We start from the raw sequence: 123,397 nt of genomic DNA, 5'->3' as shown, positions 1-123,397 counted from the left end.
ACAGTACTGTATCACATCACTCACAGCCCTACTGACACCCCCTGCCATCTCTCTGGTGTTGCTACAGTACTGTATCACATCACTCACAGTCCTACTGACACCCCTGCCATCTCTCTGGTGTTGCTACAGTACTGTATCACATCACTCACAGCCCTACTGACACCCCCTGCCATCTCTCTGGTGTTGCTACAGTACTGTATCACATCACTCACAGTCCTACTGACACCCCCTGCCATCTCTCTGGTGTTGCTACAGTACTGTATCACATCACTCACAGCCCTACTGACACCCCCTGCCATCTCTCTGGTGTTGCTACAGTACTGTATCACATCACTCACAGTCCTACTGACACCCCTGCCATCGGTGCTACAGTACTGTATCACATCACTCACAGCCCTACTGACACCCCCTGCCATCTCTCTGTGTGCTACAGTACTGTATCACATCACTCACAGCCTACTGACACCCCCTGCCATCTCTCTGGTGTTGCTACAGTACTGTATCACATCACTCACAGTCCTACTGACACCCCTGTCATCTCTCTGGTGTTGCTACAGTACTGTATCACATCACTCACAGTCCTACTGACACCCCCTGTCATCTCTCTGGTGTTGCTACAGTACTGTATCACATCACTCACAGCCCTACTGACACCCCCCTGTCATCTCTGACAGTACTGTATCACATCACTCACAGCCCTACTGACACCCCCTGCCATCTCTCTGGTGTTGCTACAGTACTGTATCACATCACTCACAGCCCTACTGACACCCCCTGCCATCTCTCTGGTGTTGCTACAGTACTGTATCACATCACTCTGGGGAGCGAGAGGAGCTGAGAGTCCTGTGCTGCTCTGACAACCCATGACAACCACTGGCAACAACCGCCCGACAACTCACCTTGGGTAAAACCTCTCGACTGCTCCAGTCTAGCCACTTTGAAAAGGAGAGCTTGACTTCTTACTGTGCAAACGTGTTTCATCTTTTTTTTAGTTATTTGAATAAATGATTGATAATGTCTCTCCACTGCAAAGATGACCAAAACGGGGATGCCGTGGCCAAGCTGCATGGGTGCAAATCGTGAACAATAGTGATGTCAGACATGACATGCTGTAACTGGCCAATCACTGCAGCTCAAGGATCAGTTGTCCTACAGGTGATGTGGTGTAGTCAGGAAAAAGCTGCCAAACGACCACCTACCAACAGCCCTCTGTCTGCCTCCAACCTGTGTCTGTGTGCAACCTGCCAGCGTCTGTGTGTGTACCTGTGTGTGTGTACCTGTGTGTGTATACCTGTGTGTGTGTGTGTGTGTGTGTGCCTGTGTGTGTGTGTACGTGTGTGTGTGTTTTCGGGTGGGGACCTGTTTAGAAAGCATACCCAGTGGTGACTCAGTACAATTAATAACCTCTCAATGTACTCAGTTCAATTAATAACCTCCACAACCAATATGAAAACAGAATTCTAATGGCTGACTTGGCAAAGTAACCATGTCTCAATTGTCTCGAGGCTTAAACATCCTTATTTAACCTGTCGCCTCCCCTTCATCTACACTGATTTTAAAGTGGATTTAACAAGTGACATCAACAAGGTATCATGGCTTTCACCTGGATTCACCTGGTCAGTCTGTGGGTCTTTCTCAATTTGCATACTACTGTGCTCCACACCCACATGCTCCAAGTGTATTCTCCTGAGTATGTTCTTGTGAGGACGAGAGTGTGGAGAATGCATTAAAACATTTGAGAAGCACTCGCACTCCCCCTAATGTATTACCTCACGCTGCATCTCCCCATTCACTGAACCTTCTCCCAGCCAGGACAATGGCAATAATAGAGACCAAACAAGATATACACAAAGCAAACTATTTACTTCATAATCATCAGCTAGCTGTGAATCATACTAATCTAGCTAGCCAGGTCTGACAGGTTCTTCTTCATTACTGTCTATCTGAGGTCTGACAGGTTCTTCTTCATTACTGTCTATCTGAGGTCTGACAGGTTCATAATCCTGGCGTTGCAAGCTAAATGCTCTACTAACTGAGCTGTACATTAAGAAGACATCCATCAGAGGATCCACAGTTAGCCACAGGGAAGAGACCTACTCCTACTCTACCAACTGAGACGTACAGGAGGAACCACAGGGAGCCACAGGGAAGAGACCTACTCCTACTCTACCAACTGAGCTGTACAGGAGGAACCACAGGGAGCCACAGGGAAGAGACCTACTCCTACTCTACCAACTGAGCTGTACAGGAGGAACCACAGGGAGCCACAGACGATAGACCAACCAGTACTGGCCGGAATAAGTAAAGTACTTCTCAACAATGTTTTATAACCCAGTTAGTGGTAATGAAAAGCAGGTTTTGACACGCTGTGTGGCTATCCAAAGTTATATTATCGATATCAAAGTCAACAGATATCCGTAAATCCATTATCGCATAGCCCGTAACCATAGCCTTTTCAGTTATCATTATGTAATCACAAACAAAATGAAAAATGCCAGCCCTCATTTGATACAAGCTGCAATGGAAGCTTTTTCTTTATCTCCTAGCAACATGTCTTGCCACACACTGAATGTTTCAGCTTGGCCGTCCTCAGTGTGTGGGGCAACTGTATAGTTACCATTTTATTTCATTTGATTTAACCTCCTATTTAGGCAGGGGAGGTCCCTAATGAGAAGGGCCTTAGCCTAGATACCTCAGCTTGGTATGAAGCTATTCCAATTTCAAAGCAATTTCTTCAGCTGCTTTAGGGAACATGCGATATGTAAATGAGGAGTGATGTGTTGCTATAGTATACAGAGCGTTGTTGGTGGCAACAGATGGCCAATTCATCAACGGCGAGGTACATTTTCATGGGAATTTAAAAACAATGACCTACACCAGTGACGCTAACATTGAATAAACGTATCATGATTTTTTGACGGCCAGAGAACTAACAGTAAGAGCTAGACACTCATTTAGGTCGGGGTTCAATCCGATCCCGCTTGGCGACAACGCAGCTCCCCCCCCCCGGGTGATCACATTCATCGTAAACACTGCAGATGTCGGCTCAGTTGGAAATGGTCTTTAAATGTCACAGGTTTGGATTGAATCCCGGGCCTAAATGACTGTATAGCTTTTACTGTTAGTTCTCTGGCCGTCCAAATATTCAATGTAAGGTCATTGTGTTTTAATTTCCAAAATCGACCTAAATGGTTGCGTAATTGGTTATTGAATTGCTCTTTCACTCTTTTTAAGTGGGTGCGTTTGTTTTCCATCGCCCGGTGCCCCGGGTGGGCGGACTTTGTACATGTTAGAAGCATTATGTGCACTGATATAGACAGCAATACTGTAGCTTACTTGGTACGTTGTTTGCTTGACAAACAACTAAGGGAAATGATAGAAGATACATTGTCATAGTTCTAAATGTTCCCCCAAAAAAAATATGATGTGGTTTAATTAAGAAATTGAAATAGATCGTAATAAAACAATATGAAAGCAGAGGAATAATAAGATATTCAGCCATGACTCGTGTGATTTAATGGTTGTCTGAGAGAGATTACATTGAGGGAGAAGTCAAATGCAAGGGTGCAAAACAACATCACTGAGGCCTTTTCACATGTTAAAGGGAAACTTCACCATGTTTCAACTTCATATTCATCATCTCCAGCACCACCCCAACATCAACATATGGGAAAATGGAGCCTTTCTATGTTTAGTAGTAAAGAATATAGAGGAAGATAAGCATTTTCAATGACATCATCGGTGTGCATCGTGTGATTTTGACCAATTGTGAGTAGCCATAGCCTACTAATTGGTTGATGATGTCATTGGAAACACCACCCACAGGCCGAATTCGGCCTGCGGGCCACCAGTTGGGGAACCACAGTCTACAGCCTCCTCACAGTCTACAGCCTCCTCACAGTCTACAGTCTTCCCACAGTCTACAGCCTCCTCACAGTCTACAGTCTTCCCACAGTCTACAACCTCCCCACAGTCTACAGCCTCCTCACAGTCTACAGCCTCCCCACAGTCTACAATCTTCCCACAGTCTACAGCCTCCCCACAGTCTACAACCTCCTCACAGTCTACAGCCTCCTCACAGTCTACAGTCTTCCCACAGTCTACAGCCTCCTCACAGTCTACAGCCTCCTCACAGTCTACAATCTTCCCACAGTCTACAGCCTCCCCACAGTCTACAATATTCCCACAGTCTACAATCTTCCCACAGTCTACAGCCTCCTCACAGTCTACAACCTCCTCAGAGTCTACAATCTTCCCACAGTCTACAGCCTCCCCACAGTCTACAATATTCCCACAGTCTACAATCTTCCCACAGTCTACAGCCTCCTCACAGTCTACAATCTTCCCACAGTCTACAGCCTCCTCACAGTCTACAATCTTCCCACAGTCTACAGCCTCCTCACAGTCTACAGTCTTCCCACAGTCTACAGCCTCCTCACAGTCTACAGTCTTCCCACAGTCTACAGCCTCCTCACAGTCTACAGTCTTCCCACAGTCTACAGCCTCCCCACAGTCTACAATCTTCCCCACAGTCTACAGCCTCCTCACAGTCTACAATCTTCCCACAGTCTACAGCCTCCTCACAGTCTACAATCTTCCCACAGTCTACAGCCTCCTCACAGTCTACAATCTTCCCACAGTCTACAGCCTCCTCACAGTCTACAGCCTCCCCACAGTCTACAGCCTCCTCACAGTCTACAGTCTTCCCACAGTCTACAGCCTCCCCACAGTCTACAGCCTCCTCACAGTCTACAATCTTCCCACAGTCTACAGCCTCCTCACAGTCTACAATCTTCCCACAGTCTACAGCCTCCTCACAGTCTACAGTCTTCCCACAGTCTACAGCCTCCTCACAGTCTACAATCTTCCCACAGTCTACAGCCTCCTCACAGTCTACAGCCTCCCCACAGTCTACAATCTTCCCACAGTCTACAGCCTCCTCACAGTCTACAGCCTCCTCACAGTCTACAATCTTCCCACAGTCTACAGCCTCCTCACAGTCTACAATCTTCCCACAGTCTACAATCTTCCCACAGTCTACAGCCTCCTCACAGTCTACAATCTTCCCACAGTCTACAGCCTCCTCACAGTCTACAGCCTCCTCACAGTCTACAGCCTCCTCACAGTCTACAATCTTCCCACAGTCTACAATCTTCCCACAGTCTACAGCCTCCTCACAGTCTACAATCTTCCCACAGTCTACAGCCTCCTCACAGTCTACAATCTTCCCACAGTCTACAGCCTCCTCACAGTCTACAATCTTCCCACAGTCTACAGCCTCCTCACAGTCTACAGCCTTCCCACAGTCTACAGCCTCCTCACAGTCTACAATCTTCCCACAGTCTACAGCCTCCTCACAGTCTACAATCTTCCCACAGTCTACAACCTCCTCACAGTCTACAACCTCCCCACAGTCTACAGCCTCCTCACAGTCTACAATCTTCCCACAGTCTACAGCCTCCTCAGTCTACAATCTTCCCACAGTCTACAGCCTCCTCACAGTCTACAATCTTCCCACAGTCTACAGCCTCCTCACAGTCTACAACCTCCCCACAGTCTACAGCCTCCTCACAGTCTACAATCTTCCCACAGTCTACAGCCTCCTCACAGTCTACAATCTTCCCACAGTCTACAGCCTCCTCACAGTCTACAATCTTCCCACAGTCTACAGCCTCCTCACAGTCTACAGTCTTCCCACAGTCTACAGCCTCCTCACAGTCTACAATCTTCCCACAGTCTACAGCCTCCTCACAGTCTACAATCTTCCCACAGTCTACAGCCTCCTCACAGTCTACAGTCTTCCCACAGTCTACAGCCTCCTCACAGTCTACAATCTTCCCACAGTCTACAATCTTCCCACAGTCTACAGCATGGTTCCCCAACTGGCGGCCCGTGGGCCGGTGTTTTTATTTTCCCCACCAAGTTTGATCGTATACAAATGTAAGCAAGGTTTGAAATAGTAATGTTTTTGTCAAATATTTTATCTGTTTGGGATTCTTGCGGTCAAATTGAAGTCTACAATGATTTGTAATTATGTTCTGGCCCCCCGACCATCCGCTCAAGAAAAAATCGGCCCGCGGCTGAATCTAGTTGATGATCCCTGATCTAAAGCCTCTTGTTTTGCTTGTTATTTTGCCATTAATACGTGTCATATATCAGTTTGCAAACAATGTAAAAAATATTAATAATTATTGAGTTAATAAAGCTGCATACAAACATGGTCTCTTTTTTGCTTTCTTGAGTAAGGCAGCTCCAAAATGCAGGTGTTTCAGCCTAGCTCAGTGCGTTCTGTGGTGGGGCAGCCAGCGGAAAATACGGAGCGTAGGGAGTTGGTAATGTTCTCTAGTTTCGCCGTGATTGGCTCAGTGTTCTGTCACTCATGGGGACACTACGTCACCGCCAAGTCTAAGGATAGAGCTCGAAAATTCAAGCCCCTTGGGTGCTGCCATAATGTTACATTAGAAGTGCCCATCCAAGAAGGCTCAAGGTCATTTGCCACAGATAAAAGGACGTCAAATCACGTTACATCTACAGTATTGGACTGATCATGTCAACATCATGCTTTCAAAATCTTAGCTAGCAGACATCATGAATCAAGTCGACAATCTACTGGCAAATCCTTTTTAATCCTTGTCATATGAAGAGAAATAATGAAGAGAAATTATAGATAAAACGTATCGGTGCACATCGGCCATTGGACATAAACATTACAGGACAAGTTGGAAATCGCAAATTCAACAATGAGTGGTTTGGAAGGAATCAGTGGATAATTGCAAGCATTGGAAATCAATCACTAGCCTGCTATTCAGTGGAGTGGCTGTGTGGTCCCAAATCTGGGATTAAGGGTATCTTTTCCAAGTTTAAAATGATAAACATTCAACATTGGACATGCTGTCAATGAAGCATGATTTGTGCCGCGCTCAAAACAACTGTTAACACGGAACTGCGAAATCTGACTTCTGTGGCATTCTCTGGATTTATGGTGCTTTCAAGACAACTGGGAACTTGGGGAAAAAACTAGCTCAGACTGGGAAAATAAGCTTAACGGTCATCCAACTCGGAATTGTAAATCCGGAACTCAGGCCTCTTTCTAGAGCTATGACCTGAAGATCACTAACGTCATCATGATTCGACCTTGTTTTTTCAAAGTTCCCAGTTGTCTTGAAAGCACCATAAATCTAGAGCATGCCAGACTTTGATGACAAAGTTTGATGACAAAATTTGCCCACGAAGGACCGTCGCGCCACCTTCCTGGTCAAGTGAGCACAGCAACAACAAGCTGAGTCCAAAAATGTATTGTATGCTGCTGCATAAATGATGTTGCCAGGCTAAATCAAAAGCTGTTTGTAGTCCATGTGCCTCACCCATATTTTCCCCTCTTAATTTCGCCTACTGTTCTGACTTGGTGGTGCACATGTAGCCTATAACCTGTTTTAGAGAAATGTAATCATCGAATATTGTAAGAGCTTTCATTGTCTGCTTATATGCCCCCTTTATTTATCCTACGGTTCTGACTTGGTGTACAGGGAGAACACTGTAAGAACGGCCCATGTTCTGAATTCTGTCGCTGTATATTTCAAAAGTGCTGAACAAATAGTTATATTGACTACGTCTGTCCTAGCTCGCTCATTAATGTCTTAATTGAAATTACGGATTGCCTCTTATCCGCTTGTCGTCCCCTTATGCCATAGTTTGGACATCTCAATTGTCAGTAGAAACCACATTTGTTTAACCAAGTCAGCCATATCAGCTATGTATTTTTTTAAAGGCAGTGAATGAGGCTGAATGAACTGTTTCGCTGCCAGACAAGGCTCCGCTGATAGCCAGGTGTAGCAGTGGCAAGATGTTGGGACTGCTTCTGCTGTTGGGACAGCTTTATGTAGGCCCTAACAGTTTGTGGGCACCGTTTGTCACGTTATAGTGCAGTTAATGTATTGTTTAGTGTTGTGTAGTAGCTTTGCTGGCATGCATCCCACATTATTATTTATTTGCCCCACCAAGATTTACATGCTAAAATCGCCACTGCTCCCCACAGTCTTCAGCCTCTCACTTAGGGTCCAATGTTTCCCATGTTGCTAGGAGACTCAGCTCTCAACACAATATAGAAAATCATCCCTAATAAACAATGGGTAACTTGCACCCAATGCATAAATCCATATATATTTTGAGTCCAATTATAATGTTCATGCAGGCTGTACTTAAAGTACTATATGTACAGAACATTTGATTGAAAGACAGGACCCTTGTCAAAATCCCCTTAACAGTTCTGAAATAGGCCTTTATAATAGAATCCGCAATTTAAGTTTGTTGTCGAAATGCACACCTCTGAAGAGCACTGTATAACAAAAACAAACGACTATGTAACTAACTCTAATAAATGCAAGGATAGAGAAGTTGATTGACTCCTCCTCTGTAGGAGTTCAGCAGATGGAACACACTGATCAAAACCAGGAATTACCTTTTCGTGAGACCTCTATCTTGTATAGGCTACATGATGAAAAGCAGAAATAAATGCATCCGTTTCCATAAAGCTGTGTGTGCGTGCGTGCGTGCGTGCGTGTGTTCGTTCTGTCTTTTGACGACTGGAATGACAGCTAATTGGGGGGTTCCACCACTTGACGGACAGAGGTTATTAGCCTACAGCAATAACAGCAGACTAACAACATGCAGTATAGGCCAGAAGGAGTCACTCAGACACTCTCCTCTTGACTCTGAACACGGGAGAAATGCACAGTGGAAATGTTTTTTTTTTTTTGGAGGAGCGCACAGTGCGCGCACTGCTTGGAATAGCCTAATCAGCCACGCGTGAATAAAACACAATTGTCGGGCGGGGAAATACATCTGTAGTGGCTGTCCTACTGGACTGTGATAATTTAAATCAACTCCTATAAAATGATAACGGCAACAGAAATGGGGTCCACGAAAATAACGCCCGAGGTTCTGCAAGAGATGCTACAATATTACAACTTAACGCGACAAGAGTTCATCGAGTCTTACAACATACAGCCGCTTGTCTACGTCCCTGAGCTGCCGTTGGGCGCGAAGACAACTTTCGTGATTATGTACGCTACCATTTTCGCCCTGGCTCTGGTTGGGAACAGCTTGGTTGTCTACATAGTGGTGCTTAAAAGAGCAATGCAGACCGCTACTAATATTTTCATCTGTTCTCTGGCGGTGAGCGACCTTCTTATCACATTCTTCTGCATCCCGTTCACCTTGTTGCAGAACATCTCCTCGGAATGGCTCGGAGGTGAGTTCCTGTGTTCCACGATTCCATCAAAACACCTGTCTGCTCTGCACTGCATGCCTACTGGTTGAATCCACATTTGTTTCCACGTCATTTCGACGAAATAACGTTGAACCAACGTGGAATAGACGTTGAATTGACGTCTGTGCAGTGGGTGCCTGCTGACATTGATAGTTTGAATAAACTTTAGAAGCCTATATATAATCGTTTTTTTTCTTCTTAAAATAATATGGATACACATTCAACCTGGTAGTAGTTTAAAGAACATTCTATTCTATTCTGAGCCTTGACACTCGTTGGTTAATGAATGGGTTGTGTTTGCAGAGCACCTTTTATAATTTCAAGAGAATCTCAGTTTATTGCCTTCTGGTGCCTTCTACAGTTGAATGAATTGATGGGCGTCACTCAAAATGTTTTTTTTAGTCATTTAGCAGACGCTCTTATCCAGACGCAATTAGGGTTAAGTGCCTTGTTCAAGGGCACATCGACAGATTTTTCACCTAGTCGGCTCGGGGATTAGAACCAGCGACCTTTCGGTTCCTGGTACAACGCTCTTAACCACTAAGCTACCTGCCGCCCATGTTGACATTAAAAACCAACCAACGGAGGAAGTAATAGACTACAGAGCATTACCTTATAGACTATTTTATTTCCATAGTTGTAGTCTAAGTAAACCGTTTTTAAACCATGTTCTGCGTTGCCGGACAGCCCTTAGCATTAGGGTTTATAGGTGGCTTGAGAGTTATTTCCCCTTTTTGAATATTAAACACAATATTTAGAGCAAGCAATATCACATTCGTTTTGTGATATAGCTTATACCGTGAATTGTCACAAAATAGCCTATTTTCGTTTGAATTGGTGATCTGATTGGTCAAAAGACCAATTAGTGAAAAAAGATCCCGAATTTGGGCTGTGTAAACGCAGCCAATGAGAGAAAGACTTTTGGAGAAGCTTCTGCTTGATCTCTGCAGAGTGTGTTTTTGAGTGACACTTCTAACCCCTTTCTCCTGCTAGGTGTTCTCGTCTGCAAGACGATTCCTTTTGTCCAGACCACGGCCATCGTCACAGGGATTCTCACAATGACCTGCATCGCCGTAGAGCGCTACCAGGGCATTGTCTACCCCTTGAAAATGAGGAGGCAATACACGCCGAAAAGAGCATACAAGATGCTAGGTATGCTTTCAAAAATAAACACTCTTTTTTTATGCTTTTGTGTTGTTGATGATCACAAGTTTACTGGAGAACGGAGACCAAGTAGAGACTTTCGGACAAGGTGGATAATTGTATAATATAAGGCAGTTTATTCAGAGGTAAAGATATCTGTAAATAGCGTGCACGGACCCGTTCGTCAATCTCGTAGGGAGATATCTGAGAGAGAGCCCCTAAACATTGTGTGCTGACATTTTATACAATAAAATGAAGTAGGTTGATTCTAGTAGTTCTGATCTTCTGATTGGTCCTGATGAGTTGGGCGAGGTCACCTCCAGGCTAGTGTCACTGTTGCATTGGCTCTGAGTCGGGTTCTCTGTCTTCAGATGTTCAGCCTAAGAGAAGGGGATTTTTGTGTGTGTGTGTGCGTGTGTGTGTTTAACAATGATGATGTGTGTGTGTGTGTGTGTGTGTGTGTGTGTGTGTGTGTGTGTGTGTGTGTGTGTGTGTGTGTGTGTGTGTGTGTGTGTATGTGTGTGTATGTGTGTGTGTGTGTGTGTGTGTGTATGTGTGTGTGTGTGTGGGGGTGTGTGTGTGTGTGTCCTCAGAGCAAGAACTCGTGAGTTGGAAGAACTGAGAGACCTATGGCGTGGGTGTTGTCCTTAGCCACCTGCTGATAAGGCTGACAAGATAGAAGTCTTTTGTGCATTGTATTGAATACAAAGGCCCAACACAAGATGGGTCATGCACAAGATTTTAGTCAGACCAAGCTATAACATTATATATTTACTACGACAAATCCCTCTCTTCACGTCTCCCCAGAGACGTGACCAAGTAACAGTAAAGAAGGAAAACTTAAGACGTGACACAAGCTAACAGTGTAATTGGCAAAATAGGGAAAACTTTATCAGAAGATAAAGTTTTGATTCCCCCTCTTCACGTCTCACAAGAGACGTGACATAAAGCTTAAATGCTGCAATTTGGCAAAATAGGAAACTTTATCAGAAGATAAAGTTTTAATTCCCCCCTCTTCACGTCTCACAAGAGACGTGACACAAGCTTAATAGTGCAATTGGCAAAATAGGGAAAACTTTATCAGAAGATAAAGTTTTACATTCCCCCTCTTCACGTCTCACAAGAGACGTGACACAAGCTTAATAGTGCAATTGGCAAAATAGGGAAAACTTTATCAGAAGATAAAGTTTTACATTCCCCCTCTTCACGTCTCACAAGAGACGTGACAAAAAGCTTAAATGCTATTCATCATCCAGATATCCTTGGTCAGCATCGTCAATAGCAAGCAAAGGAAACATCTGACCGTTATCTGCAGGATGCGGATCAATAGCGGTGGTTATAATCCTGGTTGTCAGCGTCCGTATGCATGGAATGCAACAGCATCCACAAAGCACTAGAATTGCAGCAAAAACAGAGATGGATACAAGTATAGAAGAAACAAGCGTTTTATATTTACCAAACGCATCCATCCAAGAGTCCCACATTGAAGTATCCACCCCTGAGTGGCTCTTCATTTTGCCATTAAGAGTTCGTAACCCTTCCAGGGCGACAGTCAAGCTGCCATCTGTGGCTGTGTTGTTGGGAATAAAGGTACAACATTGTTCACCAAACATAGCACATACTCCTCCTTTTTCAGCCAGGAGCATGTCGACAGCAATACGATTTTGGAAAGCCATGAGAGAGGTCGCAGCCAACTGGCCATGTACCGCCTCAAAACCTTGTTGTGTCCAATTGCCTAATTTTTTGAACATTAAAATGGACATAATTGATTCTGTCAACATTTTTATTAATCGTGCACCACCAGCAAAATGAAGATTCAAAACCTGCGGCTACTTGGTCAATCAATTTATACTCATCTGGTACCCCCCTAGGGACCCCAATTGCATCAATGTAGGTTGGGTCCCCATGAGTAGGGCCCACAGCGCGCCTGGTCCTGGTAGGAATTAAGTCAGACACATGGGTCACCAGCTCCTGAACACCTGTTGGATACACAGAAATTGGTAGCAAAAGAGAGACTAGTGCACAGGTGCCTGTGGCATTTCCAGGCAGTCCATCAAACAGACGAACGCCTCCACACCACCACCAGACATCAGCCCTGGAAACAGGTTTAAACTCAGCATTAGGCGTATAGATAAACCGACACCATCCAACAGGTACCATACCCAACAATGGTAGACCTTTCGTGAGATTAACACAGGTAAAGTTAGCTCTAGCCACCTGATAGGAAAAAATTGGTTTCTTAGTTACTTTAGTAACCAAGGGATGAATTACGTCCCATAGTGTACAATTGGCGGAAGGGTTGTCATGTTTCATGACAGACAGGAAGCATTCTGGCGTGATGGCGGCAGGGATAATGCGAAGCAATGGCCGTGCCCCCATACAAACCACACAACTCTGATGAGTCACCCTTGCCGCTTCCTCAGTCAACAAGAGCCAGTTGTTAGAAAGGCCGGAGACACCTGTAGCGGTCAAGATTGCATCATCCAAAGTAGGTGGAGTGGTAACCATGGTAATTGGTCCCCATCTACCTCTACCTGTGGGTTTCACAATGTTTTTTCTATCGTCCTTAATTGTAGAAGTGGAAGGGTCGGGTGTTGATACAAAACAAACAATCAAGTTCCATTTAAAATAGTAAATATAAAATGGAGCCCTATTTCGACTATATGGACCGGTGTCCATATATGGAGCCAATATGAAATATTGGCAGCCCTCCCTCTGGCCTGGTGGGATAATTAACTTCAGGCCATTTTGTTCTTTGGCCAATGTAAGTCCCTTTCGCCATAATAAGACGTTCCGTCCTGTTGAATAACTTGACCAATCAGGACCTGTCTCGGCGACTAGGTTTTTCCAGGACCATTTATCCAAACCCCCCAATGTCATGTAAAAATGATATTGGACTTGCCATAACTTCCTGTTTTCATTCTGCCCAGTACTTTCCAACATTCCCCAAGGGACGGTGACAGTGGTGGTAGTATTTATAGGGATACATAGGGTGGTACTTCTAATTTGGTTGGTAGTACAGTTTTGGTCGCTATTTAAAACATGTCGTTTTCGTAAGGTATGGGTGTTTGTTCTGACGGTGGCGTGAGATGTGATATTATTAGGACTAGTGATATTAGTATGTGGATGTGCTGGTTGCTGTATTAGCCATGTGAAAGTTCCCATGGAAACTCCAGTGACTATAATGAAAATAACAAACAAGGGACCAGAGATTCCCAGTCTCTCCCAGGGAGGTCTATGTCTCCTCCCAGGGCGAAGCCCTCCAGTCTCTGTTAATGAGAGTCTCCTCCACATTCTCACAGACTAGGAGCCTCTGTATTTGGTGCCGAATTTAGGGCGCTCAAGTCAGCCCTGACCTCAGTCAAAGTTCTGGAAGGAGTTGGTGCTGGTGTGCAATGTGTAAGGTGGTGCCAAGGTGCGCCCAATTTACCTTTGACCTGGACTGAGTGTGAAGTAACCTCCTTCACTTCGTACGGTCCAGTCCACCTGGGTTCTTGCCACTTTCTCTTGTGGACCTTAACCCTCACCCAGTCACCAACTTTTACCTTCAGCGGCGCCGGATCTCCCGTCAGCTCCCCCTCTTGGACCTTGTGAATCTGTTTGGAGAGAGCTGCAGAGAGTTCCGTTAGTTTTCTCACATATTCAGACATTACAATTTGTTGTACATCAGGGGCGGGCATATGACCTCCCTCCCTTGGTGGACCAGGCATGACTCTACCAGTCATAATCTCATGTGGAGAGAGATGGGTGCCTGCTCCTTGAGAGGCTCTCATGGCCATCAACGCCAGGGGCAGAGCTTCAACCCCACGTCAACTTTGAACCTGCACATACCTTGGCTATCTTAGCCTTCAAAGTTTGATTGGCACGTTCCACGAGGCCCTGAGATTGCGGCCGGTACACAGACCCAAACTTGTGCACAATGCCGAACCTCTCCTCCACCTGTCTCAGGTGTTGGTTACTGAAATGGGACCCGTTGTCGGATCGGATTTGTCTTGGAACCCCATACCTTGGTATGAGTTCAGTCTGCAGCCACTTAATGACCGACCTGGCATCCTCACGTGCTGTTGGTATTGCCTCAACCCATTTGGAGAATCGATCTACCATTACCAATAAGTACCTTTTTCCCATTAGTTACATTATCAGCCCCCATGTCAGTGTAATCTATGCTAATGTCCTGAAAACATGCATTAGGTACTGGGTATGAACCCATGGGTGTTTGGAAAGGTTTCTTTGGGTTGTGGCTGCCACAAATGCTGCACTCATCACAAAACAAGTCTGTCATGTCCTTAATGTGTGGGTGCCACCAAATATGGGGAAACCTTCTGTAAAGTTTTGAGTTTCCCTTCATGGGTGGGCCCATGAGCCTCACGTATCAGCTCGGGACAGAGATTAGCTGGGGCCACCAACCTGCCGTCATGGCATCTCCAAAGTTCATCAGGTCCTTTGGTGGCTCCATTCTGTCCCCATACCGAGTGCTCATACGGGCCCGCTGTGAATTGTAGTTCCTTTATGTGTTGGTCTGTGAGTTCTGTTCTAGCTGGTTGAGTCTGCAGCACCATCTGTCTTGGAGTGTAGCCCCCAGCTTTCTTGGCTGCTTTGTCAGCTGCGTCATTTCCCTCGCTGACTTTGTTCTTGAGTTGCTGATGTCCTTTGCACTTCATGATGGCCACCTGCTCAGGTAGTGAGACTGCTTTTATCAGTCTCTCCATTTGTGCCTTGTGTTTGATCGGAAGGTTTCCTGTTGTGGTGAAGTTACGTCTGACCCATTGTGGTCCATCTGTATGGACTGCTCCATGAGCATATGCTGAGTCAGTGTAGATGTTCACAGTCTTTCCTTCAGCCTTTTCCAGGGCTTGAGTCAAACCAATGATCTCGGCTAGTTGGGCTGAGGCAGGTTGTGGGATGATGTCTGATTCCAGGGTCACGTGTGACCCGTCTGGAAGCTGCTGTACCACTGCATATGCTGCTATGTTCCCTTCTTCTCCTCTATAGCAGCATCCATCGGTGTACAACCATAGATCAGGATTGGTAAGGGGTTCGTTTCCCAAGTCTGGTCGCAGTTTCAGGTCGCAGTTTCAGTTCCTGTGCCGCCCTCTCTTCACAGGAGTGTGCCAACCCTTCTTCTGCATTGAGTGCGTCTGCCATGTTTTTGTCGGTGTTGACAAAAGTAATGTGTGATTGGGTGCATTTATTCTGGATTTTGTTCTTTCTTTCAGCGCTGAACGTGAATTCCTTGCTCATCAGATATGCTGCAACCCCATGGTGCGTATGGATTTCCAATTTGTGGCACATTACCAGGTGGGCGGTTTTTCAATAGCTTTTGCCACTGCAGCCACGTACCTGGAACATGTTGTCTGACCTGCTTCAATATGGTCCAACTTAGAGGAATGATACATCAGTACTCTTCTCTCCCCCTCTTGTTTCTGAAAAAGGATGGAAGAAGTGAACCCCTCCTTTTCAGAAACATCAAGATGAAATTTGTTTTTGTAGTCGGGTGCTGTCAGAGCTGCTGCCACCGAGAGATCGGTTTTTAGGAGAGCAAATGCTGTTGATGCTTCAGGTGTCCAGGTAAGTGAGGAGTGTAAGTTTCTTGGTCCTGCTTCTCTCACTATTTCTCTCAGTGGTTCAGTCCTGGATGTGTAGTCAGGGATGTGGGTACGGCTGTACCCTGTCAACCCCAGGAAGGACAACATGCCTGACACTGTGATGGGACGTGGATGATGGAGTATGGAATCTCGGTGGGATTTCGAGACCAGCACCTTCTCCTGAGATTTCTCTGCCAAGGAAAAGAACAGTTCTGCGACAGGACTGGACTTTGCTCATTTTGACCTTGTAGCCTTTGACAGCCAAGAAGTCAAGTAGGGTTTTTGTCATTTGTAGACAGAGATCAGATGTGGGAGCCCCCAGCAAAAGGTCATCTACATATTGGATGAGTATCACTCCTTCAGGGATTTTCAATTCGGCCAGGTGTGTCTTTAGGATATGATTGAAGATTCCGGGAGAACACCTGTAACCCTGTGGAAGAACCGAATACGTATACTGTTAATGTTCATATGTGAAGGCAAAGAGAGGCTGTGAAGCCTCATCCAGTGGAATGCTGAAGAAGGGATTAGCCAGATCCACAACGGTGAAGTATTGGTGTTTTGGTGAGAGATTACTCAGTGTAATGTGAGGGTCAGGGACAGGTAGGTCAATGGGTGCAGTGATGTCGTTCACTGCTCGGAAGTCTTGTACCATCCGGTATGTTTCGCCTCCTGTTTTCAAGACTGGTAAGATTGGTGTGTTCCATGGAGACACAGTGTGATATATGACACGAGCTCCCAACAACCCATCTATGGTTGGTTTGATCCCCATGGTCTGTTCAGGTTTCAGACGGTACTGTGTTCGGTAGATAGGAATTTGATCAGGGTTGAGTAAGGTGATGGTGACTGGTGCCACCTGTAGTTGTCCAACATCAAATGGGGTGTGTGTCCATATGCCTTCATCAATGGTGGAAAGCAGTGCTTGTGATGAGGGGTGGTCTGTGTAAGGTTTACCATGGTGTCTTGGGAGAGTCAAACGTTCAGGAAGGCAATGTTCCTCTGTGTCAACTGTCATAAACCTCCACATGTTCTCAGTGGTGGCTTTGGTTATTCCTGGAGTTTGGGTGGGTTCCCACTGGAGTTTGGATGCTCTTCTGATCATAGGCCCAAGGCTCCTTGCCTCAAAACCGTGTCCAACTGCCAGTGTAACATGGGAGCAGATTCTTCGCCCAGTAGGTACCAGGATTTCAAATGGGAAGGTAGGATAACCGGAGCAGCCACTCCTTCTTGTCCACACACTATGGTACAACATCTGATTGTTGGTGTCAGGTGCATCATGTTTTCATCCCAGTCATCGGTATATGGGTTGACATCATTGTCAGTCACATTAAGTGTACAGTGGATTTCAGCTTGAGGAGTCTTGTATGGGTGAAATGTGTAAATGAGTTGTCTCAGCTGGTTGAACTTGAATTGAACCTCAGGGGTTCCTTGGCCGGGATTCGATGCACTTCAACCAGTATATTTCTTGGGTCAGGGAGAGCACTGGGGTTGGGATGATGGGTAGCATCAGCACCCTAACTGGATGAACTGGTGTGGAGGTAATGGGATCAATGGAAACCTCCACACCCTTTTCGGTAAGGTAGATTGAACATTTCAGTTTGCACAATAGGTCCCTTCCTAATAGGTTGATTGGACAGTTGGGACAATATAGGAATTGATGCTTCAAATTGGAAGGGCCCCATTGGAAGAGCAATGGTATGGTCTTGTTTTGTGCTTCGGGTGTTCCTGATACCCCCACCACCTGTATTGATTCCGAAGAGAGTGGTTGACGAGATCTTATGGCAGAGTACGTACATCCTGTATCTACCAAAAATTGGTGGGTAACTCCCTCCACTTCACACATGACAGTTGGTTCGGTGTGGAGTGGAAAATGCTGACCCCCATTCCCGTTCTGTGGTGGTGGGCAGCTTCAGGGCCAGGGAGGATATTCGTCTGACATGCCCTGGAAGGTAGGAGCTGGCTGCTGGTTAGGCTGTTGGTTTGGGTCTTGTTGTGGGTGGTTATATGCTGGTAGGGCAGCATGTGGCTGGGGCACCCCCGCTAAAGTAACCTGCCTGTGTCCATTTGAGTTTCACTCCCTCCCACACTTTCTTTACTGTCTTATACTGTTCTTTCCCTCCCGCTCTATCCTGTATTTTTTGATCTAGATATTCATTAAATTTGAGTTTTGGGACGGTAGTGGTTGCCATGGTTATACAGTTTTTAGACTATCTTGGTGCACTTAGCCCGTCACTAGCCGAATCCAGCAATGTATTCTTGGCGCTGACTGAGACTTATCTCTGATGTCCCACCCTCGTACACAAAAAATGTTCAATACTTTATTATTAGGAATTATTTTGCAAAAGGTATTATTGTTTTTCAATTATTCGAATTATTATATATTTTCCCAAAAGGTATCAGAATCGCCCTTTTGGAACAATATATTAACAAACTCAAGCGCTCCCAAAATAATTATCAATTTAATTTGAGGAATTATTAGCAAAAGTTATTATTGTTTTTCAGGTATTCGAGTTATTATATATTTTCCCAAAAGGTATCAGAATCGCCCTTTTGGAAGAATATATTGGCAAACTCGAGCGCTCCTAAAATAATTATCAATTTAATTTTTTAGGAATTATTTGCAAAAGTTATTATTGTTTTTCAGGTATTCGAGTTATTATATATTTTCCCAAAAGGTATCAGAATCGCCCTTTTGGAAGAATATATTAGCAAACTCGAGCGCTCCTAAAATAATTATCAATTTAATTTTAGGAATTATTTGCAAAAGTTATTATTGTTTTTCAGGTATTCGAGTTATTATATACTTTCCCAAAAGGTATCAGAATCACCCTTTTGGAAGAATATATTAGCAAACTCGAGCGCTCCTAAAATAATTATCAATTTATTTTTAGGAATTTAGGAAATACCAACACCACAAGAGGGAAAAAAGTACAAGTCAGCTTTTAGCGCAGCGGCTGCATAACAGGCAAAATAGGACTCGGTGGTCCTCTTAAAAGTTATCAACTAGTTAGTCTCATGAAACGGCCAATCTTACACAACATTCAGGTTAACATTTCAACATTTACATTTTGCATTTACATATCAACATCAACACACGAATTCAGTTTGAGTTCCTCACAGTACATCTAGTTGAGTGCCAAGTCAACCAATGCCCGACTATCTGAACTTGTATTTTTATTTTATTTTATTGATTCTCCTCAAGGAGACTCCCAGTCGTTTAAACCATTCAACTGGCGTCTAGTCGGGAGAACCTTTTCTGGACTTGGATTCTCACGGAATTAACTCAACCCGACTATCTGAATCTTTTTATCAAGTCACCAGATCCTTCTCTTGTGGATCAAATAAAAGGGTCCATCTCTTGTAGAACCAAACCTCTGTAAATAGGCTCCTCACTAGAAAGCCACAATTCAACAGAAAATAAAAGTCGGTCCTTCTCTTGTGAACCACTGTAACTAGACTTCTTCTCTTAGAGTCACATTTCAACAGTAAAAACCTAAGATTTCAGATATCAACAGTAAAAATAAAAGGGTCCTTCTCTCGTGAACCACAACCTCTGTAACTAGACTCCTCACCTAGAGTCACATTTCAACAGTAAAAACCTAAAGAATTCAGATATCTTTACATATATGCCTTTTGAGTCATAATAGATATGTTATAAATTTAACGGTAATCCATACTCACGCTCAGTACTACTGATCTTAATTTGGTTTATCCTACAATACAATATGCAGATTTTGTTTTAACAGGTTCTGCTTACCTTTGTATTGACGTCCGTTTAGATCAGTTTCCTGAGGCGAGCTGGATTCCCGGCTGCTCCTGCGAACAGGTCACCCGTACTTTCTGATCCGTCTCTTACTTGTCTCCTGTCTCTATCAACTTTTATGGACCCGAATTCAGAGTTAGAAAACCATCCTCTGCTACCAATTTTGTTGATGATCACAAGTTTACTGGAGAACGGAGACCAAGTAGAGACTTTCGGACAAGGTGGATAATTGTATAATATAAGGCAGTTTATTCAGAGGTAAAGATATCTGTAAATAGCGTGCACGGACCCGTTCGTCAATCTCGTAGGGAGATATCTGAGAGAGAGCCCCTAAACATTGTGTGCTGACATTTTATACAATAAAATGAAGTAGGTTGATTCTAGTAGTTCTGATCTTCTGATTGGTCCTGATGAGTTGGGCGAGGTCACCTCCAGGCTAGTGTCACTGTTGCATTGGCTCTGAGTCGGGTTCTCTGTCTTCAGATGTTCAGCCTAAGAGAAGGGGATTTTTGTGTGTGTGTGTGCGTGTGTGTGTTTAACAATGATGATGTGTGTGTGTGTGTGTGTGTGTGTGTATGTGTGTGTGTGTGTGTGTGTGTGTATGTGTGTGTGTGTGTGTGTGTGTGTGTATGTGTGTGTATGTGTGTGTGTGTGTGTGTGTGTATGTGTGTGTGTGTGTGGGGGGGGTGTGTGTGTGTGTGTCCTCAGAGCAAGAACTCGTGAGTTGGAAGAACTGAGAGACCTATGGCGTGGGTGTTGTCCTTAGCCACCTGCTGATAAGGCTGACAAGATAGAAGTCTTTTGTGCATTGTATTGAATACAAAGGCCCAACACAAGATGGGTCATGCACAAGATTTTAGTCAGACCAAGCTATAACATTATATATTTACTACGACAGTGTTAATGGTGTACGGCAGAGAAGGGAGAGTGGGGAAGAGGAGAAATGAGAGAGGAGAGAGGAGAAGAAGAGAAAGGAGATGACTAAAGGTCACTAGGTACAGACATTGTGAGAAGACAGTAGCCAATGAGAGTTCTTCAGTTATGGTTAAATTTTGGAGTATGCTGTGTAGATAAGTGATGAAAACAAATCCTTATTTAAATGCATTAAGCTCTGAGGCACTGACCCCCCCCAAAAAAAGGGGGGGGGAAGGGGGTGTAGACTTGCTATAGGCACTGTATATCAACTTTCAGAAATGTTGGTAAATTAGCTTTTTTTTGTTTTAAAAAAAACTTCTGAAATAGATTGTGTTTATTCACTACCTAATCATGGCATGGGGTTGTTAAATGACAGACATGTATTAGTTATCTATCACTAGAGCTGTGTTCAAATACCCACACTAACATACTGTATACTACATACTTAATGAGTATATACTACATACTATTAGTTCAGTTTAGTATACTGTAAACGAACTGCATCCTTTCAGTTGAGCGTACTAGAACAGTCATATTTTATACACATGAAGGTACCCATAAGCAATCATTTCTGATGAAAAAAAAAAACACAAATGTGAAAAATTGGTGGATATAGCGTTTTGGAAATAAACTCTTCATATGCGTACAGTACATGATTTATTACTTGTGGTATCGTAAAGAAGTCATTTGTATTGATCATGTCTTCTTTGTGTAGGACTTGTATGGAGTGCATCAGTGGTTGTGGGATCCCCAATGCTGTTTGTACAGCAACTAGAGGTATGTCAAGCCCCTCCCATCACAGCTACTGTAGCTTCAAATCAAATCCAAAAAGCTTACAGTAAACATCACGGCACCTAAGAAGCTGACCTGACCTAACCAAACCTGACCAGACCAAACCTGACCAAACCTGACCAAACCTGACCAGACCAGACCAGACCAGACCAGACCAGACCAGACCTGACCTGACCTGACCTGACCTGACCTGACCTAACCTAACCTAACCTAACCTAACCTAACCTAACCAAATCGATCACTTTCAGAATCACTCCAGAAAACCAAAAGCTTTGATTGAATGATGAATTGATGTGTTTCCCCCCTCCGTTCCCAGGTGAAGTATGACTTCCTATACGACCACCACCACGTGTGTTGTCAGGAACGTTGGCTTTCCCTGACCCACAGGCAGGTGTACACCACCTTTATCATGGTAGCTCTGTTCCTGATGCCCATGGCAGCCATGTTGTTTCTCTACACACGGATAGGGATAGAGCTGTGGATCAGGAAGAGGGTGGGGGACTCCTCTGTCCTGAGCACCATGAACCACAGAGAGGTCAACAAAATATCCAGGTAATGTATGTACTGTGTATAGACACAGACGTCTTTCATTGTTTTTTATTGTGATAGATATAGGGAAGAATGAGAGAGGGGAGAGATGAGCCAGGAGAGGACTGGCCACCCCTCAGAGCCTGGTTCCTCTCTAGAATGAGAGAGGGGAGAGAACAGCCAGGAGAGGACTGGTCACCCCTCAGAACCTGGTTCCTCTCTAGAATGAGAGAGGGGAGAGAACAGCCAGGAGAGGACTGGTCACCCCTCAGAGCCTGGTTCCTCTCTAGAATGAGAGAGGGGAGAGATGAGCCAGGAGAGGACTGGTCACCCCTCAGAGCCTGGTTCCTCTCTAGAATGAGAGAGGGGATAGATGAGCCAGGAGAGGACTGGTCACCCCTCAGAGCCTGGTTCCTCTCTAGAATGAGAGAGGGGAGAGATGAGCCAGGAGAGGACTGGCCACCCCTCAGAGCCTGGTCCTCTTCTAGAATGAGAGAGGGGAGAGATGAGCCAGAAGAGGACTGGCCACCCCTCAGAGCCTGGTTCCTCTCTAGGTTTCTTCCTACATTCTTACCTTCTAAGGTGTTTTTCCTAGCCACTGTGCTTCTGCCTGTGCATTGCTTGCTCTTTGGGGTTTTGGGCTGGTTATCTGTAAAGCTTGTTGAGAACTGCTGATGTAAAAAGGGCTTTATAAAATCAATTTTATTGATTGGTTGAGAAGAACAGGATATAAAGAGTTGAAAGTGGAGGGCACCTGGGGATCGAACCGCAGTCTCAGGAACACAGAGCTGTTTGAAAATACCTGTTTATTGTGTTGAAATGCATTGTGCATGATGACACCTGCATGTCTCTCAGTATGGGAGAAATAAAAAGAGAGGGTATCAGCGTGAGGAAGTTAGAACATGCTTTATTGATTTTCACAGGAAGAAGAAGCGAGCTGTAAAAATGATGATAACCATTGTTCTGCTGTTCACAGTCTGTTGGGCTCCATTTCATACCGTTCACATGCTGTTTGAGTACAGTAAGTATATGCTCTATTACACTACAATAATGATAGTGGGGCTAGGACTAACAGGCTGAAATAGGCTATAGCACATATAGCATAAACTATCCCCATCACATATGTTAACCTTTATATTCATGGTTAACTGTAACTCGTAGAGGCAGGTGTAAATCTTTCGGTTCAGCATGTTTTTTTTCTTCTCCCTCTCACTAACCACGTTTCTATCAAACCATTTCATGCGGATGAATTACCTGACCCATGAAAAAAAGTCACGAACGGCATGAAAAAAGTCACGAACGGTCTGACGGAAACATGAAACGTCGGTACAATTTTAGGCTGACAGACAATTTGTTCATTCGACATGGTCCAATCTTTTTGTGTCTGTAAAATGAATTATGCAAGAAATGGCGGTGGAAATGCCTTTATGCGCGAATATTGATATAATAACCATCATATCGAAGTAAACTTGGAGTCATACGATGACATGTTGTGTGGTCCTCCCACTACGACTCAGGAAAGCATGCAGTTTATTAGGCTACAGATGAAAATATGTTATGATGAACTTCACAGGGTGGTGAAAGTCCAAGTTGATGAGCTTGATGTTCCTTTCCAATAAATATCGGAGGGTCCTATTCTGGTGACATGATGATTGATGCTTGGCTGCCATTTGACAAATACAAATAATATCGCTCTTATCCACAATAATCTCATAATGTACAGTGCCTTGCAAAAGTATTCATCCCCCCTTGGTGTTTTTCCTATTTTGTTGCAATACAACCTGTCATTTAAATTCATTTTTATTTGGAGTTCATGTAATGGACATACACAAAATAGTCCAAATTGGTGAAGTGAAATGAAAAAATAACTTGTTTCAAAAAATTATAAGAAATAAATAACAGAAAAGTGGTGCGTGCATATGTATTCACCCCCTTTGCTATGAAGCCCCTAAATAAGATCTGGTGCAACCAATTACCTTCAGAAGTCACATAATTAGTTAAATAAAGTCCACCTGTCTGCAATCTAAGTGTCACATGATCTGTCACATGATCTCAGTATATATACACCACTAAGCAAGGGGCACCACCAAGCAAGCGGCACCATGAAGACTAAGGAGCTCTTCAAACAGGTCAGGGACAAAGTTGTGGTGAAGTACAGATCAGGGTTGGGTTATAAAAAAATATCAGAAACTATGAACATCCCACGGAGCACCATTAAAAAATGGAAAGAATATGGCACCACAACAAACCTGCCAAGAGAGGGCCGCCCACCAAAACTCACAGACCAGGCAAGGAGGGCATTAATTAGGCAACAAAGAGACCAAAGATAACCCTGAAGGAGCTGCAAAGCTCCACAGCGGAGATTGGAGTATCTGTCCATAGGACCACTTTAAGCCGTACACTCCACAGAGCTGGACTTTACGGAAGAGTGGCCAGAAAAAAGCCATTGCTTAAAGAAAGAAATTAACAAACACGTTTGGTGTTCTCCAAAAGCCATGTGGGAGACAAACATATGGAAGAAGGTACTCTGGTCAGATGAGACTAAAATTGAGTTTTTTGGGGGGGACAAGTTATGCACGCTCAAGCTCTGTTTTTTTGTCTTCTTGTTTGTTTCACCCCAAAAAATATTTTGCATCTTCAAAGTGGTAGGCATGTTGTGTAAATCAAATGATACAAACCCCCCAAAAATCAATTTTAATTCCAGGTTGTAAGGCAACAAAATCGGAAAAATGCCAAGGGGGGTGAATACTTTCGCAAGCCACTGTAGGTAGCCTACCCACACTGTATCTATGAGCTGTTGGCTACATCGCATGTGCCAAGACCAGAATGGGCACATTTGCTATATAACGAAAATGCGATGGAAACCCATTTAACTTGTATTTTTCCATTCGGTACAGTGAGGGAAAAAAGTATTTGATCCCCTGCTGATTTTGTACGTTTGCCCACTGACAAAGAAATGATCAGTCTATAATTTTAATGGTAGGTTTATTTGAACAGTGAAAGACAGAATAACAACAAAAAAATCCAGAAAAACACATGTCAAAAATGTTATAAATTGATTTTGTTAATTTGAAATAATAATAATACAAAACATCTGTTTGATGGAAACATCTCTGGTGGGAAAATGCGATATTGTTTTATGGAGATTTTAGAATATTCAAATGAAAATCTGTCGCAAATTGGATGGAAACCAAGCTACTAATATTCTCCAAATACAGCTAAATAATTCCTAAAAGACCTTCCTTTTGTTCACATCTAGACGACCTAGAGAAGAACTCTGACGAGGTGACGGTGAACATGATCGTCGCCGTCGTCCAGGCCATCGGCTTCTCCAACTCCTTTAACAACCCCATCATCTATGCCTTCATGAACGAGAACTTCAAGAAGAGCTGCGTGGCCACCCTGTCCCGCTGCCTCAGGAAGCCCTCCAACCACCGGGGCGGCGCTGTGGAGGAGCCCAACAACCCCACGGTACGCTTTATTAGACCACTGAAGAGGGAGGCCTTCTCAGAGACTGGTGGCGGGGCCAATGGAGGCTTGGAGCAGGGTGTGATGGAGAACGGTCCGTCCGTCTCCTCTCATGGAGACACCTCCTCAGCCTTAACAGGGGAGAAGATGACGGTGAACTCTGAGCTACCGGCGAGCAGCATCGATCTGTTGAAATAGTCTCGTTACAGACTTTTAAAGACACTCCAGTCTCATTTTCACCTCATTTATCCAGTAGTGTACCTTAGGGGACAAATTAGTACAGGCACAAAAGCGTACCTTTGGAAAAGGTACAAATTAGCCTATTTAGGGTACCACCACATTGACAAAGCAGTCTGTTCCTTTCAGTGGCAAAAATGTACCTCTAAAACATTTTTTTCGGTGTTGTTTTAACACTGTAGGGTGCAAGGCATATTTCCCAGGGTGCCTTTCAAATGAATTTTAGAGTTACCATTACAACCCATGACTGTGTTTGCTAGTGACAGAGACATGGTTGTTGCGTTCAATGGCTTTCAGTCCTGTAGCCTTCATCAAGTGAGTGCCTAAGTTAATATTTTATAATTGAAATGAAACTCTTTATGATAATACATAACATATATCATAAGGCCATACTTCAACGGCGTAGTTTCACCCCAACACGGTGGTCTGAAACTAGCCTGAGTTCCAGTCTCTTTAGCTCATCCAATCCCTGTACTCCCATGTCATTGCCTGGTACTCAGACTAGTCTGAAACTGCTGGTTTGCGGGCCACATTGGGCAAGGCACGTTATGCTGGCTTGCAAAGTGATATGGAATTCCTATTGGAATCCAGCCAGAGTTAGGATATACAAAAATGTGAACTTTTAATCACCCGCAACCGGCATTTAGAATGACTGCTAAGGTATTGATAAATGAGACTCCCTTAACTATCTAAACTGGAACAGCCATCTCAGTAACGGGTGCAATAAATCCAACTACTAACAGATTGGATTAGTAAAAAAAAAGAAGTTATTTATCTTTGTACATGCAAAAACACATATTGAAACAAACAATTCTAAAAATGTTAATCTTTTTGTACACCAGGGAACAACACTGTACTGTTTTTTCTGAGTGTACACATACATATGCCAACTTCTGGAGAACTATTCCCCAGCAATTACCCTACAATCGTCAGACTAAAACTGCCCCGGTAAAACCAGCCACAACCCTGCCCAGCATGGGTGACAGTGCCTTCTCACGTGGCTCTGCAACACCCCCACCTGTACGTGTCAAGGAGGCAGCTTTAATCTCCTCACTTAGAACACAACTAAACACCTATTCAAGCTTTTCATGTTTTATGGTTTTTACTCTGCTTAAAGTCCATCTTCAACATTAGCAGGTAATGTGTTGACGTATTGTGATTGTTTTTGTTTTTTTGCGTTCTAATTTATGTGCATTGAGAAATGTGCTCTGCAAATGAAATCTGTATTATTATTGACAGGAAGAGAACCGCTCAGCAAGCGGGCAGCTGTTGTTTAGGAGATGGTAGACCACAGCGCAGGTGGTAAACCTACTGCTCAACTGAACATACAGTGGTGAGAGCTAGGCCATTAACACACATGACTTATAAAAAAGCACATTTTGTACTTTCACAAACTACTGTCTGTAAATGACGGTAAGCACTGCAGGCACCTCAGAGAACTACAGATTGTGAAGACGTGATAATACAGGTTTTGAATATGAACTAGTACAGGGTCACCTCAGAATGATCCAAATGCAAGCTCTGAAATATGATTTTTTTTCAGTATTACCTGATTCAGCATTCTGAGAAAGCCAGGCACATTCAATTCACTACAGATAATTACACAAACAGACAAAACAATAGACTCGATAGAGGTCTTGGAGGTGGAATACTCAGTAGCATGCAAATCACTACTGTCTGGAGATGGTGGAGATATCTAAATTATAAGAGGCTAATGAATGAATATCGTTTTATTTAACTGAAAGAGCTAAACGTTATTAACCTGGTCCCAGATCTATTTGCGCTTTAGCCACAACTCCAGTGCTAATTTTAAAGCCAGACATGACTATGAGTGACAAGGAGTTGACATGACAGCACAAACAGACCGGCACTCAGGCTAAAACTTTAAATCAGTGAACATTTGTAAAAACATGTTTCTATAGGATTTTGTTAAAGAGTCAAATACGTTTAGTACAAGCTTCTGTATATGTGCCATCAACAGTATATTTCAGTATTGTACCATAAGTTAAACGTTGAACTTGAGTTTGCTTGGTCTCTGGGGTTTTAGGCTGGGTTTCTGTATAAGCACTTTGTGACAACTGCTGATGTAAAAAAGGGCTTTATAAAATAATGTGATTGATTGATGGGCCCCTATCGTGTGTCTGTTTGTATGTGTCAGATTATGTTGATGTTGCAAATTTGGATAAAAAAACGAAGAACATGGTTTGTTTTTCTTTATTCTTGTTCGTCGTCATTATTTAATTTAATGGATCCAAATCAACCACAAAGCAGTAACATCCAGCTTTACGGTTCACATCATAACGGTGAAAAAACAGTGAAGAACAGTGACTGCATCCCCAATGTCACCCTGTAGTGCACTGCTTTCATCCCCAATGTCACCCTGTAGTGCACTGTTTGCATCCCCAATGTCACCCTGTAGTGCACTGCTTTCATCCCCAATGTCACCCTGTAGTGCACTGCTTTCATCCCCAATGTCACCCTGTAGTGCACTGCTTGCATCCCTAATGTCACCCTGTAGTGCACTGCTTTCATCCCCAATGTCACCCTGTAGTGCACTGCTTTCATCCCCAATGTCACCCTGTAGTGCACTGCTTTTGCCCAGAGCCTTATGGGCTATTGACATCATTAGTCCTACTAATTACTAGCTAATTACTAGCTTAGGCTTAAACGCCTACCTGCTGTTGAAGCCATTAGGCTCTCAGTGTGAGGGTACTCCCATCCCAGTTGTTTAACCTCCCGAGTGGCGCAGTGGTCAAAGGCCACTAGAGATCCTGGTTCGAATCCAGGCTCTGTCGTAGCCTGCCGCGACCGGGAGACCCATGGGGCGGCGCACAATTGGCCCAGGGTAGGGGAGGGAATGGCCGGCAGGGATGTAGCTCAGTTGGTAGAGCATGGCATTTGCAACGCCAGGGTTGTGGGTTCGATTCCCACGTGGGGGCCAGTATGAAAAATAATGTATGCACTCACTAACTGTAAGTTGCTCTGGATAAGAGCGTCTACTAAAATGTTTGAAATGCTCTTATCTACAAGAGAGGCACTGTCAGTTCTCCATTTCCATATTGTTTTGGTGGAACTCCAAGCCTCAAGTCACTGTGACATTTCTGCACTCTTACAAGTCATATCATATCTGAAACCGATTTCTTCATATATTCTCTGTTAAAGAGGTTGAACAGTATCTTAAGCACTTCCAAATTATTTTTAATAGGATGTGAAGTCCCCTGTTTTGGGTTCTGCATGGTTCTGGTACCAGTTCTGACCAACAGTTTCACTTAAATAAATTGATATGTGGACACCGTAGATTGAAAAGGTAGCCCTGATTCTCAGGGACACAGGAGCATGTCTCTTCTGCCTGGTGAAGCAGGATGTGAAATCTGACACCACTTGATGCTGGGATGTCCCTCCTACCTTTAGAAAATATGCAAATTTTCTCTTAACACTAAATATACAAATATGTATTTTACAGTTATAAGGACGGTGAAATATTATAGTTAGTCGTTTTATAAATTGATTATACTCTTTTTAGAAAAAATATAACTCATTTCAAGCCTGATTCATACAGTTTTGTTGAATCAGAAATACATAATATTTCCATATTTCTACTGTGTCCTTGAGCTTGTGTCCTCTAAAGTGACTACACCTCTGCTACTTCTAATGATTTCTACCTGGAAGGTGAGATTAACCTTACTTGGAGTGTGCAGCATTACTAGTTATTGTTTATGGCCCTCTCATGATAAATCATAACTTTTTGGGGATTACGTAGATTACATTTCGTTACATTTAAGAGGTTTGAATTAACGCATATAAACCATGAAGACTCATCCATCAATATAGTAGAGGGATGTTCTAAACCATGAAGACATCCATCAATATAGTAGAGGGATGTTCTAAACCCTGAAGACATCCATCAATATAGTAGAGGGATGTTCTAAACCATGAAGACATCCATCAATATAGTAGAGGGATGTTCTAAACCCTGAAGACATCCATCAATATAGTAGAGGGATGTTCTAAACCATGAAGACACCCATCAATATAGTAGAGGGATGTTCTAAACCCTGAAGACATCCATCAATATAGTAGAGGGATGTTCTAAACCCTGAAGACATCCATCCATACATTAGAGGGATGTTCTAAACCCTGAAGATATCCATCCATACATTAGAGGGATGTTCTAAACCCTGAAGACATCCATCAATATAGTAGAGGGATGTTCTAAACCCTGAAGACATCCATCCATACATTAGAGGGATGTTCTAAACCCTGAAGACATCCATCCATACATTAGAGGGATGTTTTAAACCCTGAAGACATCCATCCATACATTAGAGGGATGTTCTAAACCATGAAGACATCCATCCATATAGTAAAGGGATGTTCTAAACCCTGAAGACATCCATCCATACATTAGAGGGATGTTTTAAACATTGAGGAAAAACCCCAAGCCAGCAGTAAACACAAAAAGCCAATTTGATTGAGGTTTCAGAGAACAGTCACCATACAATAACCTCACCGTAAGAAACAGCAGGAGTGACGCCCGGGCATCCAAGGCCATCATATGGTATACACAGGGTTCAATCTAACCCGGCTCCAGATCGCTCTGGGCTTTAGCCAACTCCTCTCAAGGTTGTTCATTCATTGTCACAGCAAACATGTATGGCATGACAAAGCTGTATGGCAATGACAGTCAGAAGAGTTGGCTCAAGCACATACTTTACAGACCTGGGAACAGGCTCCTTTCAGCCAGTGAACATCATCAAACCATTTATAATCAAATCAGATACTTTACAGACCTGGGAACAGGCTCCTTTCAGCCAGTGAACATCATCAAACCATTTATAATCAAATCAGATACTTTACAGACCTGGGAACAGGCTCCTTTCAGCCAGTGAACATCATCAAAACATTTATAATCAAATCAGATACTTTACAGACCTGGGGACAGGCTCCTTTCAGCCAGTGAACAACATTACACCATTTATAATCAAAAATCAGTGACTTCAATGCTTCACTCTTTCCAGCCACAGGCAGACTTTATTGTACATTCAGAAAGGTAAAGCATGGAAAACATTACAGCATACTAAACCAACGAGGAACATAATACAGTAAGTCCATGAGGCCACGACTAAACACATAAACCAACAACAGGTGAACGTCAGTCTTCCAGACGTTTTGACAGCACTTCTCTCTGTAGTCCTGTGAATTAGAATAAGTGGTATAAAATAACACAATAAACAGAAAGCCAAAGGAAGAGGTTATCAAGCTTCCAAGGAGAGAAAACAAAAACTTCACTTTAAAGGCACTCCTTGTGTACGTACCCCCATGCTGTCTTTTCTCCATCACACCACACTCCCAACACACACACACACACACACACCTCCTCACCACTTCAACTGTCAATCATCAATAGCAAAAGCAGCATATCCAATGAGGTGAGAGTGCCTTGATCAGATCAGTACAGTGAGGGTTGTGGGTTTGATTCCCACATGGGCCACATATCACGTACATGTGCCACTATGTAACCGTAGGTGCCTTTGGACCAAAGCATCTGCTAAAGGAACATGTTCTATTACATTACTAGATGTTTGGGGTGTGGAACAGAGAGTCCTGGGTTCTACTAGGACAGAGTCCCGGGTTCCGCTATGTAACCAAGGGGATGTGGAAGTCGCTGCTGTCGAAGAGCAGGGGTCTCCTGGGTGGCGTGGGGTCCTTGTCAGCCTTGTGTAAGAGCTTGAACAGTCCTGTGCCGATGTTCATGGGGATTCCCATGATGATGCATTCAGATACACCTGGAACCAGAGGAGACAGAGAGAGAGATTGAGCTCAATCAGCCGTGTCAGGAAGTTCTTTCTCAACGGCTAGAAACCCACCCTCTCCTCATCTCCTTCCCATTCATCTGAAAACACTTGACAGGTGGCTAGTTAGTTATTTCAGATCAGTGTAATGAATGAGAGAAGTCGAGGAACAGACAGATTTTTTTTTAGACGAGAAAAAGCCTGTGTATTCTTTGTTATCAAGTAGCTGTATTTCTGTTATTCTGCTATAAACAGATGAAGCCTCAAACTCACCACAGACTGAGTCCTTCTGTCCAAAGTACGCAGCATCAAAGAGATGGTCGGCAGTTTTCTCAAAGGATGCCAGCATCAAGACGCTCTCCTTCATCTTAGCCAGGCCAAACCTGGTGATGCCTAGGATCTCACCCTATGGAGGGCAAATACATTATCCTATTACATAACCCTATTACATTATCTTATTACATTATCCTATCACATTATCATATTGCATAACCCTATTACATTATCTTATTACATTATCCTATTGCATAACCCTATTACTTAAAACCCATTACATATTGTATTACACATATTGTATCCTATCATAAACAGAGATTTTGTTTTATTACTTGTTAAACAAAATCTCTTTCTCTGAGGAATTGTATTAGTATACAAAATATACTGAACAAAAATATAAATGCAACATGTAAAGTGTTGGTCCCATGTTTCATGAGCTGAAATAAAAGATCCCAGAAACGTTCCATACACACAAAAAGCTTATTTCTCTCAAATCAAATTGTGCACAAATTTGTTTACATTCCTGTTAGTGAGCATTTCTCCTTTGCCAAGATAATCCATCCACCTGACAGGTGTGGCATATCAAGCTGATTAAACAGCATGATTATTACACAGGTGCACCTTGTGCTGGGGACAATAAAAGGGCACTCTAAAATGTTCAGTTTTGTCACACAACACAATAGCACAGATGTCTCAAGTTTTGAGGGAGTGTGCAATTGGCATGCTGACAGCAGGAATGTCCACCAGACCTGTTGCCATAGAATGTAATGTTCATTTCTTTACCAACATCGTTTTAGAGAATTTGGCAGTACGTCCAACCGGCCTCACAACCGCAGACCACATGTAACCACGCCAGCCCAGGACCTCCACATCCGGCTTCTTCACCTGCGGGATCGTCGTCCTCACCATGGTCTTGACCTGACTGCAGTTCGGCGTCGTAACCGACTTCAGTGGGAAAATGCTCATCTTCGATGGCCACTGGCACGCTGGAGAAGTGTGCTCTTCACGGATGAATCCCGGTTTCAACTGTACCAGGCAGATGTCAGACAGCGTGTATGGCGTCGTGTAGGTGAGCGGTTTGCTGATGTCAGCGTTGTGAACAGAGTGCCCCATGGTGGCGGTGGGGTTATGGTATGGGCAGGCATAAGCTACAGACAATGAACACAAATGCATTTTATCAATGGCAATTTGAATGCACAGAGATACCGTGATGAGATCCTGAGGTCCATTGTCGTGCCATTAATCCGCCGCCATCACCTCATGTTTCAGCATGATAATGCAGAGCCCCATGTCTCAAGGGTCTGTACACAATTCCTGGAAGTTGAAAATGTCCCAGTTCTTCCATGGCCTGCATACTCACCAGACATGTCACCCATTGAGCATGTTTGGGATGCTCTGGATCAATGTGTACGACAGCGTGTTCCAGTTCCCATCAATATCCAGCAACTTCGCACAGCCATTGAAGGAGAGTGGGACAACATTCCACAGGCTACAATCAACAGCCTGATCAACTCTATGTGAAGGAGATGTGTCTTGCTGCATGAGGCAAATGGTGGTCACACCAGATACTGACTGGTTGTCTGACCCACGCCCCTACTTTTTTTTTTAAGGTATCTGTATTCCCAGACATGTGAAATCCATAGATCAGGGTCTAATGAATTTATTTAAATTGACTGATTTACTTACAAAATATTTTAAATGGTTGCATATTGCGTTCACATTTGTGTTCAGTGTAATATAATTTCCCCATTTTCTTAGCATACAATATAGCTTAGTATTTGTATTGTTTATTTTATACAGTATTTTCTGCTAATCTTTATCAAGGTTGCAATCATTTTGGACTGGACTGTATATCCAATGCATATTCTATTATCATATTATATGATTTGACATGTTTCAGTGGAAAACGTATGTAAAATATGACATTAGCTGAGAGTAGGCATGCATAGGGTTGCAAAATTCTGGGAACTTTCAATAAATTCCCAGGTTTTCCAGAAATCCTGGTTGCATGATTCCGGATTTCCTCCCTATTCCGGCAAGCCTCTAACCGGGATTTTGGGAAAACCAGGACATTTATTGAAAGTTCCAGGAATTTTGCAACCCTAGGCATGCATCTAAACTGTAAACAGAGGACTTCATCTGTCATCACAATACAATGTAAAACTCACTCAATATTATTAATCTTTGAATAAAAACATTCTCCATCTTGTCCAACACCAACCTTATAGGACATGAGGTCTGCGAGGAGCATGACGTGTCTCCTGTCGATGCTCATGCCGTGGTTCACCATGGTGTACTGTATCTCATTGATGATAGTGGACCTAGCCGCCTCGATGCCAAGCGTCTTCTCAACCTGGGAAACACAGAGAGAGACAATTCATCCACCCGCCAGTTGCTTCTTTTTAGATATGTTTTTTTTAAAAAGGAGAATGGAATTCCAAACTCCTATTTGTATGAATGATGAAATGACAGAATGGGAGCAGCAGGCAGACAGTTGAGGTAACAGAAATGCACAGGGCTCATGCTGGGATCGAACCGGGATCCCCGCCGCCGGGAAAGTAGATGGTTCTGGAGGAGAGAACAATCAGTCGGCTCTCAGCACAGAGGCATTGTGGGAAATTCAATCCATTCATTTCATTAACAAAGCCCCTCTTTTACAACAACAGTTGTCATAGGGTGTATTGGTTCAGGCCAATCAATGGGACGATATATTGAAAATCAACCAATCAATGGGACGATAATTTGATGCCGTTTGTTTTTGCAGGAGGGGCTTCTACAGACCAGTTACCTCATAGGTGTTGTTAGAGGTGGTCCTGTTGCCGTTGACACCGTGGGTTGCCATGACGCTGCGCAGGTTGTCTCCCTCCACCAGCAGCTTGTACTTGTTCTTGCCGGTCTGCTCGTCGATGTGAATGACAGCTCTGGAGACCTCAGGGATACCCTGTACAACCACCTGGTAACACCACAGATACATGGAGAGGAGAGAGGAGAGGGGGACAGAGGAGGAGAGGAGAGAGGGGACAGAGAGAGGGGTATAGGGGAGAGGAGGAGAGGAGAGAGGGGACAGAGAGAGGGGTATAGGGGAGAGGAGGAGAGGGGACAGAGAGAGGGGGTATAGGGGAGAGGAGGAGAGGAGAGAGGGGACAGAGAGAGGGGTATAGGGGAGAGGAGGAGAGGGGACAGAGAGAGGGGTATAGGGGAGAGGAGGAGAGGAGAGAGGGGACAGAGAGAGGGGGAGAGGAGAGAGGAGGAGAGGAGAGAGGGGACAGAGGAGGAGAGGAGAGAGGGGACAGAGAGAGGGGTATAGGGGAGAGGAGGAGAGGAGAGAGGGGACAGAGAGAGGGGTATAGGGGAGAGGAGGAGAGGGGACAGAGAGAGGGGTATAGGGGAGAGGAGGAGAGGAGAGGGGACAGAGAGAGGGGTATAGGGGAGAGGAGGGGACAGAGAGAGGGGGTATAGGGGAGAGAGGGAGGAGAGGAGAGAGGGGACAGAGAGAGGGGTATAGGGGAGAGGAGAGAGGGGACAGAGAGGGGTATAGGGGAGAGGAGGAGAGGAGAGAGGGGACAGAGAGAGGGGTATAGGGGAGAGGAGGAGAGGAGAGAGGGGAGAGGAGAGAGGGGTATAGGGGAGAGGAGGAGAGGAGAGAGGGGACAGAGAGAGGGGTATAGGGGAGAGGAGAGAGGAGAGAGGGGACAGAGAGAGGGGTATAGGGGAGAGGAGGAGAGGAGAGAGGGGAGAGGGGACAGAGAGAGGGGTATAGGGGAGAGGAGGAGAGGAGAGAGGGGAGAGGAGAGAGGGGACAGAGAGAGGGGTATAGGGGAGAGGATGAGGAGAGAGAGGACAGACTATAATGAACTGTACAGAGGCTTGGCAGCATTACCCCCCTGGTGAATTCTATGCATTTCAAAGCATAATGCCCCTGTTGATATCATGAAAGAAACAACCCACTAAAATAATCCATTTTGAGACCCGGCTGAGGACTGACACAAGATTAAAGTTTTTTTCCACCAAGAATATAAATGTTTTAGCGCAGCAGTGGGGACTGAGGACGCATTCCAAAATGGCACCCCATTCCCTATGGTTCAATCATTTTTGACCAGAGCCCCAGTCAAAAGTAGTGCGCTGAATAGGGTGCCATTTGGGACGCAACATGATTCTTACCTTGGGCAGGTTATCCTTCAGAGACTGGAGGACGTAGTACATGGAGCTCTTGTTGTTTTCCCTGGGCGAGACACAGACCACTGCCTCCCCATGCACAGCTATGTCTCCAGGCTTCACTTTCAGCTTAGACATGCAGATAGAGTAGCGCACCGTCTCTGCATTCACCTGGAGAGACAGAGATGCAGAGAGAGACAGAGATGCAGAGAGAGAGAGAGAGAGAGAGAGAGAGAGAGAGAGAGAGAGAGAGAGAGAGAGAGAGAGAGAGAGAGAGAGAGAGAGAGAGAGAGAGAGAGAGAGAGAGAGAGAGAGAGAGAGAGAGAGAGAGAGAGAGAGAGAGAGAGAGAGAGAGAGAGAGAGAAATAAAGAGAGAGAGAGAGAGAGAGAGACATGCACACACAGTTGAACAGTCAAACATCAAAGGCAGTCTGTCTGTCTGACTACCTGTCTAAACTGACAAAGGCCGACTGTCTGTCTGACTACCTGTCTAAACTGACAAAGGCCGACTGTCTGTCTGACTACCTGTCTAAACTGACAAAGGCCGACTGTCTGTCTGTCTGACTACCTGTCTAAACTGACAAAGGAAGACTGTCTGTCTGACTACCTGTCTAAACTGACAAAGGAAGACTCTGTTAGTCTGCCCATCTCTTAGTCCAAAAACATGGCTTAATCTCTTTTCAAACACCTGTTTAAACCAAACAGACTTCAATATTAAACCTGGTCTTTCAAAGACAGAACACAACACTGCTGATGAAAAAAGGGCTTCATGAAATACATCTGATTGATTGATAACACATTGAAACCCAGAGCTATGTGTTGGAAATAAATACTATAACTTTCTGTTTTTGATCTTACAGTAGCTTTATCGAGGTCTCAATTCTTATAACAATAAAGTATAAATCACATTAAAATATTCAAATTCTCAAGAGCAACTTTTCTCTCGATAAAGACAGGCCAAAAACGACATGGCGACAGACAGTGGTGGCTGAAACTGAGCTGGAAGAGAAGGTTTGCAACGCCAGGGTTGTGGGTTCGTTTCCCACGGGGGGCCAGTATGAAAATGTATGCACTCACTAACTGTAAGTAGCTCTGGATAAGAGCGTCTGCTAAATGACTAAAATGTAAAATGTTCTCATGGGACAGTGCACAAGATGTGATTAAATACAGAGTGATCTCAAGACGAAGATGACTAAGTAAGAAACCTTTTGTCCACCTGGGACGAAGAAGACTAAGAAACCTTTTCCTCTAAAATGTCCCCTGATAAAGATCAAAGGCAGATGTCCTGAAACCAAAACAGTTAATTTCCTTTCAGCCCTCCCAGTAGTTCATACTCATACAAATAGAACTGATAGAATAGTCACATAGAATTAGAATGAATATAGTCAATAGAATGAATAGAACTATTATATAGAAATACAATGAATATAGTCAATAGAATGAACAGAATAGTCACGTAGAATTAGAATGAATATACACTACATGATCAAAAGTATGTGGACACCTGCTCGGCGAACATCTCATTCCAAAATCATGGGCATTAATATGGAGTTGGTCCCCCCTTTTGCTGCTAAAACAGCCTCCACTCTTCTGGGAAGGCTTTCCACTAGATGTTGGAACATTGCTGCGGGGACTTGCTTCCATTCAGTCACAAGAGTATTAGTGAGGTCGGGCACTGATGTTGGGCGTGATGTTGGGCGATTAGGCCTGGCTCGCGGTCGGTGTTCCAATTCATCCCAAAGGTGTTCAATGGGGTTGAGATCAGGGCTCTGTGCAGGCCAGTCAAGTTCTTACACACCGATCTCGACAAACCATTTCTGTATGGACCTCGCTTTGTGCACTTTGGCACTGTCATGCTGAAACAGGAAAGGGCCATCCCCAAACTGTTGCCACAAAGTTGGAAGCACAGAATCGTCTAGAATGTCATTGTATGCTGTAGCATTAAGGTTTCCCTTCACTGAAACTAAGTGGCCAAGCCTGAACCATGAAAAACAGCCCCAGACCATTATTCCTCCTCCACCAAACTTTACAGTTGGCACTATGCATTCGGGCAGGTAGCGTTCTCCTTGCATTCGCCAAACCCAGATTTGTCCGTCGGACTGCCAGATGGTGAAGCATGTTTCCACTGCTCCAGAGCTTTACACCACTCCAGCCGACGCTTGGCATTGCGCATGGTGATCTTAGGCTTGTGTGCGGCTGCTCGGCCATGGAAACCCATCTCATGACGCTCCCGACTAACAGTTCTTGTGCTGACGTTGCTTCCAGAGGCAGATTGGAACTTGGTAGCGGCTGAGCCGTTGTAGCTTCTACACGTTTCCACTTCACAATAACAGCACTTACAGTTGATCGGGGGGCAGCTCTAGCAGGGCAGACATTTGATAAACTGACTTGTTGGAAAGGTGGCATCCTATGACGGTGCCACGCTGAAAGTCACCGACCTCTTTAGTTAGGCCGTTCTACTGCCAATGTTTGTCTATGGAGATTGCATGGCTGTGTGCTTGATTTTATACACATGTCAGCAACAGGTGTGGCTGAAATAGCCGAATCCACTCATTTGAAGGGGTGTCCACATACTTTTGTATATATAGTGTAGTCAATAGAATGAATAGAATAGTCATTTAGAATTATAATGAACAGAATAGTCATTTAGAAATATAATTAATATAGTTAATAGAATGAACAGAATAGTCATATAGAAATATAATTAGATTAATATAATTAATAGAATAGTCATTTAGAAATATAATGAACAGAATAGTCATTTAGAAATATAATTAATAGAATAGTCATATAGAAATATAATGAATAGCATAATCAATAGAATGAACAGAATAGTGGCTGTATTTCTATGTTGGTACCTCTAGTCGTAGCAGTCTGATTCTCTCCAGTGACAGCTTGACCAGAATGAAACAGTCGTCTGGCAGAAACACCTCTTCAATGTACTCCGAAATCTGTCAGGGAGAGAGGCTGATATGTACTCAATCATTTACAAGTCAAAACGGCAAACATTGATTTGCTGTTGTAAATGGCAGAACGGTGTTATTTTATCTTCAAGTACACAGTATGTATACAGTAAACAGTGTGTTTACAATAATCATAGAGGGACGTCCTCCACTTCTACACTGAAGTGACAGTTGAAACACTGATCGATGTCAGCTAAGTTAGACTTGTTTAACCTTGGTTTCTCTGGCAGAATGTGAGAGCCTGTCAGCGTTCTATGGAACCACGGATGGAACTGCAGTGATCCATATGCATTCTTATTTCTTTCACATCGTGTACCCTTGAACTGTAGTGCCTGATCATGACGACAGAATCACATGTATTCAAAACAGCACAACGCACAGCCACCTGCAGAGTGGGAATCATTCCACTGTGTGACTCATTATGTTCTGGAGAAAAGGGTGACATTACAGTGGTGACATGTTGTCCCTGTATAGTAGCTATATACATGTTGAATAGCTAGCTACCTGTAGAGTAGCTATATACATGTTGAATAGCTAGCTACCTGTAGAGTAGCTATATACATGTTGAATAGCTAGCTACCTGTAGAGTAGCTATATACATGTTGAATAGCTAGCTACCTGTAGAGTAGCTATATACATGTTGAATAGCTAGCTACCTGTAGAGTAGCTATATAAATGTTGAATAGCTAGCTACCTGTATAGTAGCTATATACATGTTGAATAGCTAGCTACCTGTAGAGTAGCTATATACATGTTGAATAGCTAGCTACCTGTAGAGTAGCTATATACATGTTGAATAGCTAGCTACCTGTATAGTAGCTATATACATGTTGAATAGCTAGCTACCTGTAGAGTAGCTATATACATGTTGAATAGTTAGCTACCTGTAGAGTAGCTATATACATGTTGAATAGCTATCTACCTGTATAGTAGCTATATACATGTTGAATAGCTAGCTACCTGTATAGTAGCTATATACATGTTGAATAGCTAGCTACCTGTATAGTAGCTATATACATGTTGAATAGCTAGTTACCTGTAGAGTAGCTATATACATGTTGAATAGCTAGCTACCTGTAGAGTAGCTATATACATGTTGAATAGCTAGCTACCTGTAGAGTAGCTATATACATGTTGAATAGCTAGCTACCTGTAGAGTAGCTATATACAGTGGGGGAAAAAAAGTATTTAGTCAGCCACCAATTGTGCAAGTTCTCCCACTTAAAAAGATGAGAGAGGCCTGTAATTTTCATCATAGGTACACGTCAAATATGACAGACAAAATGAGAATTTCTTTTCTCCAGAAAATCACATTGTAGGATTTTTTATGAATTTATTTGCAAATTATGGTGGAAAATAAGTATTTGGTCAATAACAAAAGTTTCTCAATACTTTGTTATATACCCTTTGTTGGCAATGACACAGGTCAAACGTTTTCTGTAAGTCTTCACAAGGTTTTCACACACTGTTGCTGGTATTTTGGCCCATTCCTCCATGCAGATCTCCTCTAGAGCAGTGATGTTTTGGGGCTGTCGCTGGGCAACACAGACTTTCAACTCCCTCCAAAGATTTTCTATGGGGTTGAGATCTGGAGACTGGCTAGGCCACTCCAGGACCTTGAAATGCTTCTTACGAAGCCACTCCTTCGTTGCCCGGGAGTGGCTCCGTTGCCCGGGTGGTGTGTTTGGGATCATTGTCATGCTGAAAGACCCAGCCACGTTTCATCTTCAATGCCCTTGCTGATGGAAGGAGGTTTTCACTCAAAATCTCACGATACATGGCCCCATTCATTCTTTCCTTTACACGGATCAGTCATCCTGGTCCCTTTGCAGAAAAACAGCCCCAAAGCATGATGTTTCCACCCCCATGCTTCACAGTAGGTATGGTGTTCTTTGGATGCAACTCAGCACTCTTTGTCCTCCAAACACGACGAGTTGAGTTTTTACCAAAAAGTCCTATTTTGGTTTCATCTGACCATATGACATTCTCCCTATCCTCTTTTGGATCATCCAAATGCACTCTAGCAAACTTCAGACGGGCCTGGACATGTACTGGCTTAAGCAGGGTGACACGTCTGGCACTGCAGGATTTGAGTCCCTGGCGGCGTAGTGTGTTACTGATGGTAGGCTTTGTTACTTTGGTCCCAGCTCTCTGCAGGTCATTCACTAGGTCCCCCCATGTGGTTCTGGGATTTTTGCTCACCGTTCTTGTGATCATTTTGACCCCACGGGGTGAGATCTTGTGTGGAGCCCCAGATCGAGGGAGATTATCAGTGGTCTTGTATGTCTTCCATTTCCTAATAATTGCTCCCACAGTTGATTTCTTCAAACCAAGCTGCTTACCTATTGCAGATTCAGTCTTCCCAGCCTGGTGCAGGTCTACAATTTTGTTTCTGGTGTCCTTTGACAGCTCTTTGGTCTTGGCCATAGTGGAGTTTGGAGTGTGACTGTTTGAGGTTGTGGACAGGTGTCTTTTATACTGATAACAAGTTCAAACAGGTGCCATTAATACAGGTAACGAGTGGAGGACAGAGGAGCCTCTTAAAGAAGAAGTTACAGGTCTGTGAGAGCCAGAAATCTTGCTTGTTTGTAGGTGACCAAATACTTATTTTCCACCATAATTTGCAAATAAATTCATTAAAAATCCTACAATGTGATTTTCTGGAATTTTTTTCCTCAATTTGTCTGTCATAGTTGACGTGTACCTATGATGAAAATTACAGGCCTCTCTCATCTTTTTAAGTGGGAGAACTTGCACAATTGGTGGCTGACTAAATACTTTTTTCTCCACTGTACATGTTGAATAGCTAGCTACCTCTCCCAGAAGGGTCTTTTCAATCCTTCCTTTCACCAGTCGGCCAAAGTCTGCATCATCGTCCACATCCAAGTGAGCGCTGATTATAGGTGTGCTGAAGGGAAGACAAAATAAGCATTTTAGGTTTGTGCCATTCTGAAAAGAGTGGCATTTAAAATGGGTGCTGCTCAACGCTTGGCATTGTGTGAGGCAATTGGTTTGAGATTTAGCCTCTCTCCCTCCGTTTCCCTCTCTCTCTCCCTCCGTTTCCCTCTCTCTCTCCCTCCGTTTCCCTCTCTCTCTCTCCCTCCGTTTCCCTCTCTCTCTCTCCCTCCGTTTCCTTCTCTCTCTCTCCCTCCGTTTCCCTCTCTCTCTCCCTCCGTTTCCCTCTCTCTCTCCCTCCGTTTCCCTCTCTCTCTCCCTCCGTTTCCCTCTCTCTCTCCCTCCTCTCCTAAGGTGTATTCTCATTCCTTCTCCAGGATTCTCTCCGAGCCGTGTGATTGGGACACGGAGCAGAATAACCCCCGGCGGACAGGGGGACCATTATGGTTGGGCACTGTGATTGGAAGATCATTTTTGTCTGTCTAGTCATGTGGAAGCAGACACCAATCAGAGCTAATGGAACACGGCGGTCCGCTCCGAAGGACCCCGGCTGCGTCCAAACAGCACCCTATTCCCTATATGGGGCTCTGGTCAAAAGTAGTGCACTATGTAAGGAATAGGATGCCATTCTGGACTTATTCCCGTTCAGGGAGACGAGGGAGGATTTGGCCGAAAACTATTTATATTTCTGTTTTTATAATAATAATAATAATAATAATGCCATTTAGCAGACGCTTTTATCCAAAGCGACTTACAGTCATGCGTGCATACATTTTTGTGTATGGGTGGTCCCGGGGATCGAACCCACTACCTTGGCGTTACAAGCGCCGTGCTCTACCAGCTGAGCTACAGAGGACCAGTTTCACCCTGAAGCATTACGCTTCAGGGTGAAACTGATTGAATCTGAACTTCTCCTAGTAACTTGTAACAATGATCAATCTACTATAACAGTCTGGAGAGAAAAGATAGAGGGTAACTTGTAATAATGAGCCTTCATGATCAATCTACTATAACAGTCTGGAGAGAAAAAGATAGAGGATTAAGAGAGACCTCTCCAAGTCCAGCTCTGACTCACATCTGATGTTGACTGACCATCCTAAACCAGGTCCATTCAAATCTGGACCTGGAAGCCAGTTCCACTGCTGATTTTCATTCTTCCTAGACTTGGGACACCAGGTGGGTACAATGAATCATCGTGTAGAACAGCAAACCAGCAGTACTCCGGACCTCCAGGCTCAGATCTGAATCCCCCTGTCCTAAGCCATTTTAAAAGGAGCTTTAATAAGGGCTTCGACTCCCACCCACCTGATGTTCTTGGATGCGTTGATGATCTCCTTGATGCGTGGGACCCCCAGGGTGATGTTCATGGAAGCCACCCCAGCAAAGTGGAAGGTTTTCAGGGTCATCTGGGTACCAGGCTCCCCAATGCTTTGGGCACAGAGGGCTCCTACTGCCGAGCCCGGCTCCATCTGAGCTCTAGGATGAATGGGCAAAGTGTTACCTACCGGGGGTTCAAACCTGGGTCGACCCGCTGAGCTAAAAGCCTAAGCATTAGCATGGGGAGCTAACAAACGTTTTCAGACGGATAGGATTGAGACATAGGATCAATGGGCATAGTGTGTCCTACCGGGGTTTGAACCCAGGTCTCCAAGATTCTCCTAGGCATTTGCTTGGGGATCGAACACAAGTCTTCCAAGTCTCAAGCAAGGTTACTTATCACTCAATTAAAACACAACCACCTGTGAGCAGTGATCACCACAGACACAACCACCTGTGAGCAGTGATCACCACAGACACAACCACCTGTGAGCAGTGATCACCACAGACACAGTACCTCATGTACTTGTCCCTGCAGGTCTCCAGAAACTTCTCTAGCTGGCTGGGAGTGATGCGGTCCAACTGATACAGAACTTTGGGCTGAAACACAGACAGACAGACAGACAGAGAGAGAGAGACAGAGAGAGAGACAGAGACAGAGACAGAGACAGAGACAGAGACAGAGACAGAGAGAGAGAGAGAGAGAGAGAGACAGAGAGAGAGACAGAGAGAGAGAGAGAGAGAGAGACAGACAGAGACAGAGAGAGACAGAGACAGAGAGAGACAGAGACAGAGAGAGACAGAGACAGAGAGAGAGAGACAGAGAGAGACAGAGAGAGACAGAGAGACAGAGACAGAGAGAGACAGAGACAGAGAGAGAGACAGAGACAGAGAGAGACAGAGACAGAGAGAGACAGAGACAGAGAGAGAGAGAGAGACAGAGAGAGACAGAGAGAGACAGAGAGAGACAGAGAGAGACAGAGAGAGACAGAGAGAGACAGAGAGAGACAGAGAGAGACAGAGAGAGACAGAGAGAGACAGAGAGAGACAGAGAGAGACAGAGAGAGACAGAGAGAGACAGAGAGAGACAGAGAGAGACAGAGAGAGACAGAGAGAGACAGAGAGAGACAGAGAGAGACAGAGAGAGACAGAGAGAGCAGAGAGAGACAGAGAGACAGAGAGACAGAGAGACAGAGAGACAGAGAGACAGAGAGACAGAGAGACAGAGAGACAGAGAGACAGAGAGAGAGAGAGAGAGAGAGAGAGAGAGAGAGAGCAAGAGAATTTACACTGAGATAGACAGGCCTGATGGAAACGGTAAATGTTTCGGTAAACTTTCCTTATGTCGATAAAACAAAATATGCTAGACAACGTGATATGTTTTTCTGTCTGTAAAATTAATTATGCGAGACATTTTGGTGGAGATGATTTTATGCGCAAAAATTGATATAATAACCATCATATAGCAGTAAATTTGGAGTCACGCGATGACATGGTGTGCGGTCTCCCACTACGACTCAGGAAACCATGCAGTTTATTAGGCTACAGATGAAAATATGTTATGATGAACTTCACAGGGTGGTGAATTTTTTTATTTAACCTTTATTTAACCAGGTAAGCCACTTGAGAACAAGTTCTCATTTACAACTGCGACCTGGCCAAGATAAAGCAAAGCAGTGCAATAAAAACAACACAGAGTTACATATGGGGTAAAAAAAACAAAGTCAAAAAATACAACAGAAAATATATATACAGTGTGTGCAAATGTAGCAAGTTATGGAGGTAAGGCAATAAATAGGCTATAGTGCAGAATAATTACAATAGTATTAACACTGGAATGCTAGATGTGCAAGAGATTATGTGCAAATAGAGATACTGGGGTGCAAAAGAGCAAATTAAATAACAATATAGGGATGAGGTAGTTGGGTGGGCTAATTTCAGATGGGCTGTGTACAGGTGCAGTGATCGGTAAGGTGCTCTGACAACTGATGCTTAAAGTTAGTGAGGGAGACAAGAGTCTCCAGCTTCAGAGATTTTTGCAATTCGTTCCAGTCATTGGCAGCAGAGAACTGGAAGGAATGGCGGCCAAAGGAGGTGTTGGCTTTGGGAATGACCAGTGAGATATACATGCTGGAGCGCAGACTACGGGTGGGTGCTGCTATGGTGACCAATGAGCTAAGATAAGGCGGGGATTTGCCTAGCAGTGATTTATAGATGGCCTGGAGCCAGTGGGTTTGACGACGAACATGTAGTGAGGACCAGCCAACAAGAGCGTACAGGTCACAGTGGTGGGTAGTGTATGGGGCTTTGGAGACAAAACGGATGGCACTGTGATAGACTACATCCAATTTGCTGAGTAGAGTGTTGGAGGCTATTTTGTAAATGACATTGCCGAAGTCAAGGATCGGTAGGATAGTCAGTTTTACGAGGGCATGTTTGGCAGCATGAGTGAAGGAGGCTTTGTTGCGAAATAGGAAGCCGATTCTAGATTTAACTTTAGATTGGAGATTCTTAATGTGAGTCTGGAAGGAGAGTTTACAGTCTAACCAGACACCTAGGTATTTGTAGTTGTCCACATACTCTAGGTCAGACCCGTCGAGAGTAGTGATTCTAGTCGGGTGGGCGGGTGCCAGCAGCGTTCGATTGAAGAGCATGCATTTAGTTTTACTAGTGTTTAAGAGCAGTTGGAGGCTACTGAAGGAGTGTTGTATGGCATTGAAGCTCGTTTGGAGGTTTGTTAACACAGTGTCCAATGAAGGGCCAGATGTATACAAAATGGTGTCGTCTGCGTAGAGGTGGATCTGAGAGTCTTTTATACTGATAACAAGTTCAAACAGGTGCCATTCATACAGGTAACAAGTGGAGGACAGAGGAGCCTCTTAAAGAAGAAGTTACAGGTCTGTGAGAGCCAGAAATCTTGCTTGTTTGTAGGTGACCAAATACTTATTTTCCACCATAATTTGCAAATAAATTCATTAAAAATCCTACAATGTGATTTTCTGGATTTTTTTTTCTCATTTTGTCTGTCATAGTTGACGTGTACCTATGATGCAAATTACAGGCCTCTCTCATCTTTTTAAGTGGGAGAACTTGCACAATTGGTGGCTGACTAAATACTTTTTTCCCCCCACTGTATATAAACCATAAGGTGGCTACTTTGATGATTCAAAAATGTAGATTACAATTTGTTAAACAAAACGATTCCATTATTTATTTTTTGTCTCCAATTGTTTATTTGTTCTATGCTTTAATTTCAGAGTACATTAAGACATTAAAACTGTGTGAATTTCAATAAAAACTGGGAAAATTGAGGTTTTCTAAAACTTTTGACCGGTAGTGTATTTGAAAAATCTTTCCAGCGCTCTCCCTTTCGATTAACCACTCAGCGTTAAAGGGAAAAATTTAATGCTCTGATCCAGTGGAAACTTCATAAAATAGGCCTACCTGATTACTTTTTATCCCTTGCGCAAATATGATTTACAGGATTTTTTTTTTTTTTATCAGGATATTTGCAGGCTGCAATGTTTTCATTTGTTGGCTTTATGTAGGCTATTTTTACATAGTTGGCAATGGCAATATAAATTACGTTTTAGGTTTGTATCATTTTCATTTAGATTTGGATAGAATTTTGATTAACCACATGGCAATGACTTTGAGGTACGAAGACGTTATTAAAAATGAAATAAAACTGTTCCACGAAAATGTGCATATCAAAACCATAACTGGCACGCAGATCGGAAGAAATTGTAAGAAATTGGCATTCCACATGAGAAAGGTTTCCGACTCCTCATGTAGCCTACAACCGGCAACTTCAGGATAGTAAAGCCAGAATCTGTGAAAGCCAGGCGGAGCGGGAGGAGGATGGTTGGGTCAGGTTAAGGTTTTTTCCTTCTGGTTATCTTGATCTCTGGCTCCCTCTTGAGGCATTTGTGTCTTATTTCATCAAACTGCGCTTAAAGCATTGGATAAGCTCAATGCATATATATAGTTGATTTTATTAAAACACATAGGGTGTGTCTATATATGGAAAAATACATGTTTAAAAATGTTAACTAATCGATTGGTCGAAAGAAGAGGACTTTCGGTCGAAACAAGATTTTTGTTTTTGTTTGGGAAAGCCCTAATTTACACTGAGGTAGTCTAAAGGTCAGATACAGAGAGCGAGAGAGAGGATTTACACTGAGATAGTCTAATGAACAGATACAGAGAGAGAGGATTTACACAGTCAAGTAAGGCAATGGCGTTTTATTGTCCAAATTGTCCCGAAAAAGCTCTGATGGGGAAAACGTTTTTTTTGATTGAATCATTTTATGTAGTAAAAGTGCAGTGATCGGTTAAAATCGCGAGCCGTCATTTTGTAGTGTGGTGATTAGACAGTTTTATGTGGTGATATTGCACTGATCTTACTGTTTTATGCAATAACAGTGCAGTGATTGGTCAAATTTGCAAGTGCACGCATAATATAAAGATAATTGCTAAATCCTGGAAGGACTGCTTGAAAAAGAGATGTCATTGTCAATGTGACTTGGTTAAATATAAAAGGATAAAAAAGGCCTACCTCTGTGGTGCCATTATCGTTGATGCCGTATTTGTCCCTGGTCTTCTTGATTTTCTCAGATGTAGCCTTGATGAACTTTTTGATCTCCTTTGGTTGGGAGAGAAGGAAAGCGAGAGAGATGGAGAGGGAGGGAGAGAGAGAGAGAGAGCCATGTCAATAACGGCCATTATAAGATGTTCACTCCTGTTATGAGATTAAATTATTTCAATGACTTAACGTAACACTTTAGAAAACACCTTAAAATTTTTTCGAAAACCCAGTGCAAAATAAAAAAATAAAAAAAGAGTACTGTTCATTCTCAGCAGGAAAAGCTGGTAGAAATGATGGTTGTAAACTGGTTGCAATGATTGTTGTAATGGTTGAAAAGTGGTTCTAAAGTGATGGTTGTAATGATTGTAAAGTGGTTCTAAAGGGATGGTTGTAATGGTTGTAAATTGATGGCTCCCTCTCTTTCTCCCTCTCTTTCCCCCTCTCCTCCTCCTCCTCTCTTTCCCCATCTCCTCCTCCTCTCTTTCCCCCTCTCCTCCTCCTCTCTTTCCTCTTCTCTTTCTCCCTCTCCTCCTCCTCTTTCTCCCTCTTTTTCCTCCTCTCTTTCCCCTTTTCTCCTCCTCTCTTTCCCCCTCTCTTTCTCCCTCTCTTTCTCCCTCTCTTTCTCCCTCTCCTCTTTCTCCCTCTTCTCCTCCTCTCTTTCCCCCTCTCCTCCTCCTCTCTTTCCCCCCTCCTCCCTTTCCCCATCTCCTCCTCCTCTCTTTCCCCCTCTCCTCCTCCTCTCTTTCCCCATCTCCTCCTCCTCTTTCTCCCTCTTTTTCCTCCTCTCTTTCCCCTTTTCTCCTCCTCTTTCCCCCTCTCTTTCTCCCTCTCCTCCTCCTCTCTTTCTCCCTCGCCTGCTCCTCTCTTTCCCCCTCTCCTCCTCCTCTCTTTCCTCCTCTCTTTCCCCCTCTCCTCCTCCTCTCTTTCCCCCTCTCTTTCCCCCTCTCTATGTCAGGTTGTGAAAGACAGACAGTAACATCACAGAACAGGAAACACTCATTCCATTTCACAGTGGATGCCTTCTACAATCCATTTATCAAACCTGCCAAAAACATTCTGTTGACGATGCAACTCTTACATGATTAGTAAAATACATTAAATCAACTGTGGATGCATTCTACAATAAATGTATTTAAAATATGTACAGCATTTCTGTGATCAAATCAAACCCCTACTACAATTCAACACTTGCATGATTAGTACTTTAATCCAAACATGAGTACACACATTGAACAGCCAAAACTTTAGATTTGACCAACTGACTGAATGCAGTGTTCAAAATGGTGCTGTTGTCACGTGGTTAGTCTCACACCATTACCTAGACATGATGCACGTTAGAAACTGTACCTCCATATACTTCTCTGAGCCAGTGTCTGTCAATGCCTTGACAAGGGGGACAAAGTAGACAGAGACCACAGAGCAAACTGCATCAATCTCATCACACGTTCATGAATCAACTCTGTGCGCGCGTTCACATTACTCATCATTAAAATATGGTAATGACTAGAAACAAACAAAAAAAATCTATAAACTAATGAATGAAAAGGTGATAATGCTGCTATCTTGAAATCAGTTAATTAACTTATAACGAGAGTTCTGGATGGGCCAATTAATTTCAAACCAGAAGTCGTCATAGCAGTCCTTGACTGTTTACATACAAGTCTATATACACAAAAGGGGAACATTCCAACAATAATGAGGTGACAATATTTCTCAGGCTTCTGTCGTCACCAACCAGTGTCAGAGCTCTCAGACCATGAGCGTGTATGATGGAACATTGTTAACCTCTACCGGATCGGTGTCCCGTATACGGGACGGTTGAGCTAACTTGCGCTAATGTGATTAGCATGACTGTTGTAAGTAACAGCAACTTTCAGGCATAGACTGTCTTGGCAGAAAGCTTAAATTCTTGTTAATCTAACTACACTGTCCAATTTACAGTAGCTATTACAGTGAAAGAATACCATGCTATTGTTTGAGGAGAGTGCACAACAACAAAAAAACCTATCACGGCAACTGGTTTGATACATTCACCTCTGAATGTACTTACATTCAGTAATCTTGCTCTGATTTGTCATCCTAAGGGTCCCAAAGATGAAATGTAGCATGGTTTTGTTTGATAAAATCCATTTTTATATTCAAATGTAGGAACTTGGTTCTACAGTTTGAACCCCTGCTGTCTCTGGCTCCACTCCCACCCCGCCCGGCCATCTAGATGTGTGAAAGTTAGTGTATAAGCTAATGATCCATCATGTATAACATTCCTGGGAGTGTGTAAACTTACAAAAAATGATATGGTAATACAAAATGTATGTTCTCTATAGTTATGTACTTGAAAATGTATCAATTGACCAATTCGGCACATTTGGGCAGACTTTATACAAAATAGTCCAGTATTGCAATGCTTCACTGGATAAATCTGAAACTTTGCACAAACACTGCGGCCATCTAGTGGCCACAATCTAATTTGTGCCTAAACTGCAATATTATATTGTGGCCTTTCGTTGCATTTCAAAGATGATGAAAAAAAAATGAAAAAAAAAAAGCATGTTTTTTGGTTTGTATTATCTTTTACCAGATCTAATGTATTATATTCTCCTACATTAATTTCACAATTCCACAAACTTCAAAGTGTTTCCTTTCAAATGGTATCTAGAATATGCATATCCTTGCTTCAGGTCCTGAGCTACAGGCAGTTAGATTTGGGTATGTCATTATAGGCGAAAATTGAAAAAAAAAGGCTCCGATCCTTAAGAGGTTAAAGTGGGAGGTAACCCGTCTGCCTAGGGAGACTAATCACCAACAGACGTAATATGCTTTGAAATAACCCTCTGGACTACAGGGCATGTACTGATGAAGAAACAGCAACACTATATGAAAACTTTCAGAACAACAGACATTATAAATGCCAATACATGTTTAGAGATGCTTTTAATGTTTAGAGAAGCATTTTTAATGTTAAAAGATGCATTTCTAGTCGCAGTACTCATGGTACAGGTCATTAAAGGAGGAATCCCGCTAGAGAACATGGCTGGGCGTCCCCTTTAGCATATGCATCAGATGCATATCAACCAGCAAGGTGCGCCAACATGCTTAATAAATAAAACGCTGGATAAATAGTGCATAAACTATTGTAAAGGATTAATTGCATGAAGAAATATTCGTCAAAATATATCAGAAATAAAAGATTACAAAGATTAGAGTCAACCTGTTTTTGATTTGTCATTATAGGGTATTGTGTGTAGATTGGTGAGGAAACTATTTAAGAATACGGCTGTAACGTAACACAATGTGGAAAAAGTAAAGGGGTCTGAATACTTTTCGAATGCACTGTATGCCTGCCCATATCATAACCCCAACACCACCATGGGGCACTCTGTTCACAACGTTGCCATCAGCAAACCACTCACCCACACGACGCCATACAAGTGGTTTGCGGTTGTGAGGCCGGTTGGATGTACTGCCAAATTCTCTAAAACGACGTTGGAGGCTCACTCAAAACTTGATACATCTTCTGCATTGTGTTGTGTGACAAAACTGCACAGTTTAGAGTGGCCTTTTATTGTCCCCAGCACAAGGTGCACCTGTGTAATGATCACGCTGTTTAATCAGCTTCTTGATATGCCACACCTGTCAGATGGATGGATCCTCTTGGCAAATGAGAAATACTCACTAACAGGGATGTAAAAAAATGTGTGCACAAAATTTGAGAGAAATAAGCTTTTTGTGCGTATGGAACATTTCTGGGATCTTTTATTTTAGCTCATGAAACATGGGACCAACGCTTTACATGTTGCGTTTATATTTTTTGTTCAGTGTATATAGAAATCACCATTACCTGCATGTGACTGAAGGAGGATTTGATAAAGCAATGCTCCTTTCCCGCCATCTGTCAATTACAAGATCCGCCCATCTCTTCATGTACAATTTAACAACTGATATTGTCACTCATCAGATTGCCAATTTAATCTTGTCTATAGGCTAACTCTTATTATGTGTGAAATTAGTTTCGGTATAGTTTAGGTGCAGGCTGACTGGCAGTGTTTGTTTCCGGTATCAACTTGGATAGAGTCGAGGACATGTTTGGCATTATTTTAAAGGCCTACTGCAACACATAGCATGTTTTCGTTTCCCTTACAATACATTTGTTTAGTAAAAGAGTTACAGTAAATAAAACAGTCCTGTAACAGCTTCTTTTTACAAAGTAAAACGTAAAAGAAAAATGGTACCAACCGGCAAGCCGTGCGGTCAAATTATTAACATGAGCGCCAACGCTGATAAACAGGCATAACACAAACTCATCATTACACTACTGTCTTTCTAAATTAAATCATCCTCTTCACCCTCATTACTCAGTTAGGCCTAATTTAAATTAGATTGTGAAGTAACTTGCACAATTATCGCTCATTCAATCCATTTGTCATAAAATACAAACATTTAGGAAAAGTCAGGGAAAGAGCAGGACATAGCTTTTTTTTTTGGGGGGGGCAGATTTTTAAAATTTACAAAATCAAACGTCAGTGGCCGTTGTCCTATGGCGGTTCTAGTGTTAAAGGAGGAATCCTAGAGCACAGATGACAGCTCTGCTCAGGCAGCTAGCGTGTGTGATCGTTATTATGGAAGGTTCAGGTAAGCTAAGGCAGTCAAGTCTGGCAAATAGAGCTCAGAAGGTAAAATGGTAATATTGTCTTCAATTGCTTGCCTTGATGAATGATGGAGAGTCTCGGACCAGTGAGAGAGGTCAAACTACATCTATTATATTTGGTAGTGAGAGGTCAAACTAGATCTATAATATTGGCAGTGAGAGGTCAAACTAGATCTATAATATTTGCAGTGAGAGAGGTCAAACTAGATCTATAATATATGGTAGTGAGTGAGGTCAAACTAGATATATTATATTTGGTAGTGAGTGAGATCAAACTAGATCTATAATATTTGCAGTGAGAGGTCAAACTAGATCTATAATATTTGGTAGTGGGAGAGGTCAAACTAGATCTATAATATTTGCAGTGAGAGAGGTCAAACTAGATCTATAATATTTGCAGTGAGAGAGGTCAAACTAGATCTATAATATTTGGTAGTGAGAGAGGTCAAACTAGATGTATAATATTTGGTAGTGAGAGAGGTCAAACTAGATGTATAATATTTGGTAGTGAGAGAGGTCAAACTAGATCTATAATATTTGGTAGTGAGAGAGGTCAAACTAGACCTATAATATTTGCAGTGAGAGAGGTCAAACTAGATCTATAATATTTGCAGTGAGAGAGGTCAAACTAGATCTATAATATTTGGTAGTGAAAGAGGTCAAACTAGATGTATAATATTTGGTAGTGAGAGAGGTCAAACTAGATGTATAATATTTGGTAGTGAGAGAGGTCAAACTAGATGTATAATATTTGAACGGTGGTTGAAGATCTGTTGTCGGCTGTGGCTGTTGATAGGCCTTATAGGTCTACCTCCTAAATGGTACCCTAGTCCCTATATAGAGCCCAACGGGCCCAGGTCAAAAGTAGTGCACCCCATAGGGAATAGGGTGCCATTTGGAACGTCACCTAGTCTCGGTCTATACGCCGGAGTGTAACTGCTGGTATTATTGGTTTGAATGAAGAAATCTGTCTTGACATTTGATTGGCTGTTGATGATTGATATAGGTCTATACGCTGGAACATTGCTGTTGATAATAGATCTAAAACCAATAACATAGTTTGGTCCCTACTCTCTACGGTATGTAGTGCACTACTTTAGACCAGGGCTCTGGTTAAAGTGCACTATGTAGGGAATAGGGTGCCATTTTGAACGCAGACATAGAAGCAGTCAAGCGGAAGTGATAGTTTGTTATTTACCTCGAGGAAGCTGTCTCTGCAGCACTTGAAGTCACTCCTCTTCATGATGGACTCCGCTGTCAGGACCAACTCATTCTTACTAAGGGCTGGCTGCTCTGAACACGTATGGACAGACTGGGGGACGGAAGGATGGAGGAGGGATAGAGGGATGGAGGGAGGAGGGATGGAGGGAGGAGGGATAGAGGGATGGAGGGATGGAGGGATGGAGGGATAGAGGGAGGAGGGATAGAGGGATGGAGGAGGGATGGAGGGAGGAGGGATAGAGGGATAGAGGAGGGATGGAGGGATGGAGGGATGAGAGGAGGAGATAGATAGAGGATAGAGGGATGGAGGGATGGAGGGAGAGGGATGGAGGGAGGAGGGATAGAGGGATGAGGGAGGAGGAGGGATAGAGGGAAGAGGGATAGAGGGATGAGGAGGATAGAGGGATGAGGGAGGAGGGATGGAGGGAGGAGGGATAGGGAGGGATGGAGGGATGGAGGGATGGAGGGAGAGGGATAGAGGGATGGAGGGAAGAGGGAGGATAGAGGGATGGAGGGAGGGATGGAGGGAGAGAGGGATGGAGGGATAGGGATAGGGAGGGATAGAGGGATGGAGGGATGAGAGGGATGGAGGGAAGGGAGAGGATGGAGAGGATGGAGGGAGGAGGGATAGAGGGATGGAGGGAGGGATAGAGGGATAGAGGGATGGAGGGAGGGATGGAGGGAGGAGGGATAGAGGGATGGAGGGAGGGATAGAGGGAGGGATAGAGGGATGGAGGGAAGAGGAGGGATAGAGGGATGGAGGGATAGAGGGAGGGGGATGGAGGGAGGGATAGAGGGATGGAGGTGATGGAGGGAGAGGGATAGAGGGATGGAGGGGGATGGAGGGAGGAGGGATAGAGGGATGGAGGGATGAGAGGGATGGAGGGAGGAAGGATAGAGGGATGGAGGGAGGGATAGAGGGATAGAGGGAGGAGGGATAGAGGGAGGGATAGAGGGATGGAGGGATGGATGGAGGGAGGAGGGATAGAGGGATGGAGGGAGGAGGGATAGAGGGAGGGATAGAGGGATGGAGGGATGGATGGAGGGAGGAGGGATAGAGGGATGGAGGGAGGGATGGAGGGAGGAGGGATAGAGGGATGGAGGGATGGAGGGAGGGATGGAGGGAGGAAGGATAGAGGGATGGAGGGAGGGATAGAGGGATGGAGGGATAGAGGGATGGAGGGAGGAGGGATAGAGGATGGAGGTGGGAGGGATGGAGGAAGGAGGGATAGAGGAAGAGGAGGGATAGAGGGATGGAGAGAGGGAGGGAGGGATAGAGGGATAGAAGGATGGAGGGATGGAGGGAAAGGAGGGATAGAGGGATGGAGGGATGGAGGGAGGAGGGATAGAGGGATGGAGGGAGGGATAGAGGGAAAGAGGGATGGAGAGGATAGAGGGATGGAGGGATGGAGAGGGATGGAGAGGAGGGATAGAGGGATGGAGGGAAGAGGAGGGATAGAGGGATGGAGGGATGGAGGGATAGAGGGAGGAGGGATAGAGGGAGGAGGGATAGAGGGAGGGATAGAGGGAGGAGGGATAGAGGGAGGGATAGAGGGATGGAGGGATGGATGGAGGGAGGAGGGATAGAGGGATGGAGGAGGGGTGGAGGATGAGGAGATGGAGGGATGAGAGGGATGAGGGAGAGGATAGAGGGATAGAGGGATAGAGGGATAGAGGGAGGGATAGAGGAGAGATAGAGGAGGAGGGATAGAGGAGATGGAGGAGATAGAGGGAGAGGATGGAGAGGGATGGAGGGATGGAGGAGAGGATAGAGATGGAGGGAGGGATGGAGGGAGGAGGGATAGAGGGATGGAGGGATGGAGGAGGATGGAGGAGAGGGATAGAGGGATGGAGGGAGGGATAGAGGGATAGAGGGATGGAGGGATAGAAGGGATGGAGGATGAGGAGGGATAGAGGGATAGAGGGTGGAAGGGATGGAGAGAGGAGATGGAGGGATAGAGGGAAGGAGGGATAGAGGGACGGAGGGATGGAGGGATGGAGGGAAGGGAGGGATGGAGAATGGAGGGATAGAGGGATGGAGGGATGGAGGGATGAAGGAGGAGGGAGGAGAGGATAGAGGAGGAGGGAGGGATAGAGGGATGGAGGGATAGAGGGATTGAGGATGGAGAGTGAAGAGATAGAGGGAGAGGAATAGAGAGATAGAGGGATGGAGAGATAGAGGGATGGAAGGAGGATAGAGGGAAGAGGGAGGAGTGATAGAGGGATGAAGAGATGGAGGAATAGAGGAAGAGGATAGAGGGATAGAGGGATGGAGGAGGAATAGAGGGATGGAGGGAGATGGAGGGAGGGATGGAGGGATGGAAGAGGAGTAGAGGGAGGAGGGAGGGATAGAGGGATAGAAGGATGAGGGAGGAGGGAAGAGGGGAAGAGGGATAGAGGGATGGAGGTGAGGAAGAGGATAGAGGATGGAGGGAGGGATAGAGGGATGGAGGGAGGGATAGAGGGATGGAGGAGGGATGGAGGGAGGAGGGATAGAGGGATGGAGGGAGATGAAGGGAAGGGATAGAGGAGATGAGGGATGGAGGGAGGGATGGAGGGAGGAAGGATAGAGGATGGAGGGAGGGATAGAGGGATAGAGGGATGGAGGGATGGAGGGATGGAGGGAGGAATAGAGGATGGAGGAAGAGGATAGAGGGAGGAGGGATAGAGGGAGAGGGATGGAGGGATGAGGATGGAGGGATGAGGAGGGATAGAGGGATGAGAGATGGAGGGAGGGATGGAGAAGAGGGATAGAGGGATGGAGGGATGAGGGAGGAGGGATAGAGGGATGGAGGGAGGGATAGAGGGATAGAGGGATGGAGGGATGGATGGAGGGAGGAGGGATAGAGGGATGGAGGGAGGGATGGAGGGAGGAGGGATAGAGGGATGGAGGGAAGAGGAGGGATAGAGGGATGGAGGGATGGAGGGAGGATGGAGGGATGGAGGGATAGAGGGATGGAGGGAAGAGGAGGGATAGAGGGAAGAGGAGGGATAGAGGGACGGAGGGATGGAGGGAGGAGGGATGGAGGGATGAGGGATAGAGGGATGGAGGGACGGAGGGACGGAGGGAGGAGGGATAGAGGGAAGAGGAGGGATAGAGGGATGAGGGACAGAGGGATGGAGGGATGGATAGAGGGAGGAGGGATAGAGGGATGAGGGATGGAGGGAGGAGGGATAGAGGGAGGAGGGACAGAGGGATGGAGGGATGGAGGGAGGGATAGAGGGATGGAGGGATAGAGGGATGGAGGGAAGAGGGAGGGATGGAGGGAGGAGGGATAGAGGGAGGAGGGAGGAGGGAGGAGTGATAGAGGGATAGAGGGAAGAGGAGGGATAGAGGGAGGAGGGAGGGATAGAGGGATAGAGGGAGGAGGGATAGAGGGATGGAGGGATGGAGGGAGGAAGGAGGGAGGGAGGGATAGAGGGAGGAGGGATAGAGGGAGGAGGGAAGAGGGAAGAGGAGGGATAGAGGGAAGAGGAGGGATAGAGGGATGAGGGACAGAGGGATGGAGGGATGGAGGGATAGAGGGAGGAGGGATAGAGGGAGGAGGGAAGAGGGATAGAGGGATGGAGGGAGGAGGGAGGAGGATAGAGGGATAGAGGGAAGAGGAGGGATAGAGGGAAGAGGAGGGATAGAGGGATGAGGGACAGAGGGATGGAGGGAGGAGGGAGGGATAGAGGGAGGAGGGATAGAGGGAGGAGGGAAGAGGGATAGAGGGATGGAGGGAGGAGGGATGGAGCGATAGAGGGACGGAGGGAGGAGGGATAGAGGGAGGAGGGAGGGATAGAGGGATAGAGGGAGGAGGGATAGAGGGATGGAGGGACGGAGGGATGAGGAGGAGGGATAGAGGGAAGAGGAGGGATAGAGGGAAGAGGAGGGATAGAGGGATGAGGGACAGAGGGATGGAGGGATGGAGGGAGGAGGGAGGGATAGAGGGAGGAGGGATAGAGGGAGGAGGGAAGAGGGATAGAGGGATGGAGGGAGGAGGGAGGAGTGATAGAGGGATAGAGGGAAGAGGAGGGATAGAGGGATGGAGCGATAGAGGGAGGAGGGAGGGATAGAGGGATAGAGGGAGGAGGGATAGAGGGAGGGATGGAGGGAGGAGGGAGGGATAGAGGGAGGAGGGATAGAGGGACGGAGGGAGGAGGGATGGAGGGATGGAGGGACAGAGGGATGGAGGGAGGGATAGAGGAGGAGGATAGAGGGATGGAGGGATGAGGAGGAGGGATGGAGGGATAGAGGGAAGAGAAGGGATAGAGGGATGGAGCGATAGAGGGACGGAGGGAGGAGGGATAGAGGGACGGAGGGAGGAGGGATAGAGGGACGGAGGGAGGAGGGATAGAGGGATGGAGGGAGGAGGGATAGAGGGATAGAGGGAGGAGGGATAGAGGGAGGAGGGAAGAGGGATGGAGGGAGGAGGGATGGAGGGAGGAGGGATGAAGGAGGAGGATGGAGGGAGGAGGGATAGAGGGATGGAGGATGGGATAGAGGATGGAGGGATGGGGAGAGGGATAGAGGGATGGAGGGAGGAGGGATAGAGGGATGGAGGGAGGAGGGATAGAGGGAAGAGGAGGGATAGAGGGATGGAGGGATAGAGGACAGAGGGATGGAGGGATGGAGGGAGGAGGGATGGAGGGAGAAGGGATAGAGGGATGGAGGGAGGAGTGCGGATGTGTTATTAGTAATTGTGGGCGGGTGAACAAACAGCTGACCTGCACATCACTAACACATACATTGAGATGATGATATGCACTGTGGGTAAAATCTTATTTCACGGTCTTCAAATTCTGAAGTCTGGCATCTAAAGAAAATTCGAAGAAATACTCAAAGTTGTGTGTTGCCAAGCAGAAGTTAATTATAGCCCACTGTCTCAACATCTCTACCAGATGGCAGTTTGAAATGTGCATATGTTCTTGTTGCCAGTGACAACAGGTGAGGTCTAAGTGAATAATGTGTGTGTGTGAGCAACTGCATGTGTCTGTCCATGCATGTGTCTCTGTGTGCGTGTCTCTCTCTCTGTGTGTATGTCTCTGTGTGTGTAAGTGTGCCTCTATATGTGTGTGCCTCTGTGTGTGTGTGTGTCTGTGTGTGTCTCTCTCTCTGTGTGTGTGTGTGTCTCCCTCTCTCTCTGCGTCTCCCTCTCTCTCTGCGTCTCCCTCTCTCTCTGCGTCTCCCTCTCTCTCTCGTCTCCCTCTCTCTCTGCGTCTCCCTCTCTCTGCGTCTCCCTCTCTCTCTGCGTCTCCCTCTCTCTCTGCGTCTCCCTCTCTCTCTGCGTCTCCCTCTCTCTCGTCTCCCTCTCTCTCTCGTCTCCCTCTCTCTGCTCCTCTCTCTCTCGTCTCCCTCTCTCTCTGCGTCTCCCTCTCTCTCTGCGTCTCCCTCTCTCTCTGCGTCTCCCTCTCTCTCTGCGTCTCCCTCTCTCTCTGCGTCTCCCTCTCTCTCTGTCTCTCTCTCTCTCTGTGTGTGTGTGAGATTAAGTCTTGCCGCACATGTGTGTGACTCACCCGGATGTTGTCCAGAACTCTGTTGAACTCCAGCGGTTCATCTTTGCCCTCCATGGCGGCCGGGTCCAGGCCGTCCCCCCCGTAGATGAACTGGATGATGTCACCAGTGGAGCTCCGTACCGTCAGATCATACTGGGAACACAGGTCCTCCAACGACTTCACCAGACGCCTCTGTTGACACACAACACATCCACCACAGAAGAACAGATCAAAGGATGACTCAACAGATTGTTGTGCAACGGTGTGTGTGTGTATGTGTGTGACCACTCAACACCTTTCATCTTTCATCTGCTATGTGTCATTAGTCAGAGCTGTGGTGAGCTGTTCTGACCTGAACACATCAACAACATAACAACACTAACCCTAGGATATAACCCTGATCGCTACTCAAGAGGGAACCTGATAGATTTAGATTCGTTTTCTTTAATACAAGCAGAGGGGCTGTGCAGGGTACGGTGCAGCAGCCCAGAGGTGTGTGTGTGTGTGTGTGTTACCTGCATGTATCCGGTCTCTGCTGTTTTAACGGCGGTGTCCACCAAGCCCTCTCGACCAGCCATAGTGTGAAAGAAGAACTCTGTGGGAGTCAGGCCTGAATAAAAGCTGTCAGCCACAAAGCCTTTAGCTGCAGGGAGCTGTGACACAGAGAGAGAGGTTACATCATTATAAAACACCCTGGATGTGTCCCAAATGGCACCCTATTCCCTATACTGTATAGTGCACTACTTTTGACTAGGGCCCACAGAGCCTTGGTCAAAAGTAGTGCACTAAGTAGGGAATAGCCCTCTGTAGCTCAGTTGGTAGAGCATGGCGTTTGCAACACCAATGGTTGTGGGTTCGATTCCCACGGGGGGCCAGTATGAAAATGTATGCACTCACTAACTGTAAGTCGCTCTGGATAAGAGCGTCCGCTAAATTACTTAAAAAAATATTTAAAAAAAAATAGGGTGCCATTTGGGATTCATACCCTGTTAGACAAAAATGAAACAGGGCTCTGACTGAGTCAGCTGGAGATGCTGTTTACTGCTAGGAAGGAAAACACACTCCTCAACCTTCCCATCCCCAGCTAGCCTGTAACCAAACCAGCCCTCATCTCTTCATGAATGAATCAACCCCATGCCCTGCGACTCTGGACAGATCTAATGGTGATTTCAGCTGGTTAATAAAAGGCGTTACGTGGTTCTCAGAGGATCTTACTTTAGAGTGCTTCTCAAAGTGTGGCAGCGAGCGGTTCTCAAAGCCGTCGGGTACTCGAGAGCCGCTTATAGCCTGCTGGCCCACACAGGCAATCATCTGGGAGATGTTGATGAAGGATCCTAGGAGGGAAAATGAAAAGGGATGAAGAACTTAAGACCATTAGCATTACAGAATCACCACCTTAAACAAAAATCCCACACATTCTACAGTGTGGCGTCCCGCAGAGGAGGGGGAGACTTGTCGAGGCCTGGTGTCCGTGTCTGATCAGTGGAAACGTTTTGATCAAAACCCCTGGTCTGGCACCAAGTGGTGGAGAATGCGGGCATTTGACGTGGTTCAGATCAGGGTTGACGTTTAACGCAGCATCAGCATGGACGAGTTGATAGCTCAGTTCGTCCGGGTCCAACAACCGGTTCAGGAACGAACGCTGGAGGAACTGCGCCTACAAAATGTCCGCCTGGTTGAGGAAATCAGGAAGCTACAAGGAGGAACGCCAACCGAATCGCATCCAGACCAGTTTTTAATGAAGCTAACGGAGGACGACGTCATCGAAACCTACCCCTGAACGGTTGAACGGACAGCGCTCCGGGAAGGGTGGCCAAAAGCAAAGTGGGCGAGCCTGCTGGCACCGTTCCTGTCCGGAAACGCCAAAAAGGTGTATTATGACCTCAACGCCGAACTGGCGGCTAACTACGACGTCTCAAAACGGGAGATACCTCAGCCGCCACGGATACAGACTGGCCCACCGGGCCCAACTGGTCCACGGCTGGAGGTTCGTGGCCGACGCCTCCCCTCGAGCCCAGATGAGCGACCTACTGCGCATCACCAGGCGTGGCTCCTAACCGACGTATCCACCCTCTCCCTCATAGACAAAGTGGTCATGGGATCGCTTCTTACGGGCGCTACCCGTATAACGATCGGACGGTGGAACATCAAGCCCCAGGAGAGGAAGGTCCACGCGGTACGTGACTGGCCAGTTCCACGCACCAAGACACAGGTCAAGTCCTTCCTGGGGCTGGCGGGATCCTATAGCCGGTTTTTTCCCCCAACTTTTCGGCTATAGCCTCCCCCCCTCACCGATCTAACCAGGGCCCGCCTCCCGAAAACAGTGATATGGACGGACGAGACCGAAGCGGCGTTCAGGCGCCTGAAGGAAGCGCTGTGCTCCCCATCCGATTCTCGTAACGTACGTTTTCCAGGTACCGATGTTGGTTCAGACGGACGCTTGCGACACGGGACTAGCGACCGTCCTGTCCCAGTTACACGATGGGGAGGAACCTGGAGAGATGTTGATGACAGAGTCTACAGCAGGGGGGTAGAGACATAATGATGGAGAGATGTTGATGACAGAGTCTACAGCAGGGGGGAGAGACATAATGATGGAGAGATGTTGATGACAGAGTCTACAGCAGGGGGGAGAGACATAATGATGGAGAGATGTTGATGACAGAGTCTACAGCAGGGGGGAGAGACATAATGATGGAGAGATGTTGATGACAGAGCCTACAGCAGGGGGGAAGAGACATAATGATGGAGAGATGTTGATGACAGAGTCTACAGCAGGGGGAAGAGACATAATGATGGAGAGATGTTGATGACAGTCTACAGCAGGGGGGAAGAGACATAATGATGGAGAGATGTTGATGACAGAGTCTACAGCAGGGGGGAAGAGACATAATGATGGAGAGATGTTGATGACAGAGTCTACAGCAAGGGGGAAGAGACATAATGGAGGAGAGATGTTGATGACAGAGTCTACAGCAGGGGGGAAGAGACATAATGATGGAGAGATGTTGATGACAGAGTCTACAGCAGGGGGGAAGAGACATAATGATGGAGAGATGTTGATGACAGAGTCTACAGCAGGGGGAAGAGACATAATGATGGAGAGATGTTGATGACAGAGTCTACAGCAGGGGGGAAGAGACATAATGATGGAGAGATGTTGATGAAAGAGCCTAGAGCAAGGGGAAGAGACATAATGATGGAGAGATGTTGATGACAGAGTCTACAGCAGGGGGGAAGAGACATAATGATGGAGAGATGTTGATGACCGAGTCTACAGCAAGGGGGAAGAGACATAATGGAGGAGAGATGTTGATAGAGTCTACAGCAGGGGGAAGAGACATAATGATGGAGAGATGTTGATGACAGAGTCTACAGCAGGGGGAAGAGACATAATGATGGAGAGATGTTGATGACAGAGTCTACAGCAGGGGGAAGAGACATAATGATGGAGAGATGTTGATGAAAGAGTCTACAGCAGGGGGAAGAGACATAATGATGGAGAGATGTTGATGACAGAGTCTACAGCAGGGGGAAGAGACATAATGATGGAGAGATGTTGATGACAGAGTCTACAGCAGGGGGGAAGAGACATAATGATGGAGAGATGTTGATGACAGAGTCTACAGCAAGGGGGAAGAGACATAATGGAGGAGAGATGTTGATAGAGTCTACAGCAGGGGGAAGAGACATAATGATGGAGAGATGTTGATGACAGAGTCTACAGCAGGGGGAAGAGACATAATGATGGAGAGATGTTGATGACAGAGTCTACAGCAGGGGGAAGAGACAATGATGGAGAGATGTTGATGAAAGAGTCTACAGCAGGGGGAAGAGAATGATGGAGAGATGTTGATGAAAGAGTCTACAGCAGGGGGAAGAGACATAATGATGGAGAGATGTTGATAGAGTCTACAGCAGGGGGGAGAGACATAATGATGGAGAGATGTTGATGACAGAGTCTACAGCAGGGGGGAAGAGACATAATGATGGAGAGATGTTGATGACAGAGTCTACAGCAGGGGGAAGAGACATAATGATGGAGAGATGTTGATGACAGAGTCTACAGCAGGGGGGAAGAGACATAATGATGGAGAGATGTTGATGACAGAGTCTACAGCAGGGGGAAGAGACATAATGGAGGAGAGATGTTGATGACAGAGTCTACAGCAGGGGGGAAGAGACATAATGATGGAGAGATGTTGATGACAGAGTCTACAGCAGGGGGAAGAGACATAATGATGGAGAGATGTTGATGACAGAGTCTACAGCAGGGGGGAAGAGACATAATGGAGGAGAGATGTTGATGACAGAGTCTACAGCAGGGGGGAAGAGACATAATGATGGAGAGATGTTGATGAAAGAGTCTACAGCAGGGGGAAGAGACATAATGATGGAGAGATGTTGATGACAGAGTCTACAGCAGGGGGAAGAGACATAATGGAGGAGAGATGTTGATGACAGAGTCTACAGCAGGGGGAAGAGACATAATGGAGGAGAGATGTTGATGACAGAGTCTACAGCAGGGGGAAGAGACATAATGATGGAGAGATGTTGATGACAGAGTCTACAGCAAGGGGGGAAGAGACATAATGATGGAGAGATGTTGATGACAGAGTCTACAGCAGGGGGAAGAGACATAATGATGGAGAGATGTTGATGACAGAGTCTACAGCAGGGGGAAGAGACATAATGATGGAGAGATGTTGATGACAGAGTCTACAGCAGGGGGGAAGAGACATAATGGTAAAAGGATTTAAGGGCATTACCATTTCAATTCCACTAATTTACTTACCTTAAACCAGGGGCAACTACACTCAGGCACACGGCTGATTTTTGTCGGAGCGAATGGTCGGGGGGGGGGGGGGACATAATTATAATAATTTTGCAAATTGACGACAACTAAGCCCCAAAATAATTTCATACCTTGATTACATTCCTTTAAGGAATACCTGGGATAGGATAAAGTAATTATTATACCCCCCTTTAACCCACCCCCAAAAAATAAAGTAATAACAATTGTAAAGTGGTTGTCCCACTGGCTATCATAAGGTGAATGCACCAATTTTCTTTATTCGTGGGAATACTTGGGAACATATTTCCTAAATTAAACTCATTTTTAGCTGAATTCCTGGTGATTTTACAGTCAATTTTTACTAAAAACGTTCCGGGCCCGCGGTCCGCCTGATACTGACCCCGTCCTTAAACCCATGGCCTGGTTTCCCGGACACAGACTAAACTTCTGAAATAGAAAAAGGAATATACATCCTACAATAAACAGATCATGAAAGAGCCTAAAAACATGGAAATAGGAAATAAGGCCATGTCTGTATTTGCATACAGGTCGGTCAGCTACAGGTCAGGAACTACCCATAATAACCCATCAAACATACGTTAGAGTATAGCCTAGCTGTTTCCATGACAATGGCGCTCTAATGGCAAATCAAATCAGAGCGAATCAGGAAGTCTTAGTTGGAGTGAATAAGAACCACTTAGTCCTTATTATTAGAAGTGGGCACAGGCAGAGCTCCTGACATTTGATTAGTGTATGTGTGTGAGAGTGTGTGTGTGAGAGTATCTGTGTGTGTGAGTGAGAGTGTGTGTGGTAAAGGCAGCGTTTAATCCTCCGCGAATGGTTAGTTGACCTACCTTTGGAGCCACACAGAGCCATAATCATAGGACTGGTTAGTTGACCTACCTTTGGATCCACACAGAGCCATAATCATAGGACTGGTTAGTTGACCTACCTTTGGAGCCACACAGAGCCATAATCATAGGACTGGTTAGTTGACCTACCTTTGGAGCCACACAGAGCCATAATCAGAGGACTGGTTAGTTGACCTACCTTTGGATCCACACAGAGCCATAATCAGAGGACTGGTTAGTTGACCTACCTTTGGATCCACACAGAGCCATAATCAGAGGACTGGTTAGTTGACCCACCTTTGGAGCCACACAGAGCCATAATCAGAGGACTGGTTAGTTGACCTACCTTTGGATCCACACAGAGCCATAATCAGAGGACTGGTTAGTTGACCTACCTTTGGATCCACACAGAGCCATAATCAGAGGACTGGTTAGTTGACCCACCTTTGGAGCCACACAGAGCCATAATCAGAGGACTGGTTAGTTGACCTACCTTTGGATCCACACAGAGCCATAATCAGAGGACTGGTTAGTTGACCTACCTTTGGATCCACACAGAGCCATAATCAGAGGACTGGTTAGTTGACCTACCTTTGGATCCACACAGAGCCATAATCATAGGACTGGTTAGTTGACCTACCTTTGGATCCACACAGAGCCATAATCATAGGACTGGTTAGTTGACCCACCTTTGGATCCACACAGAGCCATAATCATAGGACTGGTTAGTTGACCCACCTTTGGATCCACACAGAGCCATAATCATAGGACTGGTTAGTTGACCTACCTTTGGATCCACACAGAGCCATAATCAGAGGACTGGTTAGTTGACCTACCTTTGGAGCCACACAGAGCCATAATCAGAGGACTGTTGCTCTTGTCCAGTTCTCTGAGGCAGGCGCTGCCGGCATGGTCTCTGATAACAGATAGCTCCTTCAGGATGAGGGCCTGTTGAGAGAGAGACACACCTCATTATCACTCTAAACCACAGATGGACCTGCTATGGAACGACCACTAGGCATCAGCGTGACAACAGATAAACCTCCAAAACAGACCCCCCCGTTAAAAAAAGAACCTGCTCTCTTTCCTCCTCGTATCAGTCTGAAGTAGAGATGATGACGTACCTGGTTTCAAAAGGCCACCAGACTAAAGTAGCTGGTATAGAAGAACCACCAGACATCAGCCAGACAATAGATACAGTAGCTGGTATAGAAGAACCACCAGACATCAGCCAGACAATAGATACAGTAGCTGGTATAGAAGGACCACCAGACATCAGCCAGACAATAGATACAGTAGCTGGTATAGAAGAACCACCAGACATCAGCCAGACAATAGATACAGTAGCTGGTATAGAAGGGCCACCAGACATCAGCCAGACAATAGATACAGTAGCTGGTATAGAAGGACCACCAGACATCAGCCAGACAATAGATACAGTAGCTGGTATAGAAGAACCACCAGACATCAGCCAGACAATAGATACAGTAGCTGGTATAGAAGGGCCACCAGACATCAGCCAGACAATAGATACAGTAGCTGGTATAGAAGGGCCACCAGACATCAGCCAGACAATAGATACAGTAGCTGGTATAGAAGAACCACCAGACATCAGCCAGACAATAGACAAAGCTCACGGTGGCTGTTTTATTTGGGGATACCACAAATATCAGCTCATAATTGAGAAAAGCTAATAGGCTTAGTGCTTTATCTGGTCTAGTGTGTACCTCCAGGGTCTCCTCAGCAGTGCAGCCTGGCTGTTGCTGCAGTTTGCCAGTCTTCAGGGCCTCGATGTACTCGTCACACTTGGCATAGCCCCCGTCCAGCAGGTCCTGTTTGGCCTTCAGCAGACCCTGGCCTGGGGTCACATCACCAATACCGATGGAGAAACCCCGGTTGGCTGCAAAGGGTTTATAACGGTCATGTTCAGTAGGGAACACTATAGCCAAATGCTTGGCAGCGGGAAAACTCAAATAAGCCTGGTAAAGTATGAGAAGGCATTTAGTATTGAGCATGTTCAAAGCACTAACTGAAATGAATGAGGCAGAAAGGGATGCAAACCTACAGTATATTACCATTACATAGCATTAGATCACAGTACAGCATCAGTATACTGCAGTTCAGTAAAGCATCAAGTATAGCATCTTTGAAGTATTAACAGCAGAGAACATGTCAGTACGGGCGGTGGACCCACAGAGGTATGTAGGCGCGAGGCGGGCCAGGCGAGACATGGCGTTGGCTGCCTCCAGCTGCCCCCAGTCTCTCAGCAGGATATAGAATATGTTCTTCTTGGAGCCAGAGCCCAACGTGCCCTTATCCATGGTACCACACATCAACTCACTGTTCTGGATCACAACGACTGAGGGAGGGAGACACAGAGAGAGACAGAGAGAGACAGAGAGAGACAGAGAGAGACAGAGAGAGAAAGGAAGGACGAAATTCAAAGATTTTGAATAATGAATCTGAATAGTTGAATCTGATTATAGTAATACAATTATATTATAAATCTGGATAATTGAAATCAGATGATCTGTATTTTATGGATGAAGACTCTAGAGAGGCATGGGGAGGAACTCACAGGAGTCGTTGCTGCAGAGGTCCTCTCCTTTACCGCTGTACTGTTTCCCCTTGGTCCTCAGGTTGGCCTTGACTGGACAGGCCTTACTGGGCTTCAGAATCAGACCAAAGATCTGCTTCCCTGTCCACAGAGTCATCGGCTAACAACAGACAACAGAGTCATCGGCTAACAACAGACAACAGAGTCATCGGCTAACAACAGACAACAGAGTCATCGGCTAACAACAGACAACAGAGTCATCGGCTAACAACAGACAACAGAGTCATCGGCTAACAACAGACAACAGAGTCATCGGCTAACAACAGACAACAGAGTCATCGGCTAACAACAGACAACAGAGTCATCGGCTAACAACAGACAACAGAGTCATCGGCTAACAACAGACAACAGAGTCATCGGCTAACAACAGACAACAGAGTCATGATGGACTAACAACAGACAACAGAGTCATGATGGACTAACAACAGACAACAGAGTCATGATGGACTAACAACAGACAACAGAGTCATGATGGACTAACAACAGACAACAGAGTCATCGGCTAACAACAGACAACAGAGTCATCGGCTAACAACAGACAACAGAGTCATCGGCTAACAACAGACAACAGAGTCATCGGCTAACAACAGACAACAGAGTCATCGGCTAACAACAGACAACAGAGTCATCGGCTAACAACAGACAACAGAGTCATCGGCTAACAACAGACAACAGAGTCATCGGCTAACAACAGAGTCATCGGCTAACAACAGACAACAGAGTCATCGGCTAACAACAGACAACAGAGTCATCGGCTAACAACAGACAACAGAGTCATCGGCTAACAACAGACAACAGAGTCATCGGCTAACAACAGACAACAGAGTCATCGGCTAACAACAGACAACAGAGTCATCGGCTAACAACAGACAACAGAGTCATCGGCTAACAACAGACAACAGAGTCATCGGCTAACAACAGACAACAGAGTCATCGGCTAACAACAGACAACAGAGTCATCGGCTAACAACAGACAACAGAGTCATCGGCTAACAACAGACAACAGAGTCATCGGCTAACAACAGACAACAGAGTCATCGGCTAACAACAGACAACAGAGTCATCGGCTAACAACAGACAACAGAGTCATCGGCTAACAACAGACAACAGAGTCATCGGCTAACAACAGACAACAGAGTCATCGGCTAACAACAGACAACAGAGTCATCGGCTAACAACAGACAACAGAGTCATCGGCTAACAACAGACAACAGAGTCATCGGCTAACAACAGACAACAGAGTCATCGGCTAACAACAGACAACAGAGTCATCGGCTAACAACAGACAACAGAGTCATCGGCTAACAACAGACAACAGAGTCATGATGGACTAACAACAGACAACAGAGTCATCGGCTAACAACAGACAACAGAGTCATGATGGACTAACAACAGACAACAGAGTCATCGGCTAACAACAGACAACAGAGTCATCGGCTAACAACAGACAACAGAGTCATCGGCTAACAACAGACAACAGAGTCATGATGGACTAACAACAGACAACAGAGTCATCGGCTAACAACAGACAACAGAGTCATCGGCTAACAACAGACAACAGAGTCATCGGCTAACAACAGACAACAGAGTCATCGGCTAACAACAGACAACAGAGTCATCGGACTAACAACAGACAACAGAGTCATCGGCTAACAACAGACAACAGAGTCATCGGCTAACAACAGACAACAGAGTCATCGGCTAACAACAGACAACAGAGTCATCGGACTAACAACAGACAACAGAGTCATCGGCTAACAACAGACAACAGAGTCATGATGGACTAACAACAGACAACAGTTAAAGACCAACACCCAAATGATTGACGAGTTGCAGACCAACTGATATTTAACTACTAAAGAAAGTCACTCTACATGACTCCCAGTGACTTTATTTTTTATTTTTCTCATGACAGAGAACAGATATCAGCCCAAAATCCAATAAACAGTCCATCACTAAATTCAGCCAACCAAGGAGAGCCATACCATACCTTGAGTATGGCTGGGTGTGGGAGAGCTATCTTGATCTTCTCATCCACCCCAACCAGGATAGAGGCGACTATCTGGCAGGCTTTAGACCTGTCGAAGAACGTGTCCTTTAGGGTCAACAGGTAGGCTCCTGTGAAGAAAGGAGAGAGGAGAAGAGGAGGACACAGTAGGGGTGAAACGTGGAGTCTGAAACATACAGCTATTGTGCTCCTAAGAAACAGCCTAAGAAATATTAGGCTACACTTTCTCCAAATACGATAAATACAGAGATGTCATTTTTGACATTCCTACAAATATGACCGGATTCAGGATCGTAGGCGTTTGGCGCTTCTTCCTACTCCACAGTAGAGTCGTAAAAAAAAACCAAAGAAGAATATATTATAATTTTTTGTTGCAGAAAATACTTCTTGAACATGTGAACTTTCATATGACTTAATTACAAACTTGTCTGGGATCCGTAAATATGAATATTAAATTAAGAGCCTAGTTTAGCCAATGAGAAAGCACTGAGCTCTGTAGGGAGAAAGACAGGCTCCATGATTGGCTGAGATAATGGAGGGAGATCATAGAGGAAGGGGAGGACCATCCCCAGTGAATTATAATAATAATAATAATAATAATAATAATAATAATAATAATAATAATATGCCATTTAGCAGACGCTTTTATCCAAAGCGACTTACAGTCATGCATGCATACATTTTTGTGTATGGGTGGTCCCGGAGATCGAACCCACTACCCTGGCGTTACAAGCGCCATGCTCTACCAGCTGAGCTACAGAGGACCACCAATTATCAAATTAAAAATAGTGAAAACTTTCAAGAAGTTATCCTTCTTAGATGAAACTATACTAAATATATTCACGTCACCAAATAATTTATTAAAACACACTGTTTTGCAATGAAGGTCTACAGTAGTCTCAGCAGCACTCCGTAGGGTAGCACCATGGTGTAGCCGGAGGACAGCTAGCTTCTGTCCTCCTCTGGGTACATTGGCTACAATACAAAACCTAGGAGGCTCATGGTTTTCACACCCTTCCATAGACTTGAAGAGAAATTATGACAACTTCCGGAGAACGTCCTTTAACCTATCAGAATTTATGCAGCATGAACTGACATGTTGTCCACCCAATCAAAGGATCAGATAATTAATCTAGTACTGAAAGCATAAGCTACAGCTAGCTAGCACTGCAGTGCATAACATGTGGTGAGTAGTTTACTCAGAGAGAGAAAGACAATACTTGAACAGTTTTGAACAGATTAATTTGTTAAAAAATGAAGGAGAAGGAAGAGAGTGAGAGAGCAAGATAGCTATATTTACACTACCAGTCAAAAGTTCGGACACACCTACTCATTCAATGTTTTTTCTTAATTTCTTACTATTTTCTACATTGAAGAATAATAGTGAAGACATCAAAACTATGAAATAACAGATATGGAATCATGTAGTAACCAAAAAAGTGATATACAAATCAAATTAAATGTTATATTTGAGATTCTTCAAATAGCCACCCTTTGCCTTGATGACAGCTTTGCACACTCTTGGCATTATCTCAACCAGCTTCATGAGGTAGTCACCTGGAATACATTTCAATTAACAGGTGTGCCTTGTTAAAAGTTAATTTGTGGAATTTCTTTCCTTCTTAACGTGTTTGAGCCAATCAGTTGTGGTGACAAGGTAAGGGTGGTATACAGAATATAGCCCTATTTGGTAAAATACCAAGTCCATATTATGGCAAGCACAGCTCGAATAAGCAAAGAGAAACGACAGTCCATCGTTACTTTAAGACATGAAGGTCAGTCAATACGAAAAATTCAAGAACTTTGAACGTTTCTTCAAGTGCAGTCGCAAAAACCATCAAGAGCTATGATGAAACTGGCTCTCATGAGGACCGCCACAGGAAAGGAAGACCCAGAGTTACCTCTGCTGCAGAGGATAAGTTCATTACAGTTTCCAGCCTCAGAAATTGCAGCCCAAATAAATGTTTAATAATAATATGATGCCATTTAGCAGACGCTTTTATCCAAAGCGACTTACAGTCATGCGTGCATACATTTTTGTGTATCGGTGGTCCCGGAGATCGAACCCACTACCCTGGCATTACAAGCGCCATGCTCTACCAGCTGAGCTACAGAGGACCACAAAGTTCAAGTAACAGACACATCTCAACATCAACTGTTCAGAGGAGACTGAGTGAATCAGGCCTTCATGGTCGAATTGCTGCAAAGAAACCTTTACTAAAGGACACCAATAATAAGAAGAGACTTGCTTGGGCCAAGAAACATGAGCAATGGACATTAGACCGGTGGAAATATGTCCTTTGGTCTGGAGTCCAAATTGGAGATTTTTGGTTCCAAACGCCATGTCTTTGTGAGACGCGGTGTAGGTGAACGGATGATCTCTGCATGTGTAGTTCCCACCATGAAGCATGGAGGAGGAGGTGTTATGGTGTGATGTTGCTTTGCTGGTGACACGGTCTGTGATTTATTTAGAATTCAAGGCACACTTAACCAGCATGGCTACCACAGCATTCTGCAGTGATACGCCATCCCATCTGGTTTGGGCTTAGTGGGACTATCATTTGTTTTTCAACAGGACAATGACCCAACACACCTCCAGGCTGTGTAAGGGCTATTTTACCAAGGAGGAGAGTGATGGCGTGCTGCATCAGATGACCTGGCCTCCACAATCCCCCCACCTCTAACCAATTGAGATGGTTTGGGATGAGTTGGACCTCAGAGTGAAGGAAAAGCAGCCAACAACTGCTCAGCATATGTGAGAACTCTTTCAAGACTGTTGGAAAAGCATTCCAGGTGAAGCTGGTTGAGAGAATGCCAAGAGTGTGCAAAGCTGTCATCAAGGCAAAGGGTGTCTACTTTGAAGAATCTCAAATATATTTTGATTTGTTGAACCCTTTTTTGGTTACTACATGATTCCATATGTGTTATGTCATAGTTTTGATGTCTTCACTTTTATTCTACAATGTAGAAAATAGTAAAAATAAATGAAGACCCTTGAATGAATAGGTGTCCAAACTTTTGACTGGTACTGTAGTTGTCTTTTTTCCAATTTCACTTAGCTAGCAAATGCAGCTAGCTAGTTTAGCCTACTCAAACACCTGGCTCAAACAGAAAAGGATGCGATGTTAGCTAGCTGGCTATTACAATCAAACACTGGAACTCGTCCAAGTCAAGGTAAGCTTTTGGTTTTATTAATTTATTGCCACCGCGGCCCACTGGTATACCTGCTAAACTGCTTGCTGACTGCACTGCATGATTGTAGCGGGTTTACTAACGTGTTAGTTCTAGTAGCTATGTTGACAATGACGTTACTAACATCGTTAGCTAATATGGTGACTACGTGTGTAGCGGTTAGCGGCTATGATATGAAGGTTTGGCTTGGAAAGGTTTTGTCGCCTGGTCACAGACAGCGGCTGTGTTGTGCACTGAGGTTCACAAGCGAAGGGAAAAGGTGAGAGGAGGAGAGCGCGTAGACGCAAGAAGGAATTATATATACAACGAGCAAAATGTTCATGCTGCTTGTATGTGGCTGCTATGAAAGTGAACTGTTTGCTTGTGATCAGGGCTGTATTCATATTCCGCCAATTCTGTTGAAATTTTTTTTGCAAACGGAACGAAACATATAAACATAACTGAATTTGTCCAATAGAAACTCTCGTTTGCAACTGTTGGACTAATGATTACACACTAGATCAGCTAGATGCAGGCAAGAGTGTACAAGGCGGTATTGAATGTGTCATTGTCTGTCACCTTGATTAGTTACATTTTTGTCTCGACCTGTGTGCACCTACGTTGTAAACTTTCATTCATAGGCTAGGTTGTAGCAACCTCATGATGGGTACAGGGAAATTAGAGTATCATGTAGTAGCCTAAACCTATCGCTGTTACATTGAGCTGGGTGAATGGAATATGAATGACAGTCATCCAATATGCTGCAATAGAAATAAGGCCATGCTAATTCAAAACAAATCGTCCTCCCTCATTTTAAACGTCACCGACTGCCACTGATAGAGAGACTACTTTCTGGAGGACAATGCCATGCTGACTCATGAATTGACATGTGAATGTTCTTAATTAAAATGGGTGGGGCTAAGGCTTAAGAGGGTTTGAACGATGCTGAATGGACGTTAACGAAGAAGAGCTCTCTAGAAAGTGTGAAAAACATTCAAGGGGCATTTTTCTCCTACCTGTCTCCATATTGGGATAACAAGTTTGTCAAATGCCAAAGAAGCATAACTTTCCCATGTTTCATGATATACCATTTCAAAGCTCTGGGTTTGTACTTTTACAAAATGTAAAAAATACTAAAAAAATAAAAAATAAAAAAACAGCCAATCTTGAAGATTTGACAGAAGCTCATCTTCCTGAATTCAGTCTCAAATGTCAAAACCAGAGTGGACAATAATGTCAGTATAAAGAATCCCATCAAGGTGTTGACTTAAGAAGAGGTAAGTGCCCCAATCTGGATAACACAAGCAAAGCAACTGCATAATGAAGATGACACAGTTTTCTTTTCAAGGCAGATGAGACCAGCTGTGACACAAATCAAATGCAATGAACAGATCGGAGCAGTCCAGGGAGACATTTTCCATCACGTTGAACACACGTCACAATGTCAGCACCTTGATATTTTCTCCACCTAACAATGAGCCATTTGAGACACTCGATAATCCAGACGTCAAAGGCCTCAATCATCTGACAAATGAGCCATTTGATTGGCTGTCAGGCCCTGCTGCGACAAACAATGACTGCCTATTGCGTTGACACAATGGCTGACCTGTCAGAAAGTCTTGAATAGCAGCAATCAGAGGCTCTCCGTTTCTGGGGGTCACCAAGTTGGCTTTGGTCTGGAGGGACACAGAAAGAGAAATTAGAAAAGTAACGGTCAGCGTGAAAGCAGAACCTTGGCTCTGCAGGTTTAGTGTTGTTTAAACCTGGGCTTAAAGACTGAGTGACAGAGAGGAGAACTGTTGAGGTGGACTGTGGGGTGTTGTAGGTGTAGGGGTGGACTGGGGGTGTTGTAGGTGTTGTAGGTGTAGGGGTGGACTGTGGGGTGTTGTAGGTGTAGAGGTGGACTGTGGGGTGTTGTAGGTGTTGTAGGTGTAGGGGTGGACTGTGGGGGTGTTGTAGGTGTAGACTGTGGGGTGTTGTAGGTGTAGACTGTGGGGTGTTGTAGGGGTGGACTGTGGGTGTTGTAGGGGTAGGGGTGGACTGTGGGGTGTTGTAGGTGTTGTAGGTGTAGGGGTGGACTGTGGGGTGTTGTAGGTGTAGACTGTGGGGGTGTTGTAGGTGTAGACTGTGGGGTGTTGTAGGTGTAGACTGTGGGGTGTTGTAGGTGTAGACTGTGGGGTGTTGTAGGGTGGACTGTGGGTGTTGTAGGGGTGGACTGTGGGGGTGGTGTAGGGGGTGGACTGTGGGGTGTTGAAGGTGTAGGGGTGGACTGTGGGTGTTGTTGGTGTAGGGGTGGACTGTGGGTGTTGTAGGTGTAGGGGTGGACTGTGGGGTGTTGTAGGGGTGGACTGTGGGGTGTTGAAGGTGTAGGGTGGACTGTGGGTGTTGTTGGTGTAGGGGTGGACTGTGGGTGTTGTTGGTGTAGGGGTGGACTGTGGGTGTTGTTGGTGTAGGGGTGGACTGTGGGTGTTGTTGGTGTAGGGGTGGACTGTAGGTGTTGTAGGTGTAGGGGTGGACTGTGGGGTGTTGTAGGTGTAGACTGTGGGGGTGTTGTAGGTGTAGACTGTGGGGTGTTGTAGGGGTGGACTGTGGGGTGTTGTAGGGGTGGACTGTGGGGTGGTGTAGGGGTGGACTGTGGGGTGTTGAAGGTGTGGGGTGGACTGTGGGTGTTGTTGGTGTAGGGGGTGGACTGTGGGTGTTGTAGGTGTAGGGTGGACTGTGGGGTGTTGTAGGGGTGGACTGTGGGTGTTGAAGGTGTAGGGGTGGACTGTGGGTGTTGTAGGTGTAGGGGTGGACTGTGGGGTGTTGTAGGGGTGGACTGTGGGGTGTTGAAGGTGTAGGGGTGGACTGTGGGGTGTTGAAGGTGTAGGGGTGGACTGTGGGTGTTGTTGGTGTAGGGGTGGACTGTGGGTGTTGTTGGTGTGGGGTGGACTGTAGGTGTTGTTGGTGTAAGGGGGTGGACTGTGGGGTGTTGCAGGTGTAGGGGTGGACTGTGGGGTGGTGTAGGTGTAAGGGGTGGACTGTGGGGTGTTGTTGGTGTAGGGGTGGACTGTGGGGTGCTGTAGGGGTGGACTGTGGGGTGTTGTAGGGTGGACTGTAGGGTGCTGTAGGGGTGGACTGTGGGGTGTTGTAGGGGTGGACTGTGGGGTGCTGTAGGGGTGGACTGTGGGGTGTTGTAGGTGTAGGGGTGGACTGTGGGTGTTGTTGGTGTAGGGGTGGACTGTGGGTGTTGTTGGTGTAGGGGTGGACTGTGGGGGTGTTGTAGGTGTTGTAGGTGTAGGGGTGGACTGTGGGGTGTTGTAGGTGTAGAGGGTGGACTGTGGGGTGTTGTAGGTGTTGTAGGTGTAGGGGTGGACTGTGGGGTGTTGTAGGTGTAGACTGTGAGGTGTTGTAGGTGTAGACTGTGGGGTGTTGTAGGGGTGGACTGTGGGGTGTTGTAGGGGTAGGGGTGGACTGTGGGGTGTTGTAGGTGTTGTAGGTGTAGGGGTGGACTGTGGGGTGTTGTAGGTGTAGACTGTGGGGTGTTGTAGGTGTAGACTGTGGGGTGTTGTAGGTGTAGACTGTGGGGTGTTGTAGGTGTAGACTGTGGGGTGTTGTAGGGGTGGACTGTGGGGTGTTGTAGGGGTGGACTGTGGGGTGGTGTAGGGGTGGACTGTGGGGTGTTGAAGGTGTAGGGGGTGGACTGTGGGTGTTGTTGGTGTAGGGGTGGACTGTGGGTGTTGTAGGTGTAGAGGGTGGACTGTGGGGTGTTGTAGGGGTGGACTGTGGGGTGTTGAAGGTGTAGGGGTGGACTGTGGGTGTTGTTGGTGTAGGGGTGGACTGTGGGTGTTGTTGGTGTAGGGGTGGACTGTGGGTGTTGTTGGTGTAGGGGGTGGACTGTAGGGTGTTGTTGGTGTAGGGGTGGACTGTAGGTGTTGTAGAGTGTAGGGGTGGACTGTGGGGTGTTGTAGGTGTAGACTGTGGGGTGTTGTAGGGTGTAGACTGTGGGGTGTTGTAGGGGTGGACTGTGGGGTGTTGTAGGGGTGGACTGTGGGGTGGTGTAGGGGTGGACTGTGGGGTGTTGAAGGTGTAGGGTGGACTGTGGGTGTTGTTGGTGTAGGGGTGGACTGTGGGTGTTGTAGGTGTAGGGGTGGACTGTGTGGGTGTTGTAGGGTGGACTGTGGGGTGTTGAAGTGTAAGGGTGGACTGTGGGTGTTGTTGGTGTAGGGTGGACTGTGGGGTGTTGTAAGGGGTGGACTGTGGGGTGTTGAAGGTGTAGGGGTGGACTGTGGGGTGTTGAAGGTGTAGGGGTGGACTGTGGGGTGTTGTTGGTGAGGGTGGACTGTGGGTGTTATTGGTGTAGGGGTGGACTGTGGGTGTTGTTGGTGTAGGGGTGGACTGTCAGGGTGTTGCAGGTGTAGGGGTGGACTGTGGGGTGGTGTAGGTGTAGGGGTGGACTGTGGGGTGTTGTTGGTGTAGGGGTGGACTGTGGGGTGCTGTAGGGGTGGACTGTGGGGTGTTGTAGGGTGGACTGTGGGGTGCTGTAGGGGTGGACTGTGGGGTGTTGTAGGGGGTGGACTGTGAGGGTGCTGTAGGGTGGACTGTGGTGTTGCGGTGTAGGGGTGGACTGTGGGTGTTGTTGGTGTAGGGGTGGACTGTGGGTGTTGTAGGGGTGGACTGTGGGAGTGTTGAAGGTGTAGGGTGGACTGTGTGGTGTTGTTGGTTAGGGGTGGACTGTTGGTGTTGTTGGTGTAGGGGTGGACTGTGGGTGTTGTAGGGGTGGACTGTGGGGTGTTGAAGGTGTAGGGTGGACTTTGGGTGTTGTTGGTGTAGGGTGGACTATGGGTGTTGTTGGTGTAGGGGTGGACTGTGGGTGTTGTTGGTGTAGGGGTGAACTGTGGGGTGTTGCAGGTGTAGGGGTGGACTGTTGTAGGTGTAGGGGTGGACTGTGGGTGTTGTAGGTGTTGAAGGTGTAGGGGTGGACTGTGGGTGTTGTAGGTGTAGAGGTGGACTGTGGGGTGTTGTTGGTGTAGGGGTGGACTGTGGGGTGTTGTAGGTGTAGGGGTGGACTGTGGGTGTTGTAGGTGTAGGGGTGGACTGTGGGGTGCTGTAGGGTGGACTGTGGGGGTGCTGCAGGGGGGTGGACTGTGGGGGTGTTGTAGGTGTAAAGGGGTGGACTGTAAGGTGCTGTAGGGGTGGACTGTGGGGTGTTGTAGGTGTAGGGGTGGACTGTGGGGTGTTGTAGGTGTTGTAGGTGTAGGGGTGGACTGTGGGGTGTTGTAGAGGTGGACTGTGGGGTGTTGTAGGGGTGGACTGTGGGGTGTTGTAGGTGTAGGGGTGGACTGTGGGGTGCTGTAGGGGTGGACTGTGGGGTGTTGTAGGTGTAGGGGGTGGACTGTGGGTGCTGTAGGGGTGGACTGTGGGGTGTTGTAGGTGTAGGGGTGGACCGTGGGGTGTTGTAGGTGTTGTAGGTGTAGGGGTGGACTGTGGGGTGTTGTAGGTGTAGACTGTGGGGTGTTGTAGGGTGGACTGTGGGGTGTTGTAGGTGTAGGGGTGGACTGTGGGTGTTGTTGGTGTAGGGGTGGACTGTGGGTGTTGTAGGTGTAGGGGTGGACTGTGGGGTGGTGTAGGGGTGGACTGTGGGGTGTTGATGGTGTAGGGGTGGACTGTGGGTGTTGTTGGTGTAGGGGTGGACTGTGGGTGTTGTTGGTGTAGGGGTGGACTGTGGGTGTTGTTGGTGTAAGGGGTGGACTGTAGGTGTTGTAGGTGTAGGGTGGACTGTGGGTGTTGTAGGTGTAGGTGAACTGTGGGGTGTTGTAGGGGGTGGACTGTGGGTGTTGTAGGTGTAGGGGTGGACTGTGGGGTGTTGTAGGGTGGACTGTGGGGTGTTGAAGGTGTAGGGGTGGACTGTGGGTGTTGTTGGTGTAGGGGTGGACTGTGGGTTGTTGGTGTAAGGGGTGGACTGTGGAGTGTTGTAGGTGTAGGTGGACTGTGGGGTGTTGTAGGGTGTAGACTGTGGGGTGCTGTAGGGGTGGACTGTGGGGTGTTGTAGGTGTGGACTGTGGGTGTTGTAGGGGTGGACTGTAGGGTGTTGTAGGTGTGGACTGTGGGGTGTTGTAGGGGTGGACTGTAGGAGTGCTGTAGGGGTGGACTGTGGGGTGCTGTAGGGTGGACTGTAGGAGTGTTGTAGGGTGGACTGTGGGTGTTGTTGGTGTAGGGGTGGACTGTGGGTGTTGAAGGTGTAGGGGTGGACTGTGGGTGTTGTTGGTGTAGGGGTGGACTGTGGGTGTTGTTGGTGTAGGGGGTGGACTGTGGGTGTTGTTGGTGTAGGGTGGACTGTAGGGTGCTCGTAGGGGTGGACTGTGGGGTGTTGTAGGGTGGACTGTGGGGTGTTGTAAAGGGGTGGACTGTGGGGTGTTGTAGGTGTGGACTGTGGGTGCTGTAGGGGTGGACTGTGGGGTGCTGTAGGGGTGGACTGTGGGGTGTTGTTGGTGTAGGGTGGACTGTGGGTGTTGTTGGTGTAGGGGGTGGACCGTAGGTGTTGAAGTGTAGGGGTGGACTGTGGTGTTGTTGGTGTAGGGGTGGACTGTGGGTGTTGTTGGTGTAGGGGTGGACTGTGGTGTTGTTGGTGTAGGGTGGACTGTGGGGTGTTGAAGGTGTAGGGGTGGACTGTGGGTGTTGTTGGTGTAGGGGTGGACTGTGGGTGTTGTTGGTGTAGGGGTGGACTGTGGGTGTTGTTGGTGTAGGGGTGGACTGTGGGGTGTTGCAGGTGTAGGGGTGGACTGTTGTAGGTGTAAAGGGGTGGACTGTGGGTGTTGTAGGTGTAGAGGTGGACTGTGGGTGTTGTTGGTGTAGGGGTGGACTGTGGGGTGTTGTAGGTGTAGGGGGTGGACTGTGGGGTGTTGTAGGTGTAGGGGTGGACTGTGGGGTGCTGTAGGGGTGGACTGTGGGGTGTTGTAGGGGTGGACTGTGGGTGCTGTGAGGGGGTGAGACTGTGGTGTGTTGTTGGTGTAGGGGTGGACTGTGGGGTGTTGTAGGTGTAGGGGTGGACTGTGGGGTGTTGTAGGTGTAGGGGTGGACTGTGGGGTGTTGTAGGGGTGGATTGTGGGTATTGTAGCGGTGGACTGTGGGGTGCTGTAGGGGTGGACTGTGGGAGTGGGTGTAGGGGTGGACTGTGGGGATGCTGTAGGGGAGGACTGTGGGGTGCTGTAGGGGAGGACTGTAGGGTGCTGTAGGGGTGTGGACTGTGGTGTGTTGTAGGGGAGGACTGTGGGGTGTTGTGAGGGAGGACTGTGGGGTGCTGTAGGTGTAGGGGGTGGACTGTGGGGTGCTGTAGGTGTAGGGGTGGACTGTGGTGTGTTGTAGGGGAGGACTGTGGGGTGTTGTAGGGGTGGACTGTGGGGTGTTGTAGGTGTAGGAGGTGGACTATGGGGTGTTGTAGGGGTGGACTGTGGGGTGCTGTAGGTGTAGAGGTGGACTATGGGGTGTTGTATGGTGGACTGAGGGTGTTGTAGGTGTAGGGGTGGACTGTGGGGTGATGTAGGTGTAGGGGTGGACTGTGGGGTGAAGAGGTAAATGCTGGCAGACTGCATGCAACTTGGACTTTCATGTAAATTATTAATTGATGTCAATGGGAGTGCTGCACATCGTGTAGGGGTGAGGCACAACGTGTAGGGGTGAGGCACAACGTGTAGGGGTGAGGGCACAACGTGTAGGGGTGAGGGAACAACGTGTAGGGGTGAGGCACAACGTGTAGGGGTGAGGACAACGTGTAGGGGTGAGGAACAACGTGTAGGGGTGAGGGAACAACGTGTAGGGGTGAGGGAACAACGTGTAGGGGTGAGGAACATCGTGTAGGGGTGAGGGAACAACGTGTAGGGGTGAGGAACAACGTGTAGGGGTGAGGGAACAACGTGTAGGGGTGAGGGAACAACGTGTAGGGGTGAGGCACAACGTGTAGGGGTGAGGCACAACGTGTAGGGGTGAGGCACAACGTGTAGGGGTGAGGGACAACGTGTAGGGGTGAGGCACAACGTGTAGGGGTGAGGAACAACGTGTAGGGGTGAGGGCACAACGTGTAGGGGTGAGGGAACAACGGTAGGGGTGAGGGAACAACGTGTAGAGGGTGAGGCACAACGTGTAGGGGTGAGGCACAACGTGTAGGGGTGAGGCACAACGTGTAGGGGTGAGGCACAACGTGTAGGGGTGAGGCACAACGTGTAGGGGTGAGGCACAACGTGTAGGGGTGAGGGAACAACGTGTAGGGGTGAGGCACAACGTGTAGGGGTGAGGCACAACGTGTAGGGGGTGAGGGAACAACGTGTAGGGGTGAGGGAACAACGTGTAGGGGTGAGGCACAACGTGTAGGGGTGAGGGAACAACGTGTAGGGGTGAGGGAACAACGTGTAGGGGTGAGGGAACAACGTGTAGGGTGAGGAACAACGTGTAGGGGTGAGGGACAACGTGGGGTGAGGCACAACGTGTAGGGGTGAGGGAACAACGTGTAGGGGTGAGGCACAACGTGTAGGGGTGAGGGAACAACGTGTAGGGGTGAGGCACAACGTGTAGGGGTGAGGACAACGTGAGGGGTGAGGCACAACGTGTAGGGGTGAGGGAACAACGTGTAGGGGTGAGGCACAACGTGTAGGGGTGAGGCACAACGTGTAGGGGTGAGGCACAACGTAGGGGTGAGGGAACAACGTGTAGGGGTGAGGGAACAACGTGTAGGGGTGAGGGAACAACGTGTAGGGGTGAGGAACAACGTGTAGGGGTGAGGGAACAACGTGTAGGGGTGAGGGAACAACGTGTAGGGGTGAGGAACAACGTGTAGGGGTGAGGCACAACGTGTAGGGGTGAGGCACAACGTGTAGGGGTGAGGGCACAACGTGTAGGGGTGAGGGAACAACGTGTAGGGGTGAGGGAACAACGTGTAGGGGTGAGGAAACAACGTGTAGGGGGTGAGGAACAACGTGTAGGGGTGAGGAACAACGTGTAGGGGTGAGGGAACAACGTGTAGGGGGTGAGGAACAACGTGTAGGGGTGAGGCACAACGTGTAGGGGTGAGGGAACAACGTGTAGGGGTGAGGGAACAACGTGTGGGGTGAGGAACAACGTGTAGGGGTGAGGGAACAACGTGTAGGGGTGAGGGAACAACGTGTAGGGGTGAGGAACAACGTGTAGGGGTGAGGCACAACGTGTAGGGGTGAGGGAACAACGTGTAGGGTGAGGCACAACGTGTAGGGGTGAGGCACAACGTGTAGGGGTGAGGCAACAACGTGTAGGGGTGAGGCACAACGTGTAGGGGTGAGGGAACAACGTGTAGGGGTGAGGCACAACGTGTAGGGGTGAGGCAACAACGTGTAGGGGTGAGGGACAACGTGTAGGGGTGAGGGACAACGGTAGGGGTGAGGACAACGTGTAGGGGTGAGGCACAACGTGTAGGGGTGAGGGAACAACGTGTAGGGGTGAGGGAACAACGTGTAGGGGGTGAGGCACAACGTGTAGGGGTGAGGGAACAACGTGTAGGGGTGAGGCACAACGTGTAGGGGTGAGGCACAACGTGCGTGGTGAGGACAACGTGTAGGGGTGAGGGAACAACGTGTAGGGGTGAGGGAACAACGTGTAGGGGTGAGGCACAACGTGTAGGGGTGAGGCAACAACGTGTAGGGGTGAGGCACAACGTGTAGGGGTGAGGGAACAACGTGTAGGGGTGAGGCACAACGTGTAGGGGTGAGGCACAACGTGTAGGGGTGAGGGAACAACGTGTAGGGGTGAGGGAACAACGTGTAGGGGTGAGGCACAACGTGTAGGGGTGAGGTAACAACGTGTAGGGGTGAGGGAACAACGTGTAGGGGTGAGGAACAACGTGTAGGGGTGAGGAACAACGTGTAGGGGGTGAGGGCACAACGTGTAGGGGGTGAGGCAACGTGTAGGGGTGAGGGCAACGTGTAGGGGTGAGGACAACGTGTAGGGGTGAGGGACAACGTGTAGGGGTGAGGCACAACGTGTAGGGGTGAGGGAACAACGTGTAGGGGTGAGGGCACAACGTGTAGGGGTGAGGCACAACGTGTAGGGGTGAGGGAACAACGTGTAGGGGTGAGGAACAACGTGTAGGGGTGAGGGAACAACGTGGGGGTGAGGCACAACGTGTAGGGGTGAGGGAACAACGTGTAGGGGTGAGGAACAACGTGTAGGGGTGAGGAACAACGTGTAGGGGTGAGGGAACAACGTGTAGGGGTGAGGGAACAACGTGTAGGGGTGAGGCAACGTGTAGGGGTGAGGAACAACGTGTAGGGGTGAGGGAACAACGTGTAGGGGTGAGGGAACAACGTGTAGGGGTGAGGGAACAACGTGTAGGGGTGAGGAACAACGTGTAGGGGTGAGGGAACAACGTGTAGGGGGTGAGGGAACAACGTGTAGGGGTGAGGCACAACGCGTAGGGGTGAGGCACAACGTGTAGGGGTGAGGAACAACGTGTAGGGGTGAGGGAACAACGTGTAGGGGTGAGGGAACAACGTGGGGGTGAGGCACAACGTGTAGGGGTGAGGCACAACGTGTAGGGGTGAGGGAACAACGTGTAGGGGTGAGGGAACAACGTGTAGGGGTGAGGCAACAACGTGTAGGGGTGAGGCAACAACGTGTGGGGTGAGGAACAACGTGTAGGGGTGAGGGAACAACGTGTAGGGGTGAGGGAACAACGTGTAGGGGTGAGGGAACAACGTGTAGGGGTGAGGAACAACGTGTAGGGGTGAGGGAACAACGTGTAGGGGGTGAGGGACAACGTGTAGGGGTGAGTGGTGAGGGACAACGTGTAGGGGTGAGGGAACAACGTGTAGGGGTGAGGGACAACGTGTAGGGGTGAGGGAACAACGTGTAGGGGTGAGGGAACAACGTGTAGGGGTGAGGCCGTGAGGGAACAACGTGTAGGGGTGAGGCACAACGTGTAGGGGTGAGGAACAACGTGTAGGGGTGAGGCACAACGTGTAGGGGTGAGGGAACAACGTGTAGGGTGAGGGAACAACGTGTAGGGGTGAGGGAACAACGTGTAGGGGTGAGGGAACAACGTGTAGGGGTGAGGCAACAACGTGTAGGGGTGAGGGAACAACGCTGTAGGGGTGAGGGAACAACGTGTAGGGGTGAGGAACAACGTGTAGGGGTGAGGGAACAACGTTAGGGGTGAGGCACAACGATGTAGGGTGAGGCAACAACGTGTAGGGGTGAGGGAACAACGTGTAGGGGGTGAGGCACAACGTGTAGGGGTGAGGCACAAGCGTGTAACGGGGGTGAGGGAACAACGTGTAGGGGGTGAGGGAACAACGTGTAGGGGTGAGGGAACAACGTGTAGGGGTGAGGGAACAACGTGTAGGGGTGAGGGAACAACGTGTAGGGGTGAGGGAACAACGTGTAGGGGTGAGGCACAACGTGTAGGGGTGAGGCACAACGTGTAGGGGTGTGTGGTGTGCTGTAGGAGTTTAAAGGTGAAGTAGGACAGGGGATACTAACCCCCATCAGCACCAGGGCTTCAGCCTTGGCCTCCTCTGTCTGGGGAAGGTGAAGGTTCATCTCGTCCCCGTCAAAGTCAGCGTTGTATGGCGTGCACACACACTCGTTGAACCGGAACGTTCTGTGAGGTTTCACTTTGGCCTTTAGGACAGACAAAGATGAATACAATAAGGATTTCATTGAGGTGTGCCTGAAATAAAAGTGGACTCTCGATACATCCAAAACAGTAATAACTACATGACAAAGCAGGTATAAAACAGACAACCCTAAGACACATCACACAAAATCTCCAACTTCTGACAGGGAGGTTCTCTTCCTGACTACACGACGTTGAAATGGAGTCAGCACAGTGCATAACCTAACAGTTACCAGACGGAGGGCCAAAGTGAAGGATGGGTGTGTGATGTGGAGAGAGAGAGATCACTCACGATATGAGCCATGATGCTGAGTTTGTGTAGAGAGAGGGCTGTCGGTTGAAGAGGGACGATGTCTCCATCGATCATGTGTCTCTCCACCACGTCTCCAAACCTCAGCTCCTGGGCCATCTTCTCTCGGTTCCCGTACTTAAGAAACCTGAAGACAAACACACACACACACACACACACACACACCAGGAATACTCTTAGATCGGATACAGTGACTTGCGAAAGTATTCACCCCCCCTTGGCATTTTTCCTATTTTGTTGCCTTACAACCTGGAATTAAAATGGATTTTTTGGGGGGGTTTGTATCATTTGATTTACACAACATGCCTACCACTTTCAAGATGAAAAATATTTTTTCTTGTGAAACAAACAACAAATAAGACAAAAAAAAACAGAAAACTTGAGTGTGGAATAACTATTCAAGAATTTCCCTGTATTTAGCGGCATCCATCATTCCTTCAATTCTGACCTGTTTCCCAGTCCCTGCCGATGAAAAAACATCCCCAAAGCATGATGCTGCCATGGATGGTGTTCTCGGGGTGATGAGAGGTGTTGGGTTTGCGCCAGACATTTTTCTTGATTGCCAAAAAGCTCAATTTGAGTCTCATCTGACCAGAGAACCTTATTCCATATGTTTGGGGAGTCTCCCACATGACTTTTGGCGAACACCAAACTTGTTTGCTTATTTTTTTCTTTAGGCAATGGCTTTTATGGCCACTCTTCCGTAAAGCCCAGCTCTGTGGAGTGTATCGGCTTAAAGTGGTCCTATGGACAGATACTCAATCTCCGCTGTGGAGCTTTGCAGCTCCTTCAGGGTTATCTTTGGTCTCTTTGTTGCCTCTCTGATTAATGCCCTCCTTGCCTGGTCTGTGAGTTATGGTGGGCAGCCCTCTCTTGGCAGGTTTGTTGTGGTGCCATATTCTTTCCATTTTTTAATAATGGTTTTAATGGTGCTCCGTGGGATGTTCAAAGTTTCTGATATTTTGTTATAACCCAACCCTGATCTGTACTTCTCCACAACTTTGTCCCTGACCTGTTTGGAGAGCTCCTTGGTCTTCATGGTGCTGCTTGCTTGGTGGTGCCCCTTGCTTAGTGGTGTTGCAGACTCTGGGGCCTTTCAGAACAGGTGTATATACACTGAGATCATGTGACACTTAGATCACACACAGGTGGACTTTATTTAACTAATTATGTGACTTCTGAAGGTAATTGGTTGCACCAGATTTTATTTAGGGCTTCATAGCAAAGGGTGCGAATACGCACCACTTTTCCGTTATTTTTGTCTTAAATTTTTTGAAACAAGTAATTTTTTTAATTTCACTTCACCAATTTGAACTATTTTGTGTATGTCCATTACATGAAATCCAAATAAAAATCCATTTAAATTACAGGTTGTAATGCAACAAAATAGGTAAAGCGCCAAGGGGGATGAATACTTTTGCAAGGTACTGTACACCTAAACATGGTTTCATACAAAGTTTAGATCTAGGCCTATAACCACAGTTTAAGTTTAGATCTGGGCCTATAACCACAGTTTAAGTTTAGATCTAGGCCTATAACCACAGTTTAAGTTTAGATCTAGGCCTATAACCACAGTTTAAGTTTAGATGTAGGCCTATAACCACAGTTTAAGTTTAGATCTAGGCCTATAACCACAGTTTAAGTTTAGATCTAGGCCTATAACCACAGTTTAAGTTTAGATCTAGGCCTATAACCACAGTTTAAGTTTAAATGTAGATCTATAACCAAAAGGATGGCGGACCCAACCAACAACCAAATGATTGTGATATGTGGTTGTTTTACCTCGTTTAGTGGACACTGGATAAGAGCATCTATTAAAGGGATATTTTGGGATTTTGACAATGAGGCCCTTTATCTACTTCCTCAGTCAGATGAACCAGGGTCCAGGACACCGAGACATTCAACTGGTATCCACCAGTTCATCTGACTGAGGAAGTAGATAAAGGGCCTCAAGCCCAATAGGCTGAGAGAGGCTGGACTGAGGGCTTGTAGGCCTGTTTTAAGGCAGGTCCTCACCAGACATCACCGGCAACAACGTCGCCTATGGGCACAAACCCACCGTCGCTGGACCAGACAGGACTGGCAAAAAGTGCTCTTCACTGGGCGGCAGGTAGCTTAGTAGTTAAGAGCGTTGTGCCATAACCGAAAGGTCGCTGGTTCTAATCCCGAGCCAACTAGGTGAAAAATCTGTCGATGTGCGCTCTGGATAAGAGCGTCTGCTAAATGACTAAAATGTAAAATGTAAATGTAAGCCAAAATCCCCAAAGTATCCCTTTAAATGACTAAAATGTATCAAAAGAAAGAAAGTTACAGTATATAAACTCAGCAAAAAAAGAAATGTCCCCTTTTCAGGACCCTGTCTTTCAATGATAATTTGTAAAAATCCAAATAACTTCTCAGATCTTCATTGTAAAGGGTTTAAACACTGTTTCCCATGCTTGTTCAATTAACCATAAACACTTAAATGAACATCACCTGTGGAACGGTCGTTGAGACACTAACAGCTTACAGACGGTAGGCAATTAAGGTCACAGTTATGAAAACTTAGGACACTAAAGAGGCCTTTCTATTGACTCTGAAAAACACCAAAAGGGTCCTTGCTAATCTGCGTGAACGTGCCTTAGGCATGCTGCATGGAGGCATGAGGACTGCAGATGTGGCCAAGGCAATAAATTGCAATGTCCGTACTGTGAGACGCCTAAGACAGCGCTACAGGGCGACAGGATGGACAGCTGATCGTCCTCGCAGTGGCAGACCACGTTTAACAACACCTGCACAGGATCGGTACATCTGAACATCACACCTGCGGGACAGGTACAGGATGGCAACAACAACTGCCCGAGTTACACCAGGAACGCACAATCCCTCCATCAGTGCTCAGACTGTCCGCAATAGGCTGAGAGAGGCTGGACTGAGGGCTTATAGGCCTGTTGTAAGGCAGGTCCTCACGGTTTTGTCTCACCAGGGGTGATGGTCGGATTCGCGTTTATCGTCGAAGGAATGAGCGTTACACCGAGGCCTGTACTCTGGAGCGGGATCGATTTGGAGGTGGAGGGTCCGTCATGGTCTGGGGCGGTGTGTCACAGCATCATCGGACTGAGCTTGTTGTCATTGCAGGCAATCTCAACGCTGTGCGTTACAGGAAGACATCCTCCTCCCTCATGTGGTACCCTTCCTGCAGGCTCATCCTGACATGACCCTCCAGCATGACAATGCCACCAGCCATACTGCTCGTTCTGTGCATGATTTCCTGCAAGACAGGAATGTCAGTGTTCTGCCAAGGCCAGCGAAGAGCCCGGATCTCAATCCCATTGAGCACGTCTGGGATCTGTTGGATCGGAGGGTGAGGGCTAGGGCCATTCCCCCCAGAAATGTCCGGGAACTTGCAGGTGCCTTGGTGGAAGAGTGGGGTAACATCTCACAGCAAGAACTGGCAAATCTGGTGCAGTCCATGAGGAGGAGATGCACTGTAGTACTTAATGCAGCTGGTGGCCACACCAGATACTGACTGTTACTTTTGATTTTGACCCCCCCCCCCCCTTTGTTCAGGGACACATTATTCCATTTCTGTTAGTCACATGTCTGTGGAACTTGTTCAGTTTATGTCTCAGTTGTTGAATCTTGTTATGTTCATACAAATATTTACACATGTTAAGTTTGCTGAAAATAAACGCAGTTGACAGTGAGAGGATGTTTCTTTTTTTTGCTGAGTTTATATATATATATATATATATATATATATATATATATTGCTTTCAACAATTCAATGGGTAAACCTAACCAACGTTTTGGCAGGTAGTGCCTTCTTCAACATTTTGGGTTGTAGGTCAAGCTCATGCTTTTTAAAATGACCAACATGTCAAATATAACTGTCCTCACCTCTTCATCTGGGTGTGTCGTTGCTGGATGAAGTTGGCTCCAGGGTGGACCTCCGGACCGCTACGCACCAGCTTCCTCAGCATCTCCAAGTTGGCCTTGTTCACCTGGGGAACAACAAGTTAGAGGTCTCAGGGCATACAACAGGACCCCCCACAGATGGGGTATTTACAATAGTGTACTGTGCATGTTACTTCTTAATGGTAAGCTGGCTAGAAAAGGCCCTCAACCTCCCCTGTGATCCATCATGATTTGTAAAGCATCTATGTAGCGCTTATGAACAATTGATGTATTCTTATTAGGACTGTCAAATGATTAAAATAATTAAAATCGAGTTAATGGAATTAGTTCATCGCGACTCACCGCAATTTGGCCTTAAATTTGAAAAAACCCCATTAAAAAGCAGTGCATTGAGTTACTTTGTTTTGATTGTAAAGGAAAGAAATCCAAAATAATCTGTATCAAAATGTTTTAATGGCATTTTCACCATAAACAACACAAAAGTCACTGTAACATGCAGCTATTAATGCTCCCAGTGGTTAAGTAGAAGTACTTCCTCTTATCAATATTCTGGAAGTTTAACACTTAGTTAAAGCTTCAGGCGTTCTATAGGAGTGTTCTCCCAATTTCTGATTGGAGGGTTGGACTATAGGAAAAAAAGAACTAGCTCTATGGATACATAGAACAAAGGGCTTTGGAACCTGTCCAACAACGTTCTGACTTCCACAGAAGACAATAACAACAGGTCAGCCAGGTCTGAGGTCATTGAATCTACCCTAGGACACTGATCCATGTTCTTCAACATGTCAAATATAATACAGCTTTAAGATCTACCCTAGGACACTGATCCATGTTCTTCAACATGTCAAATATAACACAGCTTTAATCTACCCTAGGACCTGATCCTTTCTTCATGTCAAATATAATACAGCTTTTAAGATCTACCCTAGGACACTGATCCATGTTCTTCAACATGTCAAATATAATACAGCTTTAAGATCTACCCTAGGACACTGATCCATGTTCTTCAACATGTCAAATATAATACAGCTTTAAGATCTACCCTGGCTATCCATGTTCTCAAATATAACACAGCTTTAAGATCTACCCTAGGACACTGATCCATGTGCTTCAACATGAACTTGTCACAAGCTGCTGCTACTAGAATTGGGATCATTAAACATTTTGGCCTGAGAACTACAACAGAAACAGTAGTTAAATTAATGGATGTCTGGCTCTGATTGAAATCATTGTGGAAAGTTAGTTGAATCAAGAGGCATTCAGCCATGGCATTGTAGCGGCAGGTAGCTTTAGTGGTTAAGAGCGTTGTGCCAGTAACCGAAAGGTCGCTGGTTCTAATCCCCGAGCCGACTAGGTGAAAAATCTGTCGATGTGCCCTTGAGCAAGGCACTTAACCCTAATTGCTCCTGTAAGTCGCTCTGGATAAGAGCGGTCTGCTAAATGACTAAAAATGTAAAAAAAAATAAAAAATGTAAACATTATTTTGACTAGCTGGCTAACGTTAGTATAACTAGTTTGATACTTCTGTACAAATGATGTTTTTGCTGTTATCTAAAGAAAGGCCTGGGAATGTGTTTACGGTAGGACTTTCTGTTGGGTTTCCTTCAAAACGGTCGCTCAAAGCTGCGTGCATAGAGCACCACAATAGAGACAGGCAGCGCTACTGAGACCGAGCGCAGACTGACTGTTCACCGCACAGAGCGTGTTGTGCTTAAAAGGGTACGTGCTGAAACACGTGCGCTTAAAAGGGTCCGTGCGGCAAAGAAACGGAGAAGCGATTAAAAGCGTCAAAGAAATTAACAGCATTAAAAAAGTTGCGCCTTAACACGTTAACGTAGACAGCCTTAATTCTTATAAAGCCTTTATACGTTTTAGTTAGTTTAAAGTGTGACCAATAGGAGTCTGACCTTCTCTGGATAGGTCAGGATCTTGGCTACGTGTACAGGGACCGCCACCTCATCGATCCGCAGGTTGGGGTCCGGAGAGATGACCGTTCTCCCAGAGAAATCCACTCTTTTCCCGAGAGGTTTCACGGAATCGCCCTGAGAGAGACGCCACAAAGTATCACTAACTTAGTGGTTCCAAATTCTTATCAATCCAAGGCAGCAGTGGAGAACAACATTCCACTGTATACTTTGTGATTAAATGGCTCTACAATCAATTAGGACACTTTCTGTTTCTGAGTCAGCTGTGTAAATAAACTAAATCCACAGAAAAAAATAGATTCAATTGTTTATAACAAAAAGACATGACATTGAGGAATTCAGTGTCAACTATCAATAATAAAAGATGGTGAGAGTGACCACAGAACTAGAAATCAGAACAGACAACAGGTAACAATTAAATCATTAGAATAGAAATCACTCCATTTCTACAAGCGAGACCTTGTTTGCCCTTGAGTCTCTGAACGAAGCCTCTGGTCCACTTCTTAGGGGCCATGTTGAGGGGGATGCCAGAGAGCTCACTGTTGATGTAGAGAGCACATTGCAGCTGGAGGAAGTCCCAGTCCTCCATGATCATCTGGGTCTTGGCCCCTGACATACGGTGCTGTGGGACAGCATGGGAGGAGGGCAGATCAATTCATTTATCATTCATTAGACAACAACACAATAACTGCAACAAATCACCTTTCTGTCTTGTGTTATTACTTTCATAAAAAAAGGCCCAGGAGGTTTTCCTGAGCTGACCAACTAGTTAGTAATAGCCTACTAGGGCCCGGTCAGTTCCTGGAAAAACTCCCGGCCCTATTCATAAAACAATTAAATCACAAATTCATCGACACTTCCTGCTACCCTCCCAATCCCATGATACCCACATTCTCGATGACATCATACATGACTAAAATGTAAAAAAACGTAATGTACCCACCTTCTTGATACGTCATTGAGGAAGATGATCTCTGTGAGCTTCATGGTGAGGTCATCCTCATTAGTACCTGCCTTGAGGTCTGAGATGACAGAGGGGCGGATGCAGAGTGGAGGTACCAGCAGACGAGTGAGGATGAGGTCTGCAGGCTTCCCCGCCTCAGGGTTCATCAGGAGCAGGGGAATGTCCTCCGCTGGAATCCTCTTGAACAGGTTCAACACCACCAGAGGACTCAGGTTCTCCTGGAAACCACAGTACAATGAAGGTCAATCAGTCAGCATTTAAAACCTTAAAGGGCCAGTTTCCCGGATACAGACTCATTTTGAAGAGGTTCAACACCACCAGAGGACTCAGGTTCTCCTGGAAATCACAGGTCATGAAGGTCAATCAGTCAGCATTTAAAACCTTAAAGGGCCAGTTTCCCGGATACAGACAGACTCATTTTGAAGAGGTTCAACACCACCAGAGGACTCAGGTTCTCCGTCGGGGTGAAGGACATGATCGGTATGTTTTTAAAACCTGTGTGGTCCTGTGTGGCCCAGTTGGTAAGAAGAGTGTGGCTCTAGTAATACCAAGGTTGTGGGTTCAATTCCGACAAGTATCCCATATACTAACCCTGTATGAACTCTGTACTGTAAGTCGCTGCTAAGTGAAAACTATACAAAGCAAACCATTAAAATCCTCATATGACCTCTAGAAAGTAGACATGCAAACTGTTAGAAGTTGCCATAGTTGCCTTCAACGTGACTCACCTGAGCCCTGCTGAGCAAGCCATAGTTGCCTTCAACGTGCCTCACCTGAGCATTGTTGAGCAAGCCATAGTTGCCTTCAACGTGCCTCACCTGAGCCCTGCTGAGCAAGCCATAGTTGCCTTCAACGTGACTCACCTGAGCCCTGCTGAGCAAGCCATAGTTGCCTTCAACGTGACTCACCTGAGCCCTGTTGAGCAAGCCCTAGTTGCCTTCAACGTGACTCACCTGAGCCCTGCTGAGCAAGCCATAGTTGCCTTCAACGTGACTCACCTGAGCCCTGCTGAGCAAGCCCATAGTTGCCTTCAACGTGACTCACCTGAGCCCTGTTGAGCAAGCCCTAGTTGCTTCCGTTCACCTCAGTGACTCACCTGAGCCCTGTTGAGCAAGCCATAGTTGCCTTCAACGTGACTCACCTGAGCCCTGTTGAGCAAGCCCTAGTTGCCTTCAACGTGACTCACCTGAGCCCTGCTGAGCAAGCCATAGTTGCCTTCAACGTGACTCACCTGAGCCCTGCTGAGCAAGCCATAGTTGCCTTCAACGTGACTCACCTGAGCCCTGCTGAGCACCTGTCCACCTGAGCCCTGTTAGCAAGCCCTAGTTGCCTTCAACGTGACTCACCTGAGCCCTGTTGAGCAAGCCCTCCTCACCACTTCTTTGTTGTGTTCTATTGCGATATCGAAGGAGTTGAGAAAGTCAGATACTACAGCGTCCACCACTTTCTTGGTTGTCTTGTATTTCTCGTGGAGGATCTTCAGCAGGCCACACTTCTTCACCAGTCCTGTTAAAAGAGTAGAACGAAGATAGCATCAGTCACTCCAACCACCACCTGGGCTATGCTTTCAACTCAACTAAACCCAACTCAATTCAAATACAACTTAACAATATGTCAATATCCAACCTCAAACAGTCTACCATTTAACGTGGAGCAATTGAGACACAATGTCCTTTTGCGGCATTTGTCGGATATCTTCTTCTTCAGTCCTCGTTTCTGGAGGTACGCTTAGGCCTGGCCTCTTCAACACATCCATGAACTGTAGCTTCTCCTCTTTGGTCAGCATGATGTGAGAACACGTCTTACAGATCATCTGGAGGGATACAACAAGCACATTATGTTATAATGGAACAACATGAACAACAATCACATGATGTTATAATGGAACAACATGAACAACAATCACATTGGGTCTTTCTCAATTTGCATACTACCGTGCTCCACACACTCATGCTCCAAGTGTATTCTCTTGAGTACGTTCTTGTGAGGACGAGAGTGTGGAGAACACATAAAACATTACATTTGAGAAGCACTCGCACTCCCCCTAATGTATTACCTCACGCTGCATCTCCCCATTCACTGAACCTTCTCCCAGCCAGGACAATGGCAATAATAGAGACCAAACAAGATATACACAAAGCAAACGTTTTCCTTCATAATTATCAGCTAGATATGTGAATCGTTGTAATCTAGCTAGCCAGCTAGTTAAACAGGCAAAAATGACCTAAAACCAATGTTATCCAAGGTAGATGTCAATTCTTCGTGGATAGCTAGCTAACAATTCTTCATGTCTATCTGGCTAGCTAAAAGGTCTAGTAGGTAGCCAGTTAACCCTATTGACTTACTATGGGCTTGTTGGCTGGTAACCATGCCAAAATTAACACAGCATGTATTTATTAACGTATCATGTCAGGCAACATATGAGACGTGGATAGGAAACATGTCTTTCTAAAGTCAGAGTGTATTTTCTCTCGCTTCAGCTCAAATAATGGCCACCATTGATTTCAAGAAAATGTGCATCCTTTTTTTTTTTTTACATGGTTGCGTCATACTTCTTTGCATACTTTCCGTTGAAGCTTGCATCGATGCAATGCTTCAAAATATGTACAAACGGAGTATGCATTCGAGAAGTGCCCTCCGTGCTCCGTTTCACATACTTTGATTTGGACTCATACTCCGACCCTCCCGTGCTTGGAGCACGGTAGTATGCATTTTGAGAAACACCCATGATGTTATAATGCGCCAACTTGAACAACAACCACATGATGTTATGATGGGCCAGCTTGAACAACAACCACATGATGTTATGATGGGCCAGCTTGAACAACAACCACATGATGTTATGATGGGCCAACTTGAACAACAACCACATGATGTTATAATGCGCCAACTTGAACAACAACCACATGATGTTATGATGGGCTAGCTTGAACAACAACCACATGATGTTATGATGGGCCAGCTTGAACAACAACCACATGATGTTATGATGGGCCAGCTTGAACAACAACCACATGATGTTATGATGGGCCAGCTTGAACAACAATCACATGATGTTATGATGGGCCAGCTTGAACAACAACCACATGATGTTATGATGGGCCAGCTTGAACAACAATCACATGATGTTATGATGGGCCAGCTTGAACAACAATCACATGATGTTATGATGGGCCAGCTTGAACAACAACCACATGATGTTATGATGGGCCAGCTTGAACAACAATCACATGATGTTATGATGGGCTAGCTTGAACAACAATCACATGATGTTATGATGGGCCAGCTTGAACAACAATCACATGATGTTATGATGGGCCAGCTTGAACAACAATCACATGATGTTATGATGGGCCAGCTTGAACAACAACCACATGATGTTATGATGGGCCAGCTTGAACAACAACCACATGATGTTATGATGGGCCAGCTTGAACAACAATCACATGATGTTATGATGGGCTAGCTTGAACAACAATCACATGATGTTATGATGGGCCAGCTTGAACAACAATCACATGATGTTATGATGGGCCAGCTTGAACAACAATCACATGATGTTATAATGCGCCAACTTGAACAACAATCACATATCAAAAGAGTCAAAGAAGTAACTATGATAATTGAAGGATGATCAAGGTTGTGATGTAGGCTACTCAGAGTGCAGTCCAGTAATGTCATATTTAGTTTGCTACATTGTAGAGAGAGAGACAGAGAGAAGATAAATATATATACAGGTAACTGCCGAAATAAAGTAAACATCAACATAAAGTGGGCGTTGGGCGACCACGAGCCGCCAGAACAGCTTCCCCTTGGCGTTGATTCTACAAGTGTCTGGAACTCAATTAGAGGGATGCAACACCATTCTTCCACCAGAAATTCTATAATTTGGTGTTTTGTTGATGGTTGTGGAAAACGCTGTCTCAAGCGCCGCTCCAGAATCTCCCATAAGTGTTAACGTGGGCAGCGATCTGCTGACTGAGACATCCACACACCCTTTAAACCCAATATGCTCCTTTGAGACCCCCTCTTTCAATATCACTGAGATCTCTTCTTCTAGCCATGGTAGCCAAAATAATGGGCAACTGAGCATTTTTGTACATGACCCTAAGCATGATGGGATGTTAATTGTTTAATTAACTCAGGAACAACACCTGTGTGGAAGCACCTGCTTTCTAGCCTACATTGCATCCCTCATTTACTCAAGTCTTTCCTTTATTTTGTCAGTTACAGGTATATGTATATATGTATGTACACTACCAGTCAAAAGTTTGGACACACCTACTCATTCAAGGGTTTTTCTTAATTTTTACTATTTTTACATTGTAGAATAATAGTGAAGACATCAAAACTATGAAATAACACATATGGAATCATGTAGTAACCAAAAAGTGTTAAACAAATCAAAATATATTTTATATTTGAGATTCTTCAAATAGCCACCCTTTGCCTTGATGACAGCTTTGCACTCTCTTGGCATTCTCTCAATCAGCTTCGATGAGATAGTCACCTGGAATGCATTTCAATTAACAGGTGGGCCTTCTTAAAAGTTAATTTGTGGAATTTCTTTCCTTTTTAATGTGTTTGAGCCAATCAGTTGTGTTGTGACAAGGTAAGGGGGGTATACAGAAGATAGCCCTATTTGGTAAAATACCAAGTCCATATTATGGCAAGAACAGCTAAAATAAGCTGACAGTCCATCGTTACTTTAAGACATGAAGGTCAGTCAATATGGAAAATGTCAAGAACTTTGAACGTTTCTTCAAGTGCAGTCACAAAAACCATAAAGTGCTATGATGAAACTGGCTCTCATGAGGACCGCCACAGGAATGGAAGACCCAGAGTTACCTCTGCTGCAGAGGATAAGTTCATTAGAGTTACCAGCCTCAGAAATTGCAGCCCAAATAAATGCTTCACATAGTTCAAGTAACAGACATCTCAACATCAACTGTTCAGAGGGGACTGTGTGAATCAGGCGTTGATGGTCGAATTGCTTCAAAGAAACCACTACTAAAGGACACCAATAAGAAGAGACCTGCTTGGGCCAAGAAACATGAGCAATGGACATCAGACCGGTGGAAATGTGTCCTTTGGTCTGGAGTCCAAATTGGAGATTTTTAGTCCAACCGCCGTGTCTTTGTGAGACGCGGTGTGGGTGAACGGATCATCTCCACATGTGTATTTCCCACCGTGAAGCATGGAGGAGGAGGGTGTTATTGTGTGGGGGTGCTTTGCTGGTGACACTGTCTGTGATTTATTTGGAATTCAAGGCACACTACACCATCCCATCTGGTTTGGGCTTAGTTGGACTATCATTTGTTTTTCAACAGGACAATGACCCAACACACCTCCAGGCTGTGTAAGGGCTACTTTAAGAAGGAGAGTGATGGAGTGCTGCATCAGATGACCTGGCCACCACAATCCCCCGACCTCAAACCAATTGAGATGGTTTGGGACGAGTTGGACGGCAGAGTGAAGGAAAAGCAGTCAACAAGTGCTCATCATATGTGGGAACTCCTTCAAGACTGTTAGAAAAGCATTCCAGGTGAAGCTGGTTGAGAGAATGCCAAGAGTGTGCAAAGCTGTCATCAAGGCAAAGGGAAGCTATTTGAAGAATCTCAAATATAAAATATATTTTGATTTGTTTAACACTTTTTTAGTTACTACATGATTCCATACGTGTTATTTCATAGTTTTGATGTCTTCACTATTATTCTACAATGTAGCCCCCCGTGTAGCTCAGTTGGTAGAGCATGGCATTTGCAACGCCAGGGTTGTGGGTTCGATTCCCACGGGGGGCCAGTATGAAAATGTATGCACTCACTAACTCTGGATAAGAGCGTCTGCTAAATGACTAAAATGTAAAAAATAGTAAAAATAAAGAAAAACCCTGGAATGAGTAGGTGTGTCCAAACTTTTGACTGATAGTGTGTGTGTGTGTATGTGTGTGTGTATGTGTGTATGTATGTATGTGTGTATATATATATGTATGTGTGTATATATATATATATATATGTATGTGTGTATATATATATATATATATGTATGTGTGTATATATATATATATATATATATATATATATATATATATATATATATATATAGATAGATAGATAGATAGATAGATAGATAGATAGATAGATAGAGAGAGAGAGAGAGAGAGAGAGAGAGAGAGAGAGAGAGTGAACTTACCTGTAGGATTCCAATGATGGCTTTGAAATAGCCCACATGAAAACAGGGCATCTCCAGGTCCAGATATCCATAGTGTCCCAGACAGTCAGCCAGGTTCTTCCCACACGTCTCACATGGACGATCCTTCTCACTGGTGCCCTGGAATATAACATGACAGTTGGGTCAAAACAACCAATACACTTGGGACAGTTTCCCAGCACCACTTTAAAGCACTTTGAGCATGCTTTTTAGTACAGGGTGAGGCTTGATCTTGTTCAGAGAAACCAGCCCTGGATTCTTGTAGAAAGTGTGTGTGTTTGTGTGTGTGTGTGTGTGTGTGTGTGTGTGTGTGTGTGTGTGTGTGTGTGTGTCTGTGTGTATACATGCGTGTGTTGTCAGTACATACCATGCGATGGTTTAGCTAGCAGATTCTAACGCGCCAATGTGATGCTCCATTAGCCGTTACAGGATAGGTACTATTTGGCGTAGCCAGCAGATTCCCACCCTACCGTTACGCTTGTGGACACAGACATTTTAAAAGATTTCAAGTTAATGGAAAATTCCACCCAAAAACGATCTTTCGGTATTTGTTTCATTAGTCCATTGTTGATATAGTACCAAAATGTTTTGCATGTCAGCAGTCAAGTTTTCAAGACATATAACTTTCAAAATACTTTCAGAAAGTCTTGAACTTGATTGCTGACATGCATTTTGGGACTAGATCAACAATGGACAAATAAAAAAAATACCAAAATATTGTTTTTTAGGTGGGGTTTTCCTTTAAGGTTGGTTGGATTCTCTGTGCTATGCCAAACATAGCCAGCAGATTCCGACCCTACCGTTACGCTTGTTTACACTGAGCTGCACTGGGGTCGGAACGCAATCATGGTTTAATTAAGACACCTCGGAGCTGGCGCGGGATATGAGTCGGAAAACTTACCTCAATGCAGGGAGGGCATGTGCCACTGTACTACACATTTTACCTATATCCAAACTGATACACCGAGAAGACTGAAATACTGCTAATTCGTCCTCATGCTAGCTAGCAGTAGCCACCGCCGCCATTTTGGAATGGCAGTGTAAAGCCAATCAGCTCCTTTGTTGTTCTACGTGACATGCCATTCCATAATGGCTACTGCTACCTAGCATGAGAAGACGAAAAGGGGCATTTTTCCGGGAAAATTCTGCAGTATTTCAGTCTTCTCCATGTATCAGTTTGGATATATACAAAATGTGGAGTACAGTGGCACATCCCATCCCTGCATTGAGGTGTGTGAGTGTTGTCAGTACGTACCATGTGATGGCCCAGTACTCCATATAGGGTGTTGTGTGTATGTACGCGTGTATGCGTACGAATGTGTTAGCCCCACCATGCGATGGTCCAGTACTCCGTATGGTAGCGGGGTATGGCTGGTGTCCTGGCTGTACAGGTTCTTACCATGCGATGGTCCAGTACTCCGTATGGTAGAGGGGTATGGCTGGTGTCCTGGCTGTACAGGTTCTTACTGACCACCTGGATATGAGCCTGCTGTCTCATCTGCTCAGCCGACTTCATCCCAAAACAGATGTGGCTTCTGTTTACATAGAGATAGACGGAATTGACAGCCAACTCAGCATAGGGGAAAATTAGACACTGGCTAGTATGTCAACTAGCAAATAGGTCCTACCCAAGCAAGAACTGCCTATGATAACAAGCTATAGTTTAGGGGTCAATTGGGAGTCATTTGTAATGTATGGTCAGCATTGCTATATGTCTACATGAGGCTACTTCATACTTGATTGGAATGCAGATTCCTCTCTACACCTCGTGCTTTATCACTACGTACTTAGCAAGAGTGTCAGTGATCATGGCAAGATGAGTTCGATATACTACCACTATTAGCCAGGTGGGGATGTGATGTGTTATGATTGTATGTTTAGCTAGCTAGCTATCTAAACTGGTTACCACCAGCATTGCTGACCCTGTTCAATCAATGATGCAATTGCAAAAAGCTAGCTAGCTATGAAAGCAAGCTCATGTGACAAATTGCAAGCGGCTTTACGTAGTTATTTACAAACAATACTCATAGCTAGAGGACTGGGGAAATATTTATGGATAGTGGCTAGCAGTGAAGCAGCAAGCTAGCTAACTGGACATACTTACATTTTTTTGGCCACATCAGTCTCTCTAAACTGCTCTTTCACCATCGTGACTGCTGTTTGCCCCCGCCAACCTCCGGCAGAAATACAGATCTAGGATAAGATCCCGTACATAAAACTGTTATTTTCTACACTGTCGTTCACACTAAACTTCACATACAGTCATCACACTGTCACTTGTCGTTCCCAATTCCCATGTTGTAGCTAGAAACGCTGCCACGGCAATGTGATTACACGTGAACCATGAACTCATATGACAACGACATGCACACATCCGGTTCAAGAGCGCTCCATGAAGGAGGTTATCCATCAGCCACTGCCCTCCAGTGGACGACATAATTATTACATAAACACTGAGGAAACAGGTGCAGAAATACTTTTCCACTAGATGTCACTCGTAGCTACATGGATAAAACAGATAGGCTACTGCATGGTTCCTTGTAGAATAGCCTAAATATGTCTGAAAAGTTCATAATGTTAGACTTATGGACCTTTTAAAAAAAAATCTCCTCTAGTGCGGGAGAGGGGACCCATGGGAGTTGTGGTTTTAAGCGGGAAGAAACATTAAATACAGCATACAATAATATAAGCCATTTAGCAAACACTTTTATCCAAAGCCACTTACAGTCATGCATGTAGAGATTTTAGGTATGGGTGGTCGCAGCGGGAATCGGAACCACAACGTTCGGCGTTGCAAGCGCTATGCCCTAGGGACTGAGCCACACAGGACTACAATGAATCTGTACAATGTAAGTTTACAATGCAACACGTCCTTTATATTTCATAACAATATGCCCTATGTTCCAGAGTAATTACCAATAGAGTAGTTCATTACTGTGTATTAAACCCGTTATTACGCGCAATAATTCAGTAAATCTACCACTTTAGTTTCCACCTTTCCCAACCCGAGGCCTCTCCCATTATCTCATTGAAGAGCAGAACTAGCAATGGTATGAGTTGTAATAAATGATATCACAACAGTAGTGTCCCCTAAAACGGTTATCTTAAACTGGAAATAATCCAGTTTTTCCCACCATGTTTCACACATGTTCAGACTACCTTTTGAGATAATTGACAAAGCGCCGTTTTTTTATTTATTACTATTACATGCATTATTGTAAAGGCGACCTTTAGTCTGAATATGGATGAATTGACCCCGAGAGGCATGACATTCGGTTTAACCAATTTATGTTGCATAATATAGTGTGCTGTCAACAATTCAATTATATTTTCCACCAATATACGTTTGTTTAATTCAAACATTACTTGATTTTTTTCATACTTTATAGTACCTTCAGAAAGTATTCACACCCCTTGACTTTTTCCAAATTTGTTGTGTTACAGCCTGAATTTAAAATGAATTAAATTGAGATTATTTTGTTACTGGCCTACACACAATACCCCATAATGTCAAAGTGGAATGATGCTTTTTTACATTTTTACAAATTAATAAAAAATGAAAAGCTGTAATGTCTTGAGTAAATAAGTATTCAACCCCTTTGTTATGGCATGCCTAAATAAGTTCAGGAAAAAAAAATAGCTGAACAAGTCACATAATAAATAGCAATTATAGTGTTTAACATGATGTTTGAATGACCTCATCTCTGTACCCCACACATCTGTAAGGTCCCTCAGTCGAGCAGTGAATTTCAACCACAGATTCAACCACAAAGACCAGGGAGGTTTTCCAATGCCTCGCAAAGAAGGGCACCTATTGGTAGATGGGTAAAAAAAAAAAAAAAAGCAGACATTGAATATCCTTTTGAGCATCGTGAAGTTATTAATTACACTTTGGAGGGTGTATCATTACACCCAGTCACTACAAAGATACTGACGTCCTTCCTCAGTTGCCGGAGAGGAAGGAAACTGCTCAGGGATTTCACCATGAGGCCAATGGTGACTTTAAAACAGTTACAGAGTTGAATGGCTGTGATAGGAGAAAACTGAGGTTGGATCAACATCATTGTAGTTACTCCACAATATTAAGCCTGTACAGAATAAAAAGATTGCAAAACAACAAGGCACTAAAGTAATACTGCAACAAATGTGGCAAAGCAATTAACTTTATGTCATGAATACAAAATGTTATGTTTGGGGCAAATCCAGCACAACACATTACTGAGTACCACTCTCCATATTTTCAAGCACAGTGGTGGCTGCATCATGTTATACATTTACATTTTACATTTACATTTGTTTACATGTTATGGGTATGCTTGTAATCATTAAGGACTGGGGAGTTTTCAGGATAAAAAATAAATGGAATGGAGCTAAGCACAGGCTTACCAAGAAGACAATTAATGTTCCTGAGTGGCCGAGTTACAGTTTTGACTTAAATCTACTTGGAAATCTATGGCAAGACTTGAAAATGGTTGTCTAGCAATGATCAACAACCAACTTGACAGAGCCTGAAGAATTTTTAAAAGAATAATGGGCAAATGTTGCACTGCCAAAGGTAAATCTAACATGTATTGACTCAGGGGTGTAAATACTTATGTAAATAAAATGTCTAAAAACATGTTTTGACTTTGTCATTATGGGGTATTGTGTGTAGATGGGTCACAAAAAAGTATTCATTCTGTAACACAACAAAATGTGGAATAAGTCAAGGGGTCTGAATACCTTCAGAAGGCACTTATTAACCTCCTGGTTGAGCACATTTTTACACAAATGTTGCATTTTAGCCTATTTACACATTCCTACTCTTCAAGGTCTCTACTAACATGAATGGTGCAATATTTATCCCTCAACAACTTTAATTCCTGTCTTTTATCATACAGTGCCTTGCAAAAGTATTCATTCCCCCTTCGCTTTTGTCCTATTTTGTTGCATTACAACCTCTAATTTAAATTGATTTTTATTTGGATTTCATGTAATGGACATACACAAAATAGTCCAAATTGGTGAAGTGAAATGAAAAAAATTACTTGTTTCAAAAAATGCTGAAAAATTAATAACGGAAAAGTGGTGCGTGCATACAGTGAGGGAAAAAAGTATTTGATCCCCTGCTGATTTTGTACGTTTGCCCACTGACAAAGACATGATCAGTCTATAATTTTAATGGTAAGTTTATTTGAACAGTGAGAGACAGAATAACAATAACAAAAATCCAGAATAACGCATGTCAAAAATGTTATAAATTGATTTGCATTTTATTGAGGGAAATAAGTATTTGACCCCTCTGCAAAACGTGACTTAGTACTTGGTGGCAAAACCCTTGTTGGCAATCACAGAGGTCAGACGTTTCTTGTAGTTGGCCACCAGGTTTGCACACATCTCAGGAGGGATTTTGTCCCACTCCTCTTTGCAGATTTTCTCCAAGTCATTAAGGTTTCGAGGCGGACGTTTGGCAACTCGAACCTTCAGCTCCCTCCACGGATTTTAATGTGCTTGTTCTTGAGCCACTCCTTTGTTGCCTTGGCCGTGTGTTTTGGGTCATTGTCATGCTGGAATACCCATCCACGACCCATTTTCAATGCCATGGCTGAGGGAAGGAGGTTCTCACCCAAGATTTGATGGTACATGGCCCCGTCCATCGTCCCTTTGATGCGGTGAAGTTGTCCTGTCCCCTTAGCAGAAAAACACCTCCAATGCATAATGTTTCCACCTCCGTGTTTGACGGTGGTGATGGTGTTCTTGGGGTCATAGGTAGCATTCCTTCTCCTCCAAACACGGCGAGTTGAGTTGATGCCAAAGAGCTCAATTTTGGTCTCATCTGATCACAACACTTTCACCCAGTTCTCCTCTGAATCATTCAGATGTTCATTGGCAAACTTCAGACGGGCATGTATATGTGCTTTCTTGAGCAGGGGGACCTTGCTGGGCGCTGCAGGATTTCAGTCCTTCACGGCATAGTGTGTTACCAATTGTTTTCTTGGTGACTATGATCCCAGCTGCCTTGAGATCATTGACAAGATCCTCCCGTGTAGTTCTGGGCTGATTCCTCACCGTTCTCATGATCATTTCAACTCCACGAGGTGAGATCTTGCATGGAGCCCCAGGCCGAGGGAGATTGACAGTCATTTTGTGTTTCTTCCATTTGCGAATAATCGCACCAACTGTTGTCACCTTCTCAGCAAGCTGCTTGGCGATGGTCTTGTAGCCCATTCTACCCTGACATCCTTGGAGAGCTCTTTGGTCTTGGCCATGGTGGAGAGTTTGGAATCTGATTAATTGATTGCTTCTGTGGACAGGTGTCTTTTATACAGGTAACAAGCTGAGATTAAGAGCACTCCCTTTAAGATTGTGCTCCTAATCTCAGCTCGTTACCTGTATAAAAGACACCTGGGAGCCAGAAATCTTTCTGATTGAGAGCGGGTCAAATACTTATTTCCCTCATTAAAATGCAAATCAATTTATAACATTTATGACATGCGTTTTTCTCGATTATTTTGTTGTTATGCTGTCTCTCACTGTTCAAATAAACCTATCATTAAAATTATAGACTGATCATTTCTTTGTCAGTGGGCAAACGTACGAAATCAGCAGGGGATCAAATACTGTTTTCCCTCACTGTATAAGCTAGAAGTAGAGCCCTAAGCGTTGTTGTACACTAGTTAACTCCAATTAGGGAAGGGGTGGTGGGGTTGGAAAGTAATAAAGGGAAATATATATAAAAAAAGGATATGTATATATACAGCTGTGGAAAAAATTAAGCAACATTTTTCTTAAATCAGCATCTCTACTTGTATGACAGCCATTCCATTCCAGTGTCTGTTGAATTCCAACACAGGCTCACCTCATTCTACTGAATTAGGTACTGATTAGGTGATCACATGAACCAAATCTTATTTAACGAGGAAAAGTATAAAAAACACTGCTGTGGTCATCACTATCCTCTTGCAATAGGAACAACTGGGTGGCAAAAACAGTGCTAATAGTACCTCAAAAGTAATATTAATCAAAAAATAACTATTGACCATGCCAAAAGAGTTGAAAAGGAACGTTTTGAGTGAGGAAAAGAAGGGTTCAATTCCGGCTTTACTGGCAGAGGGATACAGTGAGCGTCAGGTTGCTTCCGTCCTTAAAATTTCAAAGACGGCGGTTCATAAGAACAAGGTCAAGCAGCAGACATTGGGGACAACAAAGCTACAGACCGGCAGAGGGCGAAAACGACTCTCTACTGACCGGGATGACCGCCAACTCATTCGAATGTCACTCAACAACCGTAGGATGACATCAAGTGACCTACAAAAAGAATGCCAAACGGTAGCTGGGGTGAAGTGCACGGCGAGGACGGTTCGAAACAGGTTCTTAGGGGCAGGGCTGAAGTCGTGCAAAGCTAGAAAAAAGCCCTTCATCAATGAGAAGCAAAGAAGAGCCAGGCTGAGGTTTGCAAAAGACTATAAGGATTGGACCGTAGAGGACTGGAGTAAGGTCATCTTCTCTGAGTCCAATTTTCAGCTTTGCCCAACACCTGTCGTCTAATGGTTAGACGGAGGCCTGGAGAGGCCTACAAGCCACAGTGTCTCGCACCCACTTTGAAATTTGGTGGAGGATCGGTGATGATCTGGGGGTGCTTCAGCAAGGCTGGAGTCGGGCAGATTTGTATTTGTGAAGGACGCATGAATCAAGGTTGTCCTGGAAGAAAACTTGCTTCCTTTTGCTCTGACATTGTTCCCCAACTCTGAGGATTGGTTTTTCCAGCAGGACAATGTGCCATGCCACACAGCCAGGTCAATCAAGGTGTGGATGGAGGACCACCAGATCAAGACCCTGTCATGGCCAGCCCAATCTCCAGACCTGAACCCCATTGAAAACTTCTGGAATGTGATCAAGAGGAAGATGAATGGTCACAAGCCATCAAACAAAGCCGAGCTGCTTGAATTTTTGCGCCAGGAGTGGCATAAAGTCACCCAACATCAATGTGAAAGACTGGTGGAGAGCATGCCAAGACGCATGAAAGCTGTGATTGAAAAGCAGGGTTATTCCACCAAATATTGATTTCTGAACTCTTCCTAAGTTAAAACGTTAGTATTGTGTTGTTTAAAAATGAACATGAACTTATTTTCTTTGCATTATTCGAGGTCTGACAACACTGCATCTTTTTTGTTATTTTGACCAGTTGTCATTTTCTGCAAATAAATGCTCTAAATGACAATATTTTTATTTGGAATTTGGGAGAAATGTTGTCAGTACATTTAGAATAAAATAAAAAGGTTATTTTTACCCAAACACATACCTATAAATAGTAAAACCAGAGAAACGGATAATTTTGCAGTGGTTTCTTAATTTTTTCCGCAGCTGTATATGTATATATATATATATATATATATATATATATATATATATATATATATATGCAAAAAAGGAAAACATATTGGGGATTGGAAGTGATGGAGAAAGTTAGATTGATGGGTTACAATCTATCTAAGACAGTTTAAGCTGATCTACCCCTAAAAACACAAAATAAAAAAACAAAAACAAAGAAGGAGAGGGATGGGAATGCTGCATCAGAAAAATGACCTGACCTCCACATCCCCCCAACCTCACTGCCAATTGAGATGTTTTGGGATGAGTCGGACGGCAGAGTGAAGGAAAAGCAGCCAACAAGTGCGTCAACATATGTGGGAACTCATACAAGACTGTTGGAAAAGCTATTCCAGGTGAAGCTGGTTGAGAGAATGCCAAGAGTGTCAGCTGTCATCAAGGCAAAGGGTGGCCTATTTAAAGAATCTCAAGAGAAATATAAAATATTTTGATTTGTTTAACACTTTTTGGTTACTGGCATGATTCCATAGTGTTATTTCCCATAGTTTTGGAAGTCTTCGCTATTAGTCTACAATGTAGAAAATAGTAAAAATAAGAAAAACCCTTGAATGAGTAGGTGTTACGGGATACAGGTATCCTGTGTCTTTTTGTGGTTTTCCTCTCTGCTTCCCTAATCACAGGTGTCCTGTGGATGGTTCCTGATTGGTGTGGTCTCGTTGAGATGTCTGCTGATTGACGTTACAGGTGGACCTGAATCAGTGAACATTCCTCTGCTTGGCACCACCTTGTTGCTGGTTTTTCTAATCATTCTTATCATTGTTTAAAAAACCAGTCAGTTCATGTTTATTAGAGAGAGATTATTCCGAATGTGAGTATGTGATACTGGTGGTAAGTCCCTGTGTGCATTTGTTACCTCACTAATTTGCTCAAATTACTTTGTTTGGTAACTTCTTGTGGCTGTTTCTGGGAAAAGGGGAGTTAAGCCAAGTGCCCTTACATTGTTACCCTGGGGAAGAAATCTTCCTACCACTAGTTAGACCTGGGCTTGGACCACCCCCCGTACTTTGCAAGGATTAGCTTATTAGCTTCGGTTTTCTTGAGGCAGGACTAAGATCATTTAAGTTTTTTACACTTATTTGTTTCTATTTCTTGGGTCCTGCTTCATCCCTTTTTCCCGAAAACCTTTTACCGTGTGTTCAGCAATAAACCATTTATGTCTTGATGGAAGTTTTATGGTTATCGTGTAGTTTTTGTTCTCACTGGTTCCGTGTCACACTCCTAATTTGTATGAATTATGTTCACGGGTCTCATGTCCATCCACCCTAGACGTTTAGAGCCACAGGGTTCGTAACAGTAGGTGTGTCAAACTTTTTGACAGGTACTGTATATCTGCCAACATTTCCACACAGCCTAAATCTGGCACCGATGCCACTGTTATTAGACAGAAGATATTTACTTGGCGTGTTTGTGTGTGGAGAGAACATTTGCACCATGCAGACTTTATGACATTCAAGTTATTTTAATGTGCAAAGATCTGGCATGACATACGACCTGTGTTTTTGTATCTGAGGGAATCAGCTATCAGCCAAGGATTCATGTTTGGTTTATCTTCTTCTGCCAACATTTCCCAACCTAGCCTCAAGGCAATTAGTAGGTTTTGGGATGTAAATTTGTCTGCCTCCATTTAGTGTGATATGTTAAGTCACGTCTCGTTACGAATGAAATAGCAGTCGTACAATATCATACGAATTGGATTATAGACGTCTTGGATGACATATAGTATTATACATCTTGCTCTGAGACCAGGCTGCTTGTTGGGTCATAACGACAAAGGTTAGGAGACTTTACGTAGCAGGTTAGGAGAACTAACTACAAAGGTTCCGAGAATTTACGTAGCAGGTTAGGAGAACTAACTACAAAGGTTCCGAGAATTTACGTAGCAGGTTAGGAGAACTAACTACAAAGGTTCCGAGAATTTACGTAGCAGGTTAAGAGAACTAACTACAAAGGTTCCCGAGAATTTACGTAGCAGGTTAGGAGAACTAACTACAAAGGTTCCGAGAATTTACGTAGCAGGTTAGGAGAATTAAGGTTCAGGTGAAGGGTTAACTAAAATGCTACAGTTGTCCCAGACGCGACTCGAACGCACAACCTTTGGGATTACTAGCCGGTCGCAGTATACACCCATCCACCCTTCCCGACCAACCTCCCTACTTTAGTTTCTGTCTTAAGTAACCATACCATTATTCCATTTGTAATGTAATGGATCATATCATACTTAATGGAGGGGCACAGATTTACAGTCCAAACTTTACGTCTGTTTAATGTGAAAGGGCTGACATTGCCACACAGTCTAAATCTGGCACTAATGCGACAGTTATTAGACAGAAGATATTTACTTGGAGTGTTTGTGGGTGGAGAGAACATTCACACCATGCAGACTTTATGACATACAAGGCACCGTGGGTTATAAAACTATCATTGTACATATTTGAGATATTTTGGCCGGGCCTTGAGAGGATCAGACAGTAACTCTTGATCCAATATATTCTAAAAGTGCTGGAGACGACTCAGTCTGTGGTCGCCAAGTAGTTTTATCACTACAGTTTGGCTGAGATACCCCAGCGCCTTGGCTCACGTCGGCATTTTATCCATATTTCTGTAAGCGTTCTCCAATTCCAGCGGGATCCTCTTACTGCTCAGACATAATGAGAGAGAATCACAGAACTGGTGAAGCTTGAAGGACCTAGCCTAGAAGATGCAGCTGACTGGCCTCTATCCAAAGTCCCCATCTGGTATCCCATCATTCCTCTGGCCAGAGTCCCATCTATACTCCTCCCACATCACTTCCTCTGTCCAGAGTCCCATCTAGCATATCCCATCACTGCCTGTCCAGAGTCCATCTATATTCCCATCACTTCCTCTGTCCAGAGTCCCCATCTATATCCCATCACTTCCTCTGTCCAGTCCCATCTATAGTATCCCCATCACTTCCTCTGTCCAGAGTCCCATCTATACTCTCATCACTTCCTCTGCCGAGCCCCCATCTATATATCCCATCCCTTCCCTCTGTCCACAGAAGTCCCACTTCTAGTGTATCCCATCACTTCCTCTGTCGAGTCCCATCTATATTCCCATCACTACCTCTATCCAAAGTCCCATCTATATATCCCATCACTGCCTCTGTCCAGAGTCCCATCTATATATCCCATCACTATCTCTGTCCAGAGTCCCATCTATATATCCCATCACTTCCTCTGTCCAGAGTCCCATCTATATATCCCATCACTTCCTCTGTCCAGAGTCCCATCTATATATCCCATCACTTCCTCTGTCCAGAGTCCCATCTAGGTATCACTGTCTCTGTTCAGGCATTCTAGTAACCACTCTCTGCTGTCTCTTCGCATTCTAGTCATCACTGTCTCTGTCAGGATTCTGTCAACTGCTCTGTCCAGGCAAATAAATTAATTGCAAAATGTTTGAAGATGTTTTTAGTTGCGTGCCCTAATGAACATGACCCAGCTCGTGGCCAAACCAAAACCCAGGACCTCTGCTCTGCTAGACGTGACCGCCCTTCTGAAGCGTCTTACCAGTCGGTGCCACGTGAAAAGCTATTCGCTGGTGCAGATGGGGCCACTTCAGGCTGAGGAGTAAGTTTCACACGTCCCCATGTGCTGCGCAAACAACATGTAGTATAACTATTCTCCAATAGAGGGCACTAAACTTACGCAAGAAGCCATTTTTTTTTGCCTGCCACTGCAAAGGTTACTGGAGGTGCCTGATAGAGATCCTGGAGGGAAATGGGAGGAGCCTAAAGCATGTCCAAAACAAACAGTTAAATAACCCCAGTTAACCTCTCCACCCTGATCTCTGTGAGTCAGCATGTAGGGAAGGCTTCCCCTGACAGGTGGTTGGCTAGTCTATTTATAGACAACACGTGCTAGGTGTTTTAGGAAACGGGGGGATCAATGCAGGACTCAGGAAGGGCTTCCCCTGGGCTGGCTGGCAGTAAATATGTATGGTCTACTCTGGTGTGTGTGTGTGTGTGTGTGTGTGTGTGTGTGTGTCTGTGTGTCTGCGTGTGTGTGTGTGTGTGTGTGTGTGTGTTTGTGTGTGTGCTCTGTTTAGGAAACAGGCAGGTGATCGCCGCAGTAGATACATGTATGTGTGTAGAAGGAAACACTACCACAACAAACAGCAAATTTGTAGAGTCATTGGGACCAAATACTTAACTTTTTACTACTTTAATATACATAAGTGAATTTGTCACAATACTTTTAGTTCCCCTAAAATGGGGGGACTATGTACAAAAAGTGCTTTAATTTCTAAATGGTTCATTTGATATGGATGAAAATACCCTCAAATTAAACCTGACAGCACTTTAACATCATAGTCATTGTATCATATGAATTCCAAAGTGCTGGAGTACAGATCCAAAACAACAAAAATTGTGTCACTGTCCCAATACTTTTGGAGCTCACTGTATCTTAAATAGCATGAGCAGTGCACGCTTTTACCAGCACACTATTAAAAGATAAACAATTGTTTTCATGAAATGCATAGCAATATTAATTCATCAGTGTTAAATTAATTAGCATGATATTGATTCTTGACTACACCATTACATTTAAGTCATTTAGCAGACGCTAAATCCAGAGTGACTTACAGGAGCAATTAGGGTTAAGTGCCTTGCTAAAGGGCACATCGACAGATTTTTCACCTAGTCGGCTCGGGGATTAGAACCAGCGACCTTTCGGTTACTGGCACAACGCTCTTACCCACTAAGCTACCTGCCGCCCTATAACCACAGATGAATAGGGGAAACATAAGTATCTGTGCTAACACCCTGCAGTCAGGTTTTCAGACTAGCTTGCTATGTAAACAACGCCCATCATACAAATATCAACCCATTTGATTACTTTGATTTTGACTGTTCAGGGCCTTTCAACATGATTTAACTTGCTATGTAAACAACGCCCATCATACAAATATCAACCCATTTGATTTCAACATGATTTTGACTGTTCAGGGCCTTTCAACATGATTTCAACATGATTTTGACTGCTTGGGGCCTTTCAACATGATTTCAACATGATTTTGACTGTTCAGGGCCTTTGAACATGATTTCAACATGATTTTGACTGTTCGGGGCCTTCAAGTGAATGTTTATTGCCTTTTAACAGTATCCTATGCCTGCCAGAAATTATTGCCCCTCAGGTAGCTTAGTGGTTAAGAACATTGTGCCAGTAACCGAAAGGTTGCTTGTTCTAATCGACTAGGTGAAAAATGTGTCTGTGCCCTTGAGCAAGGCACTTACCCCTAACTGCTCATGTAAGTCACTCTGGATTAGAGCGTCTGCTACAAAGAAAATTTAAAGAAACTTGGGAGTTCCCCAAGCAAAAACTAACCAGTCTCTATTTGGCAGCTCAAGTGGAGACACTTCAGGCTGAGGAGTGAGTTTCACAGATCCCCCATCTGCTACACAAGCAATAACAAGTCTATACCCGTTTAGGAAAAAACCATTTCATGTATTCGGTAACGTTAGACTTATCCACATTTACCAGAGGGTTCAAATTGCAATGAGTTAGAGGCTAGATAGATTTGTAAGCATATCAGACACATAGCGGGCTATAAATATATCCACAGTGGAGGGAAAGGTTGGAATGAAAGCCAAACAGTCAGTCAAAATCAGGGGAGAATGACTGCCCCCTCTCATTGAAGACATGCAGTTCAAGGCCGACCGGGGTACTGCAGGCGGTTGTTTCCAGAAATAGTCCATGGGCCAGACCCCCAAATTTGGGCCGTAGGGTTCACTTGGGGTGACGATGTCTCACAGTGATTTTCTTGAAGGTCCCTAGAGTTGTAAAATGTGTGGTAGCAGTGCAGCGATGGCAGCTTCCTCTGTGTTATCTGACTGTCTTTCATCCCCCCCATACTACTCATAGGGAAGGGATTTGACCCTATGACCAACAAGGTCAGTATACAACAAGTTACTGCTCACATATACAGTTGAAGTCGGAAGTTTACATACACCTTAGCCAAAATACATTTAAACTCAGTTTTTTCACAATTCCTGACATTTAATCCCTAGTAAAAATTCCCTGTCTTAGGTCAGTTAGGATCACCACTTTATTTTAAGAATGTGAAATGTCAGAATAATAGTAGAGAGAATGATTTATTTCAGCTTTTATTTCTTTCATCACATTCCCAGTGGGTCAGAAGTTTACATACACTCAATTAGTATTTGGTAGCGTTGCCTTTAAATTGTTTAACTTGGGTCAAACGTTTCGGGTAGCCTTCCACAAGCTTCCCACAATAAGTTGGGTGAGTTTTGGCCCATTCCCCCTGACAGAGCTGGTGTAACTGAGTCAGGTTTGTAGGCCTCCTTGCTCGCACACACTTTTTCAGTTCTGCCCACACATTTTCTATAGGATTGAGGTCAGGGCTTTGTGATGGCCACTCCAATACCTTGACTTTGTTGTCCTTAAGCCATTTTGCCACAACTTTGGAAGTATGCTTGGGGTCATTGTCCATTTGGAAGACCCATTTGCGACCAAGCTTTCACTTCCTGACTGATGCTGGAGGAAACAGGTACAAAAGTATCTATCCACAGTAAAAACGAGTCCTATATCGACATAACCTGAAAGGCTGCTCAGCAAGGAAGAAGCCACTGCTCCAAAACCGCCATAAAAAAGCCAGACTACGATTTGCAACTGCACATGGGGACAAAGATCGTACTTTTTGGAGAAATGTCCTCTGGTCTGATGAAACAAAAATACAACTGTTTGGCCATAATGACCATCGTTGTGTTTGGAGGAAAAAGGGGGCCGCTTGCAAGCCGAAGAACACCATCCCAACCGTGAAGCACGGGGGTGACAGCATCATGCTGTGGGGGTGCTTTGCTGCAGGAGGGACTGGTGCAATTCACAAAATAGATGACATCATGAGGAAGGAAAATTATGTGGATATATTGAAGCAACATCTCAAGACATCAGTCAGGAAGTGAAAGTTTGGTCGCAAATGGGTCTTCCAAATGGACAATGACCCCAAACATACTTCCAAAGTTGTGGCAAAATGGCTTAAGGACAACAAAGTCAAGGTATTGGAGTGGGCATCACAAAATCCTGACCTCAATCCTATAGAAAATGTGTGGGCAGAACTTAAAAAGCGTGTGCGAGCAAGGAGGCCTACAAACCTGACTCAGTTACACCAGCTCTGTCAGGAGGAATGGGCCAAAATTCACCCAACGTATTGTGGGAAGCTTGTGGAAGGCAACCCGAAACGTTTGACCCAAGTTAAACAATTTAAAGGCAATGCTACCAAATACTAATTTAGTGTATGTAAACTTCTGACCCACTGGGAATGTGATGAAAGAAATAAAAGCTGAAATAAATCATTCTCTCTAATATTATTCTGACATTTCACATTCTTAAAATAAAGTGGTGATCCTAACTGACCTAAGACAGGGCATTTTTACTAGGATTAAATGTCAGGAATTGTGAAAAACTGAATTTAAATGTATTTGGCTAAGGTGTATGTAAACTTCTGACTTCAACTGTGTAATTGAAAAGCTTAGATTCACAGCTATCCATTAGACACATTTTCGTGAATGTTCAGGTCAACAGAACTTTGACATCTAGGATATACAGTGGGGAGAACAAGTATTTGATACACTGCCGATTTTGCAGGTTTTCCTACTTACAAAGCATGTAGAGGTCTGTCATTTTTATCATAGGTACACTTCAACTGTGAAAATCCAGAAAATCACATTGTATGATTTTTAAGTAATTAATTTGAATTTTATTGCATGACATAAGCATTTGATCACGTACCAACCAGTAAGAATTCCGGCTCTCACAGACCTGTTAGTTTTTCTTTAAGAAGCCCTCCTGTTCTCCACTCATTACCTGTATTAACTGCACCTGTTTGAACTCATTACCTGTATAAAAGACACCTGTCCCCACACTCAATCAAACAGACTCCAACCTCTCCACAATGGCCAAGACCAGAGAGCTGTGAAAGGACATCAGGGATAAAATTGTAGACCTGCACAAGGCTGGGATGGGCTACAGGACAATAGGCAAGCAGCTTGCTGAGAAGGCAACAACTGTTGGCGCAATTATTAGAAAATGGAAGAAGTTCAAGATGACGGTCAATCACCCTCGGTCTGGGGCTCCATGCAAGATCTCACCTCGTGGGGCATCAATGATTACATTTACATTTTAGTCATTTATCAGACGCTTTTATCCAGAGCGACTTACAGTTAGTGAGTGCATACATTTTCCATACTGGCCCCCCGTGGGAATCAAACCCACAAACCTGGCGTTGCAAACGCCATGCTCTACCAACTGAGCTACAGGAGGAAGGTGAGGGATCAGCCCAGAACTACACGGCAGGACCTGGTCAATGACCTGAAGAGAGCTGGGACCACAGTCTCAAAGAAAACCATTAGTAATACACTACACCGTCATGGATTAAAATCCTGCAGCGCACGCAAGGTCCCCCTGCTCAAGCCAGCGCAAGTCCAAGCTCGTCTGAAGTTTGCCAATGACCATCTGGGTGATCCAGAGGAGGAATGGGAGAAGGTCATGTGGTCTGATGAGACAAAAATAGAGCTTTTTGGTCTAAACTCCACTCGCCGTGTTTGGAGGAAGAAGAAGGATGAGTACAACCCCAAGAACACCATCCCAACCGTGAAGCATGGAGGTGGAAACATCATTCTTTGGGGATGCTTTTCTGCAAAGGGGACAGGACGACTGCACCGTATTGAGGGGAGGATGGATGGGGCCATGTATCGCGAGATCTTGGCCAACAACCTCTTTCCCTCAGTAAGAGCATTGAAGATGGGTCGTGGCTGGGTCTTCCAGCATGACAACGACCCGAAACACACAGCCAGGGCAACTAAGGAGTGGCTCCGTAAGAAGCATCTCAAGGTCCTGGAGTGGCCTAGCCAGTCTCCAGACCTGAACCCAATAGAAAATCTTTGGAGGGAGCTGAAAGTCTGTATTGCCCAGCAACAGCCCCGAAACCTGAAGGATCTGGAGAAGGTCTGTATGGAGGAGTGGGCCAAAATCCCTGCTGCAGTGTGTGCAAACCTGGTCAAGACCTACAGGAAACGTATGATCTCTGTAATTGCAAACAAAGGTTTGTGTACCAAATATTAAGTTCTGCTTTTCTGATGTATCAAATACTTATGTCATGCAATAAATGCAAATTAATTACTTAAAAATCATACAATGTGATTTTCTGGATTTTTGTTTTAGATTCCGTCTCTCACAGTTGAAGTGTACCTATGATAAAAATGACAGACCTCTACATGCTTTGTAAGTAGGAAAACCTCCAAAATCGGCAGTGTATCAAATACTTGTTCTCCCCACTGTATATCAGAATTACCTGTATAAATTGATTAAAAAAGGAAACCATGATACATTTTAAACTTTGTTTGACAATTGGTTCTGACATCACCTTTCAAATTTATATAATAATAATATGCCATTTAGCAGACGCTTTTATCCAAAGCGACTTACAGTCGTGCGTGCATAAATTTTTGTGTATGGGTGGTCCCGGGGATCGAACCCACTACCTTGGCGTTACAAGCGCCGTGCTCTACCAGCTGAGCTACAGAGGACCACTAATATAACCAACTTTGAAAGCACCACCTTCAACTATTGTTTAAAATTTGCCCATCTTGTGCAATTGACATGAGAATGTTGGAAATTATGTTTTTGGAACCAAATTACATACTAGAACAGGTTTAAAAAAAGATTTGTAGCTATTGGCCCTCCTGTAGCTCAGTTGGTAGCGCATGGCGCTTGCAACGCCAGGGTTGTGGGTTCGATTCCCACACGGGGGGCCAGTATGAAAAATGTATGCACTCACTAATTGGAAGTCGCTCTGGATAAGAGCGTCTGCTAAATGACTAAAATGTAAATACAGGGCAATCACTGAAGCCTTTTTCCAATATGGCCGCCAAACAACTCAATGGTGTCTTATTCGCATTACCATACCTGTATGAAATATAATATCATGTATTCCCAATAATATCTTTAAAATGTTCATAGTGATGTAGAATACACAACCCAATGATCCAGGTGTGACAGATATATAACGATTTAAAAATTATTCACACAATTGTGGTAAGAATGTGCATCAACATCAGCGAAACAAAGGAGTTGATTTTTGACTTTAGGTAGCAGAGGGGGGCGGGGGGACATGCCACATCAACAGGACTGCAGTAGAGAGAGTCAGCAGTTTGAAGTTCCTCGGCATCCACATCACCGAGGACTTGACATGGGCAAACAACACCACCACTCTTGTCAAAGATGGTGCAACAGCGTCTCTACTTTCTAAGGCGGCTGAAGCAATTTGGCCAAGCCACCCCTGGGTCCTCTCCAAATACTACCTACCGCTGCACCATCTAGAGCGTCCTGACCGGTTGCCCCACTGCCTGTTACGGGAATCGCTTCGTCCACGACTGCAAGGCCCTCCAGTGGGTGGTGAAGATGGCCCAGTACATCACTGGGACCGTGCTCCCACCCCATCCAGGACATCTACTTGAAACGGGGCCCGAGGAAGGCCCGCAGCGTCATCAAGGACCCCCCACACACACCCTCCAGCCACGAGCTGTTCGGAGCATGAGATCTGATACCAAACAGGCTCAGAGACAGTTTCTATCTACAAACCATCAGACTGCTGAACACTTGAACTGGACTGACCACCTGCTCTGATTTTCCAGACAGACAGACACCTTGCTCCCCCAGACGCTTGTGTTCCAACAGATGCCGCTGTAGGGGAGTGTGGGATTCCCAGTTTTATTGGTGTTCTCTGTAATGGACTTTACTTGTATTGTCCTTGACTGTGTCTTCCTGCGATCTTTGTTTATCTTTACATTTGAAAGTCTAAAAATATAGCTGCCCAAAAAAAGAAGCAGGTATTTGACTGGTCCGTTTAATGGCCATATCAGGTATAAGTCTGTTTCGAATACAGTGATGTCCTCTGGTGCACAGCTCAAATGGCAGCAGATCTGCCAATAAAGCAACGAAGCAATGCCAAACTACCTTAGAGATTGCTGTGGAAGCTGAATGTATTTCTGACACTGAACACGGCCATATTGGGCTCGTAACTCATCTGTTGCTTTGGTATACTTCTTGTAACTCTGCCATCACCTGTATGGGATGAAATTGGAGTTTCAAGAACAGCTCAGCAGCTGTGGTTTGATACTTTGACATTTCTATGTCAGAGGGTCACATTCCGAAACGACTTTAAGCTGCATGTATTTCTGACACCCAGTTTCGGAACATGGCCATGGTTGGAGAAGGCCACTGACAGGGGGTCATCATTTTGACTACTTGTTTGTCCAAAGATCTGTAAAGCTTCCTGAAAAACACAACCGTTCCCCAGATGTTTATCCTTGAAAATGTTATCCTTCTTTATAATTGTAAATGTATGAGATTAATATTAAATTTAGCCCTCCATTGACTTCACACTGCATGCTGAAAAGTGAAGACGTCATAACCTATAATGTGGACCACAGAGAGATCCGGTACAGGTCAGCACATTATTTTGACCTTATTAGTCGACCATGAGGTCCTCACATTGCTGACATTGGCCCCCACACTAAATTTACAGCAAGATATGTGACCTGGAAAATAAGATCTGAATGAACCCGAGTCCAGCTCGGTTGTTTTGTGGATCCATGCCACAGATATTTCATATCTAAATATAGTTTTACTGCTGTGACATTTTAATGGATTGTATCATGTAAAAAATGCTGATGTGAGCCAAGGCGCTAGGGTGTCTCAGGGAAACTCCAGAGCCGGCCCCAGCCTTTTGGGGACCCTAAGCTAAATTATGTTGCCCCCCCCCCAATTCTATAACACATTTTCTGCAATTCCACACATTTTTCCATGACTTATGCCATTTTAATATAAAATCTGAGTGAGAGAGACTAACAAAATCGTGCCCTGCGTGCCCAGTTGGTAATTCAACCATGATTACTACAAGTTTATATAGCTGGCTAGACTCAGTGGTGTTAAGTACTTAAGTAAAAATACTTAAAATTACTACTTAAGTAGTTTCTTTGGGGTATCTGTATTTACTTTACTATTTATATTTTAGACAACTTTTACTTTTACTTCACTACATTCCTAAAGAAAATAATTTACTTTTTACTCCATACATTTTCCCTGACACCCAAAAGTACTCGTTTAATTTTGAATGCTTATCAAGACAGGAAAAGTGTCCAATTCACGTGCTTATCAAGAGAACATATCTGGTCATCCCTACTGCCTCTGATCTGGCAGACTCACTAAACACACATGCTTCGTTTATGTCACATTGTATAATGATTAGCAGACAGGTGCAGGAATACGTATTAGGGGTTTTACTACTCCATCCAACACAAACACGTATACACGGGACGAGACCGGTAAACAACAAGAGCACAATACATCATACAATGTGATTTTCTGGATTTTTGTTTTAGATTCCATTTCTCACAGTTGAAGTGTACCTATGATAAAAAATTACAGACCTCTACATGCTTTGTAAGTAGGAAAACCTGCAAAATCAGCAGTGTATCAAATACTTGTTCTCCCCACTGTATGTGGTGATTTTAGGACGCTATTTTTTTTTTGGGGGGGGGGTCAGGGCCCCCTATATCCTGCTAAGTGGCTAGGGCCGGCTCTGGCTGAGGAACTAAAGCACCCTTAAAACGTATTGGATGAAGCGTCACTGTCTGATCCTTCGAAGGGCCTGCCGCAATACGTCACAATATGTACAATGACAGTTTTATAATGACAGTTCACTCAACTGTTTAATGATGTCTGGCACTTAACAGTATCTCAGAGGCCTGCAACTCCTGTTCTGGACAGCCCATCTGCATGGTTTGCAGGCTCGTGTTCCACCCCAGCACTAACATAGTGGGTTCAGCTAAATCAACTGATCACAATCGTCAATTTAGCCCATAATTACCTAAAATCATGTTCAGTGTGTTAATGAAGAAATACAATTCAAGGCTTTTAATGAGAAATAATTTCAGGTCAATTCCTAAATTGACTTGAAATGACCCCAGCCCTGATCTCTGCAGTGCTCACTGCATTGTGGGAAGACCCACATCTGTAAAGTCAGTTGAGGTCTTTGTGGCCAAATACACAGTTGTCTAGTTGGGTATGGCAGATGGACATAGTCCTCTGACACACCCACCCCCCCCCAATTGTGGAGGGTAACAAGTTTGGAGCTTAGAGAAAACATGTCCCTCAGATACAAAAACACAGGTCATATGTCATGCCAGATCTTTGCACATTAAAATAACTTGAATGTCATAAACTCTAAGTCTGCATGCTACAAATGTTCTCTCCACCCACAAACACGCCAAGTTAATATCTTCTGTCTAATAACAGTGGCATCGGTGCCAGATTTAGTCTGTGTGGAAATGTTGGCAGATATACCAAACAATAAACCTTGGCTGAAGTGAAGACGAGAGCACAGTCCAAGAAATGAAAAGGCGTTGATGGTCCTTCCAGATGGTCAGTCCAGTCCAGCCCCCTGCTCAACTAGTGCATTAAGCAGCTCCCCGCTATGGGGCTTCTTGTACTGATGTGCTGGGTGGACACTGCTCACAAAACAAGCAGGGTGTATTCAGGTGAAATGTTCTGAACATTGCTGATAGAAATGTATTCAATAGAGCTGACATGATTCTCTATTCTACCTGACAGACAGTCATATCTGTTCTCCACAATACATTTCCGTCTGAACGTTCTGTAAGGTCAGGGCCGGCCCCAGGCATAAGCGACATAAACTGTTGCTTATGGGGAACTCAGTCTGCCGCTAGGGGGAACTTAGTCTGCCGCTAGGGGGAACTCAGTCTGCCGCTAGGGGGAACTCAGTCTGCCGCTAGGTGGAACTCAGTCGGCCGCTAGGGGGAACTCAGTCTGCCGCTAGGGGGAACTCAGCCGGGATCTCAACTTACTGCTGAGAGTTAGAATCGTAGAACACACAAGGTGCAATTTGGTTGTGCATCAGCAGTTTTTCTGTTCTTATGTCAGTCACTGATAGTCACTGAATTAGCCATGTCAGCTAATTTTTACATTGGTAGTTAGTCTAGCCAGCTATCTACACTTGTAGTAATCATGGCCTAAGACCGACCGGGCACGCAGGGCATGTTCCCAGGGGCCATGACTTCCACAGGGGCCCAAATCTCGCTTAGGGCCCCCAAAAGGCTAGGGCCAGCCCTGTGTAAGGTTTCACGCTATTGAACATTAACATGGCTGCACCACATTAGACACAAATAACATTTACATGACTATTAAATGCAGAGGGTTTAAAACAGCAAAGATGAGATAGATATTGCAGAATGTGAAATGCCTGACTTGAAAGAAGACCTTTCTGATTTGATTTGATTCATTAGGAGACAGCAGATCTTACTGGGGTCCGACACATAACCAAAAAGACATTACAGACAAAATACTTTACAATTGACATACATTTATAAACATTAACATGTGGTGGGTGAGTGCATTACATTGCTGAATTACATGTATTAAAGATCATTTTAACCAACGTCTCTGCTGATGGTGGCTCCTTCACAAGTTGCTAGAGCTGTTTTTTAGAAAGATATTAAAACTGTAATGTGAAGGATTAATTAAAATGGAAATGGAAAGTAATCTGTTACTTTATTGTAATTATCCCCTATTAATTTTATAGCAGTTTTATTAAAAACCAGCTGCTAAACGGTTAACTTCAGAGTGTAATAGAAGTTTGAGGCAGCTATATTGCTGTCAGAAATTTGAGTGGATAAGATGATTGAAACACAGTACTGATGTTATGTAAGCCTTAAGAATTTACTGGATGGTTTTAGCCAACTGAAATGTGAGACCAATAAAAGCCCCTGCAGCATCTTCAATAGATCAGACTGTAGATAAATAACTACACAGTTGATTGAACACTTTGATGAAGCTGTAATTGAAAGACTAAATGTTTCTGTTCCAGCTTTTAAATGTTTATTTAATACGGTTTCACCAGGGTGATAAATCACACTAAGCAAAGCACGAGGTAACGGCCAACTCCTTCACAAGCATGAGGTGACTGAGGAGACAGTTCAGATGTGTTTACAAGCAAAATAATATATATTTGTTCTCAAAATATAAAGAAAGTTGTTGATAAGGATTAATGCCACAAAAATTTAACTAAATATCGTAAGATTAGATTTTTATTACAATTTTAGTGATATTACAGTATTTGAGTGGCAGTGTTAGTAACAATGGAATCAATTTTTAAAAATCCAACTATTGATATTGTCATAATTATTATTAATGACATATCTCATTTATTTCAATTCAGTGATATTCAATTCAGAAACAAATATGACATTTAAAAGTAATGTAATGGGAGTATGTTGCTCCTGGAAGTTGGTGGCGCTAGTGAGATCTCTCATCCAATCCATTTCCTTTACCAGAGTGATCCATAATTAACTTTTGCTTGGTTGGCACTTTCAACACGATATATATGCAGGCTGAGACCCCAGCATCCATAAGTCAGACACCTTCTTCCTCTGTGGTAAGACTCTCTCCGCCTCCTTAGATTTGTACATTTGTCAGATTTTGTGTGCTCAGAATCTTACATGTGTCTTGTCAAATTTAAAATATGCAATCAAGTGGCATTGATTTAAAATGTTTTTATTTATTTATTGTGTTTAACTTTAAATGTGTTTTCTATTAAAATCTGTAACTTTCATTTTATGGTCGAAAGTGGTGCTACTGCTGTTTGGAAATTGAACAGGTGGACTAGAATTTAACTGGGTTTTCAGGGGTATTTATTTGAATTCTTGACAGAATGTGTAGTAAAGTGAGTTGGAAAATGAATGTTACAAGTTGCACCTGTAGTTCAATTGGACAAGGCTGTCATGATTGAGTTGAATGATGTTTTCTAGCCCTTTGGGGGCTAAATGATAATGTTTTAGACTTATTCACAACACCCTAATGTTTCCCAGGGTTCTCCAAGAAGTACAAATTCATCTGTAGAAGGGGGAAAAGAAGGTGAGACATAGTTTGAGTCTTCATAAGAAAAGTGACAAATGTTCTGTGAGAGATACCACTCACAACTCTGTTGACTGGGGAGGAAGCACCACAGAGTCAATCATGTTTTCTTGTCTCATCTCTTTCCTAGTGAGCCGTCACCATGAGTACGGACGCGGAGATGCAAATCTACGGCAAGGCTGCCATATACCTCCGTAAGCCTGAGAAGGAGAGGATGGAGGCACAAACCGCACCGTTTGATTCAAAGAACGCCTGCTATGTGGCAGACACCAAGGAGCTGTACCTTAAGGGTCTGGTCACTGCAAGGGCTGATGGGAAGTGTACTGTAACAGTCACGCATCCTGACGGCACTAAGGACGTAAGCCTGATTTGAAAAGTATTCAAGTTTGTGCAGTAACTATTTTTCTTTTTTTTAAATGAAATCAGTAACAAAAGATTGATTAAGAAGCATTTCTTAGTTTTTTTGTAAGCAGAATATAACCTTCAAACACATAATTTCTATCACTGCTAATTAAAAATAGCATGGAATTTTCTATATTGACTAGTTAAGTATCACCATGTATGTGTCAGTGGTTGATAACAAAGTAGTTGGATTAGATGGGGGTATGCATAATTTTTTTTTAAAAGAAGCATTCAGTCATGTCCTGTTTGATCTGTGTATAATCTAGATTTCTGACTGTTTCAGGAAGGAAAAGAGTTCAAAGAAGCAGACGTCTACCAGATGAACCCCCCTAAGTACGACAAGATTGAGGACATGGCCATGATGACCTACCTGAATGAAGCCTCTGTGTTGTATAACCTCAAAGAGCGTTATGCAGCATGGATGATCTATGTAAGATACCTGCATAAACATACACACACACACACATGAACATGAGAAACACACACATACAGTACTACACATAAATGAATGGTAGAAACCAAAACATACCAATACAGTAGACCTACATTAGTATCCCATAGTACACCTACATCCTCACATAAATCCAGGTAAAAGTCAATCTGATTGAGCTAATCCCCTAATTTAATTGAATCCCTTTCATCCAGACCTACTCTGGGCTCTTCTGTGCCACGGTGAACCCCTACAAGTGGCTTCCCGTGTACGACATGGAGGTTGTCAATGCCTACAGAGGGAAGAAGAGGATGGAGGCTCCACCCCATATCTTCTCCGTCTCTGACAACGCCTTTCAGTTCATGCAGATTGGTACGAGCTCTCATGGATGGATGGATGTTGTGTTATGATGATGGATGGATGGATGGATGGATGGATGGATGGATGGATGGATGGATGGATGTCCATAAGTGTTTATGGCTGGATGGATGGATGCATGGATGGAAGTTAAAATATGCTTTAGAGCGGTATCTACTGTTTTCTAGTCTAGGTTGGAACAGTTTGCTGGGAATATCTGATTTTTTTTTGCCTTGAATGGAAAATGTTCCAAAATGAAATTCATGATGATGCTATGAATTCAATAAAGTTGTTGCTTGAGTATGATAAGCAATATGTTTTTTGGTTACAGACCAGGAGAACCAGTCCGTCCTGATTACGTAAGTTCTTTACTAACATTTCCCTTGAGAAAGTGTTTCTGCTGCAATATGTTGGGTCACTTGGGTGTGATGAAAATACATGTCATTATGAATGGATTAGGCTATGCACAGGAA

The 123,397-nt window shown here is 45.0% G+C and overlaps 3 protein-coding genes across 3 annotated transcripts in view; 2 read left to right on the top strand and 1 right to left on the bottom strand.

The window, feature by feature from the left end:
- Positions 1 to 8,810: 8,810 nt before the first annotated feature.
- Positions 8,811 to 27,882, top strand: LOC121587317 (pyroglutamylated RF-amide peptide receptor). The gene is made up of 6 exons (XM_041904227.2): positions 8,811 to 9,250; positions 10,262 to 10,420; positions 21,387 to 21,448; positions 21,780 to 22,015; positions 22,915 to 23,012; positions 25,251 to 27,882. Exons 1-6 carry the CDS (start codon positions 8,893 to 8,895, stop codon positions 25,655 to 25,657), a joined length of 1,320 nt encoding a protein of 439 aa, XP_041760161.2. The 5' UTR covers positions 8,811 to 8,892; the 3' UTR covers positions 25,658 to 27,882.
- Positions 27,883 to 30,700: 2,818 nt separating this feature from the next.
- On the bottom strand, positions 30,701 to 99,729 carry LOC123487216 (DNA-directed RNA polymerase III subunit RPC1-like). The gene is given in 34 exon segments (XM_045218374.1): positions 30,701 to 31,482; positions 31,762 to 31,894; positions 33,986 to 34,117; positions 34,553 to 34,717; positions 35,926 to 36,090; positions 38,778 to 38,870; positions 41,697 to 41,790; positions 43,083 to 43,253; positions 43,612 to 43,694; positions 47,653 to 47,739; positions 53,526 to 53,639; positions 59,048 to 59,218; positions 59,542 to 59,679; positions 60,242 to 60,360; positions 65,509 to 65,620; positions 66,400 to 66,572; positions 66,867 to 67,031; positions 67,251 to 67,389; positions 69,280 to 69,407; positions 74,075 to 74,144; positions 83,950 to 84,090; positions 84,378 to 84,522; positions 88,275 to 88,378; positions 90,200 to 90,317; positions 90,319 to 90,334; positions 90,677 to 90,839; positions 91,157 to 91,399; positions 92,323 to 92,343; positions 92,557 to 92,687; positions 92,822 to 92,906; positions 92,908 to 92,994; positions 97,374 to 97,511; positions 98,791 to 98,926; positions 99,496 to 99,729. Coding segments are annotated over 34 exon segments (4,173 nt in total). The 5' UTR covers positions 99,540 to 99,729; the 3' UTR covers positions 30,701 to 31,333.
- Positions 99,730 to 121,227: 21,498 nt separating this feature from the next.
- The window catches only part of LOC121530817 (myosin heavy chain, fast skeletal muscle-like), a 6,861-nt gene continuing 4,691 nt past the window's right edge, over positions 121,228 to 123,397 (top strand). The window contains exons 1-6 of the mRNA XM_045218373.1: positions 121,228 to 121,256; positions 121,690 to 121,735; positions 121,866 to 122,093; positions 122,421 to 122,567; positions 122,783 to 122,939; positions 123,256 to 123,283. Coding sequence (XP_045074308.1) covers positions 121,878 to 122,093; positions 122,421 to 122,567; positions 122,783 to 122,939; positions 123,256 to 123,283 — 548 coding nt within the window. The 5' untranslated portion in view covers positions 121,228 to 121,256; positions 121,690 to 121,735; positions 121,866 to 121,877. The remainder of the gene's footprint in view (positions 121,257 to 121,689; positions 121,736 to 121,865; positions 122,094 to 122,420; positions 122,568 to 122,782; positions 122,940 to 123,255; positions 123,284 to 123,397) is intronic.

The sequence above is a fragment of the Coregonus clupeaformis genome, unplaced genomic scaffold, assembly GCF_020615455.1.
Source record: "Coregonus clupeaformis isolate EN_2021a unplaced genomic scaffold, ASM2061545v1 scaf1533, whole genome shotgun sequence".
Taxonomy (NCBI): Eukaryota; Metazoa; Chordata; class Actinopteri; order Salmoniformes; family Salmonidae; genus Coregonus; species Coregonus clupeaformis.
Note: the sequence above shows the minus strand (reverse complement) of the source record. Positions and strands in the feature narration are given on the sequence as shown.

Excerpts from the sequence above, each read along its gene's own strand:
- LOC121587317 (XM_041904227.2), top strand. The coding sequence starts at position 8,893 with ATGATAACGGCAACAGAAATGGGGTCCACGAAAATAACGCCCGAGGTT. Across the intron at positions 9,251-10,261 it reads CTCCTCGGAATGGCTCGGAG|GTGTTCTCGTCTGCAAGACG; the intron begins GTGAGTTCCTGT and ends TTCTCCTGCTAG. Across the intron at positions 23,013-25,250 it reads TCACATGCTGTTTGAGTACA|ACGACCTAGAGAAGAACTCT; the intron begins GTAAGTATATGC and ends GTTCACATCTAG.